General features: G+C 44.3%; 8 protein-coding genes across 16 annotated transcripts; 2 read left to right on the top strand and 6 right to left on the bottom strand.

Annotated features, from left to right (window-relative positions):
- Window positions 1-2,021: 2,021 nt before the first annotated feature.
- gabrg1 (gamma-aminobutyric acid type A receptor subunit gamma1) lies at window positions 2,022-12,075 on the bottom strand. The gene is made up of 9 exons (XM_029247349.1): window positions 11,885-12,075; window positions 8,491-8,651; window positions 7,937-8,004; window positions 7,346-7,566; window positions 6,711-6,793; window positions 6,117-6,254; window positions 5,718-5,870; window positions 5,357-5,556; window positions 2,022-2,867 (listed from the first exon to the last, which is right to left on the bottom strand). The coding sequence occupies exons 1-9, from the start codon at window positions 11,959-11,961 to the stop codon at window positions 2,592-2,594; spliced, it is 1,377 nt and encodes a 458-aa protein (XP_029103182.1). The 5' UTR covers window positions 11,962-12,075; the 3' UTR covers window positions 2,022-2,591.
- Window positions 12,076-18,429: 6,354 nt separating this feature from the next.
- Window positions 18,430-24,588, top strand: LOC108920965 (zinc finger protein 883). 2 transcript variants are annotated; one of them, XM_018730120.1, is made up of 2 exons: window positions 18,430-18,621; window positions 21,002-24,586. In XM_018730120.1, exon 2 carries the CDS (start codon window positions 21,131-21,133, stop codon window positions 22,781-22,783), a length of 1,653 nt encoding a protein of 550 aa, XP_018585636.1. In that variant the 5' UTR covers window positions 18,430-18,621; window positions 21,002-21,130; the 3' UTR covers window positions 22,784-24,586. The 2 variants fall into 2 exon arrangements, with proteins under 2 accessions (XP_018585636.1, XP_029103398.1); XM_029247565.1 differs by lacking the exon at window positions 18,430-18,621 and adding an exon at window positions 19,357-19,494 and having other exon boundaries at window positions 21,002-24,588.
- Window positions 24,589-25,730: 1,142 nt separating this feature from the next.
- Window positions 25,731-40,344, bottom strand: stox1 (storkhead box 1). Its single transcript, XM_029247566.1, has 5 exons — window positions 39,962-40,344; window positions 29,425-29,577; window positions 26,778-28,998; window positions 26,016-26,163; window positions 25,731-25,926 (listed from the first exon to the last, which is right to left on the bottom strand). The coding sequence occupies exons 1-5, from the start codon at window positions 40,278-40,280 to the stop codon at window positions 25,897-25,899; spliced, it is 2,871 nt and encodes a 956-aa protein (XP_029103399.1). The 5' UTR covers window positions 40,281-40,344; the 3' UTR covers window positions 25,731-25,896.
- Window positions 40,345-46,064: 5,720 nt separating this feature from the next.
- On the bottom strand, window positions 46,065-59,300 carry ccar1 (cell division cycle and apoptosis regulator 1). Of its 5 annotated transcripts, none has more exons than XM_018729970.2 (25): window positions 59,228-59,300; window positions 58,374-58,534; window positions 57,683-57,855; window positions 57,154-57,270; window positions 55,414-55,446; window positions 55,014-55,192; window positions 54,758-54,884; window positions 54,077-54,269; window positions 53,837-53,978; window positions 53,588-53,743; window positions 53,152-53,377; window positions 52,699-52,812; window positions 52,374-52,540; window positions 51,428-51,638; window positions 50,334-50,417; window positions 49,939-50,124; window positions 49,631-49,822; window positions 48,770-48,979; window positions 48,573-48,690; window positions 48,350-48,432; window positions 48,032-48,178; window positions 47,217-47,337; window positions 46,914-47,090; window positions 46,565-46,770; window positions 46,065-46,454 (listed from the first exon to the last, which is right to left on the bottom strand). In XM_018729970.2, the coding sequence occupies exons 2-25, from the start codon at window positions 58,483-58,485 to the stop codon at window positions 46,398-46,400; spliced, it is 3,531 nt and encodes a 1,176-aa protein (XP_018585486.2). In that variant the 5' UTR covers window positions 58,486-58,534; window positions 59,228-59,300; the 3' UTR covers window positions 46,065-46,397. The 5 variants fall into 5 exon arrangements, with proteins under 5 accessions (XP_018585486.2, XP_018585485.2, XP_018585489.2 ...); XM_018729969.2 differs by having other exon boundaries at window positions 58,374-58,527; window positions 59,226-59,293; XM_018729973.2 differs by having other exon boundaries at window positions 58,374-58,524; window positions 59,226-59,278.
- A 1,266-nt stretch (window positions 59,301-60,566) lies between these two features.
- On the bottom strand, window positions 60,567-68,043 carry LOC108920902 (NFU1 iron-sulfur cluster scaffold homolog, mitochondrial). 2 transcript variants are annotated; one of them, XM_018729976.2, is made up of 10 exons: window positions 67,902-68,043; window positions 67,479-67,512; window positions 67,222-67,320; window positions 66,652-66,752; window positions 65,929-66,064; window positions 64,972-65,038; window positions 64,202-64,313; window positions 63,551-63,617; window positions 62,746-62,920; window positions 60,567-62,535 (listed from the first exon to the last, which is right to left on the bottom strand). In XM_018729976.2, the coding sequence occupies exons 3-10, from the start codon at window positions 67,287-67,289 to the stop codon at window positions 62,464-62,466; spliced, it is 798 nt and encodes a 265-aa protein (XP_018585492.2). In that variant the 5' UTR covers window positions 67,290-67,320; window positions 67,479-67,512; window positions 67,902-68,043; the 3' UTR covers window positions 60,567-62,463. The 2 variants fall into 2 exon arrangements, with proteins under 2 accessions (XP_018585492.2, XP_029103113.1); XM_029247280.1 differs by lacking the exon at window positions 67,902-68,043 and adding an exon at window positions 67,640-67,720.
- Window positions 68,044-68,179: 136 nt separating this feature from the next.
- LOC108920899 (transmembrane protein 150A) lies at window positions 68,180-75,727 on the top strand. The gene is made up of 7 exons (XM_018729974.2): window positions 68,180-68,495; window positions 71,618-71,665; window positions 71,763-71,834; window positions 72,775-72,842; window positions 73,007-73,137; window positions 73,425-73,602; window positions 74,403-75,727. Exons 1-7 carry the CDS (start codon window positions 68,431-68,433, stop codon window positions 74,588-74,590), a joined length of 750 nt encoding a protein of 249 aa, XP_018585490.1. The 5' UTR covers window positions 68,180-68,430; the 3' UTR covers window positions 74,591-75,727.
- Window positions 75,728-78,098: 2,371 nt separating this feature from the next.
- On the bottom strand, window positions 78,099-87,913 carry eif4e1c (eukaryotic translation initiation factor 4E family member 1c). The gene is made up of 7 exons (XM_018729975.2): window positions 87,855-87,913; window positions 85,453-85,544; window positions 80,630-80,725; window positions 79,884-79,947; window positions 79,629-79,742; window positions 79,214-79,353; window positions 78,099-78,891 (listed from the first exon to the last, which is right to left on the bottom strand). The coding sequence occupies exons 1-7, from the start codon at window positions 87,870-87,872 to the stop codon at window positions 78,777-78,779; spliced, it is 639 nt and encodes a 212-aa protein (XP_018585491.1). The 5' UTR covers window positions 87,873-87,913; the 3' UTR covers window positions 78,099-78,776.
- Window positions 87,914-96,934: 9,021 nt separating this feature from the next.
- tet1 (tet methylcytosine dioxygenase 1) lies at window positions 96,935-124,649 on the bottom strand. Of its 3 annotated transcripts, XM_018729709.2 has the most exons (10): window positions 124,433-124,649; window positions 111,942-113,961; window positions 110,914-111,004; window positions 109,325-109,418; window positions 108,983-109,191; window positions 108,279-108,429; window positions 103,211-103,300; window positions 101,526-101,663; window positions 100,330-100,642; window positions 96,935-99,102 (listed from the first exon to the last, which is right to left on the bottom strand). In XM_018729709.2, exons 2-10 carry the CDS (start codon window positions 113,914-113,916, stop codon window positions 98,150-98,152), a joined length of 4,014 nt encoding a protein of 1,337 aa, XP_018585225.2. In that variant the 5' UTR covers window positions 113,917-113,961; window positions 124,433-124,649; the 3' UTR covers window positions 96,935-98,149. The 3 variants fall into 3 exon arrangements, with proteins under 3 accessions (XP_018585225.2, XP_018585227.1, XP_018585228.1); XM_018729711.2 differs by lacking the exon at window positions 111,942-113,961; XM_018729712.2 differs by lacking the exons at window positions 110,914-111,004; window positions 111,942-113,961.
- Window positions 124,650-133,328: the final 8,679 nt, after the last annotated feature.

Here is a 133,328-nt window from a genome sequence, read left to right as displayed (position 1 = left end):
ATTCTTGTCCTTTAAAGGGTCATGGTGGTCCAGGGCCTATCCTAGGAAAAACAGAGTGCAAGGTAAACCAATGCATTGCAGGGCACACCCACACCTTCATGCACTACAGAGACTGCAAGGTCAAACACGCCTTTGGACTGTGGGAGGAAACCTGAGCATGTGAAGGAAACCCACTGGAACAGAGAGAAACCAGAAAATACACACATATGAAAGATATGTGTAAAATGCACAGCCAGGGTGGTATGAGTCACTGGCGCTACCCGCTGTGCCACCGTGTTGCTTATGTTTGGCAAAAATAATACATTTTTACATTTAAAAATATTTAATAATCAGGTAGTCCGCATTTAGAGACGCTGAATGCAACAAAAAACCCAGCGACAGTTTATTTTATATAAATATATAACCGTTTCCTCATGCAAAGGGGGTGCGGTGGCGCAGTGGGTTGGACCGCAGTCCTGCTCTCTGGTGGGTCTGGGGTTCAAGTCCCGCTTGGGGTGCCTTGCGACGGATTGGCATCCCGTCCTGGGTGTGTCTCCTCCCCCTCCGGCCTTACGCCCTGTGTTACCGGGTAGGCTCCGGCTCCCCGTGACCCCGTATGGGACAAGTGGTTCTGAAAGTGCGTGCGTGCGCGCGTGTGTGTGTGTGTGTGCGCATTTCCTCATGCAACAGGATTATGATTCCGCACAATGGCATTTTTGTTCAGTTACACACTTATTTTACTTCAATTATTTTATTCACTGGATACGACGTCTTTCACTCTGCAAAGCGCACAGACACCATGTCTCCTCCATAACAAAACCAGCTACTATCGATGCTTCATACTTTCTATCACTTAGACAGTCTCACCCAATCACAGCTCTCCATTATGGTAAATATAATAGCACAACTGAAATAGACTCAATGATGAGCCGATTTAGGAGACCCTTTTCTTTAAAGTGATTTACAGTTTTAAGCTATTTACAGTTATTACCCCATTTACACGGCTAAATCGTACTTCATCCGAGAGCCAAATCTGTGTCTGTTGCAAACTACAGAGAGATTAACACACACTGTTTCTGGGAAAGGATCTGGAACTCCATGAGCTTGCTTTCGACAAGTGATTACTGAAAATGAACAAACGGCTGAAAAAATAACATTAAAGGGTAAGTTAGAAATAATTTGTTGTAGTTGCAGTATTTTGGTGTTATAATTGTTATGCATTTAAAAAAAAAAACCTTTTATTTTGCTCTGTTAATTAATTTTAGGTGATATATTTTTCGCCCAGGAACCTGTTATTTTTTCCTTAAGACATAATGGTAATTCTGCCAGTCTCTCGCTAAGGGAATTGTCCTAATTGCCCTAATTGCCTTAATTGGCCTAACACTGATTTTACAATGATTAACTTATGTGAGGAACAGGTGTTTTTCTTATGTACCTCTTTAAACATGAAAAACTGTGTGTATTCAAAACTCAGTGATCAAAAAATTCTGCGGGTTCCTCAAAAGTGTCATCAATAATTTCAGCCAAATCCCTTCTTCCAAACTGTTGTCTTCATAACATTTGAGTTTGACTTTCCTGAAAACACATTTTCTCAGCACAGTTTTGAGGCGGATTTTTAAAAACGCCATGTGTTGTAAATACATGTATAACGTCGACAGACACGTGGAGGGTAACCTTGGATACGTACTCACCCCCTGTGTTTCCAAGAAATCAATTTACGCAGTCGCCTACACAATTTTAAGATACATTAGTCAACATTTTCGGTCTCTTTGGTAAACAATACTCCCATTGCTCTCTTTTGTTTCATATTCACACTTCGACAAACCATCTACGTATCTCCTATAATGTTTTTCAGATACTCTTTAAAATGAAGTGATCCACACAGTGAGAGAGACAAAAAATAATATCTCATAGATCTGGTAACATAAAAACAAATCACGGTGCTTGTTATTGCTGCGGTCAACGTAATTTAAAGTTACCTGTTAATATTTGTAACTTCTAGAGCCACTTGGAATGAATGAAATATGCAAATGAGGAATGAACTATGCAGAACACAGGTGAAGGTGTATTTTGGTTATTATATTTTCACAGGCTGTATTCAAAATGCTTATTTAGGTTTGCGGTGCAGGATGTTCTGTATGATGAGCAGTTTTGCAGGTTCTTTCCAAACGAGTATCGTTCACCATGTTCATTCTCCACAGATAAACCTTTACAGGTTTGAATGGTTAAAGATGCCAGACGACAATAAGATTACTCTTAATCAATCGGAAAAAACCTTAGGCTTAGGGTTGTACCGTGTTTACGAGGTACGAAAGCTTCACAAGAAAATTTTTACAGTTCAGTCGGCCTGCATGAGCTTTTGCTTTTGTAATAATCCAGGAACAGCCTAAACAGGTGGCAAAAAGCACTGCATATATATGTATTTTCTTTCTACTCGATTTGACATTATAGTTTAAAGCAGCAGTTCCACCGAAACTCTGCACCAGTTGTAAATCCTCTTCCCTCAGCCCATCTGGGAGTTCCAAAGAGAAAGATGATTTACAATAGATTTTTTTTTCCAACCTATTTTGAGCACGATTTAAAAAATATTCACCTCGTTTGCCGCATTTTTCTTATAAGTACAAGTAGCCGACCCAGTAGACGAGGTTGAAGAGGCCAAACGCAGTAGGGAAAAATATCCGCGAGTAGGAGTCAATTTTGGAGACGTGGACGTGCATCCGATTCTCCCTCCAGGCCCCCGTGCGACAGTCGTCAAAGCAACAGAAGAAGCTGGTGCAGTCCTTACCATCCAGGCACTCATAGGCATAGTTGTCCTCCTCGTGGTAGGGGGCTATATTGTTCATTTGAAGCAGTGAGGGTCCTGGCCGGATGTTGACCACGGTGGATTTCTGTGAGGGGAAAGAGCATCTCAAAGATCCAATGAACACCTACAAATGTTGTGATGTTCCCATGTGTCTCCTCTACTCGTTTCTCTGCGCTGGCTTCCTATAGCCGCCCGGATCAAATTTGAGAGCCTGGTTATTGTCTACAAATGCATCAATGGAACTGCTCCTAGATGTCTACAAGACCTGATCATCCGCTACACCCCAACCAGACTGCTACGCTCTTGCACATCTCCCCACTTGGTGGTCCCACGCACGAAAGGTAAAGCGCAAAGGTTCTCGCTTCTGGCTCCGTTGTGGTGGAACGACCTCCCCCTCTCCCTCAGAACTGCTGAATCTCTGGCCACATTTAAAAAGGGTCTTAAAACTCACCTCTTCCAGACTCACTTTGTCCATCATCTCTTAAGTTCATGTAAGGTGTAAATGTTCATGCACCATAACTTTAAGATCGTACCTGGATAAACCTTAACACAGCTACTCCCGTAATGTAACGTAAATGTTTATACGTATCTCAAAAAAAAAACAAAAATTAGTAGGAAGGCGATTTGGAATCGTGGATATTCAGATAAAGTTTTATGCAGCTACTTGTGTGATGAACATTGGTTCATATGGTGGAAAGGAGCAAACTAACTGCGCTTAAAATCACATGTCTGCATCTAATTGCCTCTTTTTGCTGATGTAATGAACGCATTGTATTTTCTATGAGATGTACGTCAATTTGGAGAAAAGTGTCTGATAAATGAATACATGTAAATGTAAATTTGATGTAGTGCATTGCGCATCACACCCTGTAACTGATACTTATTTTTTGATTCTGCTTGCAGAGAAGATTAAAAAAACAGAGCACTGTAAAAGACAAAAATAAAGGGCACGTTGAAAGTATGTTATGATGCTACTTCTTCTACTTTAGCGGTTAAAAAATGTGATTACGTAAAGGGTCGTGCAGAACTGAAGAACGTTAATAAAAAAAACGCCTATCCCCTTGGGTAAACTTTAGAGTTAGAAAAGTACAAGGTACTGCTGAAGACTTATTTTCAGAAACCTGCGATAAATAACCATAATAATTACTGAAATACTGTCTTCAACTTTAGTACAGGCATCCCTAGATTTACGAAACGAATCCATGGCAGAGGATGTGTATATCGAATTTTCGGATACCGAGGGACTATTTCCCATTACTTTAAATGGAACAAAGAATAATGTGTTCCTAAGCCCACACTGATTTCCCCGAGTATTACCAACGCATTGTAAAACGGCTGTATAATATTATGACCCACCTTCACTGTGCTGTGAGTTAAACAGTAGCACTCATAGAGCTCACGCACGCTCAGCAAATACGGGAAAATAAACAGAACAATACTGGGGCCAGCATCACTATTTCTCCATAAATCCCAAAAGGGTTACCCGTTCATACTCACATGGGGGCAGCACTGCATTATGGTCCAGTCACAGCTCTCCCATTACAAGTATCAACGTATTATTTCAGCATGATGTAAATGATTCATAAACACTTAACGAGGTCATTAATAGGTATGTTTCTAGGCGTAGCTTCGGAAACAAATGATTTTTTCCTTGTATTTACATTGACATTTATTCACCCAGGAGATGCTTTTCTCCAAAATGATGCTCACCTCAAGAAACGAAACAAAAGCGCATCACACCTTTTACCTTTGCTGTCCTGCTTCCAGACCGTGCTCGGAAAACCAATTTCCGACTCTGGTTTCTCTTCGTAATGAATTGATCAGTTCTTCAAAGGATGAGCAATAGACCAAGCAGAGATCTACAGAGCGTGTATATCCTAAAGAACTTCCCAAAACCATGAACTACTGGCAAAATGTGCATATTTATCCAAAAAAACCATCAGCTAAACTTTTCCTGCCAATAGCTCTGCTGTCTCTGCAATCCTTTTTTTAAAGGGCAGCTATTTTTTCGTCCACCTCACAGAAACATTCGGCAGCTGCTGACATCACCTCCACGCTTAAAGGATGCTACCGTAGTGGTTAGGGCTGCTACCTTGGGATCCGAAGGTTGCACTTTGAATTTCCCCTAACTATTATAGAACCCTTAGGCAAGGTACTTTCCGTCGGTCATGGGGACAAAATTCCTCAGTATTTCTTTTAAAAATATTGAAAAAGACAGGAAGATGGAGAGAGCTCAACAGAACACAGACAGATGATTGATCTGACAACACCGACAGATCACGTTACTTAATCTGACACATCCATTAATAAAGTCTATAATATTTCAAAATTTTAATTCCTTAGCAACATTTTGCTTTTCTAAATGAACAAGATTTGCATTTTGCCAAGCGATCCTGTTAACGATTTTTCAGAATATACAAGAACTAAGTGTGGCACAGCTGGTTGAAGAAGCCAATGAGAGTGTTTGCCTTTCACTTTCCCTTTCACTCAAATGAAATGTTTCAGAGGTTCCACAGAGGTTTCACTCCCTCTATCTGCGGTGCAATGACCATCCGGCATATTTCATCAGCCCACCTGCACGTTGCCGGCCTTGGATTTCTTGGCTTGTCGGTTGCTGGTGAAGTAGTGCAAGGTGCCATACTCCATCAAGGCAGCAAATGTGAAGATGAAGCAGACAGAGACAAAGAGGTCCATGGCTGTCACATAGGACACCTTGGGGAGGGACTTCCTGGAGATGGTGCTGAGTGTTGTCATGGTCAACACTGTAGTGATCCCTGTGTGCAGCACACAAATCAGCAAGAGCTATAAACAGAAATATAGTGTATATATAATTTTGCCTTAGGTTACATATGTGCTCTTAGTATTATTATTATTATTTCTATTTTTCATTCATATGTTAATTGATTTTAACTCATTCAATAGCATCAAATCTTACCTAAGGATGTCCTGGCTGGCACAGCATCTTTGTTGATCCAGAACGAGACCCAGGACAGCACAACTATCATGCTACAGGGAATGTAGGTTTGGATGGTGAAGTAACCCATCCGCCGACTCAGATCAAAGAAGATGGTCATGATGACATACTCTCCTAAGAGTAAAGAACAGCAACATGCCATAAGCTTGTGTCGTTCAAATGAAAATCCCGTGAGAGACGCAGAATAGGTGGGTAGATTTATGGATTGCCATAAGCAACCAGAAATAGCCACACATTTTAGGGCATTCCCTTTGTCTGAATTTTCTGATTCTGATACAACACTGAACTACTTCAGCAAATGTCTAAATCGAAGAGGCTTAAGATTTTTGGAAATGTTAACCATCCGCCCTTTAGCCATACCTGACTGTGTATGCGCAATATCGGATGTATTGCGCAGTCCGACAAACGCAAACTGGTAGAGTCTCCAGTACCTCTGGTCAGCTACCTCCACAGACCTCTTCTGCCAGCGGTAGAGGATTTCATTTTTAGGGTAGCCATCTGGAAGAAAGGGTGGACAGCATTGGAAGAAGAGCGCACAATCGTAATGACAAGCATGATGGAGTGAAATACAGCACTGGCACAATGTGGAGCAGCCTGAACATACAAGGGGTACATCCTGAGTAAAACCATGAGATGGCCTGGAGGACACACCACATCGAGACAGTGGATATGAAAAGGTTGCGCATGGCAAACAAGACCAACGAAATATGAAGAGGAACTGCATGGAAATTCATACTCCATGATTCTTAAGACTGGTTATGATTATAATCTATCAACTGTCATTTTCCCACCGTCTACAGGCGTAACTGAATACAGGTACGTTTGGCTACAGGCTCACTGCCTGGTCAGGAGAGGTTTTCCAGCAAGATGCTCGACTGTCTGATCGACTGCTACTGGACCTGAAGCAAATGTGTCAGATGGGTCAAGGGGTCACGCGCGAGAGGGAACACCTACAGCTCGAAAACTCCAGCGGACACGAGTGCTCGTCCATAGGAAAGTTATGGAGCTTAAGGTAGCATTCCGCATTAATTGTCAACCTGACAAAAACAAAACAAAATTGTATTGTGACAAGAAAAAGCAAAGATATTAATCAAACATTGGCTGATTGCATTCATGTGTAATATTGCTTCACTGGCGTGGCTGCTGAACTAAACACCAAACAACACAGCAACATATTGTTTCCCTTTTTTCATCGTTTATTTAAACTCTGCTCGAAATGGTAGAGAAAATTGATGGTGTTCGCAGCTCGGGTTGTTGATTCAGATGTTCGGGTGTTCGCCGAGCTTGGCGTTCGCACTCCGAGTGTTTCATCATCGGTCGAGATGACAGATGTCACCTCGACCGGTGATGAAACGTTTGCAGTGCGAACGCCAAGCTCGGCGAACACCTCAACATCTTAAACTCTGTTCTTCGAAACTAACGCCAGGTTAGCAGGAGAACAACCCTATGCCTCAAGAAACAGCACAAGTAGTATCTGGCTTTTCGTCAAGAACAGGCCTACGACACAAAATACAGTGTAGTGCAGACAACAAGCGCTAAACACTGGTTTTAAATCCTGATGAGAAAGGTGACTGCAGATGATCGTCTACCTCAACGTGTACATGACTCGCCCGTTGCTCCATAGTCTCAGCAGCCGGTTCGGTGTCGTGATCCAATGGGCATCAGACTTCCTGGAGTTTCGGAAAAACGTGTCGGGGATCCAGATCTTTCCCACCATGTTACTGTTCAACATCAAGAGCTTCATGGAGCTGTTGAATTTGAGCCTGCTGTCATACCATGTCTGGGCAAAGAAGATGTCGATGGTGTACTCCTGCAACATGGCCAGTGCACAACAGCACGTCGGTACTCAAAGGCACAAGACTTGAGCTGAAGCCCACATGTTACAAAAGTCATTCCGAACCTGGGCTTTAGGGACTGTCAGTGATCGCTCGGTATGGGCTCATAACAAACTTAGCAGGGGGATCCAGATGGTCGGCACAGTGACGTGAGCCGTACGTTAGGCGACATTCGCTACACATTTTATCGAAGATCTTAAATAAATGGCAAACTTGCATATACAAAACCCAGGTCTACTCAGATTTATGGAAAAAAAAACTTAAAAAAACTGAAACGTTGACAACACAGAAGAAAAGCACAAATTGAAATTTGAGGAAAATCCCCAAAGGAGGCAACCGACTCACCATATTGATGGGGTCAACCGGTCCAATGCTGTTCACATAAATAGCTGTTTCGATCACAGTTGGCCTTACTGTAAGAAACATGAAACGTGACTTCAAATCCATCTGTTTCACAGAGATTCCAAGCCGAATGCCACTCACTATAACCCCAAATAAACCGAAAAGTGGAATAGTTTCCATTAATTTATTTTCAAATCCCCGTACAGCGTCTACAAACCTGAAGGACTTCATGCTTTGCACAGCTGGTCTTGTCAATCAATAATTACTTGGCTGCAATTACAGTCTATCAGTGGGACAATCAATCTTCATGTAAGAACTTTGTACTTGGGGGGAAAAAAAAACTTATGACAGTGTAATTTAAAGTAAGACAGGAACTCGATACATAAAAGAACCCAGGTAATGAAGAGGGAAGCAATGTCTTGGAATCACTGCTGAACCCAACAATGGGTTGGGTTCACAACAACTCTAACTGGAGTATGGCTTCCTTGAGGTAGTTCCATGAAGTCAGTATGAGTATGAGGTGCAGCAAAGAATTATACATCATTGCAATTACTTGCCTCCAATGTCCGGTCGCAGTTTGTTGTCATAGCCTTGCAGTAATGTATTTAGGATCAAGGTGACATCACTCTCGTAGACCTTGGGTGATAAGACCCAGGTTTTATTTATGGGGACATCCTCATAATCTTCCTCTTCCAATTTGTTTGGGCCGAATGCTGCACTAAAAGAGGGAAACAAGCAGAAAACCAGGCACTTAAGCAACAGTATCTGTAAAGAAAAGAGGCTCGATCCAAAGTGCGGCGGTTGAGCAACAGTCGAGCACGTGATTATTTTTCTTACAGCACTGAGCAGCAATGGATGAACTGGGCTTGTAGCTCATAGTCTTTGCTGCTTAAGTCTCCAGCACTCTGGCAAATGGGAGCTACCATGCCTCGCTGTCTTGAACGCTAATTTGTTGCGATCGAGTCGACCAGCCTCGTAAATTGACAGCGTTCGCTGTTTTTCACCATCCTGGGCTTTTTACGACGAGTCGAATCTGAGCCAGAACGAAGCAGCAGGTCACCATGTGAGAAAAGGAAAATTCCCTCCTCTTTTAGTTCAGCAGCCCTCCCCACCCTCCAAGATCTGTCAAATGCGAACAGCGGTTTGATTTATGCGTAGCCGCAGTGATATTGTTTCATGCTAATTACCCCATATGAGAGACTGCTGTGGAAGAGCGCCAGGCTGCCAAGCAGCTCCTCCCAGGCTGGACTCAACGGCCGTGAACACAATCATAATTACCCCCCCCAAGCCTGCCACATCACAAACAGCACAGCGGCGCATAGGATGCCCTGCTTGGACAACCTCCTTCCCAGACTCCACGGGGGAAAGCGTTGGCCTCTAACTATAATTATCTGAGGCCGTGGTCCATCTTGAGCTGCACATTTAAGTCTTAATGTGAGGTTTGGTAGTGTGGTCCCTCCTCCTGGAAAGTGAGACATTCAACATTTCTCTAGCAGTGGGAACTGAACAAAACGTTCGGAAGGCATCCTTCGTATGCCTTGAAATTCATACTTCCATCGCTTGAACGCACATTTTTGGTTAAGAATTGTCGCGGTGAATATCGCACTGGAAACGCAATCCAAGACATGCAGACCCTTTATATGAGATGAGACTTTATTGTCATCGCATGAAATGCAATGAACTGTGTATGGCAGCCCGCAGAACAGCACCAGCAGAAAGAAAGAACACTCGATAAATAAAGAAAGAAATAAGTTAATAAAATAAGTAAATAGGAATTAGACTGAAACTTTCAAGTCCTTTCATGCAAACCTATTTAAATATTCACACACAGAGAATTATGCCAGCTATGTTTCAACATTCATCCTTGCATCTGTAAGTTCTGCAATGTTCTTGATGCTCTTACAGCATGAGTCAGTGTGACGAGCAACAAAACTGAAATTCAGTAAAAGTGACAATTATACAGCTAATACACGAGTGCCAGTGTCCAGGGGGCACAGGGACTTGGTCACGTGAATGCTGATATTTTCTGGGGAACAGCATCCAGTGAGACTGGATCATGACCACAGGATGTCTTTGCAGGAATGAGCTGCTGTGCCGAATCCGCGCGCAGAAGATGTCACGCTCCACGACAACGGAGGATGTCAGATGACTATAGCCAATGCTTATCATTCCATAAAGTGAATGAAAGAAAAATCTGAGGTTACCTTTCAAAAACACTGCTGAAGCACAGAGGACCCCCCCTTCCCCCGCCATGTTTGCATTGTCAGTGATGTTATTTATCATTTATTATTAACATTGTTGATGTTGCGACTTATTCTTAATTACGGAATTAATTTATAAGCCACTTGAACGATGCCCTTTCATTCGATGGCTCTTTGCATGTTCCAGTGGTTTACTTCTCTGCTGGTCACCTTGGGACAGCAGCAATTCAGCTGACTATGGCCACCAAACAAGTAAACACCTATAAATAATCAGTTTCCCAGGCAAACAAGAAACGTAAGCAGTTTTTAACACTTGGTTGGTGGGAACACGGCTCAGTGAGTAAGCAGCACATTAAAAAAAGCTTCTCGTTGCATTTAAGATATGAAACTGAGATACCGGGAAAACATGGTAAATGCACTATACCGCACATGTGCACAGCCTGTGGTCAGACGATCCAAATATTCCCAACAAAGATGCTTCAGAAAGGTGATGACAACTACCTACACACACACACACACACACACACACACACACACACACACACACACACACACACACACACATGCACACACACTACCTACCTACACACACATACACACATACATTTCAACCCATGCAAGTTATTTTGAACCATAGCTATTTATGTGTAAACTGTAGGTTTTTTTTTTTTTTTTTTAAATGTTTCAGGCACCAGGTACAAGGAGGCAATAAAAAGAATCACGAGAAGGACAAAGGAGGAAAATATATTCAGGAACTTGAACTGAAGATCTATTTTTGTTCCCTTCTTCACCACTGACTTCAAAGCACTGCGTAATAAAGGAGAATAATTATTTATTATCGGTATTATTCATTAATAATTGTGCCCTGCAACTGAGAGAGAATTATGAAAAAGGAAAATGGGTCTATTAAATGTGCCTTTAGGTTAATACATCTTGGAGAAGCGTATTGGCGGGTGGGGGAAGGGTGACAACTGGACATTGCCATGGAGACCCTTGGAAGAGGAGCCTTTTGCCGCATATTTGAGCCTGAGAACTGAAACATGGAGACATGGTTGAGGCACCGCGGCGTCTGGTTCATAACCCACCTCGAACCCGCTCGCCACGCACCGACACACACACACACACACACGCACGCGCACACACACGCACGCACGTGTGCGTGCGTGTGTGTGCGCGTACGTGTGTGTGAAGTGTCTTTGCAAACATTGGGGGTGGGGGGGGGTCCTCTGTGCTCCACCAGTGTTTTTGAAAGGTAACCTCAGACTGAAGGTTTTATTAACTGGAAGCTTCCATGGACGCTGGACACACACACCTAACGTCCACATGGCGGTGAAAACGCGCCGTCTTCTTCACCCCCCCCCCCCCCCCCCCCCCCCAAGGTTGTTCCTCCGGAAAATGACATTGAGGAACCGAAACACACCTTCAGAAACATCCACATTTGATGTGTCTAACTGTCAAAGAAAGTGCCGCCCGTTTTCCGCGCACGGTCACACACACCTTTTGCCGGGCAGGTGTTACTGCGTCTGCGGTGAAAGCGGGTGTCACACACTCAGCGCAGCAATGAGCGCGCGGACCACGGTATTTCCCCCCTGCTGTCCCTTCCAGAGAGTAAAACAGTCGTGCTGCTAAACATCAGCTCGTAGTTACGCTCACGGTATTGAGGCGACGCGACGTTTCAGCACCTGGGAGAGCGACGCGTTCGCTGCTGGCGCGTTACACCCCCTGCTCGTTTTCACCAGGGTAAACTTACCACACTCCGACACACGCCAGAACGAGACACAGAGTCCGGGCACGATGGAGCCCGCGATGCAAACTCCAAGAGCCCATGATGTTGTCCGCAATCCGCGGAATAGGACCCCCCCGCAGAGCAGAAGCGCGACGAGCACAAACCGCTCGACCCGACGGACAGCTTCGCCGTGACTGAGCGGCGAGCCGGGCAGATGCGGGTCTCCTGATTGACAGCTCGCTCCGCCAATCGCCGCCTCCGAGTCCTGCATATGTATATCACGAACTGCGCTGCGGCCCAATGAGGTGGCGCGGGGGAGGGGCCACGGCTTCCTGAAGCGCGCCTCCGTCTCAGTCAGCGTGGAATCTCCGCAAAAAAACGGGCTCAGCAGAAAGTGTGAGGTGGGGACTGCGGCGCGCCCTCCTCGCTCCCGCCAAGCCGGCCGACTTCTGCGTGTCAAACGGCAACCGTGAACGAGGCCGACAAGCACGTGCTTGGGTCAAGGTCAATGATCACATTGTAACCACTGCGAGAATGAGGTGAACGTTGTTTATTGCAACCGTGACTCTGATGGTTATTTAACAGCACGAATTGTTCACGATAACAGTGCTATTTTATTGCATCTAGTTCTTACCATGCACTATATTTATTTCATGTAAATGTATAAAAGCACCATCCTTTGCACTTGCTATGCAGTCATAGGTAAATAGCATCATCATACTGTCTTCACCCCCTTATAAAATATTGGCTACATGCCGAAATATTTTAAAAATTGGAGCATAGCAACGCCTTTGGTTTGTGTAACACTTCTAATGAGGATTGTGTTTGTAAATTGAGCAGTTGTACGAGACACTATAACAATAGCATATGGGAACTGAAGGGAATTGGTATTCGGAATTGTACAGATATGAGTTCCAGAAGGAATACAATGATGGCTAGCAATGAGATGTTACCATGGTGATGCCTTTCATTTACATTCCAAAATGATACATCCTCTCTGCCGTGCAGTGAAAGCACTTTTACAAATTGCAGTTCAAACATCTGCCATTTTCAGGCAAGACTTCATGTGCCACTTTCTTCCTGTAGCAGAACAGATTTATGTGTTTCCTTGGGCATTTGTTCAGTTGACACCCTTGTCTAAGACAGCTTCGAAATTCTGTTTTGAGGAGAGTTGTTGTGTAGGAATGACTGTTTAAAACATGCCCAGTACGTACGTCACACCTGACCATGCTCCTTGTGACAATACTTCATGTATGACTTGGTCTTTTGTGGTTTATAGATACGTTCCGAACCATTTTAGTAGCACATGATCTCACATCCCACCACAAAGCAAACACTGGCTCTTGCTCTTTCAGCTGAGTCTTTTACTCTTCCCTATAAAAACTGGAGACGTTGTGATGACATTGCTGGATACGTATTATACGTAAAGGCAACATGCAGTTATTTGACTTGTTTATACAGCAAGAGTATTTTAACTGGAATAATTCAGCATATGAAATCCACTCATACACAACAGCTGTAGTAGAGAGTGAACTGGCTCCAACTATATATCCTTAACTGCCACAGCACCAACTGAGCACAAGCTACATATGAAGCAAAGGAGAATTCTTGATTAAGATTTTTTACTTTTTTTTAAACAAATATTTATTCAAATTACTTCTTCAAGGCAATCGTGTGGGTCTTGAACATGGAATCTTTTGGTTACGAAGCTCTGCAGCATCTGTTACGCTACATTTCTCACATTGCACAAGGGCAGGCTCATCTCAAGTCTTCTGCAAAATGAGATTTCCTGCTGCCTCCTTCCAGTGACGTTACATTGCTGTATGAGGGGTTGTCTTCAGTCAAGACCCAAGATGCTTCTCAAATCCTAGATTCCTCTGCTGCAGAAGCCCAGCAAGGCACTTCTGTTGGCAACCTTTTAAAGGATGTCTTGACTACACTGAAGTGTCTTTGAATGGCTCCCAATGTGGGTCATTGACATGTAGGATGATCCCTATAAAAATCAGAGATGAGTGAAGGATCCAAGATATCTCGGCAGGGCACCCTGCACTGCTCCTCCGGACCCCATCCTTCCCAGTTGACAAGGTAGTAGAGGCTGCTTTCTTGTTGTTTAATGTCTAAGTATGAATGGATGTTGCATTCACGTGAGTCATCTACCTAGCAGAATTCTGAGATGAATTATGCAGCAGCTATTTTCTGTAATAATTGTAGCGGTGACAAAAAAGGAACAAAGTAGCTCCTGTTTAAACACAGACACTGTTGTCTTAAGAATTTAACATCTGCCCAATAGTGCTGCACCCACAGTTGCTAAGCAACCGAGTCACCACCCTCTTCACGCACGGATTGCGAGATCTTGCACCTCCTCTTTGCTTCTGCTCTTACTCTGTCTGCCTATGCCACAAAAATTCTCATACCAATGACTTTGAACTGCAGACATATTAATGATGAGATTTATGGCAACAGCTGAGGGGACTTATGTGCCCGGCCTTATTACCATTAATTTGGTAGCCACATGTAAACGGTTCGTTTCAGCACTGTGAGTAAAGACACTACCGACAGCATCAACATTTATGATACAAGTGTCTTCTCGTAGCACCGTGGACAACAACTTGCATGTTATTACAGAGCAAACAAAATATAATAGAATAAACTACAAAATAGACAGTTTGGTTAAATTCCTTCATGAGCATCCATGCACATTACATCAGGAACCATATATATTGTAGATGAGAAATCCATTACAAATGTTAAGAAAGTGCTCAATATCACCTCCTCAGGAAGACCTTTAGATAATACAATGTTAAGAAAGTGGATTTACCGGGAATGTCTTTGTGACAAATGTGTCCCGGTGACCACCCCTCCCTGACAAACGAACTGTTACCATTTATTATGTAGATAAAAGAAAAAGCTACAGAACGCAGAATATATGAAAACAAATTCCCCATTGTAAAGAAAGACGAGGAAACCCCTCGCCAGGCATTATGACATTGTTGGACATGGCATGAGAGCTCTTCGTTTTACAAGCCTTGACAGAGTCCCATTATCAAAGTGGAGATATCTTGAGCTTTTTCGTAATTATGCTTGTTTTCCATCTGTTTCTTATTTCTTTCTTCCAATGCTACTGTTATTACTTCTGCTGCCATTACTACCACCCACAGGGTCCATTTCTGCTATGATCTGTATCATGTCCACCACTGAGTCACTGTGCTCCTCTCAGTCAGATGTTTCTCCAATAATTTCAGCACTGGAGCGTCACATGTTGTGTATGCTGCGTATACGTGATTTTATTGAGGCCGTGTTTGCGGTTGCTTTAAGTGAAGAGGTTGAAGATGGTGACACTGAAGGACACTTTGACCCACTCCCAATGAACAGTCAACAAGTTGACAGCTCTTGGCAGTGGTGACAGAGGTAACTTGCATTTTGACCTGAGACTGTTGATGTCACACAGCTCTTTTGGTACCCAACACTCTGGAGAGGGATTATGGCCCCACTCTTTAAAACTTTGAATCTCATGGAAAGTTCTGGTGTGAAGGAAGGATTCAAAAATCTGAAAAACTGTCCTCAAGTATAACAATGAGAGTAGACCTTGTCCTTGTCCAACACCGCAAATTCACAGAAGAATATATGAGAACATCACCAAATGAGGTTTCCTAGACGTCCCACCTAGAGCCTGTAATACTCATTCCAACACGACTTGTAGTAAAAACAGAGTAAAAAATCAAAGACTCTGTTCACCCACCAATGGCACGTACACACAGGTGAAAGAGAATAGCTTGGAAATAATAATAATAATAAATGAGTTCATCGAACAATAAACAAGACAGACAAATTCCTGAAAAGGTACAAAGCGGCACAAATGTAGCTCTGAAGACTAAGTCTGCTAAGTGAATAAATGTAAACGTAAATCCAAATTCGGGGGTCTGCGGAGAAGTGAGGGGGCCTGAGTGACGTCACAGCCTGGAGGAAAATACTGTCACGACCTGCGTTACTGTTTTGGGCGGGAAACTTGTTGAATGTAAATAGTTGCATTATGGGGGAAAATCAAATGTGGAACCTAAGCGTGCAACCACCGGCGGCGCTTCTGGGGAAAATACTAATTACTAATATCTCAAAAAACGGTGCAAATTCTAATTTACAGAAAACACCCGCAGCACTAATCGTATTTTTCATTTTTATCCTTATTTTCCATTCCTGCTGTTTTCGGGGAATAACTTCGCGCAGCGGCCTCTTCCAGCGAGCGAGAGCCAGTCAGGCATACTATCCGATCCCGAGCAACGGATCGTTCCAAGGAAAACTAATCGCACGTGATTAGGCGTAAAAGGCGCAACTTCAAGAAAACAAGTCGAAAGATGAGCAGTAAGAAACGGACGCATTTCAGTGTGCATCTTAAAAAATATAAAATCAAATACATTAATAATAAGCTGAAAATAATTTAAAAAAAAGAAATCCGCTCAGCCTACAAAAACATTCAGAAGATAAGATACTTTATCATGTTTATTTCACGTAAATTCACATGTTGATATTTTCTTTAAACAAGGGGGGGCTGAAACTGAATGTTAGAAGCGAACCTGCATTTAGGGTTAGACACACACACAGTCTTTATCAAACACAAACACTGGCGGCGGTGCAACTGAAGTAACAAAAGGCAATGTATAATTATCACGTTTTCCAAAGTGTTACGGTTTATATTGATTTCATGTTGCCGTTTTAGCCATAAACAAAAAAAAAAAACAAAGTATTTTACTCCAGGAGTATAAGGACTCACAGTCAGCACCAGAGTTTAGAAGTAAAAATTGCTTATTCTTATTCTCAGCCCAAATCCTGTGATAAAACATGATATGGCTGCATAAGGACATCATGTAACTACAATGTGTTTTAACATCATACTTATTCAAGCATGGAAATGACCTGTTGTTGAAATTCATCAATTTGCTGTATAAAGTTGACCAGAGTTTAATTCATTTCTGTCTCCATCATTCACTAAATTTAAATTAAACCAGATGATGGTCATCCAGGATGAAAATATGATGTTGTGGTTCTATCACGAGCCCAATGGAAAGTGAACCATGGAGACAACAGCTTAAAGCAGTTGTTGTTGTTATTAGCACAGTGAGACACTATCCATGACTAAGTTCATAAAGTAAAACTGAGGAAATTAACATGTTTACACATAGTGTCTATATTCGGCTGCGCTCACAACTGTATTCAGTTACCAGCTGTCAAATTCTACCTCATTTCTTGCAGGTGTTAAAGAGCACAAAAATTGTTGGTGTTTCCGAGAGCACAGTTTCAACAGACGACAAAAGTACAAGAAAATGTCAGAAATTAAGTTTGTCTCATCATTTATTAATGTCGCACTGAGGGCTTATAAACTAAGTGCACCAGGCTACACTTTCATGTGCATCTTAATGCATAGTTCTTATTTATGGTCATGAGTTGATTACTATAAGAGGAATGACCCTCGTACTTACCGGAAATTATCCGTGAAAAATACAGCAAACAAGCTGACTCTTCAGATGGCAGCGTTGTGATTTTGCATTACAGGCTGTTCATCCACCTCTCTATAAACAGGTTATGATGGGTTAATTTGTTTGACCTGGGTACATTGTTAATTGGGATGTTATTATAAATGTGAACATACTTAATATCACTTACCTTAGTAAGTGTTACATCAATTAAGCAGCAGTCCGCAGTGGCCAAGGCACAACTCCAGCTCATGTAGAGGAAGGGTACGAAAAGCAGCACTAGGCTTTAGAAGCAACAGTACAGAACCTCCTTTATCGAGGGATTAATCTGGCTAACTAGTGCCATGAAAGGAGGATTGTTTACGAATCATGCTTGGTTTTCTTCTTCAAAGGAGTGTTTAATATCCTTTTCATGTTTCATGCAGTAAACTAGAATGTTTGTTACTGTTTTTCAAATTATGTTTGTGGATTTAAGCACAATTGTTTTTAAATTACTCTGTGTGCCATATTCTATGCTTATATTTTATTTTCAATGCTGACACTGACTGACAGCAAAAAGTACATTGTTTTTGTTCTTTTGTTCATTGTTGCTTTTTTGTTAACAGGCATTCGACATTATAGAACATTTATGAAAATATGTTCTGGGACATTTTATACAGGAATGAGACCTCCTGTATCAGAGACTGGCTCACAATTTAGTTTTTTGTGGTTAGCACTTAGAAGTATTTGAGAAATGTTTTGTTTGACAGTAATATATTGGTAAAGCAAATGTACATCTATATATTTATCTATAGAATCAAAATAAAGTTCTTATATTGAAACTGCGCTATTAATATAATTAAGCCGCAAGTTTTTTTAAACTTTTCCCAATAAATTAAATTATGGACTGGATACATAATGGAATTCCTTAATGTTGCAGTAAGGTATACATAAAGATTAAAAATGTACACACCTTTAGGAAATAGCAATTTGGAGGATACGCTGCGGAGGTTTTGTGCGTGCGTGCGTGCGTGCGAGCGAGCGAGCGACAGAGTGAAGTAATACCACCAGCTCGCTAGGGGGCAGCAGTCCTCTCAGCGCAGCTGCGTTGTGCGATAAAGCTTTAGCCGGGGCAGGACTGCGTTGTTGGCGCTAGTGGTACAGCGGCGCCAGCGCGATACGGAGAAAGAGCGAAGGCGGAGGGCGAACGAGCTGTCGGGTGGGCAGCGCGAGACCTCGGAAGAAGTCCACGCGAGTGCTAATCTAGTCAACAATTTGTTTAACGAACTTGGACCGAGATATTTAAGGCTCACGCATGTAAGTAAACCAGCACTCAAATCGAGTCGTCGATGCTTGAACCGGAATGGCGAGCGAGTAGTTCCCTGAATCGAATCCTCGATACTACCGACGAGCTTTGTACGAGTCTCGTGCTGGAAACCAGCCATCTTTTTCGTTTTGTTTCTGCTACTAGATCACTCATTGGGTGCCGATGGGGAGCAAATGAGCCGCGGCTCGTTATCCATTTGCTAGTAGTATTTGGGGCGATGGCTGGCGGAGGGGAACGGACGGCGCTATGGCTGTTTCATCCGCTTATCTGCCATGGAGGTTCTTCGTGCTTGGCGCCAGGCCGCGGCGCGCTGGCCGCTCACTGTGGTGCCGTGCACTTGGTGGCTCTTCGCGGGGATGTGCGCTGTGTGTCCGCAAAACTCGTGCGATTAGTCGAGATGTTGCGAATAACTCGAGTTTTGCGCGAAAAAACAGGCCGGGTGACGCGATAAGCGGACTCGCTCTCGTTGGCGGCCGACGGCTGGAGACGCGTTGTTGGTTATGTAAGATGGGGCCCGCAGCTTTTCCACAGCTCTCGGTGAGGCAGAGAGCGATGCCCTCCGCACTTTTTCTCTCTCTTTCTCACACGCACGCGTGCGCCCAGTTCACGCGTCCTGCTCTCGTGCGGGCGTTGTTGCACGTTCAGGCGGCGCTCAGCCTGGTAAGGCGGCGCGCGGTGGCGAAGGGCGGAAGTCGGCAGCGGCCATTTTAGGGCTGCAGGAGTGAGCGAGCGCGGGAGGAGGGAGCCACAAGATGCCCGCTTCGCACGGCCTGCTGCTGTCTCGCCGGCGGCACCTCGCCCGTCCGCGGTCTCGTTCCCGAGCCTGGTAGCCTGGCGGCCTTGGCGGTGACCCGCCTGTGGCGGTATAGCGAGCAGTTTTCGCCCTTCTTTAGTTTGTGCGGGGGGGTGGGGGGTATGGCGCGCAAAGTTGTGGTGTCGAATCGAAACGACCATGTGGTTGGAGTGCAACGAACACGGAACGATGAGCGTCTTTTCCTCTTTTTCCCTGTTTGCAGCACTGGGGGAAAAAAGTCGCTCTGTACTCCTGAGCTGATCTCCATATATATGCGGCCAAGAGTCGCGCGGGCCGTGAGGCGAAACGCGTCCGAGTTGGATTCGTCCGAGGGGGAAACGCGCGGTACTGGGCGGGCCGTGGCGCGCTTGTGCACACCCTTCCCCCACCACACATATATACACACACACACACACACACACAGACACGTGTTTACTGGCTTCGCATTGGAGGCTTTTTTTTTTTTCCTTTTTAGAAAAAAAAAAAAAGCTTATTTACCGTTAGTCTGGTAGCGGAACATCGTGGGGGGCGCAGTGCGTTTTCTGAACCGATTTGGCGCCAATTCGAAGTAGCTGCATGCGCGCGCGCACCGCACTGCGTTCCCTCCAGGTGTCAAGTGAAGTGCGCGCGCGGTGTGTGTACGAATAGAGGGGCTCGGAAATTGCCGGCGCGTGGCGGAAGTGAGGGCTAAGTGTTAGGGGGGTGAGTTAAATCACGTTTCGGTGCTGGCGCTGACTGACAGGCTCTGTGTAGCTGTTCCTCCAGGCAGGTGCGCAAACACACTGACAAGGTGTAACATGCTGGTGCGTCGGGCATCAGCGGAAAGGGCGAATCAAAGAACCACCTTGTGTTCAACAGTAATGTTGTGGAAATATGAGATGTATTAAAGCGTAATATACGGGTGAGGCTGCTCCCCGTGTACCGTAGTACAGCCTCCTGTATTGGGGATGCAGACAAAGGGAATGTCTTTACACTCAATTGGACAGCTATTTGTGGTAGAGTTGCATATGTCTGCCCAATAACACGCTAAACACATTTCGAAAGACCTTTGAACAGTGGAGAACATCAGGAATGTTTTCCCAAGGTGCTGGTATCAAGGCCTAACTTAGTGCTCTTCTAGTTGTAGTTAGCTGTGTAGCTGCATCAAAAATATTACCTGCCTTGTAATTCTGTTGTGTAGTGTCACTAGATCTGGAATCAGTATGGTTCTATGCAGGAATGTGAATCTAATGTATTATTGGGTTAAATATCCAGTATCGGGTACCTGTGTTTGAAAATGCATTTAATTTATCAGTATATTAATGTTATTCCAGTGTGTTTTCCGGGTCTGCTTTTTCATTGGATCCAGAGCTGCAAAACAGGTCTTTCAACCATTTGGGATGGATGTGCTCTGGGAGATTTTGTTGGCTTAGCTTTTTGTTCAGCATACGGATGTTGAGCAGTCAGGATGTTTTCAGTGTTTTTGGTTAACTTCGTTAAACGTTTAAAGGTAACTTAGGATGTCTGTCTAAACTTCCTCTGATGTCTCTAACACTAAATGGGAACCTCTAGCTTATCCTGTTCTGCTTTCTTTACAGCCTTAAGTCATTGGGTCAGGACTTTACTTGTGCAACAGCAGGAGAAGCGAAAGGAGACGACAGGATCTCCCAAGAATTCCGGCTCTTTGAGTAGAACCCCACAAAGCCGCCAGGCTGGAGTCCATCATCATGGCAGAGTCAGAGACTGAGTGTGACACACCAGGGTTGGACACTCTGGGCTCAGAGTGTGTTATACCACACAGCCAGGTCAGTGAAGTACACTATACAGAGTCAGAGATCATGGCTCTAGATGAAAAACGGGACCACGATCTGGACTCCATTCACGGCCCAGATCTTTCCAAGATACAGGGCCTCAGTGCTGCAGAGCTCGGCTCTGTGCCTTGTGTGGATTCAGACCAAATAATAACAGAGACCGATCATGATTACACCAAGGTTGAACATCAGACTGATTTGCAATGCTACACTGGTGCAGAGATTAAATGTGTAACCAGTGATAGTCTATTGGGTGACATCATCAAAACCCAGATGGGTAGAGCTGGGACGACTCACATAATCAAGACCGAGGACCAGGAGTTAACCGTTGAAACTGAGAATGGGCTGGTAATCCACGAAGCACACAGACTGATATGCAATGAGTGTGGAGAGCTTTTTGACAACGCGGCAGACCTCCACCAGCATTACGAGATTCACAGAGCGGCAGCTCCGTACAGCTGCATCCAGTGCGGGGAGAGTTTTGCTGTTGAGTCCAGCTTGAGAGAACACCAGAAAATTCACTTAAAGGAAAAGCCGTACGGAAGTCCTGGAGTGGAAGTTGTCGGGAAGAATTGCATCGACCCTTTCAGCCTGAAGCCACACGCAATAATGCACGCTACTGATAAACCGCACAGGTGCTCGGAGTGTGGAGCGGGTTTTGGTGCCGCAATTACTCTAAGGGAACACATGAAAATGCATTCGGATGAAAAACCATACAAGTGTCCTCAGTGTAAAAAGAGCTTTGTTCGGCGGCGCCATCTCAAAAAACACCAGGAGATGCATGCACGCGAGAAACCATACAGCTGCACTCAGTGCGGGAAGAGCTTTACTACCGCATCCAATTTAAAACAGCACCAGAAAATTCACACTGTTGACAAGCCCCACAGGTGCACCCAGTGTGGAAAGTGCTTCGCTGCGGCTGCCACCTTGAAAGAACACTTGAGAATTCATTCTGGGGAGAAACCGTACAAGTGCACAGAATGCAGAAAGAGATTTGTGCGAAGACGGCATCTGAAGAAACACCAGCAGGTCCACTTGGGTGGAAAACCGTACCGTTGTTCCAAGTGTGAGAAGGGGTTTAATCATTCCTCTTCTCTCTCGAGGCATCATAAAATTCACTTGGAAGAGAAAATGTTCACCGTCACTCAAACAGAAAAGGGTTTTGCATTTGGTCCGAACAAACGAAACAGGCATTCAGGGGAAAAGCCATACAGCTGCAACCATTGCGAAAAAAGCTTCAACCACTCATCTTCCTTATCAAGGCACCAAAGAACTCATTTGGACAGGACAACTTACAACTGCAATCATTGTGGCAAGCAGTTTAACCATTCATCCTCTTTAGCTAGACACCAACGAATTCACCTGGAAGAGAAACAGTCGTACACTGCAGCTCCCTCTGCAAAGGGGTTCCCCCATACCACCATTCTAAAACACGAGAGAATTCTGGCTTCAGAGAAACCGTACCGATGTGCCCAGTGTGGGAAAGGGTTCAATCATTCATCTTCTTTGGCACGGCACCACCGAGTTCATCTAGATAACCTCCCTTCCCAAGCCCCAGTCCCCCAATAGTCAAAGAATTTTAATAAACTACTGCAGGTGTACATATGGCCACAACCAATGCATAAATATTTTTACTTTAAAAACCATCAAATGAGCATTTTGTGCTCTTTGATTTCATTCAGCTTTGGAACAGCTAACCTTTTGCTGACAGCTTATCATGGGTTGACAGTGGCAGTAGTATTGGAGGTCAAGGGTCAGTAAGGAGCACGGAAAAAAGAGCTTCCTGAACGCCTTTGGTGCAGTGCTCAAATCGGTGTGTCTGGGATTCCATCAATAACTGTACCTGTGTGTGCTGATCTACTTGTTTGGAAAGACAGGCCTACCTAACAATATTTCATTGGGTTAGCAGACAGTTAAGTGTTGGTATGATTTTTAAAGGAGTTATGTAAACTTGATTTTCCTAATGTTCAACAGTCATATTCTAATAGGTTACGGAGTCTGGCTTGGTCATTAGACCACTGCTGATATTTTAATCCAGTTTAAGTAATTTGGCTGAAAGTATGCAGTTAAATTCTAATTGCCTTTTTTATTTTATTTTTATTTTTTAAAGACCTTAACCAGTTTAAGTGCGACCTTGTCCTCTGAAACAATGGAGTGTACTGGGCTGATTACTCTTAAAAGCTGTCAGCAAAGGATTAACACTCCAGTTGGCATGGGTTCATCTGTCCTAGGAGGGGATAAAGGAACAACAGCACTTGGGGAAAAATCACTGGGGAAAGTGTTCAGTAGCAAGTATCTTTTAAAACACCTGCTGTGTGTAAAGTGACGGGGAGAGCTGCACACCTGTGGCTCGCCATTCGGAACCGCCGGACGGAGAGCGCCACCACGCTTTCAGATTGCAAGCTGACATGGATGCTGCGCTTTCCAACATGCTGGCAAGGCCAAGGCTACACCAGGGTCAGGTGCTAGAGGAATAAGAACACGGGGGTCATCTGTCATCGGGGAAAAACTTCGAGGTCGCCCTAGCCAGTTCCCTGGAACTGTAATACCAAATGTATATATAATGAAATGTGATCAAAGTATTCCTTGCCTATTGCTTTGGAATCCAATTGAACTAGCATTGTATAGTATATAGTTACTATGTACTCCAAACACATTGTACAAGCTATCCAATCTGTTAGAGTAGTGTATACTTACCAAAATATAGTATAGCTTGCTTTTACTGATGAGACCTTAGAACTTTCTGATGTTCAAAATTCCATTGGTTTCTGCTTTCTACTTACTGTTCTGTGTAAAATTATTTTATGAACCGATTTTTAGAATATTGTTTGGATTGTTTGAAAGGGAAATGAAAGGAATGTTGTTTTAATGGGAGTGAACGTTGTACTGACTTCTGTTTTAGAACCTTTCTTTTGGGTAACAGTTGTGCTTAAGTAGCTTCCATAGGCTTTCTCATTGTGTTAGGGATAGGTGCCTTATTGCATGCTATGTAGAACTGTATGCTGAGCTGTTGATGAGAATATTTGTAAGGTTTTGGCTATTACTCCTTTTTGTTCCTGAACATGCTAACCCATGTGTTCATTTTACTTCATTGATCCTTTTCCTTTGGTTTGGATTCTGTGTATATGAATATGTTCCAGTATACTATTGTATTTTAATTTCTCTCTATGTTGATTGGCCACAGTGTAGATAGAGGTTAGAATAAGTTACAACGTTATTGGTCCATATTTGGATTGGCCTCCGTTGGAGGCTTAACATTGTTCCAACTGTCTCCCGGTCTTTGTTGAGTGGCACATATATGGATAAATAAAGGTTGTTGACTGTTTAGTCCTTGTTGTATTATTACCTGCCTCCTGTACACATTTACACAATGGCTTCCATCATGGAGGGGATTGTGACAAGACATCAGAAAGATTCTGCCAAATATCAACTGTAGATATGCTATAAATGTGGATATGTAGTACAGTTGTGCCACTGCTGGTGTGTGTTAAAATGTAAACATTCCTGACTAGAACTGGAAGGGCTGTTATTTCACAATCATGTTCATGACTTGAAATGAGCACTTTGTCCAGTGGGTGATGGCTCTTGCAGATCAGTTTTATGCTACTTTAAGGCAATGTTAACTGTAGGAGGTTTCTCAGCATCTTGGCAACCAGAGAGGTCAATATGACATGGCTGCTATGCAGCTATAATCAAGTTAAACTGAAAAAGCAACTTCACACAGTGAGCTGTGTGACCAGGTGAGGATTGCTCTGCGTTTACATCCACCTCATCTCTAGGACCAAAAAAAAAAAAAAAAAAAAAAAAAACTTGAACATATTAAACCTAGAGCTACTGCAGGGATTTGGCATGGCTGAAGTTGGGGATAGGTGACCGTAACGCCCTAGGCATTTGTGGCTTGGGACAATTCATACAACCTGGTTTTACACAGAGCACATCTAAAGAGATTAAACATTTCAGAGAGTGTACTCTGTCACCAAGAAGAACAAAACCCGTTGACAAAGTAGGTACAATAACGTGTAAAGGTTAGTATTTAAAGAAGTGTCAAGCTGGCACATGTCCACTAGAGGTCCTCCTTTCTCTAAATCTGTAGTCGAGGTTCTCAGTTGGAACCCAAATCTCAATATGTGATGAATGAACCATGACATGTCCATGATGTATGTGCATCTATATTCTGTTTGAATGAGTAGTTTCACTTAAAACTTTATGCAGAAATAAGTTCTCAAACTTTGGACAGGTCATATTTAGAAGGTCTCTATACTGTATAGAGTAAAATGAGTTTATAGGAATCACCATGGAACAGTATGTCTGTAGCGGTGTGCAATACCCCGGTGTTCTGTCTACAAAGCAGACTTTAAGCTAATTTTCTCATCTGGATGAATAAATAAAATGTCTGAATTTTGCTGGTTCAATTACCTTTTTTTAGGCAGAAAATGTAAGAGTAAACATTGTTTTATTCATGGAAAATCACTACAAGTCAGTCAATAGAATATAGTCAAAGAATTGAGTATCATAAAAGGTTTGCTTTTCTAATGTACAAAAGTGATGGCAACAAACAAAATACCATAATTACATATGTAAGTGGTGTACACAGTAAATATATACATGCTTTCAGACAATGTTGCAGGGACTTTGCAGTCACAGAGTTCACATGTACTCACTAATGATCATTGACTGCTCGTTCAAGTCGTCATGGTGGTCTGGAGTCTATCCTGGAAACACAGGGTGCAAAGCCAGTGGGTACTTTACACGTATTCCTAAAACAAAGTGAATGTTCCGACAAGTCCGGCTACGGTCATACGTTCATAACTGGTGTGAGCCGTAGGAGCGAACCCTGAGGGTGCAACACGCCGCCCTGGGGGTGGAGCTGCTTAAGGTTCTGAAGGAAATGCCGTCGTCTGAGGCCCACTAAAACCTCTGAGCCACTGGACATCAGACTGGCCTGAGTCCTACAGGGAGAAATGACAATAACCAGTGGAAGTTATGACCGCTGGTTTATGTACTTGTTTTGCCATCTCAAGAACACGTTTAAACCTTTAGCTCATTTATAAACTAATACAGTAAAACACTGTTATAATGCGATTAGGGTCCATAAAATGTTATCGCGGAAAAAGCGGTGTCGCGCTGAATTGGGGTTCAAGAAAATCAACGTTCAAGCTGACCAAATGTTGACCAAACATCCTAAATCACCCCTATTTGACCCATGTTTTTTTGCACCTTTACTTTCTAGCTAGTATATTATTTTTGCATTAAAGAATTCTGCAAATTAATGGCGGTTGTTACAGGTATTCCAGCATTTCTAAGCCATTTGTGCTGTAAGACAGTTTGCTAAGTTTGTAAACTTTTCCAACTTTTGAACTTTTCACTGTAGTTTCTCACATTCCGGAAAGAGCCAAAAAGGGTCCAATGCCCATCACGTTATATCCGAATTCGCAGTAAATCAGGGTTTTACTGTACACTGAAGGTTCTGTATGAAAGTGATGAGATGACATTTTGACTGTAAGAATTCATTCTCAGTGCATTTTGGCTTAAGAAGCTGGGGAACGCACTGCGTCCTGCTTACCTGGGGGAGTCAATCCCACTGTCCCCTGTGCTGCTGTGGTTCTCCACTGTTTCTCTAGTGCCAGCTGCCCCAGGGACCTCCTGGCTAGGCTTGTGCCCTCCACTCAGCTCTTCAGGCAGCCCTCGGAGGCTCTCTTCCACACCCTGGCTGCGAACCCAGCTGGTGAGCGTACAGCTGTCTGTCCCAGAAGCCACGTGCAGCCCCTCTCTTGCTGAATCCGCTCGGCCCGCCTGACTCGGGTTAGAAGCAAGTGGTTCGCTGCTCAGCAGGTGTGGCACCTGCGCGACACCACTTTCACCCTGTGACTGCGTCAACAGACTAACATCAACAACACTGGATTGGTGCCACGTGGAACTTTCCTGTTTCATCACCAGCACAGACTCCTGCTGTCCACCACCCGAGTTCCCATCTGCTGAAACGTTATCCCAATCGCCCGTGACAGAGCGAGATGTTTGGCATTTGGCAACACCAGGCTGAAAGACAACACTGCAGTCGGTCATGGAGTCCTCATGGAGGCAGAGAGAGCTGCAGGCATCATCTTCCACTGGCCTTTGGTAGAACGTGTGGTCATCGGCGAAACCGTCACTCTCCCATAAGCCGTGCTCCGGTAGCTGGAAGCTGCTCTCAGTTGTGCGTGTGGACAGATTGTCTGGCCTATGAGAGTCCTCCACTGAAGAGTCCAGTTGTTGGACGGAGAGTCTACGCTGTACATCGACTCTGGGCAAAGACAGAGAGACCGTGGGGCCATCATAGTTGTTGCTAATGCGAGACACAGATGATTCCACCTCACTTGTCTGGCCTACTATAATCCTGTTGTCTGGTACATCCACCTGGGTCATCTCATTTCCATCTTCTGTTCTCTCCTTACAGAAGGTCTTACTCCTAGCTTTCTCTTCTTTCAGGTGTTTGACTTTGTCTTCTATTCTTAGCGTGCTACTATCAGGATATCCACGACTGTCCCCCAAGCAGCCTTTCAGGTTTTTACCATTCAGGCTCGAGTTGAAGTTGAGTTCTCTCTCATCGAGGCCTTCACATGATCCCTGTCCAACAGTCAACGATCTCCCTGTCTCCTTGACAACTGCTTTTTCCCGACAGGGATCCCAGGACTTTGACCTATGGCCCACATATTGTCGCTGGTCTGAAACTTGCCCCGTGCCCTCTTTCTTTTTATGACCTCTGTGGCTTGACCTCAGCACACCGTCTCTTGCTATCCGCCCATGGAATGGATTATCAATCCTTTTCTTGTATATATCTTTGGAACCTTTAGTAGCACAGGCTTCAGAATAACGGTCATCAACAACTGCATCATGCCTAAGACAGGAGTGTGTAAGGTTGTCTGCCTCAGGGTCAACAGAACATTGTATAGCACCGCTCTTAATTCTTGGGTTGTCTCTAGAAGGATGTCCTCTTCTCTTGCTGCGAGTGGGTTTGGAGGCTGACCTCTTACTGACTTTGGAATGATGCCGCTGCTTGTACTCTACGATCTCTGTAGACATTCCTTTGTCCACACCCCTGTCTGCTCCTCGCTCCTCCAGTTTCTTCATCATCACAGTGTGCCGTACCAGGTTGTCCACTGTTAGCTCAGGGTTAATGCGCTTGATGATAGCATGCTCCAGATCTCTGGGTAGGTTGTTAAGGTTGTCCTCATCTCGTACAGGCCATTCCTCAGGAGGAAACTGTCCAGAGAAGGTTGCATATTCTTTCTTGGGCTTCTCCTTCTTCCCTCCATTCCGACGGAAAAGACTGAGGGTGAATTTGCGACCAGGCTTGTCCTTTTCCTTGCGACTGGTGGTAGACTTGCTTATCTCACTTGGCTGGTAGTCAACAGCTGTAGAGGTAGACTGGTGCTGGACAGAGGGCTTGGTGTCACAGGGCCACTTCAAGCTCCGGCCAGTGCATTCACTGATGGACTGATGGCCCTGAACAGATGGGGTTGGGCGAGGAGCAAAGCAGCTGCAGGACCTGCAGTGGGCAATGGCCAGTGCTTCAGTGGTGGTGTCCATGCAGCTCTCGTTGCTCACTAGATAGGTAATGGGAGGGGGTGACAGGGGATCGTCCTCAGCCGTTGGCCATCGATACTTGTCCTTGGCCACACTGTTGGTGATGAAGTACGTTTGAGGGGTAACAACAAAGTATCCCTCACCAGTGTGGTAAATTTTCCTTTCCTTTATTAGGGAGCCCAGTGTGGTGTACAGAATGTCCTGGGTGGGAATGGTTATTCCTGGATAACAGGAATTTTAGAAATGTGGTTAGGAAACAGCTGATTGTAATGCCGGCAAACACATGAAGCCTCCGTTAAGTATTAATTTCAAATGTCAAGAATATCTGTGATTTCAGTGTATCAAAATTAAGAATACACATAATCTGGTTTAAAAAAAAAAAAGGTAAACATGCAGAATTTTCCAATTTTTTAAAATTAATTTTACAAATACATCTCATTTTGTACAGCTACAACTGTGCCATTTTCCTTTGTTAAATTTCATTAGGATTAAACTCTAAATGATGCTATTATTTATGTTAGTGCATGCCAAGGTACACTAATTTGAAAGTGGTTATGCGTTCTGAAGTATAAGTGAAAACCTGAACTTCTACCTGCTGAATCAGGGCAACTAGGAAGGAGAATGCTCTCAGGTGAGTGCAGGCATACCTGGGTGAGCCTTGGCCATGTGGTTGATTAGTGCTTCCTGATTGACGGTAACATGAGCTGCGTTCATGTCAGATATCACTGAACACAGTACCTCTGAGAGGGGTATGAACTGAGACTGTGGGATGGGACTCATCTGCATTGGGGTGAGGTCACCTGAAAAAATACACAGCAAGGTGTCCTCAAAATGGTGGGGAGACGTGTCACAGGAAGTGCCGTAGTACCACACTTTTACTCCACTTGTGTTGCATAAACAGGAGTAAAATAACCTCAGCTGGAACAAAAATTAGCACACATGCACTTGGATCGATTTACATAATGATAGACTGAAACTGAATGCATAACACGAGGCCTTAATTGGGTTAAAATTAATCTAGGGTATTCAAGGAATACGTGCAAGAGTGAAAAGATCAATAAAGATGCTGCTTTTCCCTTAAAATATATAATATAGCAGTCATTGCTTCAATAATCATTACGAGATGTATATTCGGAGTTGTTCTAAACCAAAGGAGATTTAATGCCGATTTATTCAGTTCTGCTCCAGTTTGTGGATCAAATTAAACAGGATCAGTATGTATGATCAGTCCAGAACTCTTAGCAGAAGAGCATTTGCTTACTCACACACCAGCTCACCCCTAGTTACTCTGATTATACTGACAGTGGCCATATTCCACAAACTTGTGGTACCTTCAGGTCACGGAAAGAAAACAAGCCCACTGGGGTAGGCAAAACAAGCACTTATTCACCAGTTAACCTTGTCCTGAGGAGCTGGGTTGACACAGGGAAACACCGCTCCCATGGCACTCCTGCCGCAATATTAGGGCAAGGAGATCATCAGGCGGGAAGTTGACAGGATGGAGAGGCGGCTGAAAGGTTTACACTTCGAAGCCTGAATTGGTTCTTCTCTAAAGATGCTGTAAGAGTAGCAATAAAGCGCAGCTTCCATAGCAAAGATAACTTTCTTACATCTTGTGCTTTCTTTGTTTAGGAAACTCCAAATATTGCAGTAAAACACTGTAGGAGAAGAGAGTTGTACCATGAATGGCACTGCAAGTGAGCCGAAGCAATGTCTGTTTACAAGACTCTGGAAGCCAGCCTGCCACATAAAGGCAGCATTCTTTTCAGTTGGGGGGGGGGGGGGGGGGGGTGCTCTTTGCCTGTGTGTTGAGAGTGTGTGTGTGCGTGCAATGGGGGGCTGGATGGTGTGCCAGTCTCTGGGGCAGTACAAGGTTGAAGCCGCCACTCTGGTTTCCCAAGGATTTCCTGCCCAATTCCTCTCATTGTCCTCATACTTTTGAGGGAAGTAAAGAGGAAAAACTTGGCTGAACTGCTTCACAAATTAGGTTCCTGGCAGCAAAACACCATCCTTTCAATGTAAACTGTGAGCCAGCCCAGAGAAAACAGTGAAACTGAAATGGATAAACAAAAAAAGGGTCTTCCTTGTCATTTTCAGCATGGGCATTAACCTTTAGTGGAGCTTATAATAAAATAAACACGGCACCAACGGTACTGAACTTGGGTGTGTGTGTGGAGTTGACCAGATGACCTGTCACCTTCAGTTCCACCTTCTTTCTCTCGAGTCCCTGTATTGTGCAAATAATACCATGTATACTTGCATTAAAAAGGTTCTGAAATGATACCCCCACTTATAATTTCACTGTCATAACTGGACCTTTGTGTGCCGAGAATGGGAGCTTATTTGCTTCAAAAGGAGAATTTCTTTGTGAAAAGGAGAGCAAAGGAGGCTGAGCAACAGGTGGGACCAGGTCTGAATGGCTTCCACATTTGGGCTGCGATTTGGGAAGAGTGGGTGTGGCCTCACTCTCCAGGGGATGTCTGTGTGTTCGCTTGAAACTTGAAGCTGTACAGGGGACATTAAGGCCTTTGTTGTATTCAGCTTGAGTGGCCACAGGCTTCCATGGCAACTGCACGTTATGCTGTAAGAAGGGGCGAGGACTCGGTGGCAGGCGGCGGCGTACGGGGGGGGCAGTGTCACGGTGACACGGTCCTGTCCTGGATTTCTGCAATTGGAGTTTTCCATGCAGTGTTCTGGAAGTAGCATGCCGCAGGTGACCTAGCAGTATTCATAAAAAATTTTACGAAAAGGAGAGAAAATTCTATAGGACTGTGGTACAAACACATATAGCACTGGTGCACAACACTCCAGCACTTTGCATGGCCTGCTGGTGTTTTCACACTTATTATTAACTTTGAGCCATTAGCCTGTGCTAGGTTTAATATTTAACTAATTAAATTTTCTTTTTTTTGTTTTGTTTGTGAAGTGGGTTTTTTGCTTATGAGAAACCACTGTAGCTGGAGACAAATTTAGTTATCCCTTCATCCTTTGGACATTCCTTCTCTTTTCTGCAACCTAAAATCCCTGGATATTTAGAAACGTGATCTTTTCTCTCCCCTTTGATATTTGGTGTCTTTAACAAGAACTTGTGGACAGTTCACTTTTTAAACTTTTTTTTTTTTTAAATTTAAAAATCAACTACTTGCTGAGGTTAGGACCTCTGCAACATTTCCAAGACAATACTGTAGCAGACGACACTAAAGCAACCAATTTCTCCCATTTGCCATTTATCTGAAATTATTTAACGTCTTCAAATAATGATTTGACAAGCAACTGTAACGGCTACTGCCATACGACAGAATCACAGGCATCCTGCCTACATCCTCACAAACTGAAGGACTTCATCTCCCTGTAAATACAGTGTATTGCCTTCCGGTGAAAGAAAATTCTTTCGCCCATAACACATGTAACCATTTTCATAATTACATAGTATTTTACCACATCCTCGAGTAAAATCCTGCATCCTTGCCAGTTGTATCTGCTCCCTTTTGATGGAGACATCGTGTTCTATACTTAGCGTATAAAAGTTATCTAGAGATTCGTGCATCACAGGGCTCCAGTAAAAATGTCACTCAGGCTACACCCTTCCTACTGTGGTCCCGCGTCACCGATTTGCCTTGATTAGCGAGACAAAGAGCAGTAATTCAATTGGACTGTAAGCTCAGTCTGTTTTTACACTGGTATATATATAAACAGTGATGTATAACCAGCTAATTCAACTTACAACTCTTAGCTTTTTCAGGTGTTTTGCGCAAGAGAGGACTTTTTATAGAGTATTCACACAGAGGGTCTGCACACTAACATGGTTGTGGTGGCATTTCTTCACCAGTGACAGCTTGTAACAAACTGAAATTACGTCTGATACTTTAAAAACATTGTTATTTAAAGCACAAAGCTGCAGTTCAGCTCTGGAATCCTATAATTGCATGAGAATTTTGACTTATTTAGAGGACAGGGAAGAAAAACAAGGTCAGCTTATTGAAATCACACTGCTTGGATTTAGGCTTCAGCTGCCTCCTCCTGGTCTGTGACACCAACAGGCTCACATCAATTACCACTGCAAATCCCTCAGAGGTGTGTGTTTTCGCACGGATACGGCTCTCAGAATCCCCACTGGCCATTCTAGTGACTCTCCAACACAAGGAACGAAAGCCTAATGAAGCATATCTGCCTTTACTGAGTTGGATCCAACATGTCATGGTATGCAACTACTTTGTATGAAATGTAGTGTTATTATAATACTTATGAGAGAGAGAAGTAGAGCTCAGTGCTTTCATTCTAACATACAATTTAACAATCCCATTATTGCTGTGTGTAAAAAGGCGAACAGTCTCCTCTTTGGTTAACTAGTAAAAAAAGCACAAAAACAAAGCAGACCAAGTCTGTAAACACCTCAAAAATATTAGGCTCTTTTTATTTCTAAAGAATTGCACAATTTCACTGAATAATAGACATGGAACACCAATGTCCATAATTACAGCACAAGAGTCTGCCCTGCTCGTTGTGCATAAACTGTATTTATTATTTATACATAACAGATTGCTCTAAAATGAAATATAAGCAATGCTGTGTGACCATATTGTTTTAAAGCACAGCGGACATGAGAAGATCAAATTCTGATCACAAAGATCTGGAAAAATGCAGAAAAGCAATATTATCACTTTGTCTATGAATGAAAAGCAATGATATTCAAATTCACTGTGACACAAAGAACTTTTAAACAAATATAAGGAGATAAGGCTCCTACCCATGTGCCTCGTACGGACCGAGCAAATGGGAAGCGTTTGTTTCTCTTTTGTTTATGTGCCATATGTTTACTCCCGTCCTGTTGCGGCAGTAGTAACCCGCAACCTAGTCATTTTTTTTCCATGCCTTCCATGCCAGCCAGCTGGGTGGTTCACCGAGCGACACCGCAGTGAGTTTGCTGGGGATGTCCTAGCACCGTGCCGACATAAAATTCTGCAGAACCCAGAGCACCAGGCCAAGCCTGGTCCTCTCACTCCTACATAAACCTGGCACTGCTCTCCTGCTGCAACTGTGGAGCACGGTAACTGCATGGTAACTGCGTGGTCTCATTCATTCCTGCTCATGGACACAAACCTTGATCCGCCACCATCACCTGCCCCTCACCCGGACCTAGAGGGTATGCAGCTGGTCTCATCTTCAGGTGAGCAAAAAAGGCCAAGCCCCTAAGCAAATGGCAAGAAGGGTCATGACATATTGTGGCTGAAATGGGATCGCCCAAACACTCTTGTTTCATCTTACTTTAACAAATAAACAGCTTTGGAAACAGTTCTATTAGTTCTACTAAAGTGTTCATGCATTTTTCTCCCTTCAAGAAAGAGAGGTGTTGAAAGAACTGCTAACTCTCACATTAACACGAATAATAAAATTCTGATGTTTTATTTTATTTCATGTCACTTGTCCCAAATGGGGTTGTGGCAAGCCGGAGCCTAACCTGGCAACACAGGGCATAAGGCTGGAGGAGGAGGAGGGGACATACCCAGGATGGGACACCAGTGCGTCGCAAGGCACTCCCAGCAGGACTCGAACCCCAGACCCACCAGAGAGCAGGCACAGGCCAAATCCATAAGCCTAACAAGGAAGTTGGATGTGTCCCAGTGTTGAAGCAAGCCTCAGTCAAACCTCTGGTATTTGTGTAGAATTCCACTAAGCACTGTTGCAAATACCTAACAAGGTATTATGCCCCTATGGAGATCTACACATGGTAGGGTGCGACACCTCGGGCACCATTTATACTACACTGTGCTCTGCACTGCATCTGAGGCTCCCAGAAATGACATCACTTGTAAGGAATTGTTGTGTGAAAACTGAACTGTTCCCACTGTGACACCTTTACTGGGTAATTTACACTTTAATGGGTTCTTCACATCTGCATCTTTGACCTTATCTCTGGCATCATTTTTTAAGCAGAGCTATTCGACTGCAAACTGTAAATGGCAGTTGTGTGAAGGAGGGACCTGAACTCTGATCATTAAACCAGACAAAAACAAGCCTTTGTTCTTCTTTGGGTCTCTCTGACTCCATCATCATCATCATCATTACTACTATTGCTCTACTTTTCTGTTTATGTTTGCACCTTTGTTCAAAGCATCTTCAGAAGACCAGCACACCAATGGAGAAACAAATTTCCTGGCCAAATAAGTACTTCATGTTGCTGATGATCCAATTCTATCTCCTGCCCTGCATGTAGGTTTCATTCATTCTGCATATTTCTTCATGCTTGTGCCTTCCTTTATTTTTCTTAGCAGAAGGCTGATGTTGGTTCAGTCAATCAAATAAATTAATTTGCTTGCATTTTGTCATAGGACAGATATGGTTTTGTAATGCTGTTTGTACAACTCAATACAACTGAACTTTGTCTGATTTCTCTAAAATTTGTTTTCCATCACAGCAGGTCTATGCATCCAAGGCAATGACATGGTACTCAAAGGCAAAAAGCAATCAAATTCCAAATGGTCATACCTATAAACTCAAATGAATAAACTCAATAAATAAACTCAATCCACAATACAGACATTAAACCAGTGAAAATATATTACACCCTTGTCACGACAGTTTGAAACTGATGCCACCTGCACTGCAGTGTAATAAGCTGGTGTTGAGAAACACAACACAAAAATGTAGTAAAATACACACACACACACACACACACACACACACACACACACACGTCTGAAACCGCTTGTCCCATGCAGGGTCGTGGGGAGCTGGAGCCTAACCCGGCAGCACAGGGTGCGGGGTGTAGGGGACACACCCAGGACGGGACGCCAGTCCGTCGCAAGGAACCCAAGCGGGACTCGAACCCCAGACGTACCAGAGAGCAGGACCCAGTCAAACCCATTGCACCACCACACCCCCTGTAGGAAAATACATAACTGACTAATCTAGTTTAACAAATGCAGCAAAACAGAAATCCTGCTGTTATGCACCTCTTCATTTATTCACTGAAGTTTGTTACAGAAGTTCTTCTCCAAGCACGTCCACATGGGAAGCTTCCTTTTCACAAGCAGTCAAAAGCAACATTTTGAAGACACTAACACAATGAAGCACTTCAGCATAAATAGCTGGGACAGCTGGTGGCGTAGTGGTTAGAACTACTGCCTTTGGCTCCACCGGTCACAGGTTTGATTCCCACCTCCAGCTACAGTAAGTAGCCTTGAGCAAGGTACTTACCCTCAAATTGCTCCAGTAAAATTATCTGGCTGGATAAATAATTGTAACCTTTATACTGTAAGTTGCTTTGGAGAAAAGCATCAGCTAACTGAATAAATGTAAAAGAACAACTTCACACATGTATCTGTATACAGAAAAGCCAAATTTGCTTTTGATTACAATCTATAAGCTAAACAGGATAAAAAGGTTCATGAGAACACAAAACTAAAAGGTAGTATTAATTTAAATAACAGAAATCATGTATTAGAAATAGGCCACTTAGGAAATGTGTGCTCTTTAAGTTACTGTGCAGCTTACTTGCTTTTCAAATAAAGAAATTCTATAACTTCGAGATACCATGCGTTATTTTACTGCAAGTTAAGTTTCAGAAGTGAAAATAACACGTTCACTAAAGTGGTTCATGAGTTTGAGACATTTTACGTCAAATCTTAGGTGAAGGCACGAAGCTGGTGACAGCTGCTGTGTGTCACCTGAAACCGCCAAAGAATTCTGCACCTGGCCACTTTCCAGCTGCAGTAAAAACCCACATTTACTACCTTTCGGTAACCATGCCAACTTACTGGCATAAACCTATACAATAAAGGCAAACTGTCACACTGTAATTCTGATTCTCACACTTAAGAATACACAATCTCAACCAGATAAATGTCACAGTGAGGTGTCAATGGGCAGCTACTGTATTCCCCTGAACCACATATGAGCCAGGATGCTATAAATACTTTACTGACACAAAACATCACGTGGTTAAAGAAGTCAAATTCCCCAATAAATGCAATGTCAATATCTCGCATGAGACAGCCTTTAGTGTCACATCATGGTCCCAAGTGGGTCATTCCTGGGTTTATATTAATCTTACATTACTAAGATGCTGAATATTCAATTTGCGTAGAATGTACTTGTGTGTGCACACATGACAATAAGGCACATTTATCAGCTGTGTGGCATGGAGTTACTCAAAGCGTTTTTAGCAATAAACGGACACTGTAACACAAACAATGTTCTTCTCCTTAAATTTCACCCCTTTAAAAAGTTACCATTTATGGATGTTGAACTTCTTTAATACTGATGAAATCTTGCTCTGAGGCTGCCCATCATTTTAAATTTCAATATCCTGCAAGATTTGTCCATTTTTCCAGGAAGAACAGAAAATGAATTTCAGACAAATTCTTACTAGTAGGTTTAATAGGTTACCAATGCTGATCTATCTTTGTCACCTTTGAGAGTAATAACTAACTGTACTTTAGAATCACATGCCTGCATCTTTCTGCTAATGTAATGCACACATTGTGTTTTCTATGATATGTACGTTGCTTTGGAGAAAAGCATCTGCAAAAATTAATAAATGTAAATGTATTTAAGAGATGAATAATAAATAGGGCAGCAATTCATATAAAATTGGATGAACCCATGTTGGTGTTAACAACGCCAAGCAATTTGGTGCTTTAAGTAAACTCACTTGCTGTCACTCACTCACATTTGTTAACAGCTTGTCTTCATCTGGGTCACGGCAGTCCAGAGCCTATTCCAGAATCACTAGGAGGGTTGGGGGGGGTAGACCCTGGATGGGATACCAATCCATCACAGTATAAGTAAACTATGTAATGAAAGGTGAGCCCATCTCCAAGCATCACAGGAGTCATGGTAAAATGGGGGAAGGTACTTCCATATGCACACCCTCAACTGAGTGGTCTCCCCCACAAATTCCTGCTGTTTGCACTCACCAGCTGCACCAAATTGCAAAACTGACCTGAGGTCAGTGAGGAACCTTAGAATAACACACAGGACCACCTGGTAACTTAGCACCACAAGCTGTAACACAGCACTGGGGGATGTTGCAGAAAAACATCTATGGAGCAGTGGAGTAAAATACTGGTTCCATCACAGTTAACAGGATAAGTGTGTCACAGTAACTGTAAGGCTGCTGAATACACCTCCATATTTCAGAATTAATTTACTCATGCACAGACAGATGATTATACTTCCAATGCAGTAAGTACTTTTTTTTCTTTTTTTTTTTATGTAGCAGGCAGAATAGGGGTTACAGCAGCTGTGTTTAGATCTAAAAGACACAGGTTTGATTCTCACCAACTGCTGTAGTACCCTTGAGCAAGGTACTTAGCTTAAATTTCTCCACTAAAAATTACCCAGCTGTATAAATGGGTAAATCATTGTAAGCAGCACAACAGAAGTTGCCTGGGAGAAAAGCATCAGCTGAATGATCAAATGTTTACATTTACATGTATTCATTTACCAGACACTTTTCTCCAAAGCGACGTACATCTCATAGATAATGCAACGTGTGCATTACATTAGCAGGAAGAGACACTTAGATGCAGACGTGCGATTCTTAAGTACACTACTTTCCACCATATCGACCAATGTACATCACATGAGTAGCCGCAGGTTTATCCATTATTCAACAGTTAGGAACACAAAGTTACTGAGCATAAACATTTACACATTAAAATGCACTTAAGAGATCAGGGGAGAAGTGAGTCTGAAAGAGTTGAGTTTTGAGACCTTTCTTAAGGTGAACAGAGGGATTCAGCAGTTCTGAATGAGAGGGGGAGGTCATTCAACCACATCAGAGCCAGAACTGAAAACCTTTGTGCTTTGAATTTTGGACTTTTTGTGAGTGGGACCATCAAGTGGACATAGGTGGAGAAGCGTAGCAGTCTGGTTGGGGTGTAACAAATGATCAGGTCTTGTAGATACTGGGGAGCAGATGTTCAGACAAATGTTATAGTTGTCAATTTGATAGAAAATTAATACGAACTACATATCCTTCAATTATGTTGATTTAGAGGTAATTTTAGTAATGATTTCCCACAGAATCCCTAATATTGACCTTACTGTGGTTATAATAATGTTAATAGCACATCTACCTTGGATATTATCCATCCATCCATAATCAATATCCACGTGTCCATTGGGGTCGGCAGTCTATCATAGGAAGCACAGTGTGTGAGAACAAATCCTGGAAGGGATGCCAGTGTGTCTAAAGAGTCTCTCTCGCACGCGCACACACACACACACACACAAATGGAAATTGAGTCACTGATACACCTGAAGGCTCATGTCTCTGGGAAGAAATCCACAGCGAGAACACAAAACTCAACTCAGAGAGCTGGAGTCGAACCCATGTCCAAACCCATGTCCAAACCCACACATCCACCAGAAATTTACATCACCATTAAAAACCCTCCTTACACAAGTCACTCTACTGAGACCAGGGCGGGAATGAAATCAGGAATTAACTGCAGGAAGTGCCTGGGATGCAGCCGGAAGAGCCGCTGTTTCCTCACACTCCATTAAGTTGCACGGGAGACGCCAGGAAGGTCAACTTACCCCCCCCCCCGGCCTCAGCGCGCGGGCAAGCATGCGCGAAGACTCGTCGCGAGGACTTGTTACCTTCGCCTCGGGACGACCGCGACTTTGTACCAGTGTGTCACCTATTAGCAGTTCGTAGTAGTTAGCGGCGTTAAAGGTCTGTGTGTGAACTCTGTCTGTCTGTCTCTCTGTGTGTGTGTGTGTGTGTGTGTGTGTGTGTGTGTGTGTGTGTGTGTGCGCGCGCGCGCTGTCGAGTCTGAGGCACTTCTGGGGCTCTCGTGCGAAAACGCCACAAGGCACGAGCCCTTCCGCCGGTACTCTTCACTACTCTCTCCAGGCCACACTGCATCGCTTCACAGATAATAATAAATAATAATTATTATTCTTATAATAATAATAATAATAATAATAATAATAATAATAATAATAATAATAATTATTATTATTATTATTCACAAGCGCCTAATACGCTCATTCCCCCGTGCCTCACACGTTTTGCGACTTGAGCAATTTCGTCAAGGAAATTCTCCGTCTAAGTACGTTACTTAAGTTATTAAGGGAAAAGTAGTTGCGGACACTTTTACCGTTTAACGGTGGCGAGACAAGGCAAACACAGGCTGCAAGGATAAGTGTGTGTGTGTGTGTGTACATACATACCCACGGCTCTGATGACGAACCCCCTGGGAGCGCGGAGCGCGCGGCGCATCCACGCTTCCCTGAGCACCTCCAGATGGCCGCCGTCGCCGCGCACGAGCAGAACCAAGTTCTCCATCCATCCTTGAAAGAAAACGGCCGCCACCGCCTTCACGAGCCTCTTGTTCCAGAAGCTACGAAGGTTTTGCGATTTAAAGTCCTCGAACACGTCCTGGCCGCTCGTCGTCTCGGCTCCGCGCGCGGCGAGGTCCCCGTCGGACCTGGCGAGGACGAGCGCGAGCGACGCGGCGGACAGCTGCACGGTGCGCAGCGCGCGCGACATGCTCTCCCTGCTCGGCCGCGGCGGGAAGCTCGGGCTCGCGGCGGAGGGCGGCGCGCGGCGTCACCGCTCGTGCGCTTTAGCTGCGCTGCCAAGGTAACGGCTGATGACGGTGGCCGAGGAGGCGGGCGGAGGAGCGGCGGACGGGGCGAGAGCGCTGGAGCGTGAGAGGGGAGGCGAGAAGTTACTGCTCCCGGGGTCCCGCTCGCGCTTCCGCTTCGGCGTCTTTCCCCACCAGATCCCGCCACAATTCATCTTGATTTAGCTGACGCCCTTGCAGCTAAGTTAGTTTACTCTGATTTACCCGCCCGGCTCAGCTGACGCCTTTCTCTCCTCAGCGCCCTACCCTTTTTGTACAGCTGGGTCATTTTTACCGTGTCAGTTCACTGACTGCAAGTATCTTGATCAAGGTTACTGCTGTAGGAGTGGGTTTCGAACCTGCGTCCTTCAAGTCCAAATCTAATCACTGCTCTAATCACTACGCCACCTGCTGACCCGTTTATTATCCTTTTGAGTGCAGGGTATTGTTCCTGTACTTACAGAGCAAGTACCTTGATCAAGGTTACTGTTGTAAGAGTGGGATGGGGGGGGCAGCGCAGTGGGTTGGACCAGGTCCTGCTTTCTGGTGGATCTGGGGTTCGAGTCCCGCTTGGGGTGCCTTGCGGCGGACTGGCGTCCCGTCCTGGGTGTGTCCTCTCCCCCTCCAGCCTTACGCCCTGTGTTGCCACGTTAGGCTCTGGCTCCCCGCGACCCCGAATAGGACAAGCGGTTCAGAAAATGTGCGTGTGTGTGAGTGGGTTTCGAACCTGCGTCCTTAAAGTCCAAAGTCGGCAGCTCTAACTACTACGCCTCCTGCTGCCCCGTTTATTGTCCTTTTTCATAGCAGGGTATTCTTACGGTACTTAAACACGGCAAGTACCTTGATGGAGCCTGTGGCAGCAGGAGTGTAAACAATAACATGTTGCTCCGGTGTTTTCTACCCCCTTGTCTCTTTCCATTGCTGTCAGTAAGGAGAGTTATGGAAATATGTATATGACTGTGCCATCCACTGGGAAGGAAATAGTACCCAATGTATTTTTGTCTCTAAACATCGTTTTGTTTCGCCTTGAGATTAGTTCTTTCTTTGTAATTCAACTTTATCCACTTCAAGCAGTGAAACGCAGTACTTGCTGATGATGAACGCAATCCCGGTTAAAGAAAAGAACACCTACAAGGAGTCATTTTAGGTCAAACACGCTCTTTAAATTTCACTTCAAAATGAATGAATGGATGGGTGAATGAAAAGATGCGGCAGTGTTTGCAGGAACAGGCTCGTCTTCAGGTTTCAAATTTCACCAAATTCAGAAGTATCTTTAAACGGAATATGGAAAACCTTAAGAGCCAACAGTATTTGTAATACTTTCCTAATAATGTAGTTTAGTAGGTTGCACTCAATATCGCTCACATAGAATCTCCTCTTAAAAGACCCCCAGCTCCCCACAGCTTGGATGTTACTCCGGAAATATTTTATGGAAGATAATGAAGCATTTTCCCGTGAGATCAAAGTGTCATCAAGGACTGTGTGTTGGGATGTATAGTAGATTTCGAACAGTGCTCCCAGTGTTTTTATCCTGATAAAACTGTCGCGTTTAAACGGCACCGCTGAACACCCCTTCGTGGGGACGGCCTCTGTAGCGCGTAGCTCTCGCCAGCGCTTGCCGCACCTGGGCCTCGTGGGCACCAGCAGGACAGAACCCCCAGACGCAAACGGACAAGTGGAAACACGCATACGCACTCATTTGATTTACATCCACAAGGTCACAATTAACTTGCTTTAGTGGCCGGGTAACAGTTATAAAGTGTGTGTTTATTACTTTCTGCTATGAACTTTGTTGCTTCGCGATGTAATCATTTAAGTACCCAGTTCAAAGCAGTCCTTTGAAAACTGGAAGCGCTCGTGGCTGTTTCCATGCGCTTCATAAGTGGACTTCCAATTAAAATGACTTGAGACATTTTCAGCTGGAGGTTCGCTTTGGGGCGGTGGGGGGTCACAGTGAGCTGCTCTATGTTCTCCTGTTTTAGCCCAGAGTTTCCACCAGGCTGATTGCAGCAAGAGAAGCGAAAACATTCACTGCAGATGGAGATCCTTGCAAAAGAAAAAGGATAAGTACTATACATGTTAAGAAGGGTTGGCTGCCGTTACTGAAAACTGCTTTTTCAACCACTTGAGAAATGTTTTTTCTTTTTCTTTTTTTTTTTCCATGTGTGAGAACTGCTACAATGTGTTTTATGCATTTCTTCCTGAAACAAAATCATAAATACATATACGACCAACAGCACCGCTGCAAAATTGTAAGTTTTTTGCACAATTTCTGTTTTCTAACGGTGAGATTGCATTATTCTGTACAGGAGTTTTACATGCTTACAAGGGTGTGTGTGTTAAATTTTCATTCTGAATGTTCCCAGCATTAACAACGATGAGGCTGGGTGGAAAGAGCGCTGTGTAAATTCACCGCCGAGTTCTTCACGTGAGTCGAACATAAGAGCAGTGTGAAAGTGAGGAGGTTTGAACAAAAGGCCCTGCTTTGAAATGTCCTGTTTGGAATATGAGCTAAACGGGGGAGTATCCGTTTGCAGGGGTCTTTGAGTCTTCCCAAGTTCTCTGGTTTTACACACAATGGAGGGATTTGAAAGCAGTCACCGTGTGGTACAAAGATGATCTAGTTTAGCGTTTCCATCAGATATCACACCGTGGTACTTGGCCCAGAGTGAGAATAGCTGGTGTTTGCAAACGTGGTGAGATACGTTTATATTGAGCTTATGATTTACACGCATTCGTTTAGCTAACGCTCGTCTCCAAAGTCACTTGCAGTGTTAAGGTACTCGGTTATTTACCCATTTATATAGCTGGGTCATTTTACTGGAGCAATTTAGGATAAATACCTTGTTCAAGGGAATTACAGCTGGAGGTGTAATCGAACCTGGGACCTCTATATCCAAAGGCAGCAGCTCTAACCCTAAACTACCAGCTGTCCCCATGTCCATATGCTTGAGAGCAGTGTCACAACTTGAGGTTTCAGGTTGCTGGCCACTTCCAGACAGTGTCCCCTCTGGCAAGAAGCTGCAGTTGGAAAGATCTTGAGAAAAACCACGTTATCGTTGTTTTACTGCGAATCTGCGCAGTGTGTGTTACTCGGCGAAGCGGGAAATCTCAAGCTAAGGGAGAAAACCAAAAGGCAGCCGGTGCGGTCGGGTTCTCAGTCTACAACACGGTATTGCTGCTCCACAATCAGGTAGCGTGTCATTAAAACCATTAAAATGTTAACGCTCCAGACAGGCGAAAGAAACAAAGAGCAATAGCATGTAATTTAATTTATAAATAGTAGTCATTCTGCTCCACGTAAGCCATTAATCGAGACATATTTACTGTAATGTTTGTTTTGGTCATATTCATGCTTACATAACCTGCTTTTCATTATATACGCTTACCCAACAGCCTCGAACCATTAAGAAGATCAAAGTGGCTTTAACCTGGTTTTGGTTAAGTATCTGCTGTGTTTACGGGTAAAACGGTACATAAAAGCAAGAAGTGTGCACCATTGTGTTTTACTACGGTCCAGACTAAACTGAACGTCAATGCTGTACTCAGTTAAAAGAGAACTTAAAGGCCACTTTAGCTTAACGTGAGGGTTGAGTGCCATAAATATCCATCATGAAGGCACCTCGAGTTATGCGTTTCAGTGGCTCCACTTACATTCTCATTGACTTGTCTTGCTTACATTTCTGCAGGTTTGTTAGCTGCACATTCATGCTGCAAGTCTCCAAATCGACCACATCCCAAAGGCGCGCTTTTGGATTCAGATCCCGTGACTAGGAAGGCCACTGAAGAACACTTTGCTTCCTGTTCTGGGGCTCAATGTCGTTATTAGTCTGCTCCCAAAACCATCTAAAGTTTGAACCATCGGTGAGATATCACTGCAATATTGTTCTTTAGTACATCTCAATTTTGGGCTTCTCTATTAGGATCCAGTTTTGGTGCAAAGACAAAACCCTTCCATGTGTCCATTGTCGTACGGCTTGGTTCTGGAGGACGCAAAAGCATATTGACACTTACGCTCCTTGTCTGCCATGTGGACGCTGGCAGCTGGAACCTGTAGGAGCCAGATTTAACATCTCAGTTAGTGGCAACAGGTTCGTGCCCCTAGAAAGGAAAAAAGCGGAGCTACGTAGAATGTCTCCCACATGTGCTGTTGATTAGGGGGGCTTGAGGAACCTTGTGTGAAACGTGGCAGTGCAAAGCTGACCCTAACCGTGCAGGAAATGCCTCCTGTCCACGTCCTGGCGCACTCAGTGGGAGGGCGGACTGAGGGGGTCCATGTGTGTCGTTTCGGGAGTGTGAAAGGAGCCAGTGGAGAAGTGCCATCGATCAGCCATTGAAATTTTTAGTCCCAGCAAGAGATCACCATGAAGGTCCTGGTCCCGTCCACTTCACACCTCCGAAGGACTGACCGTCCTTGACCAGAACTTGGTTCTGCAAATACACTAGTTTGACTAAATTTACACTGAACACTTAGCAATTCACATGAAGCAGCAGAAAAACTATCATATTTAATGCAATTTTAACTGCTGGCTTGTATTTGCATTACACATTTTTGCTGTGTGTATTTTAGAAAGCAGCTCCTATGCGTTACATTTTACTCCACACGCTGGGTGTGTTGTCACGTACTTTTAACTGTGACCCAGAGGCACGAGGCATGAGACGTCAGTAGGACCTGCGGAGGAGGATTGATAGATGCACGGAGACAATGGCTGGAGGGGGTGAGTGGATTTCTGAGACGGAAGAGACCAGCAGCTCCCAGGTGAAACGTGGTACAGCAGAGTCTTACTGCAAGCATGGGGCCTGGTGACTGCAGGGTGCTGAGTGGGAAGAGGGCTGTAGGACAAAAACTCTCCATTATCTTACTCACAGACTGCACTCCAGTATTACTCTATACAGTGTAGAAATCTAGTGTACTTCTTACACTGAATTTGGTGAATTGTTTACCCTTATACCTCTTTCAAATTAATACATAGCAATGTTGTGCCTTACTTGAGTATTATCCATTACACATTTTACCTATTTACACACCAGGGTATTTTAATGGAGAAACTCACAGTAAATACCTGGGACAGTAGATGGAGGAGCTGTTACCGTTGTGGCTTTGGATCCGTCACTGTTTTTGTGTGAATAATTTAGTCAGTAACCATCCATATCGACCTAGTTCATATTTCCAAATTGTGGAACTGTATGAACGGCCAACGTGTCAGACACAGGCGAGGTGCTTCTGGCCTCTGCACAGAAAGACGTACCAAGAACGAGCGTTCCCTGCTGCTGCTGGACCTCCCGAACCCCCATGGTGCTAGTTTTTCCACAGCTGAGGTGCTACATAACTAGGATGGATTGAGTTGTTAACTGACTTGCCTCCATCCAACTGGATTGTTAATCCAAAGGTACTAAATGCAGCATTGCCCATTTTAAAACTCTGTTCAGTTAAACTTACCTAAATGAACGGTTAATATAAATGCTTTTTGGCTGCCCTCAAACTGGAATTGTCAGGCCCCTTTCATAGTTGAAAATGTTTTTTAGGATTATATGCCCTCTATGTACAGGTGGCAGTTTTGCTGTAAATAACAAACATGAATGAAATTAACTTGATTATTTCATATCCACCGTAAAAATAAAATTACTTACGTTTTGTAAAGTATGGCTTGCAGAAACACTTTCATGGTGTGCCATTAAATGAGATTTAGACAATCTTCAGAGGGAAATTATTTTTCAAGAAAAAAAGATACCACACATTTATTGATCTGCTTGCAATATGTTCAAACCAAGCCACCTGACACATAAATAAAACACTGTTATTGCTAATTAAGACAAGCTGCACATACTTATTACAATGGAACAGCAAAGCAAAATCCTGTTTCTTAGTTAAGATTTTGATTAAATCACTACGTACTTCAGCTGTAAATTATTTTTTGGTTACAAATCACAAGCCGTAAAATTATGTACATGGTCACAAAAATCACAGAACCAAAACAAGAATGATGTGTAACGCTTATATACAATTCTATACGAAACAATTTGTGGTTCCTAAATGCGGTTCAGTCATCTGAGCCATTTGCTTGAGGTTTTTGGTCACAGTCCTCTGAGGGAACATCCTAGAACACAAAATAATCAAATCTTGGTAAATTCACACTTGTTTCATTACCCTTAATAACATTAAGGCAGTCGACTATAGATCAGAGCGACGGGGGATGGACTGCTTTACCTTTTTAAGAACGCCTTGCAGCTGGTTCACTACTCCTGACAAACTAGTCACTGTTTTGTGCAGCTGATCCTCGAAGCAGAGCTTCCTCTCCTCGGTGGCTTTGAGCGTCTCCTCGGTTTGAGACAGGTTGCTTCTCAGCTCCTCTAGGTCTCTCGAAAGGCCATTATTGGCATTTTCCAGGTGCAGTATGAGCTTTGCATCCTCCTCTACAACACATGGGAGCGATCGCTTGATTTTTATCAGTTACATGCACTATTATATTACAGCTGTAGACAGTTACTAGTTAGTCAAAACACAGGACATGCACTCACTAGGGAAGCAGTAGTTCCCAAAAGGATTTTCTACACACCCATTTTAGTGTTCTGCACCATCAGTTTCTGCTCAATCTCTTCTCTGCCCTTTTCACTCTTCTCCAGCTTCTGCATCAGGCTTCCCACATCAACCATGGCACCGTTGTACACGATCAAGCCTCCCGATTCGCTGCTCTCTTCTTTCACTTTGTGGGATGGCAGCAGGGCTCTGTTTCCTGTGGAAACACAGTGACCCAGGTACTCACTGATGCTTCAACTCACCCATAACGCAGCACTTTGAGCGTTTATGTCTACAGCACAGCGGAGCACATTCTGCAAAAGATAAGTTTACTTTTCCATACCCAAAGGGTTATCCAAAGAAACATCACAGGAAGCCTGAGAGGCCTCATCTTTCGGTCGGTCCGTCAGTTTCCGGTAGAAGCATGAATCCCTGATGAGTGGTTTATTTAACAGCTTCTTAACCTGAAAATGAATGAATTGCAAAATGTTTCCAGAAGAAAACTACTTCCACGGAATATTTCCTTTCCTTTTCTCAGTCACTCAGTTTCCGTCATCTTGCGCTGGTGAGGGTAGGTGTGGTAACGGCTGAGCAGAGAGGCCACAGCCACAGTCTCCAGGTCCTCATGGGAGACCACAAAGTGTTCCCAGGGTGGCACAGAGAAAATAATCTCTACAGTGTGTCCTCAGTCTGCCTCAGGGTGTCCTCCCACCCAGTGGGACATTCCCGACCAGGGTGATTCTTACAACTCATAATTTCAACAAATTAGTAATAAACTAGAACACACACACAGTCTGAAACCGCTTTGTCCCAAGCGGGGTCGCGGCAGTCGAGGCAGGAGAGGGAGGGGTCACACCCATGACGGGATGCCAGTCCATCCCAAAGCACCCCAAGCAGGACTCAAACCCCGGGCCTGCCAGAGAGTAGGCCCCGGCCAAACCCGCTGTGCTACCGCGCCTCCCTAAACTAGATATTAATAGATAGAGAGAAGAATAAGAGTAAAACCCAAAGATGGAGGTACAGAAAATATGAGCTTCCTTATGAATTTCCATTGACTGACTGCTCTATGCAGTAATATGAATGCCTATGACCCAGGTGGCTTTTAAAAGTGAGCCTATCAACGCCTGCATTAATCAACCAACCCACTGGATGTGGTACCTGAGCCCGGGACAGATGCAATCCCAGCGTGTACATGATTTCCTCAAGATCCTTCTCGAGGAGATAACCACAGTGGCTTTGGTCAAAGTACACAAAGGCCATAAGGAGATCTTTGTTGTAAGTGACCATTTGCTTCTTCTCTTTTTCCTGTAATGTGAGAAAAGTCTATTTAGGCCATGAATTGAGTAACAGTATTAAATTGCTTAAACACAAACATAACTTTTTGGTTTCTAATGCTGCTGTTCTGTGGAACTTCCAGAATAAAAGGAAAAGGAGGGAGGTGAATGGCTACAATGAACGGAAAGAAGAGACACTCACCTTATCTTTGGAAGACCTCTCTCTAGACTTTCTGTCATCTCTTCTGTCATCCCTCCTGTCTCGCCCATCGGAGTCGTCATCGTCTTTTTCAGAGGTACCAATGAAGCGAGAGTAAGAATGAATTTCATACACAAACAAGCCAATGAAGTCCTACTGTATCAAACAGTTACACGCTCATAAATGCTTCAAAATACCCGAAATAAGAGGAACGCCAAAGTTGTACCTTCGTCGTCGTCGCCCTCCTCAGCATCCAAGGGGTCGTACTCCTCAGCATTAGTGTTGCTGTCCTCATCTTCATCTTTTGACTCCTCCTTCTTCAGGCTTCTTTCCCTTTCTTCCTCCTTGTATTGACGTTGACAAAATGGGTTGGACAACAACTAGAGGCAAACGAGCGACACTCAAGCGTGTGCCTCCACTTACCTTCCTCTCGTCCTTAAGCCTCTTCAGCGACGGCTCACCATTCTCATCTTCCTTCTCCCTTTTAATATCTCTCTTCTCTGCTTCCTTTTTCGCCTTTTCCTTCTTCTCCCTTCTTTCATCTTTGGAGGGCACAGCAGCCAGCGCTTTGTAGATCCTATAACCAAAGTCCCGCTGCAGCATCTCGTTGAACAGTTCGGCAAAGAGGGACACCTTGAGAAGCGGAACAGATACAGCATAAGATCATGTCTCTGGAACACCGTGTTTATTAAAGTCCACATCATAATAATTATGATGCTATATTATGAACAACAGAAAAAATGTAATGGGGCGGCATGGTGGGTAGCGGTGCTGCCTCACAGCCCCGGGGCTGCAGGTTCCTGCTGGATTTGAATCCATGCTCTCCCTGTGTGTTTGGGTTTTCTCCAGGTGATTCTTTTAACTCCCGCAGTCCAAAGACAAGCGTTTCAAGTGAGGCGGTGACACTAAACTGCCCACAGTGTATCAATGTGCCAGTGAGTTACTGAGTGAGATCATTTGATGCCTCACATCTCTCCATTTTTAAATGGTGCCATGTCTTCACTTAAAAACAACTCTGCCTCTTCCAGCGTTCTAGCAACTAAACCTTCAAAAAGAACACCTGTTGCTCAGTCATAAAGCCTCCTTTGGACTCCTTGGAGGGTCAAACATACGTTTCTTCCAACTTTATGAATGAGAGCCGGTACGGCTTGTTTAGTGTATCCTTTTACCTAAAACAACATTAATACAATGTGACCTAGACTCAGCAACCAATACTAGTGTTTCTTCTAACACTGTCTAAGCACGTGGCACAAATGAGGAGCGTACAGAGGAAGTCAGACTCACTTCAAAGGAGTGCTCCTTGTTGTCCTCCAGTCGATAGTCCAGCAGCACACTTAGAGACATGATGCTGCAGTCAAATTTACCATTCTTGGCCCCCCAGTTAGGATGCACGATGATAGTGGGCTCGTCCGGTAGAATATAGCGGCGTTCCCGCCGCTGTCGTTCCTGCTCCTCCTGTCGTTTGCGTTCTTCCTCCTGAGGAAGATGCCACATTGTCCCCATGAGGGTAAACCAAACCCAAAGGTTACTACCGAAGACATCTTTCAGTTGCATCAACACAGAGCTCCCCTCACTTTTTCTCAACAGCATACCTCTCTGTCCTCCTCCATACAAACAGGCTCTTCTTCCACAGCCAGGGTTTCTGGCTTCTCCGTCTCCTTTGCCTCCTCCAGCTGTTCCTCGCCCTTCAGCTGCTTAGTGAGCCGTGCAATCAGCTGGGATTTCAGCCCCTTGGAACTTAATGAGCGGCTCTCCAGCTCTTTGCGCAGGTCATTAACCTGGGAGACAAGCAGTAAGAGTTGGAAACAAAACTATAAAGGCCCAAGCTGGGGCATCAAATTGTCTAATGTCCTGGAGGTGTGTCAAGATAAGACAGAGGGGACACATTTTTCACTGTGAACCACCAGTTTTGAACAGTCATTTAACAAAAAACTCCACAGTACATTGAACATGACGATCACACAAAATCTGTGTGATCTGTACATACCTTCATTGACTTGGGATCCAACTTGGACCAGTGGGTGGGAACTGTGACTTCCTTTGAATCTTCCTCATCTTTCTCCTCCTCCTCCTGGAAGGAGAGATGTTTAAAGAAACAACAGGCTATGAGAGGGATATACCCTGACTCACCAAACAGTGAAACACAGTCGATCGGTGCAAGTAGCAAGGTCACAACTGCCTCTCATTATCTCCTTCTAAGTTCTTGACTGGGTAAAAATCCACTTCTAGGATATATAGAAGTTCTCTAGATTTTTACAAAGCAAAATCCCACCCATGAGCCAATAAAGCCAGTTCTGTGGAACATAAAAAGGTAATCAATGACAATAGGTCCAAGCAAGGGGCAGGGGGTAGAAACACTTCAAGTTGGCTTTCAAACTATGTTTGTGTGGGTCCCTGTATCTAGTTCTCACCACAGGTCCATATTATCATTATTATCATTTTTCTGTTATTTCTAATCAATGTAGACTTTTCTTCCAACAACTTCCTGGAAAAATTAAGGGCTTCATAAAAGTCTAAGTACAGTCCAATCAGAAAGTACAATAAAATCAAAAAGGGACAGACAGGAGAAAGAACTTAACTTTCTGAGCTCTGCAGATACTGAATAAATTAAAAAGAAAGCAAAAAGATGCTAACGGAGGACATTTGCACAACTGGCCATCCAGGTTCCAGCGTCCCTCTAAAGCCAAAACTCCAGCTCAGACAAAATCATGTTCAATCAAGGGTAACCCCACGTCCCACAAACATCAATTGAGTGCAGAACAATTTTTGATGTTTTTTTTGTTGTCAAACCAAAAACATAAGGTTAAACAGACACAAGATGGAGACAGGCGGGTAGATGTGGGCCCAGCTGGAAGCTGTTTTACCAGTTGCTGTGGTGTTGTCACGGTAGGACCTAAGTTCTCCCACTGTGTATGGCAGCTGTGTGGCATGGAACAGGGCAGGGAGAGGGTGAAGCAGGTAAAGGGGTGGAGTGGGAGGTAAGGATGGGGTCTGTGTGCTGTCTGTGATACTTGTCTGTTTGTGTTTGTTTCCTTTGCCTGTGAGAAGCGGAAATGAGAAGACAGGATTAGCGTTCAGTGCCTGTTCTCCATCAGCTTCCTTTCGTTCAGCCAAGAGTTTCTCTGCCAGCTGCTCCTTGAGTCCACGGGAGAGCCCCTCCCACTCTGAGCGGGTAGGAAGACAATGCCAAACATCCGGGAGAAATAAAACCACTGTCTCCACATGTGCAGGGACTGTCCGCCCCTTGTGTGTCTCCTCAGGGCGGTGATAGCGAATCTCTGCAAAACGATACCTGTCGCAAAGGAAGAAGCGTATTGGAAAGGAACATTTGTCAGACATTTGACAAGGTCTACCCACAGGCTACACAGTCTCCTGAATCCCGCCCAACCCGTGTCCGTCAGTGCCGTTCTACAATGCCCAGCCCCACATTCATTCCAAGTCAGACGGAAATGCAATAAATCTGTAGAAGTCCGGAGTAGACTCTTGTGCCGAGGGGAGGTGCAGACAGCAAAATAACCTGGATACATCGTAGCCATCCCTCAACGCCCTTCCCACCCAGACACAAAGTTTACACCTGTCTGCTCAGCATCATCTTCATAAATATGCACGCACACGCATACAACACGGCTTATAGGCCCGAGGGGGTGTGGAGGAAAAGACACTGAATCCAGGACACAGTGAAAGCAAGTTAAATATGTAAGATATTTAACACAGTAACAGAAAGAAAAGACACAATGGTGGCGTCTCCTCCTCTGGTTCTGCTGCTCGCACCACGTGGTCAATGCATCACCACAGATACATACAGGACTGCTGCACGCACTGGCAAAGGACGGCGCAAAAAAACCAACAGCAAATTAAGTATGGAATTAATCGTAAACAAAGAAGCATCCAAGGGATCAGGAGATGCAGTGCGGAGGAAATGCATGCAGCACCTCCTCATGGGGGCGGGGGGGTCTTAGCGGCAGGCCCAGCACTGTAAATGCACAACGAACAGGAGCACTGAATGGCGGCATGAGGTTGCACTTACCACTGAGTACATAAACTCAGGTCAATGCCTGTCAGAGCCTTACAACAACGTATTGCTGTCTTGATGAGCACAGAGGCGTCTTTTTCTGGGTCAGCGCCATCCAGTGAGGGGGACCAGTGCCCCCCAATGGCCATGGCCTCATCCTTGCCTCTCATGCCCACCAGGAACTATAAAACAGGAAGCAGCGTAAGGACAGGCCAGCACTGATTCCACTCCAGCCCCTCCAGACTTTTAGACTGAAATCTCATGTAGCAAACAGCACCTCTACCACACTGTGGGTCTCAACCCAAGGCCACAGAGGTTGGAGGTGGTCAGAAATGTATACCTTGATGAGGCGAGCTGGATGTTGAAAGGAGTCCTTCACTTCCTGTGGGTCATCAGCCAGAGCACAGGACTTGTGGTAGAGCTCATCCAGACTGGGGTTAGCCAGGAGCATCACCTATAAGGCACCAGGCATAAAGTTCAATACTCCATCTCATGTAAACTCACCTACAGTCTCTCATCCTCCAGCCAACCCAAAAAGACAGTTTTCCAACCCATCTAATTTAAATAACAGCTTGTCCTGAGCAGGATCACGGTGATTCAGAACCTATCCCTGAGGCACTGGGCATGAGGGGTACATCCTGGTTGGGACACCAGTTCATTGCTGGGTAGTCTCACACACAAACACCCCCATTTACACACTAAGGAAAAAGTTGGACAGCCCTGGTGTACAAAATTCTAATATTCAACGTCATACACACATTCGTGCGGATTAATGGCCAAACTGGTTGTTTACCTTAGCACTGTAGGTGTGGTTGGCATCTGGGGGCTCCAGCACAGCTGTGTTCTTCACCAGCGAGTCCACCTCCTTATGCATGATGTGGAAATTGCAGTAATTACCAAACTGGAAAGGCCGGGAGAGTGGGAACGCGTCTATCCAGGTGAACTCGGCATTAAAGAAATCGCTCGGGATGTAGAGGCTCTGGTACCGGCGACGAAGCTCCATCATGTCACAGCTGCGGCTGCAGAGGGGACATATGGATCAGAAACCATATCAAGTCCCACTGAAAGTGATTTTCTCAACAGAAACGTAAACTGAACTCAACATGCAGTTCTTTTGTGGTACATGTTCATAGTTCAAAGAGTCAGCAAACCAAGCTACTTGGGGTACAAGTCCGGGATATTTTTTGCTAACATGTACCATTTTTTCTTCTCCATTGGTCCAAACTTACCAGTCTAATGAGAACTTGGAGAACTGCACAGTATACCGCGGGGCTGCCCTTCGCGGCCGCCTGGGAGAGCGGTCACGGCGTGGAGAGCGGTCGCGTGATCGCTTGCGTGTAGGAGACCGTTCTCTGGACCGCCTCCGTTCACGGTCCCTCTCACGGCTGGAGAGGAGACATGCAGTTAGGGTGGGGCATGACTGGGGAAAACGGAACTCACTCACTCAGCCGCTTCTCAGAGTTACCAAGACAACTCACCTCCGATCGTCCTTCCGGAGGACAAGCTCTGGTCTGTCGCTACGGCTTGGGAAACGAGGCACAGGGTCTATGCGCCGTACCGGCTGCTGTTGGGGCATCATCCTGACAGGTGGTTGGAGAAGTCCGCCGGAGAAAACTGCATCTGAGGAACACACATCCACAGGTAACAGTTCCAGGTCAGCACAGTTGTGACCAGTGGGACCAGTCACTGCTTTAAAATGCACAGGAGACAGCTCCTACCTTTAGAGGGGGGCTGTGGCAGCAGAGGCTGTGGAGGGTTTTGCAGGAGAGGAGCCAGAGTAGCAGCAGAGATCTGGGCCTGGAGCAGAGAGGGGGGTGGAGCCTGGGTGGGCATACTGAAGGTGGTGGGTGGGGGCAGGGATTGAAGCATACTGGGCCCTGGCTTCATCAGAGTTGGTCCAGGGGGCTGGCTCTGAAACAGGAAAAGACAGAGTTAGGGTTAGAGTCAGGTGCAAACATGCAGGAGGTCCAATTTTTCTTTCTACACTCACATACTCCCTTGTCCTGGCACTGCTGGTAATAAACCAATAGAAATTGCAAATTAAAGACTCCAGTTGCACTTCCAGATTTAGACCTGTGACGAGTCTGAGCACTGAAACTAGATGTTGTGTACAAGAGGAGGAGAGGAGAAGCAGAAATAGGAAGTGGGGGGGGGGGGGACTAATGATGATGGGGGTCGCACTGAGTGCGGACTCCACTGCAAAGTGCGTGCCAGAGGATCGCAGTCCTGCTTCAGAGAAGGTGCCCAGCTCTGGGGGGAACTGGACGTAAGAGCAGAGACTGCAGAAGCTACATGGCTGCAATAGTGGCTAACTTTGCCCACCGGCAAAAGTCGCTCTCTGACACACGTCAAGAGTGGAGTGAGTGTGTTAAATATAGATGGACTGGGATGACACTCACAGGCTGACTGGCCAGCTGGGGTAGTGTCTGGATGCGCTGGGCGTTCCACTTGAAGGGCATGTTGGGGTTGTACACAGCCTCAACAAGCACTCGGTCTCCCACCTGGGGTGCCTTTCCCTTCACGGCGCTATAAAGTCACCCCCGCAATCGTGTTGAATAAAGACACAACAACAAACATTGACTGATTTCAAATGAGTTACTGCACTTAACAGTTAAGAAGAGAATGAGATGAGTGGTCAAAGAACAGAGCTCTTGCCTTAGCTGGAAGAAGACATCCTCGTCCACAAAACCAAAGGTGTCGTGCAACTTGCTAACAACCCCGGTGAAGACGCGCTGCTTCTGGGGTTGCGGCTGCTGCTGATGGCTGGACCGTGGTGTGGGGTATGACACTGTGATCTGGGCTGCTGGTTGGGGGCTGGGCAATGCCACGGGGGGCTGTAACATAAGGCCATGTCGTCAGTGCAGGATTTCCACAGCATCCCCTGGCACACCAACACAACCAGAACCTCTCTAATCGAGACACTGTAAATGCAGAAAAATAACACTTCACTTCTGAAACAGGGATGAATAAAAGCATCAGGACCCACAAAGGACACTGCTTTAGGCCACTATGGCACACAGTAATGTGTCACACAACATGTTTGCTTCAAATTTACCTGAGAAAGCAGGCCAGGCTGTGGCTGAGGTAACTGTGAGAGGAAAGGAGACAGGAGAGGAGAGAACAGGTTACACCTGATAATACCAATAGGACAAAGGTCTGCATCATGACATAATTTTAGCACCATGGGTCAACTTTTGAACATCTATTTCAGTATCGGTTTTTATTCTTCAGCGACACCTGGATTTCTTTGATAAAATGTGACTTGTCCAACGGTTCACATGATTATGTGCCTAAATGAACGCCTTTACGGGGAAGAGCTGTAAAGCTTGCTCATGTGGCAACAAACTCAAAGAAATCTATCTTTTTAGACAAACAAGTGTGTCAGATGTGTACGTACAAATCAAACATATATTCATTATGGCAACTGATCTAAATCCAAGAGTTTTAAGGATGAAATCCAGGTGATTCTTTTTAACAAACAACAAATTATAACTGTATGCACCATTGAGACATTTCAGATAATATACTCTAGAAAATCAAGATATTAAATATTACAACTATCACTACACATTAAACCTTTAGTTTTTAAAAACTTTTTCCCCCACCATTATCACTATCACCACCCATCATATGAAATGATCATATATACTCATTGATTTCATGTCCATGTTAGCCCTCATTAATGTTTAAGTGGTCTCTGTTATGGTTTTGATCATTTTAATTTAGCATTGCTTCTTTGATTTTTATTGCATTCATGTCTTGCACAAAAGGTACTATATGAATAAAATCTTATATTACTGAAAGCTTTATTAAGACTATGGCAGACACTAGTAGCAGTTAGATTCCTGTAAAATAGAAAGACACCACTAATAACTGTTTCCATGCCATTATCAATTGCTAAAGCACATTATTTCAATGTTTGTATGTTTATAGCAATGTACGTTAACCCAGGTAAGTCAAAGCACTCAAATTAATCACTGTGATGGAGCTCAAAATCTTAAATACATTTCATTTATTCATTCAACTGGTGGAGGAGGTATTTTATCTTTACGTTAGCGGTGTGTTGCTAGGTTAAATATTGTACACACACTGGTTGCGCTCTTCAAAGTAAACGGTATGATCAAATATTTTAAAGTAATTAAAAATGTGAGTGCTAACAGGCAGTATATTAAGTGATTTCGACAGGTGTCTGCTGAAATTATTGTACAATCTCTCTGTTGACAAACAGAAGAAACTTTACAGCTGACTTGGCTGTTCACCTAAAATAAGAAAGATGAACATGAGATTCTTTAAGAAAAAGTGCAAAGCCCTGAAATGACACCATACCCAGACCAACAGACTAGAAATAATACAGAACAAAGTAGAAATATAATGCACAACTAGACATTATTCTGAACCAAATCATGCACCACCTTTAACAAGGTACTGCATCAAGGTTCTGCTAAGTACCCTTGCAGCCAACAGTCTTTTTTCCCCCACTACTGTGCTACAACTGCTCTCCAAGTAACATATTATTCCTCCTGTGAAAAACAAGAACGTTAACTAGCGATGTAACTTTGTGCGGTGCCTTATGAACAGCACCAGTTAACTTACTTAACCAAGTAAACAGCCAACCTTACCATTTACTTTTTACTTTAAAGCCAAAAAGTAAGATCAGAGTCAAAGAAGCCAGAACACATAAAATTCCATAAACATAATTCCACCCAAGACAAATTTCTCCATTTCATTCTCAAGATTAAATTTAGACTAAGCACACATCATTCCCATTGCCTAAATATAGGAGTAAAGGTGCTACCTGATGGGGGACATTGTAGAGGGGCTGTTGTGGCGGCGGTGGCTGTTGTGGCTGCTGCTGCTGCTGCTGTTGTTGCTGCTGCTGCTGATACTGCTGCAAGGCAGTGTTGATCTGGGACTGAAATCGAACATGCAAGATACTCAAAGGTTACCTGTTGCCCTGAAAGACATTCATTTGCCGGGCTTGTTTATAACAAATTTACCTTTTTTTTTAAAAAAGAAAAAAAAAAAGGTTTTTAAAAAACCATCACGGACAAAACAAATGCAGTTAAAGATTTAAAGACATAAGAATTGCATCTGGAATCTTAGACCAGAAGTTCGCAGTGGTCAAAACCAAACATAAAAGAAGTAGAAAAGTTTTTTGATTCTGAGACATCTGCGCACAGTTTTGGTACCACCTGTAAAATAACGCTGTGAATAAAGCTTAGCGGTCGACACCTGAACAACGGTGGACCCGGCATTCGAGTTTCTCGCTGCCAGGCTACCAACACCTACCGTGTAGACGGGCGAGCGGAGCAGCGCGATCTCACCTGCTGCAGGGCAGCTGCGGCAGCGGCTGCTTGTTGCTGGAGAGCGGCGGTCTGCTGGGACAGCTGGTAGTTGGCAGCGGACTGGGAGGTGAGGGAGGCCGCAGCCAAGGCCGACTGCTGAGAGTACATGGAGGGGGAGGCCCCCAGCAGGGATGGCTGCTGGACACCCAGAGCTATTGAAAGAAGGGAGGGGGGGGGGTGTCACATGCTGACATGCGCTACACACACCTGTCTATACACTTGTCACACATCATCACTCACAGCAGAGAGCACTAATAAGCCGGGAGACAGTTTTTGACCACATCGTCGTGGGCAACGATTGTAACCGTTCAAATGATGTCATCCTCAAACCAAAATGACATGAGATGCACGAGAACTCAGGACTTGTGGCACAGATTTTTTTTTTTTTTTTTTCTTTTTAGCGTCATCTAAAAGCGAATAGATTAAGTAAAGTTTGCAGAATGTGCGCTGAAAGGATTCTGCGAGTTCGGGTGTTAAATATGACACATTCCTGAAAATGCTAAGTTTGTTCTGCACAGGGTGTGTGTGTGTCGACAAAACACGTGTGATTTGCACACTGTATAGAGTGTATATGGATGCATGCAGGCAGGCAGACTGACACACACACACACACACACACACACACCTAACTCTGCTCTGCTTGCAGTCACGTGCTGTGGGAAACACTCACAGTGCAGACTGTTGAGGTCCAGCGACTGTCCCGAATGTCCGGGCTGCGACACGGCCGTGGCTGCGAACTGGGCCGCCCAGGGAGGATTCTTCTGTCCCCCGAACTGAGCCATGGCTGCGCTGGGAGCTCCGCACGCCTGCACTCTTCTTCACTACTAAGCGCACACACACACATACAAACAAACAAACAAACAAACAAACACAGACTGATCATCATCATGTCAACACGCACACTACACTAGACGGTCTCTCCAGATCATCATGGACAAGCAAGTAACTGACCGGTACACAGACAGTCACTTCATCAAATCTGAAAAGTACCACATGACAGGGGAAATTACCTCACGTCACGTAACACGGTTTAATACCGGTGTTTAAGTGTAACTGCGCACCTCGTTCCCAGGATAATAACCATTTGGGCCCCCGCCGCGGCGCGGTTAGCTGCCACGCGGTGTCTCAACGAAAGGAGGCACATACACACTGGACTGAAACCAGTTTCACTAGTTAAACGGTTAACCAGTTTACCCAGCGAAATAGCGGACTAGCTCTGACCAGGCAGGCGGCGCCTGCCTCAGAAAAGCGGCCGCGGGGACGCAGCACGCGCGCGCTCTCGCCGCTCTCGCGGGGGCTGCCGCGTTCTCGAGCGGCGCCGCACGGGCCAATTCCGGGCCTCCGCCACCACCGCGAGCCAGCGAGCTGAACTTGAAGCGTGCTCACGGAACCACCGCGCCGCCCTTTCGCCGCGCTCACTATTTTCGATTCATTTCCGCCGCGCTCCTTTTTCCTCCTCCACGCAACCCGCAAAGCGGTGCGCGATCGGCCATGACCAAAACTGATTAATCGTGTTATTTACCGTCGTCCTCTGTTTATCTCACCGGCGAAGACTTGAGACTAAGGGAGTCGACTGCGCATGCGCGTTCGCCAGCGCTCTGCGCCTGCGCAGAAGGCTGGCGCGCGGTCAGAGGTCAGCAGTGCTTGCGTCACGAGGAAAGACAGGTCTAACAGTGTTGGGCGCTTGACCTCTTTTCTTTCGGAGACATGGCAGCTTTTTCAGTGAAATGCTCTGTGCTTTGCTTTCCGTGTATGACATGATACTACGTGAAGGGAAGACACAGAGAAGAATGCGGAGACTGATCTGCAGGCATAAATTGCTCGTAGAATGAGGAGGTTTTTGGTTTCCAAGGACTCTTCATTGATTATGACCGGTGCCACAAACACCGACTTCCTTTAGCAGTTGCTGTTAGGCAAGCTAGAAAAGCAGAGACTAAGAACTAAGCGAGAAATGCCGCCTCGTGTTTCGTTACGTCTCGGATTTTTCCCCTCAATATGTTTCTGAAACCTGCTTTGATGGCAATTCCCCCCTTATTCCCAGACACAAGCGTGGCAAGTTAACAATCACAACTTTATTCATCTGTGTTTTCACGTTCACGGTAACAGCTGAGGAAGACATCGTCGTAAAAAAATACACCCTTCCGGCGCCGCCTCCTCAGCTGTTTCGGCGTAGGTTTAAACGCAGTTCTGTCTGCGGCATGCTCACGTCCTCTGTGTGTCTGCATGGGTCTCCATGTGATGGGCTGGCATTCTGTCCAGGGCCCAGTGACTCTGGGATAGGCCCCAGACCACTACAGCCCCAACTGTGTGGTTAATGAAAGCATGTTTGCTGAAACACATTTACTCATCAGACGCTTTTCTCCAAAGCGACTTCCAACAAATTCTATGTAGTGTTATGAGCCGACACACCTTATTCACCGCGGTGACTTACACTGCTAGATACACTACTTACACTGGGTCACTCATCCATACATCAGCGGAACACACACACACACACTCTCTCTCTCTCTGTCACACACACTAAGGGTGAACCTGAACAACATATCTTTGGGCTGTGTGAGGAAACCCACGCAGACACGCAGAGAACATGCAAACTCCACGCAGACTAAGCAGGGAATCGAACCCGCGTCCTCTCGCACCACTCAAGCGCTGTGAAACAGCGTTACTCGCTGTGCTGCCCAAACACAGCAGCACCCTTGAATATAAGAGCCAGAAAGTTGAGCAGCAGGCCAACCAAACCCTCCAGGTAAATTAGGTTCATACGGTGCCTTGAATAAGTGTTTTGTTTTCCTCAGCTTTTGAGGTTTTCAACTTTTTGGGACCAATTCACCCAACACTACATAAAAACAAAGAGAAACACTCAAACTTTTGACCAGTTTATTAAAAGCAAAAAGCAGAAATGATCAAATATAACAAACATTCATGCCCTTTGTATCTGCAACTCAAATGTGCGCCGGTGCAATACTTAACCTCGGAATACATACAATTGTACGCGTGTGTGAGACAGAGACCAAGACGATTTACATTTATAGTAGCTGACACTTTTCTCCAAAGGAACTTACAACGTCAATCTATTTACAATTATCAGTTTACACAGCTGGGTAATTTTACTGGAGCAATTTAGGGTAAGCACCTTGCTCAAGGGTACTACAGCTGGAGGCAGCAATGGAACCTGCAACCTTAGGGTCCAAAGGCAGCAGCTGTAACCACTACCAGTGTTTCCATGTAGCTCCCATTGGCATCCTGCAGCTGCCCAAATCAACTTCTAGACTCTGGCACACAGGATGGTCAAAGGATCTCCATCCCGATGCTTACAAGACCTGATCACTCCATACACCCTAGCAAGAACATCACGCTTCTCCACCTTGGGCCCCTTGATAGTCCCGCTCACAAGAGATCCAAAAGTCAATGTCTCTAGAGTCTCCGTTTTGATTCCAAAGCAGTAGAATGGACTCCCTCTCTCCGCACACCTGCTCAATTCACTTCAGAATTCAAGAGGAGTCTTAAAATGCATCGCATTTAATGCTGTTAATTTAAAGTTTTCATTAAATCATCTGTCACAATAAGCTTCGTACTTCCCGTGTGGCGCAGTTCTATAGGCAGTCACTTGAGTAACGTGCACTGGGCCGAATAAATGGCAGTACTGGACAAACCAACGTTGCTTCGATGGTCGTGTGCCTGTATCTAAAGCCCGCTGCCCGTTGTGAAGCTTTCGAGTTGTACATCCCTTTGGTGAAAACATAATGCTAAATGAATAAATGTAAAGGTTTTCAATGGCAGGGACAGACAATGATGCACACGACAGGCTATCCTCAGACAAAAAACTCAAAGCAGAATGGACATCTGCCTTTCAGCAGGACAATGATCCAAAGCTCACTGTCAGAGCAACACTAGTGGGGCAAAAGGGGAGAAGGGTTGGGGGGGGGGCGGGAGAAAAAAAAAAAAAAAAAACCCCATCACCAAGCAGCCCAGTCAGAGTCCTGACCTTATTCCCATTGGGAATCTGCGGGAAATAACTTCATTGCCATTTTCCAAGAAGGAATGCGAAAGTATTTTTCCGTCTCAGTCTACAAAAACTACTGACTGTAGCAGCTGCCTGAGGTAGTTCAGCAAAGTACTGATCAAGGACATTAATTATGAGATGATAAACTATTTTTAAAAAATTACTTTTCTTATTTGGGGGACTCGAACGATGAATGTGTGACTCGCAAAAACTCCAGTCAATGAGAATCTTAGCATGGTTTATGTGACTGTAGTTTCCATTCTCATTGGAAGAGAACAACTCAAAAATAAATACATACTAGCTCAATCAATGCCGAAATTAAGATCAGAATCACAAAATTTAAATATCTGTAAAACACAGCAACCGGAATAACTATATACACAATACTGAATAAGCTTAATAACTTTATGTACAGTACATTTTTGAACAAGCCTAGCAGTCTGCTTCATACTTTAAATGTTACATTTTTAAATATAGCCAGCTTACGTTGTGGAATATCTTTTTGTGTCAATGAAAGTACATTATACACATCATATGAAACATTCTGTATTCTTTAGGCTTTACAGATGACATTTATACAGCTACAAAACATTTATAATGAATACTAAAGTATTTAATTGTTACAAAAGACTGCAGGCTAACATCTAATTTTAAATGTCATAACAAGCCTTCAACATGAGTGTACAACAGGAGGAAACTGTTAAAGGTGACAAATCTTTAGCATTTATCAAAAATGCTTAATATTGTTTGTGTATAACTATGAATCCTGCAGTTTATGCTCCAGTTCAGAAAACACTCTAATATTTACTTCATCCACTTCATCTTCCACCTACAAAAACAAATAGAGTCATCAGTACAAACAAAACAGCCCGAATAGCAGTGACTTCCAACAGAATGAAATTGTTATTTATTCCCAAGTCAAGACTCATGCGGTTAGAATTTAGTTTTTGTACCATGATCACTTGAGAGCCAAGAAAAACTCAGAAGTCCCCTCCACAAAAGAGGAAAGAGTGCAAAGGGCAGTTTAGCGAAATGTCACCTGCTCCACGGTGTCCACCTCCGGGATGTAAAACTGTAACATGTTCTGGATTCCGTTCCTCAATGTTACTGTAGAACTCGGGCAACCAGTGCAGGATCCAACCAGTTTCAGTTTCACTGTCCCGTCCTCAAAGCCCTTGAAGATGACATCACCCCCATCCTCCTGCACCGTGGGCCTGCGGGAGACGCCGACATCAGCACATTGCTCATCCTTCAGTAAACATCAGACACTGAAATCAGGTCTGTACGGTCCTCCCACGCTGTTTCCAAAGTCAGACCCTCTGCTTCGTCTCCTTTCTGACCATAACCGTACATTGACATAGCTGGAGTTCTCCATCCTCTTCATAGGAAAGTTGTGTTACAAAAAAGTTCTGACTCACTGATATAAAGTGTTATTAGTAGCTTTATCTAATTACTCCGTAAACAGTTTTGAACCTCATGTTTCCCACACTCAGTTACTCGTATGAGAACACGACACTACGTTCAACTCTGATAGGGACCGAAATAACAGGCTGTACAGGATCAGTAAACTTCAACAAATACAGCCTGTGTCTCCATCCATCCATCCAACCATCCAATTTCAGTAACTGCTTGCCCAAAGCAGGGTTGCGGAGATCTGGAGCCAATCCCGGAATCACTGTGCTCAGGTGGGTACAGCCTGGATAGGATGCCACAGCTTGAAATTTTATTGCACAAATTACAATACTATCCGTGAAACAAAGGACCGAAAAATAACTTTGGGGCGAGTTGTGAATATCGAAATGGGAAACGACTCGAAATCAACGCAAAATGACTGCGAGCAGTACCTGATCCTGGTGTCCAGAAGCTCTTTGATCATAGAAACAACTTCATCTTCATCCTCTTCTGAAGGGTCTAAAAGAAGAAGAGGTGACCTTCACTGCAGGAAGCAGCAAATATACAGTGTAGCTTTTCAGCTCCAGTGTGTGAAACTCAGCTGAACTAAAAACCCTTCCAGAAAGATCCAACAGCTCAAGCACACCTGAACATCCCGCAGGTGCACAGCCCAACACTGCACAGCTTCCTGGGGTGTCTGGAAACTCTTTTCACTTCAGTAAGCTCAGTACTACAGTAGGAGGCGAGATCCAAACCTGGGACTGCCGGTAGCATAGTAGTTAGGGCTCCTAACTTGGCTCCAAAGGTTGCAGGTTTGAAACTGGCCACCTGCTGTAGTGCCCTCGAGCAAGGTACTTACCTTAAATTGCTTCAGTAAAAATTACCATATAAATGGGTAAATAAATGTAGCTTGCTTAACACTGCGAGGAAAATCGTCAGCTAAATTGCTAATCTCTTGGCACAGACCCTCCTTACGCTACAGCGCAATTATTGAATAAAATAAATTTAAAAAGGAGGGATTTTAATTTGCTAATACACATCAAAACAGATGCAACGTCTACGGAGAAGCCGAATAAACTATTTCCACGCAGGGTTGTTCTCACTGCTCTCAGCGGATGGCATTTGAGTAGTTATGGGACTTCCACTCTGGAAGAAGTCAGTCATGACCTCGATCACGTCCCGCCTGACGTCTCTCCAGTCCACATCATCATCTCTCTGCAAAGAGACCAAACACGCTGTACAGCCCAACGCAAAAGAACGTGCGCTCCTTACTCTGTAATAAACTGTACAAGCCAAGTACCTTTAACACTGGAAATTGTGTTAAGTGGTGTCCATCAATTTGTTCATTCATTCATTTTAACAAACCGAATATCCAGACCGGACTGCCGGATCCTGGACTGATCTTGTGATTAATGAGACACGACGCAGTCACACACATCCACTTACACAGATGTGCAATAAGGGCCATTTAGAGTAATAAAATGTTCCTACAGTAAATATTTGGAATGGAGAAAGCTGAAGCTCTCAAAAGGAAACTCCCAAACGCAGAAGGAGAATATGAAAAATGAGTGAGTTTGGGCCAAACTCCTTCAAATGAGTAATTTCTTTAAAAAAAAAAAAAAGTGTATGAGTTGCAATAGCTCTTATCAGTGTACATTTTTCTGAGAAATTACTGCTCAGTTGTAACACATTTGGTATGTTCACTGCAGGGAAAAAAAGTATCAAATATTTTCCATTTGCATCAAGGTCAATGAACTTAAGGTATTCAACAAAACCACCAGTAATAATTACATTAAAATCTATGATTTCCGTGTTAAATGTATATGGCCCTAACACTCACACATGTTAAATGTTCACTATTCAGAGCAGTTACCTTGGTCACAGTGATGAAGTCGGGACCAAAAAACACACTCTTTACTCCTTCCACTTTGAAGATGTCCCTAGCAAAAGACAGATTACATTTTTTCAAAACCTTCACTTTGACTGTCACTCAGTAGGCACCACATACCTGTTTTAAAGCAGCCCGGTAATTTAGAGACATCAGGTAATGTGTGGGAAGCTGAGGTCTCATTAAGACAGGACAGAACGAAATACCACATTGTCTGAACCGCTTGTCCCATTCGGGGTCGCGGGGAACCGGAGCCTGACCCAGCAACACAGGGCGGAAGGGACACACCTAGGACAGGACGCCAGTCTGTCGCGAGGCACCCCAAGCAGGACTCGAACCCCAGACCCACCGGAGAGCAGGACCCTGTCCAACCCACTGCACCACCGCGCCCCCACGAAATACCAGTCTGTTATTATTATTAGTTCTCAGGGAGTGGTTCACATCTACATTTATCAGACAGACACTTTTCTCCAAAGTGACGTACATCTCATAGAAAATACAATGTGATCATTACCTTAACAGGAAGAGACACTTAGATGCAGACGTGTGATTCTTAAGTGCAGTTATTTTGTTTCTTTCCACCATATGAATTAACGTTCATCACACGAGTAGCTGCAGAAAACTCAATCAGAATATCGACGATTTCTGACTGCCTTCCTACTAATGTTTAACATATAAACATTTACATTACAGGAGTAGCTGTGTAAAGGTTTATCCGGACATGATCTTAAAGTTAAGGTGCATGAACATTTACACCTTACATGAACTTAGGAGATGATGGGCAAAGTGAGTCTAGAAGAGATGAGTTTTAAAACCCTTTTGAAATGTGGACAGAGATTCAGCAGTTCTGAGTGACAAGGGAGGTTTGACTGACTGACTGATTGATTGATTGATTGATTGATTGATTGATTCCCTTTGGTGTGTGGACGGCGCTGATTTTACCTGGCCAGCGGACTGTGGTCAGCAGAGGAGGGGTTGGGGAAGTCCAGTGTCCCTGCCCCCAGCACAGTCCTCCCGGGGAGGAATTTGAGACTCCTGGGGTTCGGCGTGTCTTGGGTCTGAATGAATAAGTGTCGCACTGCAACATGCGAAGAACACGTCTGTACTGGGCAGCACACGGGATCGAAAGGTCTCACTGCGTTTATTTACCAAAACACAGTCAGCTCACAGCTTGGTCCAGGTGGATGTGTATAGTTTTTCGATGATTTACACAGCAAGGGGTTCTAACAGCATCCACTCGGGTAAATACCTTGGTCAAGGGTACTAAGCAGGTGTGGGACTTGAACCAACAACCTTCACATTACATGACACCCCCGAAGAGTACACTACCTGTGCTGTACACACTATGCTATGGGCAGTTCAGAGTCACTAATCCACCTGAAGGCAGGTCTTGGGAGTGCAGGAGGAAACCGGAGCACCCAGAAAACCCCCACGGGAACGTGGCGGAGCGCGCACACATCGGACTCAAAGCCCGGAGCGGCGAGGCACCAGCGCTACCCCCCCGCGATGCCCGACCTCTAATACAAGTACTTTAAACTTGCTTTTCGAACTCCACTATCGGTGTGGATAAAAGGGACACCCCGGGCTGAGGTGGCTCGAGCTCATGCTCGCGCTCCCTGCTCGCGCCCCGGCTGCCCCCGCAGCTTAGCTGCGAGCGGTTCTCACCCGACAGCTGGCCGGTGCTCGGTTGCAGCAGAAGCCGGGATTTGGGGCATTTCTGGGCCACACATGTCGAGAAGCGCTGACTGCTCACTCTGCCTGCGAATCTGAGAAATAAAAGTAAAGAAAATTAAAGAGAGGGAAGGAAAAAAAAAAAACAAAAAACAAATTGTCTGTCGAGTCTCTGCTGGCGCCTGCCTGGACGAGCAGCATTGCATTAACCACGCAGCACCCACCTATTTTAAAAAAATTAAAGTATTCCTTCCCACTCGACCTCTGTCAAGGTTCTCGGCGACAGATTACTCGTTATTTCACAAACGAAAACGTTATTCGGGCGTTAATATACGTCTCGAGGACGCCACAAATGGACAACGCGCGCGCCAAAACACTGACACGGTCGCAGCGCGAGCGAGTGCAGCCGCAAGTAGCGCGCTAGCAAGTTAGCTTCGCCCGCGGTAACGACGCCGTGTCGCTGCTCCGAGGGCTCATCTTCTGCCATGTCCGAAAGCGGCCTCTGTAGCTCGTGTGAGCGAACATGTCGAGCGGGAAAGAGGAGGACGAAGCGCCGCTCTTTACCTGCTGCGCTGGACCGCGGCCCGCAGGCAGACGATGCGTGAGAGACTCCATCTTCCGCACGTCGCCATTTCGCTCGATTCCCGCCTCAGCCGCGCTCTCCTTTAAGCCATGGCATAGTAATATTATTATACCAACGTCGTCTTGCTTCAAACCACAGCGACGTCCACATTAATTACACAATAATAAGCACTAATACTGTCCGAACGGTTCGTCTCATTCTCCGGGTGGAGAAATATTTAACCATTTGTAGAGTTTACCTGTTTACGTGGTATGCAGCTGCTGGTTGTACATCTGTCCAAGAGACGATAACAGTGTTGTAAGTGTATGTATACGGAAATTTCTAGAAAATGCCAGAAACTAGACAGACTTTGGTCAGAGAATTCAGTAAAGAAATCGTCACCATAGTAACAATAACTACCTGTTTATTTGTTAAGCGGATGCCTTTGAGGTGACGAATAATGCTGGGTTCCTATACTACATTCTTACAGTAACAGTGGTTTAGCCTTTTTTTTTTTTATACAGCTGCTGGGTCATGTTTACTCTATCGGTTCAAGGTATCCTGGCCAGATATAGAGCGTGAGCCAGACGTGAACTTTCCACTGCAAGGCAATGGCCTTTAACAACTACGCCATCTAGTGCCCGCCGACGTCATTAAACCAGCCCGCTCCCTCTCAGCCCACCTCCCAAAGCCGTGCCGTGTCTGCTCAACGCAGACTCTTGATAGGTTTTCCTTGTAGAATGTGCTCAACGCAGACGATACCGCTCTTTAGGAGGCCACAGAAAGTATGAAGAGCAAAGCTCAAAATGAAGGCGACTCTGGCACGGTGTACGCAGCCTCCTCCGGTCCGTCCGCCCTACGACTCCTTAACCGCCGCAGCGAATGCAGGAGTGGCCGACGTCCCACAGGGAGGGGTCACGCAAGGCCGCCTGCGTTAAAATCTCCCCGATGCCACGGAGGACTTGAAGAACAGGTATGGGACGTTCAGAAGAAAAGGTTTAAAATTCCACGCGGTGCCGTAAAGAGGAAAAAAAAAAAAAAAAGAGGAAAAACACATTTGATAGAGGTGTGCTCTCAGGAATGAAGTTCTCTGCACCCAGGTGACACAGGTGTGGTTGAGGAAGACTCTCCTCGGCGCTCTACAAGAGTTTAGGAAGTTCTCCAGCGCCGGTGCCTTCTTCACGCTCCCCAAAGACGTCTTCCCGCAAGACATGGTCTGCTGGATCGTCGTGCCCATTGCTCTGTCTGCTGTGTCTTTCGTTGGGTCCTGGACTGTGTAAGTTGTGTTTTTAAAAGGTTTTTATATCTGGTGTGTCTCCGTAGGTCTACATGTCAAGTCAAGTCAAATACCACCGTTTTCAAGCTGAAACTGAAATAAATTTGTTGATTTTATTTTTCTTTGTATAGAACTGTACTGTTTTTTTTGTATGGACTGTTAATTAGAATAATGGATTTTTCCTCTAAATTTCAGCAGCAGTTTGTTTCATTCACTCCTGGGATTCTGAGAAAGTGTTCAGAAATGATCACATTATTATTTTATGTATAACCAAAACAAATTAAGAATTTTCCATTATTTGTCCATATGTGTGTGGGGGGGGCGCAGTGGGTTGGACTGGGTCCTGCTCTCTGGTGGGTCTGGGGTTCGAGTCCCGCTTGGGGTGCCTTGCGACGGACTGGCGTCCCGTCCTGGGTGTGTCCCCTCCCCCTCCGGCCTTACGCCCTGAGTTGCCGGGTTAGGCTTCGGTTCCCCGCGAGCCCGTATGGGACAAGCGGTTCGGAAAGTGTGTGTGTGTGTGTGTCCATATGCGCCAGTGTTTCTGTCTACTGTGACTTTAAATACTAACCTTATATTTTTATGGAAATATTTCAGTGTGATTAAGGTCATATCGTGCCGAACGCTGTGATAACAGTGTGTGTTGGACAAGATGTAAATCCCTATGACTGCAAACGTGATGTGTTGTTTCAGGGCCTTGCTGAACAAGTCTGTGTGAAACAGAACAAATGCCAAGTGAAATCAGCACAATTTAATGGTCCTAAATTACATTTTATAAAACAGATCATACAGTAGTTTTATTGAAAAAAGTTGACAAATTTAGGGTACGTACAGTAAACTGTCTGTAATTCTTCATATGCGTTGTTGAAATCGACTGTTGATGCAATCGTACCGGCAAGGATATTTGTGGTTAAGGGACTGGACTTGTTGTAGCCATAGGATGTGTCTCAGGAGGAACATGGATGTTTTATCCTTCAGCAAGTTAACTTCTGATGCTCCAGTAACAACCAGCTAAATAAATGCATAATATTCAAGAAAAATTAATTTTCTTAATTATTCAATTAAAGTCAAAGTAAAATAGTGATCATCTATATATGTTTTCAGCAGATATTGTAAGTCACCTTGAACAAAGTCATCGGGCTAATAATAATAATAATCACACACACACACACACACACACACAAAATGTCTACAAGCGCTTGTCCCAAGTGGGGTCGCGGCGAACCGGAGCCTAACCCGGCAACACAGGCGCAAGGCTGGGGGGGGGAGGGGACACTCCCAGGACGGAACGCCAGTCCGTCGTAAGGCACCCCAAGCAGGACTCGAACCCCAGACCTGCCACAGAGCAGGCCCTGGCCAAACCGCACCACCGTGCCCCCCTAATTATAATAATATTAATATGAAAATGTTTTAAAGAATAGAGGACTAGCTAGAGACAAACTCAATAAGGTCTTCACTGTTTCTGATCATAAGCTGAGCAGAACATAACTTCAACAATATGACTATGTTCAAGCATGTCATGTCATAGTTTTACAGCTAGGAGCTGCTCCACAGAAAGGGTTCCTGCATCCGTTACAGGTTAAACCAGAAGTGACCGCTGGACTGGACTTCCTTTGTAAAATGACCTTATTCATGCTTTGCTGAGAAGAGTTTAGCGATGGTGTAACTTTTGGTTTTAGTAAATGGTAAAAGGTTCAGGTTCATTTAGAAAAACAAAATAATAGCGTAATATCATGATTGTAGAACTGTACTTCAGTGTTGTAGACTCATTTATTTGCACTGGTACATATTGTTTAGCACTGTTCTCATCTGCACTTCTGGGCCCCACCAAACATAAATATCCACACCCTGACTGTGGGGAGATCTGTCATTAATCCTCCCAGGTGTAAATACAGGTTCTCAGCAAGGTGTGTCAGGTGAAGTGTGTGCTTTTTAAAGCACTGTACTACTTAGTGCGACCAGACGTTGGGTACGATTCCACGTCTCCCCGCTGTGAAATATACCTGGGTGGGCGGATGGCTGACTGCAGAACGCAAATCCGCTCATTAAAATGAGCAGTTAAAAACAATGCAATTCGTGGGTGATGAAATCTTGTTCTCCAAATGAAGAAACATTGTTTTCGAAATGCAGAAACATTGTCATTGCCCAGTGTCTATTACAAACATACATTGCACACCACAAAGCGTGTTGATTGCCGCCAGTGAATTTCAGACCTGTTCTTCTCGTTGCTGTTTTTTCGGCAGGAAAGAGTGATGTCACACAGCACAATGGAAAGCCAATTGCACGCAAAGGAATTTTCCTCTAGGTGAAACCCTAAGGTTGCAAAACTTTAAAATGACAGAGCACTTTGTGATTTTGGAGGTCCCTCTGGAGGTACTGTGTGGGAAAGGATCTCCACAGTTCTGATCCAACCTCTCACAAAGATCAAAAAGCTAAGAGGCCACCTTGAACTACCAGCCGACTGCAGCAGCCAGACTCCTAACCACTGACATATTGGATATTTCTGTAATTTCGCATCAAAGTAAATCACAGCGTCACTTACAGTATTCACGCGAATGTTAATTGCCAGGAAAATGCCATTATTATCAGTATGAAATCATATACTGTGTGCAACAAAACTTTAAGGTTCTCATGTTTTAAAATGATTGTCTAATTAAAAAATACTATAATTTCAAAAATAATTTAAGAAATGATTAACAGTACTGCTCCAGTCATTAACTTAAAACACTCCATGTGGTCACGCATGCAGCAGGACTTTAGATTTCCTCCTAAACCCTTTCTGTAATGTTACTTTGAAGAGAAGAATTATTCATAGTAAAAATAACTTCTTTTTTTTTAACACAAACAGACTTTCTTTAATATAGTGGAATAACCTTAGAGGTGTACATTGCTTTTCGGAAAAGTCAGTTCTGTGTTTGTAATCTTTCCAGAATTGCAGGTAAATCACATGCACTGTGGCCTAAAAAAGACTTGAAAGCGTTCGTCTTGCAGGAAAGAGCATGTTGTGTGTTCCTGGTTGCGTTGGCATCGGTTCCTGGTTATTCATTAACCTTCCAAGCGTCCGGTGTACCTGCTGAGAGCAGCTGGCGGTCCTGAAATGCTGTGCTTTTGTCGTTCTGCTGCAGATATGGGCTGGCGCTCAGCTATGGCCACGTGTGCTCCCTCAGTAACTGGTAAGTGTACTGTAAGGGTAACATCTGAATTGTGCCACTCTCTATCAGAATTCCCGTAGACACAGCACTGAACTGCCTCCGGTTTTGTTTCTTCCAGGATATACAGAAGCTCCTGTGAGCTGAATTCGACTGAAGAGTGCTGCACAATTGACAATGTGCCCACCATAAGGTAAGTCGGCGAATCGCTCATCCTGAGCGTTGCTGGAACGAAATGAGACGTGCTCAACCGCACTGAGCTCTGAATGTTGCGTACTGTGGCTCTGAAGGCCAACTGAGCAGGTAGAAAGGCAGAATTTGGAGATCACCTCCTATATCTACAGCAACTAGTACAGTAGTGTGAGACTATGGCTTAGAAGTAATCCCAGCAAGTACAGACGGTCCCCGACTTACAATGGGGTTACGTTCCAATAAACCCATCTTAAGTCAAAAAAATCGTAAGTCGAAAGTGCATTTAATACACCTAACCTACCGAACATCATCACTTCTTATCCTTTAAGATGGTCGTGATGGTCGATTGCGAAAGTCCACATGCGATGGCCGTTACGGACTTGCCGCCTTCATGCTGGGCAGTTAACTCGAGTTTCTCCTCAGGAGTAACTGCCTTCCTCTTCTTCTTCCCACCAGTAGTAGGAGACACAGAAGGGCGTTTCGTACACGTGACGGATGCACAAAACGCAGCGTAGATACGGGGGGGGTATATCCAAAAAAAACACTGGCAACACAGAACACTGTAGAGTATCAGGTTGTATACACTAGCGACCGCGTGGCAGACTGGTGAATCACTGCCACTGCCCGGCATCACAAGAAAGTATCGCACCGCATATCGCTTACCCGGAAAAAAATCAAACCTCAAGGTACGATTTTTCGACAAGTGCGTATTGTCGAAAAATCGTAAGTCGGAGTATCGTAACTCGGAGATCGTCTGTATAGGGCATGGGGGGTGTAAATTCTGGATGGGACGCTAGTCCATCTCAGTGCACTCGCACAAACACATCTAGGGGCCATTTAGACTAATCAGTTCACCTGAAACACGTCTTTGGACTGTTCCGCCGCAGTACTCGCTATACTCACGCATGGGCTGTTGAGCGGTTTTGCTTCATATTTTGCAGCACGAGTGGGAAAAACTCACCCGAAAATTCCCTGTTCACAGCCACCGTCAACGCAGGCTCCTTTCTGTGTAAGTGTGTTCATTACCAGGTACAGGAATGAAGTAATGACAAATGCTAAAAATAAAGGAAGGATAAAGAACAACAAAAATTTCTGCAGTCTCAGATATGTGACATATGTGATGACAGTTAAGCTGCAATGAGGTGTGGTAAAGCCTGGGTTTCTCTCCCCTAGTTTTAGTGTTCTGTGTCATCCACCATGCCCACATCCTGGAGAAGAGCAGCAGTCAGGCGATCCTGAGCAAGGCCGCTCTGGGCTTTGGTTGTGTAGCCGCCATCGGCGCCTTTATGGCCGGGAACTGCAACGTAAGCACAACTCCCATGTTGCCATGGCTTGGTTGTGGGGTAGGCCTTGCTCACCACAGCCAAGGTTTCCCAACAAACCCAACGTCGTGTTCTTTGCCCGTAGTTTCTCGTGTAAATTACCCGAACCTGTAGCTCAGGTGAAGGTAACACATGAAGTCGACCACTTGAAACCAAAGGCTCCACTTATCAGAAGCAATCCACAGCTCTCCATGGAGCTCTCCTTAGAATTCTTCCCACAAGTCTTGGATTTGAAAGTTGTTGCCTCCTTTTGTCTCGTCCTGCTCCAGCCCGGCTACCTGAGGCTCCTGCATTATTTAGGGGCCTCCGTGAGCTTTGTGTGCCTCTGCTTCTACTGCCTGCTCCTCACAGCGCTGACGAAGAAGGTCCTCCTCACGAGCTGGGTGTACATTCTCTACCCCGTCCGCTCCGTGTTTACAGCCATCCAGATCATCATCACCATCCTCTGTATCCTTTCCAGTGATGCTTTGCACCCCCCCCCCCACCCTGAGTGGTACAATCAGAGTCTAAAATGAGCAGACACCGGAGATATTCACCTCCTTCAGTACAGTAATACTCACAAAACGCAGCAATACGTCACTTCATTCAAAGGCAAGCAAGCTGTCCGGCATGTTCTTTGTCGCACGCAAGGCTCGAGAACAAAAGCTGTATGTCATGTCTCACACCGATATGAAGGAGCAAACGGCACGCTGACGTGTGACATAATGTACAGCTTTTGTGACACACCAGGGAGCAACATCTTGTTCCTGCTCTTGCTCGCTTGTGGAGATACCGACTTTGGTAGAAGTCACCATCACCGGGATGCACCACAAGTCAGGCCTGGAGGGCGGTTGGACTAAATATGCATTTAAAATAGTTATGATCACAATCAGTAGAGTAAATGTAGAATTTTTCTTAAAATGTCACATTTAAGTGAAATTCCTGGGTTTGGGTGGTTATGGTACTTCTACACTACTATATTAGTATTTGTCTTTGGGGCAGCTGGTAGCTCAGTGGTTGGAGTTGCTGCCTTTTGACCGAAACGTTGAAGGTTTGAATCCCATCCCCAGCTGTAGTACCCTTGAGTAAGGTACTTATCCTAAATTGCTCCAGTAAAATTACCCTGCAGTTTAAAAGAGTAAATAATTGTAGGTAGTTTAATATGTGGAGAAAAGCGACAGATGAATGAATCAATGTCTTTGTTTCGACTACTTCACGTTGTCACGTCTCTGTATCTCTCCTCAAAAACCTTAACCACAGCTACCCAGACTGCATCTTCTTTGCACAGGAGTCATACTTTTTCCAGCACTTCTCCGCAGTGTTTGAATGGACCATTAGCCTTAATTTGGAACTCTTTGAGCTCAGCTTCATCTTTGAGTTTTACACCTTCTCATCATCCATGCTCGCCGTTTTGTTGGAGAAGAAGGATGAGGAAAAGTCTTTGATTTTATCCTGAGAACTGAGCCTGTGGAGGTCAAGCTGGACTCACAGCACTTCGAAGTCACACGCAACAATTTTGGGGTTTTTTTGAAATGACAAATAGTTGTGTTGCGTTAATCTTCAGGAGAACCTCACGCCTTGGGGGTAAACAGTGTCGCACGTTTGTGATGTCAGTGAAAACGGATTGTTTGGACCATTTCGAGGGAAGTACTCGACACGGTAAAATGAACTTAATGGCTGTGTCTCTATTCAGAGGGAATAAATTCAAGGGAGACGGTTGCTGCTGGTGAGGAGAACAAAAAAAAAATTGTACTATTTTACTAACTCCCTTTTAATGCTCCCACACACAAAAATAACTACTTGCACACTGTGTACTGGCCATTTATTTCTCATGTGGGCACACACACGTGGGGGCTGTCTGGGAAACGCACATCAGGGAGTTTCCATCTACAGAGGAGGATATGGAACACGTGTCTGATGACGGGCGCGACGCCATTCACCCGCTGCTGACCCACAATCTTTCACCCACACTCACACAATGTATTTCTCCCAACTATCTGAACCTTGAATTCTTTTATCAAATGTTACTGTCACATCAACGTAATGCGACAGTAACAAGTTAAGGAGCTGTAAAGGACAGAAAGTGCAGCAGAACACTGCTTTCCTATTTTAGTCCGCACTTATCTCCTCCACACGTAGCCCATTGTACACAAAAATGTCAGAAAGAACAAACGTTTTCACAAGGTTATTTATTTGTACACAATACACTTTAGATTATAACCACTGAAATGTGAGGTGTGTTTATCCGCTTGTATTTATTAACTGCTTCATCTGTGCTGGCATGCTACACTAATATCATGACTTCGATACCTTGTAGTGACACATTATGACAGTCTATCATTGTCTGTGGTACATGCTGTGCAATTTGACTGTAAAGTTATTTAACTTTCCGGTCACAATGTTCCCAATACTTGAAAGAAATTCAATAAATTTAATGTTTTATATGAACCAATTAAGAGCTTAAAGATTGGCAGTTGATTCTGAAAGCAATTGAGCTATTGGGTGGTATTTAAAACTACAATGAAGAAAAAACCTTTATTTTACATTATATTTTCATATACTATGTAATTGTAGGTCAATAAATGCATAACTTATTAAACGCATTGCTTCTTTTTCCTTTTTTGACAGCCAAATGTTCACAAAGTTTCGGGTGTCGCCAGAGGTACCAGTGAAATGTAGAAAAGCGGCTCCTTTGCCACACGCTGGTCACCTGTCAAGCGCCAGACGTTCAGTCAGTTAACTTCAGTTACCATAGTGTGTGAGTGAGAGCAAGAGTGTGTGTGTGTGTGTGTGTGTTCCACTGATGTATGGAAGAGTGACCCAGTGTAAGTAGTGTATCAAGTAAGGTAAGTCACCGCGGTGAATAAGGTGTGTGGATTGATAACAGTACACAGAGTTCATTGGAAGTTGCTTTGGAGAAAAGCGTCTGCAAAATAAAAAAATGTAAATTTCCGTCACAATTCAGCTTGTACAGCACAACCACAATGGGAGCGTGTAGAAATTCTCAGTGGGAACTCACTCGAGTGCTTTTGTTTTGCAGGAACAGCGCGCTAAATTAGTGCGTCTGTGACGAATAATTACATTTCTCAAAGGTAAACGTAACTTGTACCGAGTGTCGCACGACATGACGCCAACAAGTTAGACTGAATCTTTACAGCACAATCCTGGTGACCCACCCTACATATGTATGAGCCACCAATAAGTCGTAAATGGCAACAGGTTCGGTGACTAATGTTCACCTCTGCCCTACTAAAAATGAAATGTTTAAGTCACAGTGACAGATTCATAAGTAGTCACCCATTACATAACAAAGCCCACACAGAGGGCGGTCAGTGAGCCACGTGACATCGAATGTTTCAATGTGTACAGCGAAATGACAGAAGATACATCACACTGGTGAGGACTGGACATTCATATGGAGCTCATTACCACATGGTAGACACCAGCTCTTCCGTTTCTGTGCAGCAACTTTAATTTGCTGTTCCTACTCTGTAAAAGGACAAGTACTTATAACTTATCTTGTGCAAAGGTTTCATCTACTAATAATAATAATAATAATGGATCATTTTTGTGTTAATGTGACAGAACTTGGGGAGGCTGCAACACAAGACCACTCTGGAGTGACCCGGACTATAAGAAACCGAGAAAAAAAAGTCATTTTGCTCCTACAGGCAGCTCACACTTGGAATTTGACCCCACAACAGAGCGCCGTGTTGACTTTTCCATACATTTATATTTGCTGAAAGGCCAATGCCAAAAACAATTAAATAAAACCTATCTGGCTATGCTTTAAAAGTGAAATAGACCTCTTTAAATCCTGAGCAATATCAAAGCCATACCTTAAAAATGCAAATATTTTTATAAATGAAATCAAACTTAAATCTTCATGTGTAAGCACACATTTTCTGACACCAAATATGCAAAGACCAAGCGAGAAAAAAGCCCTGGATGTCGAATGTCAAGTTTATAAGTTGTGTGTAATTACATTATTAATTAATGTCTTGTAATTACAGGCCCGGAAAGGTTTTTCACCACGTGATCCTCCTGTTACAAAAGCGGTGTGAAGCTTTTCTTTTGTCTGAGGAAAATATAACAAAATTAGATGAATAGCAGACACTGAATATACCACTAAACACAGCGGTAATATTGGTGTAATTAAAGAAATGTTCCAGAGCTACTTGCAATTTACAGAAAAAAAGGCACCTCACAATTGTGTCACATCAACTTAATAAAGGGAAATACAGTAAAACAGCACGTGTCGTTGATGGCTCTTACGGTGAAACGTTATTCCGGAAGAGGCTCGGAACACGTGACCTACTCTACAGGGACAGGGTGCCACAGTACAGGGTTGGCCAACGCGATTATTGGCGTTTCACTTGATCAGTCATTTTAAAGTAAAGCAGCATTTAAAACACCATAAAAGAGCTTCTTTGCAACATGATCAATCAAGATATTGCATACAATTATGACGTAAAAATCCATTAATCTTGCTTACCTTTTTATTGGTCATTCTATATTTCGTTAATTCTCTTAATATCGTTTATTCTATATTCAGTCAGTCATGCGCACATGACAACATTGTTGAGGTGATAACTCGCAACATGGTGAGCTGATGTCCCAGTAGAAACACAGTCAGCGCACAGGAGGCCACTTTTGGACTCTACTATGTTTTTAACTGGAGACATCATGCAAAAAAAAACCACCATCTCAATCCGGCAGTAATGCAAAGCACTCCAGTTTTTTTTTTTTTTTTTTTTTTTTTTTTACTTCAAAGAATTTAATATACATCCTGGGATTACAGATAGATACATTATGAGCAAAATTTTCACAACGAATATGTTGGTTCATCTGATTTAACCAAGAAGTAGTGTGAAACATAGCAAATGCCTACAGTATTATTAGGAGGAAAATATTGGGAAGCTCTCCTAAAAGCTGATTCCAAGTGCACTGCTGCGGCGTGGTGCGTGCGTGTGTATGATGCTCTACTGTGGATGTCTGAGTGTATCATGGGAGCAGTGTGTAAAATGTTCTAAAGCAAGCACCCCCCCCCCCACAAAAAAAAAAAAGAAGAAGAAAAAAAAAAAAACTTCAAACTATGGACTGAATTCATTGCCCTCAAACTAAGTTGTTAAACCGCAACGCATCTCAAAACTCAAAAAAAGAACTTGAAAAGTCCCAAAAAAGTCAGAATCAAACCCAAGAGCACAAGTGATCCTCCCGAAACCTGTGTGACATCCTTTTGTTCAGGTGTTGCAGGAGAAACGCCAAAGTGACACACATACTGTTCCTGGCTGAGTGCGCTGCGTGGCATCGAGAAAAGCAAACACTAACAAGGGCGTCTTTACTCACACCTCGTGTCCTGCTCATGTGGGGTAGTCAAAATTAGTCTCACACTTTTTCAGACTTACTGTAGAATTAAACTAAGTTCAATCAGCATACCTTCAGCGGACCCCCCCCCCCCCTTTTTTTTTCTTAGATAGTTATTTTTTGGCATACTGGTCTTGATGAAGGAGGCAGAATTCTTATGGTAAATATTAACTTTTTAAAGGAAGAACACTACAGTAGTTGACAAAAAAGAATTAATATGATGCAGATGGATGATGGGTAATTTATAAACCTATAGTAAACTGAATGGTTTCTCTTCAAACTGTGTACATGTTCTTTGTTGTGGATCCGCTTTTGCTGGAGGTGTCGTCATGTGACTGGTACCCAATCAGGGATTTAACAGGTACGTTCAGGCGCTCCTTGTATTGTTGCCTAGTGGAAAAACACAACACTGTAAGGCGGGTCCATTGACAAATGCCGTACGTTCTTGAAACTACAAATGACGCACAATTACATGCATGAACGCAAAAATCACCCGTAACTACGACTATGTGCACAGAGTAACGTCTATGTGCACGTACTGGAAGTGCTGTTAGGCACTGGTGGGGACTCACTCTGCAATATGCACTATCATTATGAGGGTCAAATAGGAGGCTACAGGACTTGATCAAAGAAAAAGGCAAGAATGCACTACTGTTCGAAACAAACGCAAAGAGGAGTGGTGAAAGGAGACAAAGGTGCGAGCTGTACCTACCCTATCGTCATGATGGCTTCCCTATTCTGGCAGTTTACAGTCCAGATGGCTATTTTGTCCCCTTTCGGTCTCACGTTGACCACCGCACCACAGATGTCTTCGCTGGCGTCGTCAAAAGACTCCCCGATTAAGCAGAGTAGCTTTACAGCAAACGAACGTGTCACTCGCCGCACATAAACGTACCATGAAAAAACATGTATACACACAGAAGCATGTGTCACAAAGCAAACATACAGGCGAGACAAACCAAAAAGCACACATACACCACATATCTGACATGAAAAGCAATCGCGCACGCACATCCATACACACACACTACAGTGCAAATACACGTGGACCATGTGATCCTGACACTCATCACACAGCTTCCCCCCCCCCCGACAACCGCATGACTAGCAAAAGGGGCAAAACTTACAGTCTCCATCCAGTAGCGGTCCAGGTCATTGTGTCTCTGTTGTTTGCTGAGAGTTATTAACCACCGTCCTCCTAGCTTGTTCCTGTCATCCTCCCACATGGGTTTGATACCATCCTGAAACACAAGGGACAGTGGTGGTTGTTATAAAGCTCAGCATTTCACGCAGCACCTCACACACGTGCACGGAGCAGTACCACTATTAAGACACGAGACGCATAGGAGTGCCAAGTGACACGCTCTCCATTCACATCTTACCTTAAATAAACAATAGTCGCAGCCAAAACCAAGCTTGCTGGGCTGCTGTATGTGATTGTATAACCTATAAGACAAGAGCAGGTAGGGATATGAACATCTGCAAAAAAGACGTTGGAACCAACAATCTCTGTACAAATCAATTAAGATGAAGGGGTCCGCCGATACACTTGTCACATTCATGGATCCGCTGGCTCTACACAAAGCCGGTGTGTCCCCCCCCCGACACACACACACACACACACACACACACACACACACACACACAGACAGGGTGAAGACTGCAGTATCACTCATCTTCTTTTACATGAACATTGAAGCAGTGTAAATACTGTCCCATTTGGTACCACGATGCCCAGTCAGTGACCATTTGCTGTAATGATAAAATGTACTGTGGGACAATCATCTTCCCCAAAGGGTTTCAACCTTGGTCCTGGTGAAACTATCTCACACTTTATTGCAGCTGAGCTCTTCATTGATCCTTTACAGAATTTCCTACTAAATGCAACATACAAAGTGGTGTCTATACACATCAGATGCATGTTGTCCTGCAGAACTGGACAACCACCATGTCAAACTCTGCCGGAGCTGGAACATTCGTGGTCTCGACAGCTTCTTCCGCGATGTTCGTCTGAGCAGTGCCGTCAAAACCACCTTTGACAGTTCTTCACACAGGAAACCAATGGAAAGGAAGACCCCAGCACGCTGTGCAGACATTACGGCGAGGCGCTCTGCAGGCTGGCACTTACGCCCAGAAGTCCTCCACTGTGTCGAATTTGGCAATGAGACGCAGGTTCTCCGACCAGCTCTTGCTTTTGTCATTTTTGAAATACCAGAGGGCCCATCTGCAAAGGACAGAACGTGAAGCTTTAGAGAGGCTCTCATTACTCAGCTATTTCCGCAGGCGTTCAGTCATACCGCTCCTCTCAGCATTCACCTTAAACTGCTGCAATTACACTTCAGTTTATAGATCTTAACACTTATTGCGATATTATTGTTCGCTCCTACTGTCAACAAATGCATCTCGTTTATTGCCACACATCCCAGTATGGAACACAGTAAAAGTGTCTGCTAAGCATGTGCAGATATTCAAACTGTATCATTTACACATTTATTCAATATTAAGACATAAAACCTTCTGTGTCTGTATGATTTACCAATTTATTTTAAATTAAACATGGCGACTGCGCTGACGGTTTAATTGTTAGGTTTAAGCACGGCCGAACGGTTCATATGCAGTCGTTTCTGCATCAGCTGGGGACAAAACAGGCATCGGTGTATGTGGTACAAACTCTCGGTGTGACCTGTACAAATAAATCCAGTGGCTTCACTAGGGTTGGTGTCACCCAGTGCGGCAACTCATGGTGTCACTACCCCCGACGGACCTCCTCCAGTACCAGACCACACAGAATCCTTAGAAATGTTTTTTGTACCAATGTTACTCGTAAATCGTAATTCCCCTATATCACTGAATGTAATGACAATAGTAGTGACATAAACTAGGAAAATTAAAATTACACCTTTAAATTATAATATCATATGCACATCCTCTCAATATATTTACTTTCATGTGGTTAAAAAGAAAATTCGGTAAGAAAACAATAGAAGTAAAAACGTTTAACAGCTACATCAAAATTACATTTATTTTAATGTTATTGATATAGGTTCACAAATACTAATTACCACAATATTGTAGCTAAAACACCAGAAAAAGTGACAAAATCGGCAACCACCATTTATAAAAACAGCAGCGGCGATAGAAACACAAGCGCGTGAAGACAGAACCACGTGATTGGAAGCATCACTGTAACTGTAATTGGGTAATAATGAGAGCTGTGAGCGGAGAGCATTAGAAGGTTCAAAAACTCAATAAGCGAAGAGTTTTATCCTTGCAGGTTTACAGATACACGTAAACTGGGCTTTATTACGAAAAATATTTTTGTTTTTATAGCGAGCTGCAGGGATATTTTAATGAAAAATAATACATTTCTGCACACAAAGTTTATACAGTCATTTTGGTGTCACCCGGTGTAGTCCGCACCCCCCCCCGCACCCAATACAGACAATAAAGACACTTGATAATGTGTTCAAGGCTACAGGTGAACACACACAAAAGGTATGAGGACCCCTAGAGGTAGCGGAGCAACACCACAGTTTACAGGAAGAACGGAAGCACGTTGAACTCACAGAAGACCAGTCTGAGCGGCTGCGTGTATAAACCACACATGGTTCTTAATGTGTGCCATTATCCCCGAGTGCTTGTTTAACATTTTATAGCCCTAGCTGCATTGTTTTGGTTACTGCGCAAGCAATGCAACTTGGAAGCAATGCTAAGCAACATACCTGGGTTTCCTGCTAATGAGCAAGTCATGAAATTATGCATTTTATCATTAAAATGCACTGAAAAGCATGCACTTCTGTGCTGTCTATTCTTTCTTCAGCACATTGAGGTAACGTGTTGGGAAGAACAAAACTTCTACAAATTTAACTGGATAATCTTTTTGTGAGATTATTTTGTACATAGTTGTGGATGTGTTGGTTTATGTGTTGTGATGTTTTGATATATTTGATAAAAAAATTAATAAATAAAGTTTTAAAAAAAAATTTAACTGGATAATCTAAACACAAATGGAAACATTGTTCTTTCCATCCACCTGGCCATCTATTTTTAGCTGCTTTTTATAAAATATCAGGTCACAGGGACCCAAAACCTATTAGCACAGCAATGAATGCCTGCTAATCTGGCTAAAAACATTTAAAAGTATTGCTACCGTTACCATGTTTACTCATGTCGGCACCCTCAATGTAGCTATCGAGGGACTGCCGAGCGCTCGTGTTTCCTCACACAGCACACGAGTGAACTTATGCACATTCACACGTGTCAACATTATGAGCATGACAGTCAAACAACAGTGCTGGGACTCGCATGGATCAGACATTTCGAAACACGTATCGAGAAACACAGTTGCGAGAAAAAGTTTGAAAGCACTTTGGAGTCATCTGAATTTCTGCACGAGTGGCTCCTAAAATGTGATCAAGTCAGAATAAAAGGGCCTTTTCTAAGAGACACATTTTACATTTCAATATCTTTTGTGAACAAATGGTTTAAACAATCAAGGTCACTTACAGATAATGTGAATGGCCGAGCTGCCGTATTTAAAATTTTATCCAAAAAAAAAAAAAAAAAAAAAAAAAAAAGAGGCTTCGTTACCTGCTCATCACAACAGAATTCTGGCCTAAGGAAAAGATTTCACTGAACCTCAGACGAACTACTCTCGAAGGTCATAAGACTGGAAAGGGTTACAAAAGGACGTCTAAAGACTTGGGCCTCCATCACTCCTTAGGAATGGTCATCCTACAACGATGAGCACAAGGACACGCCATACCATCGCCCACCATTGGTATTATTTTGTATTACAAAGCTCGACATCAAAATTTAATACAGAGAGTATGTGGGGGAGATTTTTGCCAATAAAAGTGGTTCCAGTGCTTACCAAACAGAAAACATAAAAATATGGAAATGAAAAATGTGTGCTTAGTAAACAGGACTGTCTTCATTAACCAGACAAAAATCACATTTTAGGAGCTATTCATGCAGGAATCCTTCTTCTCACTGTACACGGTTTAGCGGTGGTAACGATTTTGGATTTTACTTTATAAGAGAGCTACGTAAAGTATACTTTAAAAAAAAAAATGTGTAAGGAACTGTAGGAATAATCAAGGGGCTTCAAGGTACCATTTATGGAATTCCTGCTGCAGTTTCCTAAGGAGGTGATGGGACAGAAGGTTGTAAAGGAGAGGGAAGTGGGGTCTTGTTGTCTTATTTGGAACTCGTTCTGCAGCTCCACTTCCAAAAATATTTAAATCTCAGTTTTGTACAGAAATAACTGTACTTGCTTTGGGTCCAATGTTGGCAAAGATATATAAAACCCGTGTTCTGTTTGTTCAGCAGCCCAGAAACAAATAGTTGCATAGATGATGGATGATGGATGAAAATGTTTGTTGATGCGGCACTTTGCTATGCAGCTGCGTTTTAAAATCTAATAGCAAGGCATATTTTCTGGTTATGTAGTTACATAAGCGTTTACTTTTAAAACGTGATTCTCTGCAGGGCTGTGTAGTTATTTTTCAGCAAATCAGGGATGATACAAAATTTCTCTTGTACAAGTCTGAGCACTTAAAACTACAGTCAAACCACTGCCTGCAAGATGAATGACTGGAAGAGCAATAACGGCATAAAGCACACGACCCTCCGAAGACGACAATACCTGAACTTGTCCCATGCATTTTACCAACGATCTTATTTGTGACCGAAGTAGTTAAAAAAAAATTTCAGTAGCAACTGTGTCATGCCACCTGGTCCACCTTGGGACTGACTTATTAAAGCCTTACTGCACAAATGCTCCAAAACTATTGTGCCAATTGTTCACTGTTCCCACTTAATTACAATATCATAAAACACTGATATGTATGTAAGCATGAGAAATGAGCTGTCCATAATCCATTCAATGAAGTTAAAGATAAACTTGCACAGCATCTATAAGGAACTGAGAAATAACTGATGACAAATGAAGAACACTTCCACTGTTGCAGTGGTCCTACTTCCTGGTCCAAATTACTCAAGACTACATTTCAGCCATTCACAAATCACTAGCTGAATGTCATTAAAATGTACATCTAAGAAATCTCTCTTAAAAAGACCCTAACTGAAATAGTCATGCAGCGCTTAACAACGTTTCACTTAACGACTGACCACATACACAACGTGGTCCCATAAGATTATAATGGAGCTGAAAAATTATCGACTATCGACGTCGTAGCGCAACGTGTTCCTCACGTATCCCTGGAGGTGCTGCTGCAAACAAACCTACTGCACTGCCAGTCGTATAAAAGTATAGCACATACAATTATGTACAGTACATAATACTTGATAATGATAATAAACACCTGTTACTGGTTTACGTATTTACTGTACTACGCTTTTTATCCTTATTTTACAGTGTACTCTTTCTACATGCAAAAAAGTTTACTGTAAAACAATATGGTGTGTTACGCTGGCAGCAGTGTCAATCTCATGCTTTCCGTGTCTCTTTACTGCATCAAGGCTATACCATCTAGGTTTGTACAAGTAAACTCTATGATCGAGGCTATACCACCTACGTTTGTGTAAGTACACTCTATGATCGAGGCTATACCATCTAGGTTTGTATAAATACATTCTGATGTTTGGACGACGACGAAATCGCCTAACAACACATTTCTCAGAACGTTTCCCCGTCGTTAAGTGATATGTCTGTAGTTAAAATGCACGTGAAAAGCATTCATTCTTCAGAGGTAAAACAGGGTTTAACTATGCCACTGTAACTGTGAGCAATGCTGAGTCACTAAAAGACAGACCTGTATCCCATACTACTATTTCAGAATGTAGACATGCCCTTCTTTATGTATGCCAGCTCCGGTTGGAAGTGTTTTTTAGATACACTTTATAGATGTTCTTTTCTTGTGTGGTTTTTTTTTTTAACTGTCTTCTCACGGTCTTCGCCGATCACCTCCAGGAAACAGTTTTGCGTACCTGTTCTGCAGGGGGTGTTTGACGTACTGCTCAGGACTGGCGACTACGGCTACAGGAGCCTCGGTGGCACCTTCTTCACCTTCAGTTTTGCGCTGCATGAACAGAAAGCAGAAAATGTAGTACATTAGCAGACTGTCTGCAACAATCCAAATCCACCCAAAACCCTGTTTTATTACAACAAAAAGGACACTGACCTCCAACATTTCCATATATATTTATTTAAGAGTCTCTTTTCTCCAAAGCAACGTACATCTCATAGAAAATACAATGCGTTCATTACATTAACAGAAAGACACTTAGATGCAGACATATGATTATTAAGTGCAGTTTGTTTCTTTCCACCAAATGAACCAATGTTCATCGCATGAGTAGCTGCATAAAACTCAGAATACTGACAATTCCCGATCACCTTCCTACTAATTATTTTTGAGATACACATCCGTAAGGCCGGCAGCATCATTGGACAGAACATGGAGACGTCTGAGTCAGTGAGGAATAGAAGGTCACTGAACAAACTGCTCTCCATCATGGACACTCCATCCCACCCACTTCACAGCCTACTGCAGAGACAGCGAAGTTCATTCTCTAATAGACTCATCCAGCTCCGCTGTCGTAAAGAACGGTTCAGGAAATCATTCCTACCGTTCGCAATAACACTGTTCAACAGCTCACCTCTGTGTGACAGATGAACAATTCAGCACTATTGTTAGTTCATTTTGTTACTACTTTATAATGATTATATTGCCATTCTGCACAACATACTGTTGCACTACCTGCATTACACACTTATTTATTTATTCAAATACTTACTATTCCTCCAACTGTATATAGAATTGTACATGTCTTTATCTTGTATTTTTTTCACTTGTTTTATATTTTTATATTGCAAGTATTTTAAGACCTGCAAGTTTGCTTTTTAACTTTTTTTGTATGCTATTGTATTCTGCTGCTGTAACAATTTCCCTTGTGGGATCAATAAAGTATATCTATCTATTTACATTACATTACAGGAGTAGCTGTGTAAAGGTTTATCGGGGATGATCTTATGGTGCACGAATATTTACACCTTACATGAAGTTAAGAGATCAAGGGCACAGCGAGTCTGGAAGCGGTGAGTTTTAAGACACTTTCTGTAAACATACCACTCCCCAAAAGCTCCATCTTCACTGCCAATGGCGACAAAACTGACTGCAAGTTAAATATTCAGCTGAGGCTACCATGATCATTGATGTGGACAGAATTAGAATACAGATTGTGTACGAAATGTTGACACCTTTTTATGTATCTAAGTTACAATGAATGTCAAGTCACGGCGGGGTAAATTACACTGTTTGAATGAAAAAAAGGGCCGATTCGCTATGAAACAACAGCTCAGAGTATGACATGATATAAAAATGTAGATGAAAGTAACTTCGGGGTCTGGGACAGATGATGGTTAGAGCCGCCCGCTGCCTTTAGACCCAAGGTCGCGGGTTCGAATCCCACCTCCGGCTGTAGTAGCATTGCTTGACCAGGGTTACTTGCTCCAGTAAAACGAGAAAATAGTTTATTATTTACTGTATCTTTGTTGTAAAAGTGTCAGAGAAATTAATAAATTAATAAATGCAGGCAGCGGCAGCGATGCGATTCCCACGTTGACGACGGTGTAAAAAAAACTTCAAAAAGGCCCCCCGGGCAGGAGCTCGCGACTCACTGCACGCAGCACGGGCCAATGCAATGGGACGGAAGGTTCGAAGCCTCGCGCCGAGTGACAGCACGAGACAGGCAACCTGAGGCAGGGCCGCGGGCGGCGCGCGACGACCCATCCCGCTCCCTCCGCTCGTCGGCAGCGAGTGACCACTTGAGCGGTCAGCGGGAGCGCGCGGATGGCGCCACCATGTCCATTTTAGGAGTGCGACTCCACCAGGCGGGCGCTCATTCATGATCCGCCGTGATGTAGCTCGTTGAGCGGAACAGACAGCACGTGTCCCCTCGCGCTATCAGTATCATCAACAGCGCGACGACGGACCGCTTCGTCACCGCGCCGCTCGTGAAATTATAACGCCAAACCGAACGCGTCTCGCCTGGAAGTGCAGGCGCAGGCCGACAAATAGAGTCGAGGGCGGATGTACAAACGAGAATTGTGAAGGCTCCAGAACCACGTCGCCCTCCCGCTCCGTCCGTCCGTCCCCTCCCTCGTCCTGCTGCCGTTAGCACGACGTAGCAGCATGCAGTGAACAACATGTCACAACCCGGGCAACACTGACACCGCTAAGCGACTCCAGACACAACGCATTCTCTTTAGAGCTTCGTAGCTGCATATGTGTGATTTACAACGGTACAATTCTGAGCGCCGAACTGCCAGATGTGCTCCTCGTGTGTGTATTAAATTTTTGGGCGTCCACAAACTCTCTCCACCTTACCGGCTCCGACGTCGCCATCTTGCCTGTAAAATTCTGCCGTCCGCTCGGCGCTCCTACGTCACTCGACCGCTAACGGAACTACGGAACCCCGCTGGGGTCAAACAGTCGCAGGAATTCGCGTTTGTCGCTTCTTGCGTGAACATGTTGGATTTTTCAGCAGTTCGTGCTTGTAAAACGTTTTTTTTTTTATAGAATTTCGTGAGATATTTTCCCCTCTGAATATTCATAACACTAATATCAATATACAGACATTCCTCAGCAACGTATGTAATTCATTGGCAGTTCAGCATAATTTTAATTTCGTTGTTCTTTTGGATTAATAAAGGTGATTAATTTGATTAATTTCTCAAATCATTTTCTCAGAAATTGCGCACATAGTTCAGTCTGGAAGGGTTAAAGTGTTCATGTTCTGTATGACATGATGCAGGACGTCGTGTGATATATTAAAAAAATTAACTTAATAAAAGAAACCATGGGGTATTCTTTCTCAAGATGGAATTAAAAAGCAGTACTGATAATGTCAGATTCGGACAATTCTTTCCGTTTCTTCATAATGACGTCACAATGAATGATTTCTCCTTTTGTCTGATATTTACAACGTCTGAAAAAGTCTAGAAAGATGAAGAAAAAATATGTTTAAACTCATTATTCCACAGATCCATCAAGTGTATTTGTGTATTTATCCAAAATTATTGTTTCTAATTTAAACTAAGAACTTCTGGCATATGACTCATCATTCATTGTCCTATTTCACATACCTTCTGTCTGTGAAACTGCAGATAAGTATTACCATTTTTTGTAACATCTGTCAGTTTTTGGATTGTCAGTCATTATCATGGGGGGGCCAGCCCTTATTCATAATAAAAGAATTCTAATTATTAAATGAATTAAATTCACAGAGATCCAAGTGCAAAATATAAAGAAATCTTTATTTTAAAATCACCAATAAAGAAGGGCATTGATTTTAATGCTAAATGTTGAATTTTCCCAAGTCTGCAAAAATGCTGTTTAACGCTCATGTAAAGTGATTTATTTCACGCCGTCACAAAAGCTTATTTCTGCTGTTTAAAACAACGGAAAATACAGTGAAGACTCCTGTAAAGTGTCACTTTATGTGTGGCTAATCTGTTTTACACTGTCAACACCAGAAAAAAAAAATCAAACACTTTTGAAAAGCTGGTGCTGGATACATATATTTGACAAATTTCAAGTTACACACAAGTACAACTCAGGCATCTTCAAGTAAAGCAAGCAATTACAAAAATGTCCATGAGATAAGTATCTTACACACGGTTCGAAAGGTAATTCCGCACTCCCCAAATTCTACAGTCAAATGGTTCCGCTGTATCCTTGTATGTAATATTTTTGTTTTAAATATTCACATTCATTATATTGCCAGCTGAAACAACTACCTTAACATCTGTGTGGTGGACATCTATAGTATATCTGACCCAAATGCATGCTGGCTGAATAGACTGGTGTTCAGACAAAGGTCTCATTCCACTCAGCGACAGTGACTTTTGATTTTTACACCTGACTTGAAACCCAAGGAGCAAACTACATTTATTCAATGTATATTTGTAGTTGTTGTATGTACGTATGTTTTTTTTTTTGTCTATTCTACACTGTGAGCCATTGAGAACGGAAGCCAAATTCCCTGCATGTGTGTGCATACTTGGCCAAATAAATCAGATTCTGATTTTGATTCTCATTCCGATTCTGATTCGGGTGCTGATTTTGATTTGGATTCTGATTCCAATTCTGATGCCGATTCCGATTCTGATGGGTCAGGACAATGCAAAGGAAAACATCTGCTTTTTCAACTACCCTGTACTGGGTGAACAGAAACTCTTCTTGACAGCTAAAGTCTGGTTTGTTTTTAGTCAGGTTCACCTCCACATGTTGCTTTTTGTTTTTCCGATATGACATTACCATTAATTTGTTTTTGGAAAGAGAAGCAAACAACATTAAAAAAATCCATGTATGTTACTGAAGCAATACAATACTTCTGAACGTCTTGGACCAATAATCTTCTGAATGGCCATTTATTCTAGTTTATTCAAGGAGGTTTTCTTCGTATTTTGTATAAAACATTAAAATCAACATTGTACAGTTTGTTCAATGTGCATTTTTAGATAAACAAAGCAATCCCTTGTTGTATTTCCAAGAAGTGATCATAAAAATACAGAGATTCTAGGAATACTTCCTGGCAGATGTATTAATGTTAGCTGTCAAGAAATGGATAAATATACAAAAATGAAAAATAAACAGATGCCCCTGATTTACAAAGTGAAGAAAAGGACATTTAAAGTGAACACTTTTATTCTCATGGACACTCTTGTGAAAACCCACTTTAATGCTCCAGTTCAACATTCCTCCCCAAGAACTCATGTTGACACGGAAACAGTGCTGGCGTGAGGGTTTCAGCAAATATTAGACAACTTGAAGAATATTTGGGGCATTCTGACAAACATACTACAAGACAATGATGATGTGGGAATGATTAACATGTTTTAATGAACCAGCTTCATTGAGTCATTCAAGAGCAAACATGTCGTAGCAAATAAAACAACTCATCGCAAGGTTCGTTCTGAGTACCAATGTAGAGGTTACATATCTGAAGGATCAGGGCTGAGCACCACTGTGAAGGCTATTGTAGAAGAGCCAGGGTTGAGCACCACCACAGAGGTCACCTATCAGCAGAGTCTGGGTTGAGCACCACTATAGGAGTTACTCATCAGTAGAACCAAGGATGACTGCTATGGTAGAGGTTACAAATGAGAGAGTCAGGGCTGAGCACCACTGCAGAGATCACCCAGAAAAAGTCCACTGCCCTGGGCTTCACAGCTCTCTTTCTACAGATGGTTCACCACATCTCACATCCTACTGGATCACAGCTCCTCGCGGCCGACACGAAATCTCGGGGGGTGTACTACTCCGCATCTTCCATACAACTCATTGCACACGTTGCACAAGATGCTGCCACTCTCAAGCAAATACATAACCTTTGGTGTAAAACTAATTCCTTGTTAATGTTTTCTTCCAGATGGGATCTTTGTCTTATGCCTTTGTTCAGCGCTCTGGGTGAGAAGAGCGCTCCATAAAAATAAATTGAATTGAATTGAATTTTTACAACAGAACTATCTATGATAGAAGGTGACCATTTTACTGTGGTAAAAATACTGTTATATTAGCAAGTGCTTGAGAAATTTTTTTCTTGTGCATTTGGAGCAAGGGCTGGTGGGAGTGGTGGTGTGAAGCCAATGGTAGCAGTAAATGAGTCGAGATTCACCACAAAAGCTTTCCTGCACCAGTATAGAATTAGTGAGAATGGAAAGATCCCATCTGGAAGACGGAGACTGTCCAGACTGTCCAGACTAGCCTTAAAGTGCCTGCTTACTGACAGAGGAATTAGTGCAGGTCACATGGTGAAATGAATCCAAAGATTCTCTCAGATTTGACTACAGCAAAATACATGTTCTGTCCCCCCAAGATTTTAACACTCTTCCACAACAAGCTTACTGAGCTGCTCTTCATTCAGGATCAAGCCAACATACAGTAGCGACTGAAAGTATGTGACCCCTATACAGACAACCATTATTCTAGCATAAAATATCAAAATAAACTTACACAATCTAAATCATGAAACATATAAAATTAATAAATGAGTATGATTTACACCCCTGATTCTACTTACCTACCTGGTTTAACCAGTTCAACTTGGGCTTCACTTATTTTTACACCTGCACTACTTGAGTGTTTTTATTACACACACACACGGTTTCCTCTAAAGAAGCATATGGAATTGGTCTTTACACACCTGTTATGTCACGTGAGAAACACTGATTCTCATTCAATAACAATTTTGTGGTAAAACTAAAGGGACACAAAGGGTTCACATACTTTCCAGCAGCACTGTAGATGTACAACAGTGATGCTGGAAATTGTCAGGTTAAACAATTTCCGCATTTCTGTTCCTAATACAGTCCAGATATACAACTTACAGTACACAGTTGCACCCACTTAAACAGTAAAATAAACAGGCAATTTTGTGGTAATGAGCACCGTACACGAAGTGGCTAAGGAGGCCATCCTCAGGTCAATTGTATCCCACCTTGTCTATGATCTCCACTGTGTAGCACCACAACAAGAAAGAACTGAAATAACTGTGTTTTAAAATAAAAAATCATGCCTTATACTAATTTTAAAGAATATTTGTAAACATTTGATTTTTTTTTTTTATTCTGGCTTTGTAAAGAAAAGTGCATCCTGTTGTAATATTCAGATTTAGCACAACACTTGTAAAGTATAATTCAAGTTTCTCCCTAATTACCAGGGTAGAGGTGTTGGAAAACAGCTGTAATGACCTTGACTGTAACCCTAACAATACAGCAGGGATTTTTCAAGCCATTTTCAACACTTGAATTCACGTTCCTAAACAGAGTGGAGTGGATGTCTGAGAAGAAAGCTGTGCTGGTGTCGGTACATCGGTATCAGAATCTGTGCTGACGATACACACCTTCTCAACCACAGAGACACCATCCTAATTGGAGGAGACAATTTGTCATTGTTGGGATTTACCAACAATAAATGCTTATTAATGGCAGTCACTGAAAGGCATTAATGCTGTGACTTAATTTCAGAGCAAGAAAAAAAAGTCGAGGCGACATCATCATGACAGTGATGATGACATCATCACGACCATGATAATCATGATGATGTCACCTCGACTGGCGATGAAACATTTGCAGTCTGAATGTCAAGCTCGGCAAACACCTGGACATCTGGATCAACAACCAAAGATAAGGACACCATCAATCTTCGCTACCATTTCTAGCCTTTTGACAGCACTTTTGGATTTCACTTATTAGCACCTTAGAAGGTGATTATCAGGATCCGGCATGCTCATAGCCTGTTAGAAGCATATGCGCCTTGGTTTTTTCCAGACACTAATATCACCACCAAAGTCTTTGAAAACCATACATGAAATCTGAGCAAAAACGTTTTGAATGGAACATACAAATGCAACACAAATTATGGATTCGCATGGTTTTGGAAACCTATCAGCCATTCTATCAGCTTTGGTGCTGCTATTGATGTCACAGATCAAGGTTGTTGCCTTGTGCCCTTTTTGACATTTTGTTTCACAGCATATTTCACAACTTTTTGAAGTGAGTTTGCAGGTCTTTCCCAAGATATCTGTGGACAAAGGAAATATGTTCTGCAAACAATATTCCATTCCTCACATCCTGTCAGTGAAAACCTGCAGTTTTAACAAATTATCAGCTCCATAGCACATCCATACATCTACAGCTGATGGGCAGAACAATATACAATTAAGACAGAACTACAAGTGGGATTACTTAGTATCAGCATGGTAAGCACATTTACAGCATACTCAACACACTGTATTCTGAGGATACTGTCAGATGACTAGTCCCTAGCGTGTAGCTCAGTAGTGTTGGATGTAATGTGCTACAAAGCAGACATTTCAGATAAGTAAGTAATAATATTCATAGCCCAAATCTGTAACGTACCACCTTCCATCTACGTATGCTATACCGGACATCTGTAATGCGTTTGTCAGCACAAGATTTGGTTGTACAGGCAGTCCCCGGATTACAAACAGTTCCGTTCCTCAGTCGTCCTTAAGTCGGGTTTGTACGTAAGTCAGAACAGTTACTGTAGGTACAGTTTGTATCTAACGTCAGTTAGTCAAATGTTTGTCTTGGTATATAGTATATTGTGTACCTTTCTATGCACCCTAAACATTAAAGCACCTTTAATATAACAATACAGTAATAACAATAATAATACAATGTAATGATCTAATGATAATAATAATAATAATAATAAATGCAACTATGTACAGTATTTAATAATAGAGAGAGGCACAGAAAGAGATAATAAATGTATTTATAATAGAGAGAGAGAGACCATTATTTTCACTTTGTCTTTTAAAATTGTCCCGATCGTTGACCGACTGTAGCCCAACGCTTTTCCAGTGTTCGTTGGTGTTTTACCCTTTTCCGATCGCTTTATGATTTCCGCTTTAGTTTCAATCGTGATTGTTTTTCTTTTCTTTGATGCATCACCATCACATGCATCATATTTATGCGCTGGTGCCATGGTTACGAGGGTAAAAACAAAAATAATTAAAGCCAAATACAGTAAAACATGAGACACTGTTAACGACAACGTGGTGCAACTGAAAAGAAGGAAGTCTTAGTCCTACCTCAGGCTCACGAGCCAACGAACCACTGTAGATGCGCAATATTTTGAGGTGCATCTCAGAGTAGCACCGTTTGTTATTATGAATCATTGTATGCCACTCGAATATTTAATATAGTAGGCTTTACGGGGGGTGGTTCATAACTACGAGTTGTACGTAAGTCGGACGTTCGTAACCTGGGGACTGCCTGTATCTGTATTCCATTAAACCACATGGCAATACGAAACAATATATACAGAGGGTGGGGAAACAGAGAACACTATTGTTCATGAAGCCATTATTGAATTGGTTTAGTTGTGTGGATGATGGAATTATCATCCTGGAATATGGGAACATCAAGGGTGAACAGTTTTTGCGCTATAGGGTGCACCTGGTCCAGTAAAGTGGCCTCATTTTCCTTGGCCATTATATGACCATGTAGAGCAATCATCGGACCTTATGACTCCCATGAGATGACTGCCCAAACCATTACACATCCCCCACCAGATTTAAGAGCTGGCCACAGATATTGTGGGTTTGAGGGATCTTTTGGCTTTATCTAGATATAAACCTATCATCAGCTTGTAAGAAATACGGTGAGAGATGACTCATGAGAGCGTAATACTATTTCCATCACTTAGGAGCCCAAGTTTTGCGCTCCTTACACCAGGTTATGCATACATTTGGTTTGTGAATGGGAGCCTGGCCATAAATTCCAGCTTTGAAAAGCTCACCATGTTCAGTTTTTGTTGCACCTGGATCAAATGCTGTCGTAATTTTTGAGGCTGTTCTTTTATGGCATTTAGCAACTATCATGTGAAGGTTTGCCCATGCCCATCCCTGCTGGTGAGCTTTGACTTGCGAGTCCCTGTTTGACATATGTTACTGTTACTTTTGAGACTGTTCTCTGTCACACATAATTTTGCAGTTTTTCCTTTGTCATGGGGTGTTCCTGTTATTTTTCCCCACCCACTGTATGTGCCATATGAAGTTACGACTACTGACAGTATGACAAATTGCTGCCACAAATGAATACCTAAAGACTGGATAACAGCTTGATGACTAAAGACACCTTTCTGTTAATGGGGAGATTTCATCTCGGTTGCAAATAAAATGTCCTGCTTTGGATCTTGGCAACATTAACATGGTTAGCCGATTAAAAGGAGTAAAAACATGTTGCTTTTAGAATGAACTTGGCCTGTTCTCTATTTGTACCAAGGACCCAATGAACAGTGTATTTATTATTTTTTAGGGTTAGGGTTAGTGCCATTGAGTTGATCTTGACTCACGGCAACCTACTGTGTAATTTTCATGATAAGGAAAGGTATGCAAGTGGTTCTATTGTTGCCCTGTTCAGTGCAAATCGTGGATATTGCGATAAAGTTTGGATAAAGTTTTATGCAGCTACTTGTATGATGAACGTTGGTTCATATGGTGGAAAGAAACAAACTAACTGCACTTAAGAATCACACGTCTGCATCTAAGCGTCTCTTCCTGCTAATGTAATGAACACGTTGTATTTTCTATGAGATGTTTGTCACTTTGGAGAAAAGCGTCTGCTAAACGGGTAACTGTAAATGTAAATGCAAATTTTTGGACTGAAAACACAGGGAGAACATGCAAACTCTGCAGGCCCTGAGCCACATTCTAACCTCTGTCCAAACAGGCAACTATGAGCCACCAGATTAGCTGCTGTGCCACTTATATCCACAAGCACCAATTTAGCATATCATTTTAATTTTACGTTAAACCTTGGGCATTCCACACTTGTGCAAGAAAATAATGCATAACTGGCTCTTATGATCCTGAACACTAACTTGCCCAGAAGGCTGTTTGTAACTTGAGAAACGATTTTTTAACCTCGTAATCAGTCACAATCAATAAAACCCTAATAATACAGATGCCCCTCAATTTATTTATGGCATAGGTTCCGTGAAAAAGATCTCAGATGTAGCTATAATAAATTCAAGAAACTCTCCGTGAATTATTTGGTAAAACTTTTCAAAATTCAAACTAAAATGACAAAATAAAACATGCTGTCTCCACAAAGTTCAATTCACTCCTAACTGATGACCGATTCATGCGCAATTTTCAACTTTCTTCAGCATCTAGTCACTTTCAGCTTTGCGATTTTTTCAACTCTGGGGTCCGTGGTAATGTCATGCCTTTTGTTTCTGGCGTAACAGAAGCACACAGACGCTAGAAAGTAGCTGTAAACATCGTGACAGTGAGTCGAATTACGGTGGTGTCACACTCCTGTTCTTTTTAGGGTCGTTTAACTCTAATTGGCTCAATGGGAAATCACAGGTCGCGCTTCATCGGATTAAAATTCGGCGTTTTAGAAAACAAACAAATGCGCAATTTTTACCGCCCAGCTACACACATCATACATTCAATTACACACACACTTTATTATCTGTCTTTTATTTATTTCTAAGTCTTTCATTGTCTGTCCTACTGCTTTACTGGTCTACTGTATTATTTTGTTTAAATTGTTTAATTTTCTATTTTTATACCTAAGTGCTTGTGTTTTATATTGTTGCTTCCTCTTACTGTCTTACCGGTCTAGTGTATTATCTGTTTAAAATGTTTAATTTTCTATTTTTATACTTAAGTGTGTTTTATATTGTTGTCTTATGTGGTTGTCTAAAGAACTCAGGGAATACTACTATAATTTTGTTGTTTTGCACAGCAGTACAATAAAAATAAAGTCTTCAATAACATGAATAACTTCAATTTTTGTTAAAAAAAAAAAAAAAAAAACCTTTGCATCTTTCAAAATTCATAACTTGGCCATTTGCGCCCCGAAGAACAAGTATTATAGGTTTTTACAAAAAAAAAAAAAAAAAAAAAAAAAGTCATACTTTTTTGAAGTAACGAGAATTTGAGATCGTTTAGAATATTACTAAAACGCTCAAATAACACATCCAACACTACGGGTCAGTTTCGTTTCTATGAAGTAAGTAAAAATAGAAATTCCCAATGTCTGATTGTCTTAGTGTACACTGTAGCAGTGCTTAACACGTGGACACTAAACTTGGTTTCCCACTCAATATTTGGGATGTTAATAGAGGCTTGAAATACGATCATCAATTTTACGTGAGCGACAGGTCGGGAAGGTTTTCTAGCTGACAAAATCGCTAAACAAGCACAGATTATTGCTTCACGATGCTAGAGTCTAAGTAACCATTAGCAAGACACAGAACAACCAACAGGACTGACTCAAAAACCGAGTAAGAGACACTATGAGGACACAGCGCACAAAATAACCCATCTTTCTCAGGATACATGTGAAGTTGAGCTGGTTCCATTCAAGTTAATTTTTAAAACGAAAAGTGCCTTTCAACTCGTATTTGTATACTGGAAATAATCAAATGCCTTCTATTCCAACAATAAGAAATATGTATGTTCCTTCATTGTTCATGTCACAAATATTTAAGCATAAACAATTAAGCACGATGCTATAGGAGGCTACGTACGGCAACGAAAATACAGTATTTTTACAGTTCCGTTTTTCTTTTTCACTCGTTTTTCTTTTGCTTACCAGAAGTGACTACTACAATGGCACCATAAAATAACTCCATATTTGTGAAACTTACAAAAAAGAGCACCAGAGGCTAGTTTTAAAGCACATGAACGCAAAATATAAGTAGAAACAAACCGTATTACAATTAACTATTTTCTATGTAAATGCAGAGTGTTTACTCTTTAAAATCTAAGTTCATGTGAAGCACAGTTGCAGTAAACAGGCTTGCACCAGAAATTAAATTACAAAATAGCTTTGACCGTGACCAGAATAAATAATTTGCATGTTCTTAGTCAATCCGTATATAAAACCAGTTTGAAACATCTTTAAAATCTATCTTCAGCACCATTCTCTTTACAAAACCACAGACGAGTTACGTATATATGTATATGTCTACACACATCTGCACATACCAAGAATCACAGTAAAAAAAAAAGGAAAAAAACCCCTTCGAAAAACCCCTCTTTCTGGTACTGAGATGAAATGCTAAAAAGTAGACGTGTAGAAAACAGACACAGTACACATGTATAGCTGAAGTAAGGCACCTGGACTAGGAATTCACACCCAACGGTTGTAGGGGCCTGTGACCTGGGTGAGGGCGTAGGAGGACACGGTGAACACCCTGTCCCGGCTGACGGCCAGGGCCCGTCGGGTGGGAATCTGCAGCACCTCTCGCTCTCCGGGGAAAAGCTCCTCCTTTTTGTCAACCCTGACCTTAGAGCCATCAGTCTTGGCCCTCTTAGCCTTCAACCTAGCCGGGCTAACGGGTCCTCTCTCTTGGGCCACACCGCCCACCGTGCGCCCGAGCTGGTTCGTCTCCTCCCGTTCGCGAGCTCGTTCTGCCATTTTGGCTTCCCACAAGGCCAGGCCGTGGCTCGGCTCATTCAGGCTCTTGTGCTGGTAGAAGACGAGCGAGATGCGCGTGGGATGGTTACGGTTGGGTTTTCTGATGGGCGTTGTGGCGTGCAGTTCTCGCCGGGCACACTCAATCAGGATGGAGCCATGGGAAGGGGCCACTGCCACACCGCCGATGTCTTCATCCAGGAAGTTGTGCTCGCTATCTGACCAAACCTCACCAGATGTCTTGGGTGCCTTTGTGACCTCTGCTGGGTCCCCGTGGTTCTCTTTTACAGCTTGGGTTCTTTGAAATCTGCTTGCTTCTGAGGGCCTCTTATTGCTTCTGAGGGCCTCCGGGGTTTTTGCGGCAATCTGCTCTGGCTTGCTTGCACTGAGCTGGCCAGGGGTGACGAGCACATCCGAGACCTCTTCTTTGTAGGTGTAGGGACAGTCATGGACCTCATGGGGATGGGCGTGCACTGGGGTCCCAAGTCGGTGGTTTACGATCATTTTCTGCTCTGCGAACTCAGAAGAGTAGCTGTGGATTGTGGGGTCCACGGTGTTGTTTTTCAGGAGTGGAGTAACGCTTTGGTTCCCTGGGAAACCCAGGTATCCATATGAAGGGACAGAGAGGGCTGGTTGAAGGGAAGGAGCTTCCACGCCTGGGCGGGGCACTGCAGGAGGCAAATTTCACCCGTTGTTGAAGGAGACAGCGAAATAGCGGCTATAGCTCTTCTGCTGGAAATCCTCTGCCCTTAGATGGCCTGGGCCATGAACGAAGCACAGCAGACCGGTGGTTCCATTCTGCTAATACGCTTCTGTGAACTGCCCTGGTGACTAATACACTTCCCAACTTTTCTTTTGTAGCTCTTGTCCCAGTAACCTCCCAAGATACGCCCATTCGACTTAACGATAGTTTGACTTCACACAGAGTTTCATTTGATACCGTTCCTTTGACTTACGAGGCATTTCTTCACATTTACGAGGTCTGAATTTAGCCTCGCGACGGCTAAGCACTGAGATATTTAGTTACATTTTTCAGGCAGATTTTTTTCTGCAATGCAAACATGATTATTAACTAGCATTTAGATGACACCTTCATCCGCAGTGACTTATACTGTTACATAGCGGCAAATAACGTGCAGTTATTCACCAATTTATGCTACGGAGCTATAACACAATTTGGGTTTTGGCGATATTTTAGCCTAACTGGGCGTCAGTCTTGGGGCTCAGGAGTGCATAAAAACTTACCATTGAAACTAGCGGTAATAACGTCTCGAGTTATGAGTTCGCGTTACGAAGGGCTTTTCAGGAACGCGTTACCTTTTTAAGGTGGTGTTGGGGGGGGGGTTGTACTTTCTTAATTACAAAGACACACAAAAAAAACGTTTTCCATCTCACCACAACATACCAAATTATATCTGTAATCCAGTGCTGTGGAGTTGGAGTCAGAAGCAATTATTTGGTTACTGAAGTCGGTGAAAATGTAGCGACTCCGACTAAACGTACCATATGTCCCGGCGTATAAGTCGGCCCCCAAAAATCAGAGGTGTGATATAGGTTTAGCCCTATATTTGCCAGATAAATCAACCCCCAAAATAATCTGCAACTTTTGGGCCTAGGCTACAGTGCTGTGGAGTCAGAGTCGGACGCAATTATTGGGTTACAGGAGTCGGAGACGGGGACGAAGGTTTTGTGTACCCACTCCACAGCCCTGCTATAATCGACAACAAACGAAGCATCAGATATGGAGTATTTATTGTACCAACTAAGTAGACTTCCATTCTTATTCAGGGAACAGAGAAAGTTATTAACTACAGGAGAGGCAGGACAATAGTGTAGAAGCAAGATAAAAAGAGTGGTGTGGTGGTGCGGAATTAACAGTCCTGGCGAGCCTTTACCTGTTCCATGATTGGAGCTCTGGTTGGTCTGGTTCCTCATCTTGGCTGGGTTGCCATGCTTCCTGTCGATCGGGGTCTTCTTAGCCTCCAGCTTCCTTCTGCGGCCTGACTTGACGGGCTCTGGCAGCATGCGCACCTCTCTAGGGAAAGCAGAGAGCACCTGCAGGGCGCCCGTCTCCACCTTGGCCCACTGGCCCTCCTGGCATCCGAATTCATCGGTGTCGGAGATCTTGTAAAGGGGAAGCACATGGAGTTGCTCGTCTTCTGGCACGCTGCGCACGGCACGGTTGTCCTCCTTGGTTAAAGTGCATACCTGCGCAAAATGAAAGGGCTCAAACTCGCCTTTCTGTACAAGGGCTGCACCACACACAAGTACTGAAGGTTCAACAGCGAATGAAAGTCCGCTCGGAATACTTTCAATAAGACCCGAACCTTAAATGGCCTGCAGTCACAGCAGTAAAAGGAGGATGGCATTCTGATAGGCGAACATTTGATGAACATTTGGACATGCATTGACACAGTGTGCCACATGTAGAAGGTGTAGTTATCAAACTAAATAATGTTAATAAGTTTGCATGTTCTCCCCATGTCTGCGTGGGTTTTCTCCCACAGTCCAAAGACATGCTGCTCAGGTTGACCCATAGTGTGTGAGTGACAGAGAGAGTGTGTGTGTGTGTTCCACTGATGTATGGATGAGTGACCCAGTGTAAGTAGTGTATCCGGCAGTGTAAGTTACCGTGGTGAATAAGTTGTGTGGGCTGATAATGCTACATAGTTCATTGGAGGTCGCTTTGGAGGAGAGTGTCTGCTAAATAAATACATGTAAATGTAAAATGTAATAAAAAATGTAACTACAGCATTTATAACAGAGAGAGAGGAGGAGAAAGAGAATGTGTGTGTGTGTGTGTGTGTGTGTATAAAAAACATTTAAAAAAACTTTAATGCTCGCTTTTCCAATGTTCGTTGGCGTTTCACCTTTTTCCGATTGCTAGTTGTTTATGTTACTGCTATTGCTGTTACATTCAATGATATAGGGGAATTCCAATTTATGAGTAACATCAGTAAAAAAACATCACTAAGGATACTGTGTGGTCTGGTACTGGAGGAGGTCCATGGGAGGGGAGTGACACCATGAGTTACCGCACCGGGTGACACCAACCCTAGTGACACCTTCACACAGACAAGGCTGTACATACCACAGTGCTTCCATTGCTCATGTTGTGCGTGTCCCTGTGGGCGTGGGCGCAGAAGTCCATACAGGCGGTCACCCCTGAGAACGGACGTCCCTCACTCAAGCCAAGTCGGCAGTCTGGGCCCAAGCGTTCCTGCTCCACCTGCACTTAATATACAGAGTTGAGTCGGCTTGAACCTTCTTCAACAGCTCCTACAGCCATTCAATAGGCTCCTGCTGGAAATCTTCTGAGGGGCAACTCATGTAAAACTATAAGCCCTGTGGATTGTCCTGGGTGGATGCAGTATATACACACACACACACACACACACACACACATTTTCAGAACCGCTTGTCCCATACGGGGTCACGGGGAACCGGAGCCAACCCGGTAACACAGGGGCGTAAGGCCGGAGGGGGAGGGGACACACCCAGGACGGGACGCCAGTCCATCGCAAGGCACCCCAAGCGGGACTCGAACCCCAGACCCACCGGAGAGCAGGACTGTGGTCCAACCCACTGCGCCACCGCACCCCCTTTTCGGATGCAGTACAATAATACCAAAAACGTGTTCACCAACATATCATCACGTAGTCCAAGCTGTGGCTTTTGAACGTATCTTTGCACCTCATTGGTGACGAAATGTCATTACTACAAAAAGCATGTTTTGTTCGAGAGCTGAGTAGCGACTGAAAGGTTTATAGTAATTGTGTGCCAAACATCTGACGTCAAGGTAGAGACCACAGCGTTTTGTGTTCTGGGCACTTAGATTCCCTTTTACAGTCGAGACAGGAGAACTGGTGACTATAAATTTCCTCTAGTTAGCATGCAATGCTGCTGGAAAGTTTGTGAACCCTTTGTGTCCCTTAGTTTTACCACAAAATGGGTATTGAATTAGAATCGGTGTCTCTTATGTGACATAACGGGTGTGTAAAGACCAATTTCATATGTTTCTTTAGAGGAAATCGTGTGTGTGTTACAAACACAAGTGTTGCAGGTGTAAAAATAAGTGAAGTCCAAGTTGAACTGGTCAAACCAGGTAAGTAAGTAGAGTCAGAGGTATAAATTATTCTCATTTCTCATTTATAAAAGTTTAACATTTAGATTTTCTACATTTATTTTAATATTTTATTACAAGAATGAGGGGGCGCGATGGCGCAGTGGGTTGGACCGGGTCCTGCTCTCCGGTGGGTCTGCGGTTCGAGTCCCACTTGGGGTGCCTTGCGACAGACTGGCATCCTGTCCTGGGTGTGTCCCCTCCCCCTCCAGCCTTACGCCCTGAGTTGCCGGGTTAGGCTCCGGTTCTCTGTGACCCCGTATGGGACAAGCGGTTCAGAAAATGTATGTATGTATGTATGTATGTATATTACAAGAATAATGATCACCCCTAGACAGTTCACATACTTTGAAGCACCTCTGTGTGCAAGTGAATGAGTGTGTGATTGTACTGCAATGGACTGATGTCCCACCCAGTGTGTACCCTGCCTCATGCCTCTGGGACAGGATCTGGACAAGTGCAACCATGCATTGGGGAAACGGTCATTAATAATAAGTTGAGGGAATTCTGAGAATTTTCAATCCTTCTTATGAAGAACAAAACTGAGCAGGGCTATGTGTGTTTCTTCTCTGCACATTTGCATGCAAACCACAGAATACCGAACTCTTGTGTTCATGCCTGTACTTGGGCCAACTGGGTCTCAGGGATCTGACCTGGTTCTGAAAAGCCTCTGGGGCGAGCTTCTTGTAGACAGGCGCAAGATCCGTCGCCAAGTTCTGGAGGTTACTCTCTAACTTCTCCTCCTGCCAACGACACATGGAGCAGAAAAAGTCTAATGGTTATTCAGGCCTAAGGTGAAAAGCACTGCTCTAAGGGTACAAAGCTACTGTCTTGATGGCACAGGACACTGCAGCGTTGTCTCCTCAGATCAGTTTTTGTTTTCTTTCTGATCAGTGTAGACCCTAGACCTTCAACCAGGCTCAAGAGGCCTGAAGATCCACCCCGTCATCAGTGTATGCATCCTCTAGTGCTTCCCATCGGCCTTCAAAACTGCTCTCATTTCACCTCTGGTAAAGAAACCCTCTCTGGATCCTAACTCCTTCCAAAACTATAGGCCGGTCTCCCTCCTCTCCTTCCTGTCTAAAACTCTAGAACGAGCAGCCTGTGATCAACTGTCTGAATTCCTCACCCGAAACCATCTCCTCGATGGATATCAGTCTGAAGTCAAAGTTGGTCACTCCACGGAGACGGTGCTCCTGGCAGTGTCTGACGCTCTCCAGTCGGCCAGAGTGGCCTCCCTCTCCTCGGTCCTCATCCTCCTTGACCTGTCTGCAGCATTCGACACTGTCAATCACCAGATTCTACGCTCCTCTCTTAGTCAGCTTGGGATCAAAGTAACAGCACTAAGATGATTTTGAGTCCTACCTATCTGACAGATCCTATCAAGTGGTCTGGCGGGGCTCTCGTTCTTCTCTGCTGCCTCTCTCAACCGGTGTCCCGCAGGGCTCGGTACTGGGTCCTCTGCTCTTCTCGATCTACACCTCCTCCTTCGGCCCAGTAATAGCCTCCCATGGATTCAAAAACCCCCTCCGCGAACCGCCACCTTAACGTGGTGGAGGGTTTTGAGTGCCTGAATGATCTCAGGAGCTATGTTGCCTGGGGCTATATGCCCCTGGTAGGGTCTCCCATGGCAAACAGGTCCTGGGTGACAGATGAGACAAAGCGCGGTTCAAAACCCCCTTATGACTATGAAATCAAGGATCTCGTTTACCCCGCCCAGTATGGGGTCACCGGGGCCCCACCCTGGAGCCAGGCCTGGGGGGGGCTCGCATGCGAGCGCCTGGTGGCCAGGTCTATGCCCACGGGGCCTGGCCGGGCTCAGCCCGAAGCCATGACGTGGAGCCGCTCTTCGGCGGGCTCACCACCTGCCGGAAAGGCCGTAAGGGGTCGGTGCGCTGTGATTTGGGCAGTGGTCGGGGCCGAGTGCCCGGCCGACCCAAACCTCGGGCGCCAACTCTGGTTTTTGGGACTTGGAATGTCACCTCACTGGCGGGGAAGGAGCCTGAGCTAGTGCAGAAGGTTGAAAGATACCGTCTAGATATAGTCGGGCTCACTTCTACTCAAAGCTTGGGTTCTGGAACCACTCTTCTCGACCAAGAGTAGACTCTCTACTATTCTGGCGTTACCCAGGGTGAGAGGCGGTGGGCGGGTGTGGGCCCCCCAGTTCAGCTGCCATGTGTTGGAGTCTACCCCAGTGAATGAGAGGGTCGTCTCCCTGCGCCTTCGGGTCAGGGAACGGTCCCTCACTGTCATTTGTGCATATGCGCCTAGCGGCAGTGCAGAGTACCCGGCCTTTTTAGAGTCCCTGGGGGGCGTGCTGGAAAGCGCTCCCACTGGGGACTCTGTCTTTCTACTGAGGGACTTTAACGCCCACGTGGGCAGCGACAGTGACACCTGGAGGGGCGTGATTGGGAGGAACGGCCTCCCTGATCCGAACCCGAGTGGTGAGTTGTTACTGGATTTCTGTGCTAGTCGTGGTTTGTCCATAACAAACACCATGTTCACGTATAAGGGTGCCCATCAGTGCACTTGGCACCAGGACTCCCTAGGTCAGAGGTCGATGATCGACTTTGTAGTCGTTTCTGCTGATCTTCGGCCATATCTTTTGGACACTCGGGTGAACAGAGGGGCTGAGCTGTCAACTGATCACCACCTGGTGGTGAGTTGGATTCGATGGCGGGGGAAAAAGCTGGACAGACCTGGCAGGCCCAAACGCATGGTGAGGGTCTGTTGGGAACGTTTGGCGGAGGCCCCTGTCAGAGAGGTCTTCAACTCCCACCTCCGACAGAGCTTCAACCAGGTCCCGAGGGAGACTGGGGACATTGAGTCCAAATGGACTATGTTCCACACCTCCATTGTCGGGGCGGCGGTTTGGAGCTGCGGCCATAAAGTCTCCGGTGCCTGTCGCGGTGGCAATCCCTGAACACGGTGGTGGACACCGGAGGTAAGGGATGCCGTCAAGCTGAAGAAGGAGTTCTATCGGGCCTGGCTGGCTCACGGGACTCCTGAAGCAGCTGACGGGTACCGGCGGGCCAGACGGAACGCGGCTCTGGCAGTCACCGTGGCAAAAACTCGGGCCTGGGAGGAGTTCGGTGAGGCCATGGAGAAAGACTTTCGGTCGGCCTCAAAGAGATTCTGGCAAACCGTCCGGTGACTCAGAAGGGGGAAGCGGTGTTCCACCAACACTGTTTACAGTGAAAGTGATGCGCTGCTGACGTCAACTGAGGATGTCCTCGGGCGGTGGAAGGAGTACTTTGAGGATCTCCTCAATCCCTCCGACACGCCTTCCGTAGAGGAAGCTGAGGCTGGGGACTCGGAGGGGGACTCGTCCATTACCCTGGCTGAAGTTGCTGAGGTAGTCAAAAAACTCCTCGGTGGCAAGGCTCCGGGGGTGGATGAGATCCGCCCCGAGTTTCTCAAGTCTCTGGATGTTGTGGGGCTGTCTTGGCTGACACGCCTCTGCAGCATCGCGTGGAGTTCGGGAACGGTGCCTCTGGACTGGCAGACCGGGGTGGTGGTCCCTCTTTTTAAGAAGGGGGACCGGAGATTGTGTTCCAACTACAGGGGGATCACACTCCTTAGCCTCCCTGGGAAAGTCTATTCCGGGGTACTGGAGAGGAGAATCTGACCGATAATCGAATCTCGGATTCAGGAGGAGCAATGCGGTTTTCGCCCTGGCCGTGGAACACTGGACCAGCTCTATACCCTCACTAGGGTGTTGGAGGGTTCGTGGGAGTTTGCCCAACCAGTCCATATGTGTTTTGTGGACCTGGAGAAGGCATTCGACCGTGTCCCTCGTGGCATCCTGTGGGGGGTACTTCGGGATTATGGGGTTCGGGGCTTGCTGCTACGGGCTGTTCGTTCCCTGTATGACCGGAGCAGGAACTTGGTTCGCATTGCCGGCAGTAAGTCAGACCTGTTCCCGGTGCATGTTGGACTCTGCCAGGGCTGCCCTTTGTCACCGATTCTGTTCGTTATCTTCATGGACAGAATTTCTAGGCGCAGCCAGGGAACGGAGGGTGTCTGTTTTGGTGGCCGCAGGATCTCGTCTCTGCTTTTTGCGGACGATGTGGTCCTGTTGGCTTCATCGAATCAAGACTTACAGCGTGCACTGGAGAGGTTTGCAGCTGAGTGCGAAGCGGCGGGGATGAGAATCAGCACCTCCAAATCCGAGGCCATGGTTCTCAGACGGAAAAAGGTGGATTGTCCCCTCCAGGTTAGGGGGGAGCTCCTCCCTCAAGTGGAGGAGTTTAAGTATCTCGGGGTCTTGTTCACGAGTGAGGGAAAAATGGAGCGGCAGGTTGACAGACGGATCGGTGCGGCGTCCGCAGTAATGCGGTCATTGTACCGGTCTGTTGTGGTGAAGAAGGAGCTGAGTCGTAAGGCGAAGCTCTCAATTTACCGGTCGATCTATGTTCCTACCCTCACCTATGGTCATGAACTCTGGATCATGACCAAAAGAATGAGATCGCGGATACAAGCGGCAGAAATGAGTTTCCTCCGCGGAGTGGCTGGGCGCACCCTTAGGGATAGGGTGAGGAGCTCAGTCACCCGGGAGGAGCTCGGAGTAGAGCCGCTGCTCCTCCGCATCAAGAGGAGCCAGTTGAGGTGGCTCGGGCATCTGTTCTGGATGCCTCCTGGACGCCTCCCTGGGGAGGTGTTCCGGGCATGTCCCACTGGGAGGAGGCCTCCGGGCAGACCCAGGACACGTTGGAGAGACTACGTCTCCCAGCTGTCCTGGGAACGCCTTGGGGTTCCCCCAGAGGAGCTGGAGGAGGTGTGCGGGAAGAGGGAAGTCTGGGGGGCTCTGCTTGGACTACTGCCCCCACGACCCGGTTCCAGATAAGCGTAGGAAGATGGATGGATGGATGGATGGATTCAAATGCCACAGCTACGCTGATGATACCCAGTTCTTCCTCTCCTTCCCACCTGGAGCATCAGACATTTCCGGACGCATCGCTGCTTGCCTGTCGGACATCTCTGCATGGATGTCTGATCACCACACCTCCAACTTAACCTCTCCAAAACAGAAATCCTGCACCTCCCACCTGGTCTGTCTTTCTGTCACAATCTCTCGATCAAACTGGACAGCTCACTCATTTCACCTACCTCCTCGGCTAAGAGTCTGGGAGTGATGACTGACTCAAATCTATCTTTCTCTCAGCACACTGAAGCCACGACCCGGACCATTGCCATGGCTAAAGGAAATTTCCGAAGACCTCCAGAGAAAAGTGGCTGAAGCCTACCAAAAAAACTGCAAGAATAGAGAAAACTCGAAAGGAAGCAAACTGTTTCTTCACAACACCATATGTCACTTTCAAACATTCATTCCATTTACCTTTACTACTTAAAGGGGCTATTAGTACTGGAGAGACAACCAAACTCTTGTGTTCTCCAAAGTGCATTGGTTACCTGCAGAAAAAAAAAATGCTTCTCTTGATTTCACCATTGAGAAGGGACTTAATGGTAAATTAGCTTTTACATCTATTTGTTTTAGCAGATGCTTTTCTCCAAAGTGATTTCCAATGAACTCTATGTAGTGTTTTCAGCCCACATACCTTATTCACCGCGGTGACTTACACTGCTAGATACACTACTTACACTGGGTCACTCATCCATACATCATTTTACTCCCAGTTTTGGCAACGTGAAACAAGAAGCACGTGCTGTAAAACTAGAACGCGCAGGAGTTCTGATTTGAAGGTCCTGTGATGCGCCCACCTCCGACGGGCAGTCGCCCTGCAGTCGGAACTTCCTGGGCACCTTGCTGCGGGCAAACTTGCAACCGTTGAAGTACATGCTCCAGGAACACCCAAAGGAGAAGGAAGCACCGCAAGTGTCTGGGTCCAGGCCCTGGCAGGCACATGTACGGCTGCGTAGAGGGAGAAGAAAAGGCGAAGTGGGCAGTGTGAGTTTTTATGGAGTCTTATACGAGGAAGGCTGTAGCATGTGAAACCAGCGATATTACGGGATGTGGTCACAGTGACACTCCTAAAATTAGACAGCATCGTGTGTAGAGTTTCCCTACATTTATTTATCAGACGCTTTTCTCCAAAGCAACTCCCAATGAACTCTGTAGTGTTATGAGCCCACACACCTTATTCACCGTGGTGACTTACACTGCTAGATACACTACTTACACTGGGTCACTCATCCATACATCAGTGCAACAGACTCTGTCTGTCACTCACACACTATGGGTGAACCTGAACACCACGTCTTTGGACTGGGGGAGGAAACGCACACAGACATAGGGAGAACATGCAAACTCTACACAGACTGAGTGGGGATCGAACCCACATCCTCTCGCGCTACCCAGGTGCTGTGAGACAGCAGCGCTACTCACTGTGTCACCATGCTGCCCTGTGATTAATGGCATCTACGACTGGTTGCAGTGTGTGATCACACAGCGCTGCGGTACTCACTCCTCATTTAGAGCACAGCGACGGCTGGTGGGCGAACCGAATTTGCAGAGGGTCTGAGTGAGTTCTTGGTACAGCCGGTCAGCCACTGTGCGGGGGATCCCCTCCCATGCTAGGATGAGGATGACCAGCACGGCGTTCTGACAGCAGTGACCCGCACGCTGACGGACCAGACACAGCAGCTTCTCCTCCTCACTGGCCCTGCGGATGACCTGCCAACCACAGAAAAAACAAACACACACCGACTCCACTGTACACACGCATTGCAGCGTATAGGTCCTACAGATGGGAAATATGTGTATAAATTAAGTTATACCTGCTCAGCACTTGCTTCCTCTCACTCACCCATTTGGCGATGGGGCAGCCCTGAGAGCTCCGTCCCTCCTTCCCACTGTACACCACCACCTCCATCCGCACCGCCTTGCCCTTCTCTCCATACCTGCCAAACACAGAACCACAGTTCTAATCATTTTTAATTTTAGTGCAGCCAGCAGTGCTTCTGCACCACAGTGCCTGGGCCGTGCGCACGGGCGTCGGTTCAAATCCCGCTCGGTCTGTGTGGAGTTGGCATGTTCTCCCTGTGTTTGGGTGGATTTCCAGCCACAGTCCAAAGACACATGTTCCAGCTGGAACGGAGACCGTAAGTTACCACTGATGTCTGAATGCGTGTGTTTTACATCACTCTGCTGCTGTCACTGAGTGTAAAGCCAAAAATCCTGTCTACCTCATTGCATATATTGCAGTAAACTTAAAGTTTCAGAACCGCTTGTCCCATACGGGGTCACGGGGAACCGGAGCCTACCCGGCAACACAGGGCGTAAGGCCGGAGGGGGACACACCCAGGACGGGACGCCAGTCCGCCGCAAGGCACCCCAAGCGGGACTCAAACCCCAGACCCACCGGAGAGCAGGACTGCGGCCCAACCCACTGCACCACTGCGCCACCCTGTCTAAACTTAAAGTAAAATGAATAAAATATGTAGTACTAAACAAGATTTTAGAAATAAAGTTATTGTAAACATGGAAAATAAATGGTTATAAAAACACCAACATACTCAGAATAAATATAAATATAAATGCCTCCTGTGTTACTGTGGGTTTCCTCCTACAGTCCAAAGACACGTGTTTCAGGTGAACAGGTAGCTCTAATGGGTGGTTCGCGTGCATGCGTGCGTGCATGCGTCTCTCTTAGTCCCACTGCTCTGCTGTATAAATGGGTGAATGATTTCAGGGGTAAATCCAGGGACAGCTAATCGCACAGTGGTTAGTGCTGCTGCTTTTGGCTCGGAAGGTTATTGGTTTCAATCTCATCTTCTGCTATAGCACATGTGAGTATGGTGTTTACCCTAAAAGTGCACCAGTGGAGGGTTGTCACTAAACCCTTCACATTCTTTATTTTTCACTAAATTTGGACCCAAAGGTCACAGGTTCGAATCCCACCTCCAGCTGTAGTACCCGTGAGCAAGGTACTCACCCTTAATTGCTCCAGTAAAATTACCCAGCTGTATAAATGGGTAAATAATTGTAAGTTGCTTTGGAGAAAAGTATCAGATAAATGAATAAATGTAAATGTAAATTGTCTACGAAGTGCTCTTGAGAACGATCGCCAAAACTCCGAAAAGTCGGCATAGTTCATTTGTTTTCTCGATGCAGAAAGGAATTTTCTTGATTTGAGGCCGTTTCGGGCAACATCTGAGCTCATCGTTTCCATCCTGGGTGCTTGTAAAATGCTGCACAAAGGCACGACTGTTAAACAGAGGGGTCTGACAATATCATGTGGCTTCCCATTTACGTAGTTTGTTACAACTGATTGTGCCACCGTCCATATCACACTAAAATTTTCCACTTTTTTTTTTGCAGGCTTCTATTAAAAAAAAACAAAACTAAACATTAGGCAACTGTGGAGCTGATTTGCGAATATCAATAGCCTCTCACCTGTTTTCCATCATTTCTCGGACAGCAGCGACTGTAGGACCGGATCCTAGGTGAGTGTAATAAGGCCCTTCTTCTTTCTCGATTATTTGTTCTACAAAAGGAAGGTGACAGGCATTCACAACAGTGATCAGAAAAAGCATTCACAAATACCGAACATGTTTAGTGCACCTTTTATGTATGCAAATGCTGCTCGACTAACGATGGGGTTACGTTCCGATTAACCCATCGTAAGTGGAAAAATCGTAAGTGGAAAAAGAATACAGTAGCGCCCCTACCGAACATCATAGCTCAGCCTAGCCTACCTTAAACACGTACCATAGCCTACAGCTGGCCAAATTTAAGCAGGAGACACATAGGTGTTTAGCAGACATGACGGGATGCGAAAAAACACCATACACACTTTCAACGCAGTATCGGTCGTTTACACTCGTTGGTGTGATCGCTACAGAGACTGCGAGCGTGGTTGAGCGGATGCTACGGCTCGCTGTCATCTCCCAGGATCGGGAGAGTATCGTATCGCATATCGCAAACGCGGGAACACATCGAAATTCAAAATTCAAAGCATGGATTCTACCGAATGCGTATCGGTATCGTACCATCGGAACTTCGAAAAATCGTAAGTTGATCCATCGTAAGTAGAGGAGCATCTGTACTTAATTTGGGGTCGACTCATCGCTTAATGGTTGGGACTTTTTGAAGGTCAGTGGTTTGAATCCGGTTCCTGCCATAGTAACCTCGAGCAATTCGTGTACCCTAAATTGCTCCAGTAACAATGTTATTCTGTGTAAAAGCACAAATAATTGTAAAGTTGCTTACTTAACGTATCTGGCCTTGGACGAAGGCATTGACTTAACGTTATTAAGAACATGTGGATGTAAAAGTTCCTTTACCGTCAGGTTTTATGCATAGCTAAAATTTTCAAATGGCGACTGTGAAACGCTTACGCAAAAGAAAAATACGGTAAAAACCAAATTGAAATGAACAACATTACCCACCTCAGTCGAGAAATACTTGGCAGCTAAACTTACCTACACAGTCACAAGGTGGGATATCTGTGCATTTTTTGGTAGGGGCATTGATTAAGTTTTTGGTTGGGGTGTCTAGGAACTTAAGAGGCGATTCCAGGAAGCTCTTGAGGGTGTTCTTGTTGGGTGAATATTCCCCAGTCAAATTCGATTCGTGTCCCGCAGCGTCACCAGTCGATGTGGATAGAACAGTGATGGGACCGGATTTCTCCACCTTGCAAAAACCCTCGATAGCAGGGGGTCTTTTCTGGGACGCTATGCTGTTGCCCATGCCAAGACTGCGACAAGTTGACGCTAAGGGAGGCTGTGCCTGAGGAATCAAACCACAGTGATTCCTTCGTTGGGAGGGATTCTGTAGAGTACTCTGAGTGCAAAGTCTGTCACTGTACGTCTCTTGGCAATGTCCAAGAGAATGTGATGGAATCATGAAGTCAGTGGCACTGCCACTGTCCCTTTTCTTGGCCTCAAGACCTGCAAGAGGCTGGTGCTTTAAATGCTCCGTGTCAAGACTAGGGAGGGAGTAGCTACACGGGAAAGTGCGATGCTGTTCTTTATATCCTTGCGTGAGACACTTCTTCAGGTCAATTTGGGCCAGTGGGGGGAACAGGATTTTCTTGTGATGGGCCATTGACTTCTGTTGCTGTAGAAATTTCTGGATCTTTATTTTGTGAGGTGTCTTGCCATTTGGTGTCCTTTTATGAAGAGGAGCGCCATGATATTTCTCTTGCTCTCCCCAGGAGTCTACAGCCTTCTCCAGAGATTTCTTCAGTGCTCTGGACTTGGAAAGGGTTGTTTTGGATTTCTTTTGCGAGGCGGTCTGAAATCTCTGCTGCACTGAAGGGTCTGGCCTGTTTTGTTCCCGACGGGATTCGATGATGAAAGCAAGTTGAGCCAGTTGTGCAGCCACCTCTTCCTCGTCTTTTTTCCATACACCTTTGTGCATGGGCACAGACTGTTTTTGTCTCCAGTTACCTTCTAAAGTGCCTTTGGACATCTCTGCTTTGGAAAGTGCATGTTCCTCCCTATGATTTGTCTCTCTCTTGGGGTCATGGACATATTTTTCACAGCTGAACATCTTGTCTGCCTTGGAGCTGGCTTCCAACAAATCTAGCCAAGACAACTTCTTTACTGGACCTGCACTGTGAGAGCTTTTGATAAGGGAATGGATGACTGAAGTTTGGTAAATTGTTGAACTAATAACTGGAACTTTATTCGAAGCAGAATCTGATACGGACTGTGTAGTCTGAGGAAGCATGCCATTGCTGTAGGTCAAACTTGAATCCGGCCTACAGCCTGCATCGCGATTGATGTTAGCTTGTGGAGTCATTGACAGTGGTGTGATGGCTAGCTGAGTCAGGGCCTCAATTGCAATGGCCTGCTCTGTGCTGAGGTTCCTCTCCTTGACCAGAGCCTGGAGGGTGGGCAGAGAGACTTCTGACGTGTCCCAACAGATAGGGGCGGTCGCACCAGGAGGACATACATTAGATCTTTTCTGGATTGCACAGTCCGTGATTTCCTTGTCCTCAACTTTTGAAGGTCCCAATTTCAGAGGATGAACGCTACTAGGGCTATCGTCCACCAATTTCCTATCAGAAACTGAGAAACAAACTACAGCAGCTAAGGTAGATAATGCATCCTTGTAGTCCCCATCATTTTCTAAGTGTGCCAGAATCTGATCTTTGGTTGATGGCCAGGGCTGCTCCAACTTGGGCTTTTTAAGAGGAAGGGGCTCATCTGGGAAGGTTTCTGGTTCTGCCCTGGGCCTGCATTTAAGGTACATAGGAGGTGATGGGGAGCCCATTCTACCATTTGTTCCCTGACACTTAAATTTCAGGGTCTGCCTGGGTGAAGTCTTATTGATGAGCTGAAGAAGGGGTGGATCTTGGAGAACTCCCTCTTGCAGCCCCTTCTCCAGAAGCGTTGTGATGTCATCCTGTGAACTCTGAACTTTTTCCGACACCAAATGTGGGTCCTCCATCTGGTCTGACTGTGTGCCATTGGCAGAGGTTCCCCCTGAGTGGACCTGGGCCAGGGAAACAGGAGAAGCAGCCTTTAGCCCTCAGTGTATTTCATGTGGAGGCACAGCCAGGCCAGTGAGCATTTGTTTCTGCAAATCCTCAATGCTAGTTTGGAGTTACCAGGATACAGCAGAATGACTAGAAGCAGACTGATAACAGCAGCACTATGCTCAGGCAGGTAGTACATGAGTGTCCTCCCAACTGTAAGAAGCTGAACAAACTCAGGGTGGCTCAACCGCTGTGATCCTGTGACAAGCCTACTTTGGAAAACTACAATCCACCAGTGGGAGGAGAAGCACAGAACATCAGCGTGTCACAAGGTGTTCGGTCAGCAGCTTCAGGACAGTCAAAGATAAGAAACTCCTCTGACAGGGCAATCATGATCATGATCATTCTGCAATTTATGAAAGTAATTTTGTGTGGTTCCTGAGCTCAAAAATTCTCTGAAATTTCTTATTTCTCTCAACCTTAATGGTGGGGACAGCTGCTGCCTTCGGCTCTAAAGGTCTCAGGTTTGATCCCCACCTCTGCTATACTACCCTTGAGCAAGGTACTTACCCTAAATTGCTCCAGTAAAATTACCCAGCTGTATAAAGGGGTAAATAATCATAAGCTTGTGAGAAGTGGGACCTTAACAGTGTAGGTTGCTTTGGAGGAAAGTGTCAGATAAATGAATATATGTGAAGCAGTAACTGACATTACAGCAGTGATTTTGCTACTTATTTAATTACAGGCATATAAAATCAGTACACTTTGCCTCTTCGGTTGCTGTTTTCCATCTCATCACTATTTTCTTTGTTGTAAAATGCATGCTTCATTTTTTTCCCCATTTAGCAAACGTTCTTCTCCAAAGCAATTTACAGACTCTGTATTAAGGACCTAAAACATTGCAAATATAAGCCTAGAAACACACAAGCAGGTACAGAAAGCAAAACTAGGGGCTGGATCAGTTGAAAGGGGGGGTGTGGTGGCGCAGTGGGTTGGGCTGGGTTCTGCTCTCTGGTGGGTCTGGGTTCAAGTCCCACTTAGGGTGCCTTGCAACGGACCGGCGTCCCATCCTGGGTGTGTCCCCTCCCCCTCCAGCCCTTCACCCTGTGTTGCCGGGTTAGGCTCGGGCTCCTCGTGACCCCATATGGGACAAGTGGTTCAGACAATGTGTGTGGATCAGCTGAAGTAGTGAACCAAAGAGCAGTGAACCTGAAGAGCACCTTAGCAAGAGCCTCCTCTGCAGCTGAACTTGGAGCGTCATCACCAATCTCTCAAGCAGAAGTAACTTTCCCAACTGCAGAGACCCACTGGGAGATAGGGAACACATCTTTTCGCCATGTCTCATCCGTCACGTCTGCTATGTTCAATTGACTCAAGTGTTCGGCTTGCTCAGGGCTCCGAGGCATCATGCTTTTGCTTAATAAGAGGGGTTAAGAAGCATGAGAATTGAAATTCAAAGACCTGCTTCTGAACTGTACGGGAACACAGGGAGGAAGAAGATTTTTAATGCTACTTGATCATTTCTGTTGTAACCCATTTACTTAATGCATGAACCTGTTCAAGGTTGACATTATTGTCCCATTTACATTTATTCATTTAGCTGACACTTTTCTCCAGAGCGATTTACAATGTTAAAGTAACAATTATCCCGAGCTTATGATTACATCTGAGCCCTGAACGACATGGGTTTGAACTGCGCGGGTCCACTTATACCCGGATTTTTTTCAATAAATATATTGGAAAATTTTTTGGAGATTTGCGACAATTTGAAAAAACTCGTAGACGAACCGCGTAGCCTAGAAATGTCGAAAAAATTAAGAAAAAGTTAGGTATGTCACGAATGCATAAAATAGATGTAGATACTAGTCTGTTTTATGATTTACTACAATAAAATATACATGTAATACGTAGAACAGTGTTCTGTATCATATAAGACAATATCAATGTAGGTACTGACAGACAGGAAGACGATTCATCTTATAAACAGATGACGTAAACTTACGGGATTAATAAATACAGTACAGTCAATGTATTTTCTCTTATTTTCTTAGTAACATTTTTTTTTCCTCTACCTTAATTTATTGTAAGAATACAGTGTATAATACATATAACATACAAAATGTAAAACGTGTTAATCAACTCTATGTTATCAGTAAGGCTTCCAGTCAACAGTAGGCTATTAGTAGTTAAGTTTTTCGGGAGTCAAAAGTTATACGCAGATTTCTGACTGCATCCCAAACCCTCCTCAAACAAACACATGTATACAGTGGGGTAACATTACTGGAATAGTTTTAGGGTAAGTACCTTGCTCAGCACTACTACAGCCCAAAGTGGGGATCAAACCTGCAACCTTTGGGTCCAACACCAGCAACTTTCACCACTACACTACCAGCTGTCCCCATCTTGTAGCAGTGAATTTAAATCACCAGACCCTCCAAAAAAATCAGTCTGGAGGACAAAGTGAGTCCAACTAGTTCCATCTCTTTGCCACAAACCAGTGATACACTTTCCATGATGATCTCCACACACCTTTGTGTGCTGGGCTTGGATGCCAGGCTCAGCGAGCACTCGGGTTTGGCTCCCTGCAGCATGGATCGTTATGTCATATAACGTTATGTCAGTACGTGTTATTAACCAATTATCTGTTAACCTGTGGCACCGAAAAGCACTTGTGGCCTTAATATCATCCCAAACCCAAAAGAAAGGTGATGCAACAGTGAAGTTGGAAGAAGGATGAGGCAATAGCTTGGTTGCCGATGCAATTGTTACAGCTCCAAGCTCCATTATTCCGTCTCTTCTCTTCTCTCTGGACTAATGGAAACTCTGCAACTGTGTAAAATTTGCCTTCTTTTCATAATACAATTGATTAGATCAGCTCCTGTTACAAAAGAAAAATATCAGCATTTCAGTGAAACCAGTGGAACAATCTTCGAGGTGGTGATTTAGTTAAATGTCACATTATGTACACCCGTTCCTCACATAACGGGATTAATTTGTTCTACGAAATTAGCCCGTTGTCAAGGTGTCAAATTAATATTATTTATTACAGGGAGAATTGCCTCCTGGATGAAAAATGTTGAACACAATTTAAAAAAAAAACCAAATAAAAGGTATTTTGGTGTATGTCAATGACTAAAAACCACATTTTAATGAAGGCGTTTGACCTGAAATGCTCCAGGAAAATTTAACAAGCTGCATAAATGGGTAAATTATTGCAAGACACTTTGGAGAAAAGCATCAGTTATATTAATCAATAATAATAGTTCTGCTGTTTCAGTTCAGTGATTTAGTATTAACCTGGTCAAGGGCTGTGATTGGCTTGGAAGTGTGTGAACCCCTTAGCAGTGTTTCTCATGTGACACAATAGGTGTGTAATGACTGACTCCATATGTTTCTTCAGAGGAAATCGTGTGTAGTAGAAACACGGTACTAGTGAGGGTGCAAAACTAAGTGAAGCCCCAGCTGAACTGCTTTAACCAAGTAGGTAAGTAGAATCCGGACTGTAAATCAGTCATTTACTCATTTTAAATGTTTCAGATTTACAACTGATCAGTTTGTTTAAAAACTTTTAAATTATTTTAAGTTTTTATCGGAATAATTACCATCCCGATGGGTTCGCATACTTTTAAGCAGCACAGTATTTAACAACACAATTTGAGCCTGTATTTTACTACTTTTCTGCCAAAAAAGGTTAGTTTTGTATTTGATGCATTGGACAACCCATCCCGCCAGGGCATGTGTTCTATCAGCACACTTCAGCAGAGCCAGAAACCCTGGGGCAACACTGGGTACCTTGTGGTCCACAAGCACCTCCATGGAGACACAGATGGACCACATGCGGCCTGCTTGGAACAACCATGCAGTGGAGCGTCCACACATTCTCACACAGAGTCATGGTGTTGGGGGCGGAGGCAAGGGCATTAAAGTGTCACTCATCAACCCCCGGCCTCCACACACAAACACACAATTGCCAAATGACAATTCAAAATATGTAAAATATGCACACACAAGTATGAAAAACTGCATTACATTTCTTGGCATTAATGTGAAAAACACTGATTTAATGAGCTAACTTTAATGATCAGATCTTCGCCAGTCCCGCTCGCCACCATCCGCTCCTCCAGAAATTGAAAAAGCCACCTGAGAATTCAGATAATTCCAGTATGTAGATGGGGAAAAAAAAAAAAAATAAAAATCACCAGACACATGAGAGCTGAAAAAATTGTGGAAAATTAGAGTATGTGGCCAATAAGATGTGAAAACTGATATAAGCTACGTAGGTCTATATTGTCTGGAATTAACTGCCTCGATATCAGTATGCAGAAAATTATCTCATCTTATTCCTTATTCAGAATTCATAGACCAACTGTGATAAACTGATTCTGCTCCATCCATCCAGACTGGTTTGGACCACATTGCAAAGTTTACTAAAGATTACAATTTGCATGATATGAAAGTCATTCAGTTAGCAGATGCTTTTCTCAAAAGCGACTTCCAATGAACTCTGTGTAGTGTTATCAGCCCACACACCTTATTCACACTGCTACATACACTACTTATACTGGGTCACTCATCCATACATCAGTGGAACACACACACTCTGTCATTCACACACTATGGGTGACAACATATCTTTGGAGTGTGGGAGGAAACCAGAGCACCCAGAGGAAACCCATGCAAACTCCCCACAGATTGAGTGGGGATTGAACCTACATCCTCGCACACCACCCAGGCACTGTGGCACAGAAGCGCTACTTGCAGTGCCACCCAGTTACGTGGCCCCATGTATCACCATCGCACCACTCCACTAATAAAAAATGCGTTTCCACACAGAAAGACATTTACATTCCAGTAGAAACACCGTGAGTGTTAAATTACTTATAACACAGCCAACTGGATGCACACACACACACACATTTTCAGAACCGCTAGTCCCATACAGGGTCACGGAGCCTAACCCGGTAACACAGGGCGGAAGGACACACCCAGGACAGGACGCCAGTCCGTCGCAAGGCACCCCAAGCGGGATTCGAACCCCAGACCCACCGGAGAGGAGGACTGTGGTCCAACCCACTGTGCCACCGCACCCCCCATGCCAACTGGATGCATTACAGAAATATTTGTTTCTTGTCTAAAGCAAAACTTGGGTCAACATTGTTTTTAATTTTCCACACTATAGTACATATAGTAAAGTGAACACATAGTAAATGTAGTACTATTGCCTTGTGTAATCTGAGTATTATTTTTAATCACTCAAACAAAAACTGGTCATAATGTATAATATCATGAGTAATAAGATATACAGTCTAGTAAATCTGCATGTCATATTTGGAAAGACATCTGTGGTACTCAAATAACCTGCTAAAAACAGTTATTTTACAATGTAGTTGCTGCTTTGCCCTTTTGGAATTATTTATGACAGTACTTTTGTGCAGTACTGGAAGTTACTCTAATTACTTTTACATCACAGTTTTCTCCAAAGCAACTTAGAGTGTTAAGGTTATAATTATTTACTCATTTATACAACTGGGTAATTTAGAGTAAGTAGCACTTTGGTCGGGAGAACTACAGCTGGAGACAGGATTCGAACCTGTGGATGCAGAGACAGTATTTCTAACCACTATGCTTCCAGCTGTCCATGGATATGTTAAAATAAATGTTCATTAATTATGAAAAAGTAACAAAGCACATGCCACCATATAGCAGATGTAACGAAGCACATGTTCTGTACTGCACAACTGAGGGACTAAGGGAACTGATGTGAAAATGCTATTTCTATACAGCAAAGGAACAGGTCTACTGGCACTTTTTACACCTGATGAAAACACGTAGTGTGCACTTCAGACAACAAGTCTACAGTCTGGTGGAGTTTTCTTGCCTGGACAAAGTAAGTCCATTGCTTTTTACTCTACATCATGCCAGAAGGGTCCAAAGAGTCAAAAACTGGATGCAGTGACCCCTCCAAAACATACAGTGCCGTGAAAAAGTATTTACCCCCTCCCTGATTTTTTAATTTTTTTTGCATATTTGTCACAGTTAAATGATTGAGATCAAATTAATTTTGATATTACACAAAGATAACCCGAGTAAATACAAAATGCAGTTTTTAAATGATGATTTCATTTATTAAGGGAAAAAAAACTGTCCAAACCTACCTGGCCCTGTGTGAAAAAGTAATTGCCTCCCTTGTTAAATTATGAATGAACTGTGATTAAGCACATTTTTTTGGAAAGCTGAGTTAAATTTCAATTGCCACACCCAGGCCTGATTACTGCCAGACCTGTTGAATCAAGAAATCACTTAAACAGAACCTGTCTGACAAAATGAAGCACGCTAAAAGATCTCAAAATGCAACACATTATGCTGCGATCTAAACAAATTCAAGAACAGATGAGAAACAAAGTAATTGACATGTATCAGTCTGGAAAGGGTTACAAAGCCATTTCTAAAGCTTTGGGACTCCAGCAAACCACGGTGAGAGCCATTATCCAAAAATGGAGAAAACTTGGAACAGTGGTGAACCTTCCCAGGAGTGGCCAGCCTACCAAAATTATTCCAAGACAACGACGACTCATCTAGGAGCTCATAAAAGAACCCAGAACAACATCTAAAGAACTGCAGGCCTCACTTGCCTCAGTTAAGGTCAGTGTTCATGATTCAACTATAAGAAAGAGACTGGGCAAAAATGGCATCCATGGGAGAGTTCCAAGGCGAAAGCCACTGCTGACCAAAAAGAACACAAAGGCTCATCTCACATTTGCCCAAAAACATCTTGATTATCCCCAAGACTTTTGGGCAAATGTTCTGTGGACTGATGAGACAAAAGCTGAACTTTTTGGAAGGTGTGCGTCCCGTTACATCTGGCGTAAAACTAACACAGCATTCCATAAAAAGAACATTATACCAACAGTCAAACATGGTGGTGGTAGTGTGATGGTCTGGGGCTGCTTTGCAGCTTCAGGACCTGGACGACTTGCCATAATTGATGGAACCATGAATTCTGCGCTCTACCAGAAAATCCTGAAGGAGAATGTCAGGCCATCAGTTCGTGACCTCAAGCTCAAGCGCACTTGGGTTATGCAGCAGGACAATGATCCGAAACACACCAGCAAGTCCACCTCTGAATGAATGGCTCAAAAAAAAAACAAAATGAAGGTTTTGGAGTGGCCTAGTCAAAGTCCGGACTTAAATCCGATTGAGAAGCTGCGGCATGACCTTAAACAGGCCGTTCATGCTCGAAAACCCTCCAATGTGGCTGAATTAAAATAATTCTGCAAAGAAGAGTGGGCCAAAATTCCTCCACAGCGATGTGAAAGACTCATTGCCAGTTATCGCAAATGCTTGATTGCAGTTGTTGCCACCAAGGGTGGTACAACCAGTTATTAGGTTTAGGGGGCAATTACTCTTTCCACATAGGGCCAGGTAGGTTTGGACAGTTTTTTTTTTTTTTTTTTTTTTTTTTTTCTCTCTCTCTCCCCTCCCTTCCTCCCCCCCTTAATAAATGAAATCATCATTTAAAAACTGCATTTTGTATTTACTTGGGTTATCTTTGTGTAATATTAAAATTAGTTTGATCTCAATCATTTAACTGTGACAAATATGCAAAAAAATAAATCAGGGAGGGGCAAATACTTTTTCACAGCACTGTATATATCTTGTACTTTTATTATTCTTCAGTCAAAATTGTTAAGTTATTCAGAAATGTTTAAGTACTGCGGACTTAGGCACAATAATCCGTTAATAGCAAATCATTAGTAATTAACAAATTTTTCTTGCTGGTACATGAAATCCCACCGTGTCAATTTAACCCACTGTGGAAATTAAGAACTTGGTCCAATAACAGTTTGAAGAAGTCTGAAAATAAATATTTAATGCTAGAGTCTGAACACTTCTAAAAGTGGCATCATGTCTGAATGTTTCTAATTTCTTAACTTTAGATTTTAACCAGTTCACTGAGCAGCCAGAACATGAACCAAACTGCTTCATAATGACTGATGCATGTTTTGGATACAGTAGCTCAATACAATAGTTTAGAGATCAGTTATAACATCATTCAGTTTGAATTCCTTTATTTTTTAATTTGGCAAATGACAATCTTTCTCCACCCAAAAAAAAAACAGCACACTGCAAAAGAGAAAACAGGCATCATTGATTTGCTCCTCAAAAGGATTTATTTATGAATTACAGTCATTTCTTATTGTATTTTCCCTACATCTGTAACATGTGCTTATTTTTCACATCATGTTCACTTACACACTATTGATATCCCCACCTTGAATCAAGACACCTGCAGCAACTTGGGAGGGATCAACCTCCTCCACTGGGTACATTCACATTTATTTAGCAGACACTTTTCTCTCTGTCACTCACACACTACAAGGGAACCGGAACAGCATGTCTTTGGACTGTGGGAGGAAACCAGAGCACCCAGAGGAAACCCATGCAGAGACGATGAGAATGTGCAATCGCAACACAGACTGAGCAGGGATCAAACCCACGTCCTCTCACACCACCCAAGTGCTGGGAGACAGCAACACTACTCGCTGTGCCACCATGCCAGGTAAGCTGCAAGCTGCTAGTTGTTCTTTTCAAGCCTTGTGAAGCTAAATGACAGTCACTGCTTGTCACCTACTGCCAGCTGCCACTATGGATGCAGGATCTAGAAACTCCTGGGGTGTCAACACACGGGGGCACAACCTCAAGTAGCTCAGGGCAGCCCCCTTTCCCAGCCCCAGCACCCCAGCGGCCTGGCACAGCTCTGCACGTTTCCTTTGTTTGTCTTTGTGCTCCACTTAACCCGTTACGCAGGACTGGCTGTGGTCCAACACCCTGTTCGAAAGCAATCCGTGGTGAAGGCGTGACGGAGACCTACGCGATCGATATTTAAATCTGTCGCACAAAATAGTATTTGCAGATTTCAGCTTCACACCGGACTTGCGTAAATAGCTGAATATTTCAGTCGGAACAATTCGGATCAAGGACCTACAGCATCTTGTTGATGTCATTGCCACGCTCACCTAAGACTTGAGCCAGTGACCTTCTGGTGACAGCTGGACCAACATGCCACCACCTGACTGCCTGGTATTTGGCATCGTAAAATTCCGACGCAGAAATGTAAGCAGATATTGTATTTTTAATTGTGAATTTATCGCGTCGTGTGAAATGTTCCCGAGTATTCGTCACCGTTGGAAGCGGGAAATTATTTAAATATCGTTAAGGGTAAAATCATTTCTGTCAAAGCAACTTGGAGAACTCCGCTCCGTTTTCGCCGTTTTACGCAGGTCAGAAAGTCCAGGTTCATTCATCGTTCGTTTTCGGCCTCCACGGCCGCTCCCTTCGTTTTCGTTGCCTTGGCAACAAGGCCAGCATCATTCACACAATCCCACGAATGTTCCCACTTCCTCGGCCGTGATTCCGGGGAAAGTTGTAACGATGAAGTATCATGTCTCTTCTCTGTGGCCCAATGAGAAAATCATGTTAACCACTGAAAGAGTAAAAAGTACACTGTGTGTGCTCAGAGCAGGGTTACTGCGAAATTCACCTGCTTCGGTTGCCGCTGACCAAGGGAACTTCAAGAAATCATTCGTTTACAGTGATCCACATGCAATTTGTTTTAAATTTTAATTTTCCACAAAACAAACAACTCTCGTCGTGCCACTGTGAGGATTCACACGAACAAAGCGAAAGTCAAGCAGAGATACTACTGCGTTTTTTTTTTTTTTTTCTGGTTACAGATTTCATTTTTCTTTTTCTTTTCAAGCCGGTTTCTGCACCGATCCTCTACGTTCTTCCGAACTTCAAAGGCAGCGAAGTGCGAAACGCCCTACGAGCTCAACATCAACACTCCGACTCCGTCGCGCTTTTTGAAACCTAAAATAAAACACGCTTCCTTCCTGGGGCCTGTGGCGGGCTGTGCGCGCGCGTGCGCGTGCGTCGCGCGCACGTCTCTCAAGTCCTGCGCGTGTCGGAGCCGCGTCTTCATTCATCGGCGCTTCCCTCCCTCCCTGTGTGTCACTCGGAGACGAAGCCCAGATACGGGTGTAGCGAAGGCGCCCAGAGAGTCGCGCCGCCGCCAACGTAACGCCGCTTTCGGCGCCGAAAACACCGCCGGCGGCACCAGGAGGAGCAGGTGCCTCTACGACGACGGCGCTGCTGCTGTCGGTCACACACACCTTTCCCTTCCCACCACCACACCGAGCCCAGCTGGCTGCTGCTGCCGCTGCCGCGCCGCCACACTCACCGTTACTCACTGTACCCAACTGCACTACCAACCAGGGTGTCTGTTACCTTGGAAACTTGCTCCCTTTTCCGTGCTTTGGAAATATCCTTGTTCGCCCCCTGCGAAACAACACAATAACACGGGGCTGCGCCAGTAATGGGGAAGCGCGAGAAACCGCACAGGCGGTGTGTGTGTGTGTGTGTGTATGTGTATGTATACACCCTCCTGCCTGGCGCGTCCCAGACACGCTGAGAGAGACGAGGTTTTACCTTCTCTTCACCCGACAGCGCAGCCTCGGCTCGGTCGCGGGTAGCGTATCCGATTCCTACAAGGGAGCCATCTTGCTTTCTTGGGCTCCCCAACACTCAGTGGATGCGGACGCTGCCGTGCGGCTGTCTGCGAGCCTAGGGTGTCATGATGAAGGCGCTGAAGCTCGGTCCCAAGCCGCAGCTGCAGGCTCGGGGGCCATGGCTCCTGCACACATAGACGCCGCCCGGCCAGCCAATGGCGTGCGGCTTCGGCCCACTGTAAATCATCTCTCGTGCTTAGACCCTCCCACACAAAGGATCCCCTATGCAGCCTTTTACTACGCGGCTCGGCGGGGAGAGACGCAATTTGCGGCCTGGATCTCAGAGGAACCGGAGCGGAGCTACCTGAGTCGCGCCCCAGGTGCTTAGGGAGTTCCGCCAATCTGGGAGCGATGTAGGCATGAGCACGCGTTACGTTTTTTTCATTTAACTGACACTTTTCTCCAACGTGACTCACACTTTTTTTTTTTTTTTAAAACACAACTGGTTAAGCTTAGTGGAGCAATTTAGGGTGGGTACCTTGCTCAAGGGTACAGCAGTCAGATGGGGATTGAACCTGACACTTTTATCCAAAGCAATTTACAGTGTTAGCCTACCTACAATTAGCTACCCTGTAATTTTCCTGAAGCAATTGAGGATAAGTACCTTGCTTGGGGTGTACTATTGCCAGAGGTGGGGATTAAACCTGTGACCCTTGCATCCAAAGGCAACAGCTCTAACCACTACACTACCAGCTGTCCCCACAATGAGAGGTAACTGTTGATACAGAGGAACTGTGGTATCATTCTCAGTAGAAGGAGGGAACTCCCCACAAGGTTGTTCTGCTAAGATCTTCTATAGGGTGAACCAGGATTTGAACCTGGGACCTCTTGAGCTGCAGTTAAGTGCTCTTCCACAGAGCTACACCCCCTGCCCTTAAAAGTAGGAGCAGCTCTAAACACTACACTACCAACTGTCCCTACCCTACACTTGCAGGTCTGAAGTTTAGATGAGCATAGTGTGAATATTGCCAACTACGTTTTAGGTCATGAAAACGGGGAATGGAGGAACGGGTCTTCAGTTGTTGTTCATGTTTTAAATGGCACTTTACACACATGCGACGCTAGAAGTTATGGGGAGTATTAAAATTCTGACCTTCAGACATCAAACCCTGGAAAACTGATTAATGTGCAAGCAAAACTTTACATGTATCTCCACATGAGGAACACGTTTAGCAACTATGAAAGCCGACCATATTTTATGCAATTTATTTCTTTTTAAATTTATTTTTTTTTTACAAAGATGTTTCCCTGTGAACTGGAATTCAAATTGGGACAAATCTGTTTTCTGAACTTGCTAAGCTGCACCCTAAAAAAATTACAGCTGCTGGTATTTAAAAATATACATCTGGTGCATGTTCTTGTGAGAATATTATTGCTAGAGCCACATTTACACTTACATTTACATTTATTAATTTATAAGATGCTTTTCTCCAAAGCGACATACATCTCAGTGAAAATACAATGTGTTCATTACATTAGGAGAAAGAGAGACATAGTTGCAGACATGTGATTCTTAAGTAAAGTTAGTTTCTTTGCACGATATGAACCAATGTTCATCCCACGAGTAGCTGCATAAAACTTCATCAGTATATCCATGATTCCTGATCACCTTCCTAGCTCATTTTTTTGAGATACACAAACATTTACATACAATACAGGAGTAGTTGCGTAAAGGTTTATCCAGGCATGATCATAAATGGTGCATGAACATTTACACCTTACATAAGCTTAAGAGATGATGGGCAAAGTGAGTCTGGAAGAGGTGAGTTTTAAGACCCTTTCTAAATGTGGACAGACATTCAGCAGTTCTGAGTGAGAGGGGAGGTTGTTCCACCACAACGGAGCCAGAACCAAGAACGTTCAAACTAAACCATTCGTGCGTGGGACCACCAAGCGGGCAGATGTGCAAGAGCGTAGCAGTCTGGTTGGGGTGTAGCGGATGATCAGGTCTTGTACACATCTAGGAGCAGTTCCATTGATGCATTTGTAGACAATAACCAGGGTCTTGAGTTTGATCCTGACAGCTGTAGGAAGCCAGTGCAGAGGAACGAGTAGAGGAGATACATGGGAACACTTCGGCAAGTCAAACGCAACTCGGCCAGCAGCGTTCTGTATCGGCTGTAGAGGTTTGATGGCAGTAGCAGGAAGGCTAGACAGGAGAGAGCTGCAGTATCCAGATGGGAAGTCACCATGGCCTGGACAAGTAGTTGGGCAGAGTCAGTTGTGAGGTAGGGACGGATCCTATGAATATTATGCAGAATGTATCTGCAGGACCGAGTTGTGGCTTTGATGTGCTGAGAGAAAGACAGACTTGAGTCAATCCTCACTCCCAGACTCTTAGCTGAGGAGGTAGGCATAGCTTGGACAGTTTTAATAATGCTGATTTCAAAGCAATTTTAGGAATATCCATTGTGAAGGCAAATTCTAAAAAACACCAGGTAAAGATATTTGGGAAAAAAAACATCTGTTTAATAAAAGCAGAGAGACCCCATTTGCTTATGATCCATGTGTTTGCATGGCTTAAAAATGTGGATTCTGGAACTGTTGTAATCAGTCCTACCTAAAATGTAAAGAAAAAGTTGGTACATCATGACAGGTCTAACAAAATGTGAGCATTTTCAAGGATTCATTAAAAAATGACCACTGTCTTCATGTTCTAACACATATTTTATGTAATATTTTATATTAACAGTTTCTGCCGCGAGGGTCCGTGACATCATGTGCCACCCTGCCCCCTCCTGCTGCCTGAAAGGCATTGCACCTAACTCCCATGCTGGACCTTGCACGTGGTGGGCCTACATGGTCCCCCCACATTGCCTTTTCGGACTGGAACCCAGCCGGGTTACGTGGGCTGCCTGGCCACCAGGCGCTCGCCTAGGAACACTACCCCCAGGCCTGGTCACTCTATTCCGGGCAGGGTAAAAGTTGCCTTGTTTACGTTTGTCATAGGAGTTTTTTTGGATCGTTCTAGTCTGGATCTTCACTCCAGACCTGGTCGCCATGGGAGACCCTACCAGGAGCATACTGCTCCTGACGATATAGCTCTGGAGATTCCTAGATCACACAAGCCCTTCTGCCACGACAAGGTCCCGATCCAGGAAAGGTGTAAATATTTGCCCCAGGTAGAGAAGTATAAGTATCTTGTGGTCTTATTCCGGAGTGAGGTGGTTCGGGGATCTGCTAAGGATGCCACATGGGCACCTCCCTTTGGAGGTGTACCAGACACGGCCAACTGGGACAAGACCCCGAGATTGGCCCAGGACCTGCTGGAGAGATTATATCTCCCAGTTGGCCTGGGAGCGGCTGGGGATCCCTGGGTTGAGCTGGAGGAAGTTGCGAGGGAGAGGGACGTCTGGGTTTTCCTACTCTCCCTTTTACCACCGCGACCCAAGAAGGACTAAGTGGCCTAGAAAATGGATGGATGGATGGATTTGTATTGACATTCAGTGCCACGGCCACTTTTTACAGAGAGCTGTGAGGAGCTGTAAATTTCTCGTTCTTGGTGAGGCACTTTCTCTGGATCTTTATGTAAAAAGTTCAGCTGGGGGGCGTGACCTTTATAGTGCATTCCTTTATAGTGGCAATACACTGTACTCCCCTGCTCTTCAGAGTCATGTCTTCAAAACAACATCTTCAAAGAGGGGCAGTTTGACTTCTGATTACCCCATGAAACTTTGCCCTACAGTGCACACCACATGGGGGTGCGGTGGCGCAGTGGGTTGGACCGCAGTCCTGCTCTTCGGTGGGTCTGGGGTTCAAGTCCTGCTTGGGGTGCCTTGTGATGGACTGGCGTCCCGTCCTGGGTGTGTCCCCTTCCCCCTCCGGCCTTACGCCCTGTGTTGCCGGGTAGGCTCCGGTTCCCCGTGACCCCGTAAGGGACAAGCGGTTCTGAAAATGTGTGTGTGTGTGTGTGTGTGTGTGCACACCACATCCGTACCCATAAAGCACACACACCCACACGCGCTGAAACCACTTGTCCCAAGTGGGGTTGCGGCGAACCGGAACCTGACCCGGCAACACAGGGCGTAAGGCTGGAGGAGAAGGGGACGCACCCAGGACAGGACACCAGTCCATCACAAGGCACCCCAAGCAGAACTAGAACTCCAGACCCACCAGAGAGCAGGATCTGGTCAAACCTGTTGCACCACTGCACCCCCCTTACCCATTAAGCAATAAAACATTACCTAAATTATATCTATATAGTGAAAAATGATAAAGTTTATTGCAATCTTAAAGGTGTAATCTGTGAAGTGTCAGCCATCCATCAAGGTGTTGGCTGTAAAGTAACCTGTAACCCTGAAGCTATGTTCTGTAAAGTGAGCCCTTGGCCTCGAGCGTTTAACTGTGATGCAAACCACAAGCCTAAAGCTGTAAGTTCTAGCGTTGAAGCAATGCTTTGTCGCTCTCCCATGCGCTGCATTAGGAAGCACCCCCCCCATGAAGTGCCCGGTAGCCTTGAAGAAGAACATGGTAATCATCACTTTGTTCGGAGAGAATGAAAACAGCCACGGGTTAGGGGTACAGGTACATACCAAGCCTTAGGCCACCTGAGTCATGTCACCTGTTCATATTGTCTGATGTGAGCAATCCATTGAGATAAATCCCATTTTTTAAAATTGGCCTTTGGATATCAAACTTCACATTTCTAAATTAGTATTGCTTTAAATACAATGGCATTTACAGCGAAGTTCGACCCCAAGCCATAGGATAGCAGATGCGTCCTTTTGGACCGCAAGGTGTTAGTCAGATATTGACAGGAGAGACTTCCTGTGCAGGTGGGCAGGGTGGCGCAGTGGGGCAGTGGGTTGTACCAGGTCCTGCTCTCTGGTGGGTCTGGGGTTCAAGTCCTGCTTGGTGTGCCTTGTGATGGACTGGTGTCCTGACCTGGGTGTGCCCCCTCCCCCTCCAGCCGGGTTAGGCTCTGGCTCCCTGCGACCCCGTATGGGACAAGCGGTTCAGATGGTGTGTGTGTATATGTGAGCTCCTGTGTGACAGGAAATCAAGAATGAGTGTGAAGGCAACTTTCCTGTGTGAATAATGCAACAACCCCTTGAAAAACTCCAACATCACATACTGCAAACATGGTTGTCAAGATGGATGTAAAGTCTGACAACAATTCCATACGGTATTGATAGCAATGTATACAGCGGATAGACAAAGTAACAGAAACCCTTAATATGTTAATGTCAAGGACCTACTAAGTAGTAAGGACACCCTTCACCTTCAGATGAGCTTCAGTCATTCCTGGATTCCTTCTGAAGGTAAAGGAACAAAGGGTGATGTTTAGGTCTGCTGACTGAGGAGGCCATAGAAGGCGTTTGACTTCATCCTGGTGTTTATGAAGCCGCTTCTGAATTTGTCTAGCAGTGTGTATGAGGTCAGTATCATCCTAGAGTAGCGGTACAACCAGAGGGAACAGCTTTCATGCCACCACCAGGGTGCACCTGGTCCTGTAAAGGAGCCTCATATTCCTTGGCCATTATACAACCATGAAGAGCAATCGTGGGAGATGTTGACCATGAGTTGGCTATCCAAACCATTCCAGATCCCCCACTATCCTTATAGCTGCTTTGGAACATTAACAATTAAAAATTAAAATGCTTTTATCTCAGCAAAGAAAAATCTGTTTCTGGCCAAAAATGCACCGAGTCCAAATTCCTCCAATAGGAAACGTTTTCCTCCTTGCTCCGCCCCTTGTTGGCAGTTCCTGATTGGTTGCTTCTGAAAAGTGTGGTTAACAAAATCTTGAGATTGCGCACTATTCCACCCCTTTGCCAGTTAGTAAATTTGCCTGAAAACTGCCAAAACTGTCTATCGCTACCTTAAAAAAAGAAGTCAATGATGAAAACAGAGTTTAATAACGATTCATCTGAAACTAAACCAGTGTAACAAGGTGTGTAACAAGGTTCGGTTCCCAAACACCAGAAGCTCAGCACTTTTTCCTTTTCATTGCAAGACAAAGAGAGCACTGGCTCTCAGATATGTGCTTTATGTAAACGAGATAAATCAGAAGAAAAGAAAATGAGAATGAAGGTCTACTGAGAGAGGGTCATTTTGTTGCGCAATCTTTTCCCCGGTGCATATGTTCTGTTCCCTTAAAAAGTGATTATAACAAATGTGATTATAAAAAACGTAACAAACAGCAACACATCAAGGGCATGATAGTCCAGCCCATTTTTATGTACTTGTAGGACATCCATCCATCCATCCAGTTTCAATAACCGCTTGTCCAGCGTGGGTTCGCGTGGATCTGGAACTTACCCCGGAAGCATTGGGCGCAGGGCTTGGGGGGGTACACTCTGGAAGGGATGCCAGTCTATTGCAGGCTGGCTACACAAACACACACACACACACACACACACACACACACACACAGTCACTCACTCATTCGCACACTAACAGCAATTTGGAGACAGCAGTTCGATTCAATGTATTTTTACAGAGCGCTCTTCTCATGCAGTAACACAGAGCGCTTTAACACAGGCATAAGGCAAGAAAAACAAATACATCAGATAAGAAACAAAGAAGATCAATCCACCTGAGCTGTATGTCTTTGGATTGTGGGAGGAAAGCCACACAGACACAGGGAGAACATGTAAACTCCACACAGACTGAACCCATGTCCTCTCACATCACCCAGGTGCTGTGAGACAGCAGAGCTATTTGTTGCGCCACCATCTTGAGCTTGTTAATTAATTATTTATTCATTCATTTAACTGACAAATTTCTCAGAGGTGACTTAGGTTTGCATTCTAAGCGACTTGCAAATATTTGCCACTGCTTATTTTCTGGGTGATTGTTATTGGCACAATTCAAGGTCAGCGCATCGCTCAAGGGTACTACAGCAGGAGTGGGATTCGAACTCAGAACCACGTTGACATGTCTAACTGCTACTAACCCCATATATGGGAAGTTCTGGAGTGCAGTCCTGTTCTGTGGGCTGTATATCTGTACGTCCCTCTCCTCTCACAGAACTGGTGTCTTCTCCTTAGGAAAAATGTCCCGGGACCTTGCTACACACCACGTGGAATTTAAAAGAATGCTTCCAAAAAGCACTTGCATGGTGGCACAGGAAAAACTGCTGCTGTCTCCTAGCGCCTGGGTGGTGTGAGAGGATGGGGGTTTGATCCCCACTCAGCCTGTGTGGAGTTTGCATGTTCTCCCCCTGTCTGTGTGGGTTTCTTCTGGGTGCTCTGGTTTCCTCCCACACTCCAAAGATATGCTGTTCATGTTCCCCTATAGTGTGTGAGTGACACAGAGACAGTGTGTTTCACTGATGCATGGATGAGTGACCCATTGTAAGCAGTGTATCTAACAGTGTAAGCTACCCTGGTGAATAAGTTGTGTGGGCTGATAATGCTACATAGGGTCCATTGGAAGTTGCTTTGGAGGAAAGTGTCTGATAAATAAATGTAAAGATAAGATTTTCAAAGACTGAGGATGTTTCCTTTAGATAGTTACTGAATATAAATAGTTTCCATTACATTCTCTAGCCTCTGCGAAAATGTGCTTTACAAAGGTGATGTTCTTAATGTTTTTATTATAACTGCCCTAACTTAGAACACGTAGTTCTTAGACATAAGCGACAGTTACAATGTATTATGTTCCATTATTCTTTTGCGTACTTTTCACTTTTATCCAAGGCGAATAACTTTTTTTTCTATTACAGTTGGTAACAGCTACATAAAACGCTACATATTCTATAAGACTAACTTTATGCTTATGGGAAAAAAATACAATGTACTTGCGCTGTCAGAAGCAACAGTGACATCACCAAGAATACTCATGTCTTCTCATAGGCAGGTGTGGCTGTTTTGATCAATTATGAATTCACTCGCAGAACTTCCTTTTCAGAAAAACCTGTTCCTGACAAACTCTCACTATATCCCCCCAGGAAAGACAGTACTGAAAAGATAACTCGCTGCTGTACCAAGAAAAGTGAAACATTAAAACTCCTTGGCTTTGCTCCCAGAATACACGCTGCTCGGATAGATATTTCCTATTTAATGGAAATCTTTTTCCATTATGAACGGTGCCTGAATGAAAAAAGAAAAAAAAAAACTCCTTTCCTGCTTTGGGTTTGCACATTTCAACAGGCAAGGGGACATTTTTTTTTTTTTCCCCCACACTGTGACTTTTGGGCCTCTGCTCTCTGCATTAGTGCAGGAAATGTCTCTGCAATGCATACTATTGTGTTCGTGTGATCGTAGAAGTGCAGCGATGTAAAATCCTCCAACAATAGCAAAGTATTATTAGCTGTCTCCTAGCGCCTGGGTGGTGTGAGAGGACGGGGGTTCGATCCCCACTCAGCCTGTGTGGAGTTTGCATGTTCTCCCCGTGTCTGCGTGGGTTTCCTCCGGGTGCTCTGGTTTCCTCCCACACTCCAAAGATATGCTGTTCATGTTCCCCCATAGCAGGGAACAGACAGGGTCCTGGAGGAACGTTGTTTCGTTGCACCGTATTCTGTACCAGCTGTATATGGTTGAAATGACGATAAAGCCAATTGACTTGATTTTGCTGTACTTTGACTACATTCCTGAACGTACAAGTAGGTTGGGGCGTCGACCCCCCGCGCGGTCGAAAATCCACGTATAACTTTTGACTCCCCAAAAACTTAACTACTAATAGCCTACTGTTGCCTTTGCAATAACATAAACAGGGGATCAACACATATTTAGTATCTTATATGTATTATATACTGTATTCTTATAATAAAGTAAGCTAGAAAAAAGAAAATGTTACTAAGAAAATAAGAGAAAATACATTGACTGTACTGTATTTACTGATCCCGTTTACAAGATGAATCATCTGTCTGC

Source organism: Scleropages formosus, chromosome 21 (assembly GCF_900964775.1).
Source record: "Scleropages formosus chromosome 21, fSclFor1.1, whole genome shotgun sequence".
Taxonomy (NCBI): Eukaryota; Metazoa; Chordata; class Actinopteri; order Osteoglossiformes; family Osteoglossidae; genus Scleropages; species Scleropages formosus.
This window is presented reverse-complemented; position numbering and strand designations above follow the sequence as displayed.

Bases quoted from the DNA above. Each gene is read 5' to 3' on its own strand.
- gabrg1 (XM_029247349.1), bottom strand. From the start codon at position 11,961: ATGGGCTCTTGGAGTTTGCATCGCGGGCTCCATCGTGCCCGGACTCTG. The intron at 7,567-7,936 runs GTGAGTCGGTTG...GCCATGTTGCAG, and splicing joins CGGTTGACCCCATCAATATG to GAGTACACCATCGACATCTT. The intron at 5,871-6,116 runs GTATGGCTAAAG...CTTTACTCTTAG, and splicing joins TATTGCGCATACACAGTCAG to GAGAGTATGTCATCATGACC.
- LOC108920965 (XM_029247565.1), top strand. From the start codon at position 21,131: ATGGCAGAGTCAGAGACTGAGTGTGACACACCAGGGTTGGACACTCTG.
- stox1 (XM_029247566.1), bottom strand. From the start codon at position 40,280: ATGTCGCGCGCGCTGCGCACCGTGCAGCTGTCCGCCGCGTCGCTCGCG. The intron at 28,999-29,424 runs GTATGCCTGCAC...CCTGTTATCCAG, and splicing joins CATGGCCAAGGCTCACCCAG to GAATAACCATTCCCACCCAG. The intron at 25,927-26,015 runs GTATGACCGTAG...CTGTGTTTCCAG, and splicing joins GGCTCACACCAGTTATGAAC to GATAGACTCCAGACCACCAT.
- ccar1 (XM_018729970.2), bottom strand. From the start codon at position 58,485: ATGGCTCAGTTCGGGGGACAGAAGAATCCTCCCTGGGCGGCCCAGTTC. The intron at 54,270-54,757 runs GTGAGTGTCATC...TTCCTGTTTCAG, and splicing joins CCCAGCTGGCCAGTCAGCCT to AGCCAGCCCCCTGGACCAAC. The intron at 52,541-52,698 runs GTATACATTTCT...CCTGTTTTATAG, and splicing joins ATCCAGCTCGCCTCATCAAG to TTCCTGGTGGGCATGAGAGG.
- LOC108920902 (XM_018729976.2), bottom strand. From the start codon at position 67,289: ATGGCGACGTGCGGAAGATGGAGTCTCTCACGCATCGTCTGCCTGCGG. The intron at 62,921-63,550 runs GTACTGCTCGCA...CGTCTCCCGCAG, and splicing joins CTTCTGGACACCAGGATCAG to GCCCACGGTGCAGGAGGATG. The intron at 62,536-62,745 runs GTGACATTTCGC...TTGTTTTTGTAG, and splicing joins AGGTGGACACCGTGGAGCAG to GTGGAAGATGAAGTGGATGA.
- LOC108920899 (XM_018729974.2), top strand. From the start codon at position 68,431: ATGGTCTGCTGGATCGTCGTGCCCATTGCTCTGTCTGCTGTGTCTTTC. The intron at 71,666-71,762 runs GTAAGTGTACTG...TGTTTCTTCCAG, and splicing joins GTGTGCTCCCTCAGTAACTG to GATATACAGAAGCTCCTGTG. The intron at 73,138-73,424 runs GTAAGCACAACT...GTCCTGCTCCAG, and splicing joins TTATGGCCGGGAACTGCAAC to CCCGGCTACCTGAGGCTCCT.
- eif4e1c (XM_018729975.2), bottom strand. The intron at 80,726-85,452 runs GTACGCAAAACT...TGTCCTTTGCAG, and splicing joins AAACACCCCCTGCAGAACAG to ATGGGCCCTCTGGTATTTCA. The intron at 78,892-79,213 runs GTAGGTACAGCT...TTTTTCCACTAG, and splicing joins GAAGCCATCATGACGATAGG to GCAACAATACAAGGAGCGCC.
- tet1 (XM_018729709.2), bottom strand. From the start codon at position 113,916: ATGGAGGACCCACATTTGGTGTCGGAAAAAGTTCAGAGTTCACAGGAT. The intron at 101,664-103,210 runs GTCAGATCCCTG...TATTAAGTGCAG, and splicing joins CAGAGGCTTTTCAGAACCAG to GTGGAGCAGGAACGCTTGGG. The intron at 99,103-100,329 runs GTAAAGGCTCGC...TGCCTCCTGCAG, and splicing joins GAGCTCCAATCATGGAACAG to TGCCCCGCCCAGGCGTGGAA.